This window comes from Emydura macquarii, unplaced genomic scaffold (assembly GCF_026122565.2).
Source record: "Emydura macquarii macquarii isolate MOO-44397 ecotype Brisbane River unplaced genomic scaffold, CSIRO-AGI_Emac_v2 contig_820, whole genome shotgun sequence".
NCBI lineage: Eukaryota > Metazoa > Chordata > Testudines > Chelidae > Emydura > Emydura macquarii.
This window is the reverse complement of record NW_027130957.1, coordinates 1,546,985-1,684,652: the sequence shown is the minus strand read 5'-3', so window position 1 is coordinate 1,684,652 and position 137,668 is coordinate 1,546,985. Positions and strand designations below refer to the sequence as shown.

The following is a 137,668-nucleotide window of genomic DNA, read 5'->3' as shown; positions in this document are numbered from 1 at the left end:
TACCAACTCCTCCCATCCCACCCCCCAAAAAAAACCCAAGCCCTAACCCAAGCAGAGTTTAGACCCCAAAGAGGGAGAAATTCCAGAGTTCACTGTTGCTATTGATTTTACATGGAAGAGGCTCAGATACTATGATGGTGGCAACAGTAAGGTATGTCCAGGAAATAGCTGTGGATATTAACAACACCCCCTTGACACGCAGTGATGCAATGGGATCTGCAAACAAGGACACGGAGTCTGCCAAATCCGGGATGTGCAGTGTTAACTTCTCTGACAGGTGCTTTGATGGACTGAGATGGAAGAGCAGTTGAGCTAAAATCATGGACTGATCATTCTTTCCCCTTTCATCAGACAGATGGGGGAAAGCAGTAGGTGTGATATAGCTCAGCTTTAACAAGGCTGTTGATAGTCTCACATGACCTTATAAGCCAACTAGGGAAATATAGTCTAGACAAACCTACAAGGTGGGTGCCCAACTGGTTGGAAAAACCATACTGAGAGAGTAGTTATCAATAGTTCACAGTCAAGCTGGAAAGGCATATTGAGTGGAGTCCTACAGAGATCTGTCCTGGGTCCTGTTCTATTGAATATCTTTATAAATGATTGGATAACGGCATAGAGAGTGCACTCAGAACGTTTGCGGACAATACCAAGCTGGGAGGGTTGCAAGTGCTTTGGAGGACAGGATTAGAAATCAAAATGATTTTGACAAATTAGAGAAATGGTCTGAAACAAATAGGATGAAATTCACTAAGGACAAATGCAAGGCACTACACTTGGGACGGAATAATCAATTGCACAAATACAGAATGGGAAGTGACTGTCTAGGAAGGAGTAATGCAGAAGGGAGGATCTGGGGATTATAGTGGATCACAAACTAAATATGAGTCTACAATGTAACACTGTTGCAAAAAAAGCAAACATCATTCCGGGATATATCAGTGAGGAGTGTTGCAAGCAACACACGAGAAGTAATTCTTCCACTCTACTCAGCACTGATAAGGCCTCAGCTGGAGTAGTGTGTCTAGTTCTGGTCTCCACATGTTGGGAAAGATATGCACAAATTGGAGAAAGTCCAGAGGAGAGCAACAAAAATGATTAAAGGTCTAGAAAACACGACCTACATGGAAATATTGAAAGAATTGGGTTTGTTTAGCCTGGAAAAGAGAAGACGGAGAGGGGACATGATAACAGCCTCCATGTATGTAAATGATTGTTATAAAGAGGAGGGTGATCTTTTTTTCTCCTTATCCACTGAGGCCAGGGCAAGAAGCAATGGGCTTAAATTACAGCAAGAGAGATTTAGGTTGGACATTAGGAAAAACTTCAGGATAGTTAAGCACTGGAATAAATGACCTACGGAGGTTGTGGAATCTCTGAAACTGGCGGTTTTTAAGAACAGATTAGATCAGTGATATTCAGACCTCAGTGGTGTAGGAATCAAATTAGCGACCCAAAAGAGTCACAGTTGTGTGAATTCATTGTTTCATTTACTATTTATAGGTATTTTATTCTCACAACAAAATGACTGACCAAGTATTATTATTTTATCAACTACAATTGGGTGATAACATAGTAAAAGCATCCTGATTAGTCAATAACTGAGGCTGGTTAATAATTAAATCACACCGTGTTGTAATATCGTGTGCTGCAAAAAGCCGTCAGAGGAGACACATTAAAAAGCCACTTGTGGCTGGTGGGTCTCGGTCTGAATATCAGTGGGTTAGACGAACACCTGTCAGAGATGGTCTAGCTCAGTGCTTCTCAACCAGGGGTACATGTACCCCTGAGGGGGATATGCAGAGGTCTTCCAGGGGGCACATCAACTCATCTAGATATTTGCCTGGTTTTACAACAGGCTACATGAAAAGCACTAGGGAAGTCAGCACAAACTCAAATTTCACACAATGACTTGTTTGTACTGCTCTATACCCTGAAAAGTCAGTACAATATTTACATTCCAGTTGAATTATTTTGTAATGAGATGGTAAAAATGAGGAAGTAAACTATTTTTCAGTCACTGAGTGTGCTGTGACACTTCTGTATTTTCATGTCCGCTTTTGTAAACAAATAGTTTTTAAGCGAGGTGAAACTTCGAGGTATGCAAAACAAATCAGACTCCTGAAAGAGGTGCAGTCATCTGGAAAGGTTGAGAGCCAGTGGTCTAGAAGATACTTAGTGCTGCCTGGGTGCAGGGGACTGAACGAGGTCACCCATCGAGGTCCCTTCCAATCCAGCGTTTCTAAGATTCTGGGATCTCAAAGTACTTACCACGGTGAATCCATTTTACAGATGGGGAACTGAGGCTAAGTGATTTGCCCAAGGTCATGCCCTGAGACAGTGGCTGGGTATAAAATGCAGGCGTTTCAGATTGCCAGCCTCTGCGTTAACCACTAGGATGCACTCCCAGATCCGCCAGGATGGTGTTTGCTTTAATAGAGTGAGGATGTGATGTGTAGCTGCTGTCACATCAGTGATGTTTAGCCACACTCTCTCTTAGTAATAACACTCTGTACTTTTACAAAACCTTCCACCTACGGATCTCAAAGCACTTTTACAGATTTAAACTCTCATGATCCCCCTGCAGTGAGCTGGTAGGTCAGTCGTCCTTATTCCCATTTTACATGTGGGGGAAACCGAGGCACAGAATGTCAGTGATGAGTATGGGTGCCAGGTGCCCGATCTGAAGAGGCCACGAGTCGGCTACAGCCACTGCTAGGTGGGCTTGCTTCTTTAACTCAGCTGTTGCAGCTCTTGCTTTTTTTGCTCCGGAGTCCTTGTTTCAGTCCCAGGCGTGTCAGCCGAGGTCGCGGGTGTCCCATAAGTGACTTGCCCACGCTCACCTGAGGAATCTGAGGGGGGCACTCGCAGTTCCCGGGGCCCAGTCCTGCCCTCTGCCCACTAGGTCGCACTCTCTGGCGGGCTAGGGTGGAGGTAAACATGGTGGGGGTGGGCCTGTGCCTTTCTCAGAGTTAGGAGGCAGCCTGGGAAGTGGGTGTGTGACCCTGTGAGATCAGAGGCCCTGAGGCAGGACGTGGGGGGAGGTTAAAGCAGCCGAGAGCTTTGGATTCCCAGATCACCTGCTGGGGAGGGCGGCAGGGGACCCCGCCTGAGCCTGGGGGAGCACTCAGAGCAGGGTCCGACTGCAGAGGGGGCGGCCCCTCTTTGCTGAGCGATGGGCGGCTGCACCAACCGAAGAGCCGCCCCGGGCTGGGAGTTACCTGGCGGGGCGGTCCCGGCTCAGGTGTGGCCGGACCGGAGTCCTGCCCCCCCTACTGACGCTGGAAGGACTTTCCGGGCCCGGGAAGAGGAAAGTCCCAGCTCAGCTGGGAAGCAGCGCGGGCCATGGAGCCCATCGGGGCCTGGAGCCCGGCGGGGGTGGCGCAGTGGCTGAGAGGTGGGTGCCGGGGCTGGCCAGGGGGGCGCTGCCCGGGCCCCCGATCGCCGGGGGCTCCGGCACAGGCGGGTTGGATTCCTCGTGCTGACATGGCCCGGCCCGGCCCGGCTCCCTGTCCTGGGGAGGGGCACATTCCTGCGGGGGGGGGGGAGGGATGCATGCAGCCCGGTGCAGGGAGATCTGCACACGGGGGGGAGGGGAATGCAGCCCGACGCAGGGAGATGCCCAGGCTGGTGGGGGCGGAAGGACGTACAGCCCCCCGGGGACCTGCCAGTGAGGAGGAAGGAGACCCGGCACCCTGGGAAGGTGTCGGGGCCGGGAGACAGCGCAGAAGGTGGGGGGGGTGGGGGGTCTGTCTTCCTGGCACGAAGCGCCGGGGGTGATCGATGAAAGGGGACAAACTCACCAGCCAGGTCGGGAAATGCTTTTTTGGTCCCGTGCGTGGCTAGCCGGTGGAACTCATTGCCACAGGACGTGGCTGAGGCCAGACGCCAAGGGGGCTGGGGATGCGTTGTATGGCTAACCAGCGACCCTGGCGTTAGGGGAGTTAATGCTGTTCTCCAAGGGCTGTTAAACCTCCTGTGTCAGGGGGTAAGCTAGTCTCTGACTGGGAGGGGTTCGGAGGGTGCTGATGCTGGTGCTGGTTTCTGTCAGCTGTTGGCCTAGGAGGGCCCTGAGTCTGATCTAGTCTGGCAGCTCCCGTGCTGGGAGGGGTGGTGGTGAAGGCAGGAGGACAGGAAGGCCTGGCAGCGTTGTCAGCACCTGGGGGAATCGAGGCTGTGGCCCACACCCGGCTGGTGTTGCTGAGGCGGCAGTGGCAGATGTGCAGACCCGGGCAATCTGGGAGCAGGTGGCCAGTAACTGTGGGTTTTTTTCCCCCCCCCTTTTGAGGCCTGGACGAGGCGCTGCAGCAGTATCCCTTTGAGACGTGGGCCCTGACGGGGCAGGACTTGCTGCAGCTGTCCCATCGGCACTTGGAGGAGCTGGGCCTCAGGCGCCTTGGCCATCAGGAGCTCGTTCTGGAAGCCGTGGAGCAGCTGTGCGCGCTGGTGAGTGGGAGGCTGGAGCGGGGCCTGCTCCTGATGGCTGAGCGATTCCGGCTGAGATTCCCTCCCAGCGTCTGACCTGCAGCCTGGTTCCCCCGACTGAGAGACCTCCGGGATTCGGGGGGGGGGTGGGTGGGTTGGGGATCCTGCCCCCTCCCCCCTTTGCAGGCAGGGAGAGCCTGGCCATTTTGGGGAGCAGCAGCATGGCGTGGTTGGGCGTCTGTCACCCTCGGCCTTCATCCTGGGCCGGCGCCGCTCTCCTTTGCTGAGCTCGTTCAGCTTGTTCCCCCCCCCAAGAACTATGAGCTGGAGACCACCAGTCTGGGGACGCTGACGGAGAAGCTGCAGGGAGTCGCTTGGACCATCCAGACCCTCATCCGGAGCCACAGGAAGGTGACGGCTTACGATGGAGAGGCCATCGAAATGCCCTCCCCGGACCTCCTGGCCTGCATCGCTGAGCTGATCACCGCAGCCAAGAGGCTCTTCTCCTGGCTCAACAGGTACTTGCTCCCCCAGTCTGCAGGGGCCAGGGAAATGCCTGGGGAGGCTGGAAGGCCGGGGCCACACGAGGAGGATCCCATGTGACAAGGAAGGGGACGCGGAAGGGCCCAAGATACAGGCTTTCTGCGGGGCGCACCCTCTTTCCAGAGGCGGAAGTGGTGCTGCCAGGACTGGGTGCGTGGCAGCCAGCGTCTCCCTGGCCAGAGGAGGATGCTCTGGTAGCACAGAGGGAGGAGGCGCCGTTCAGCCACTGGGGAGGGGTTGGCAGCACTGTGGCCGCAGCATTCTTGGTGATGGTGAAAACTGCAGCATGCCAGCCTGGAGCCCTCTGGGCAGAGACCAGGCACAGCATGGGCAGTGGCAGGACAAGGATCCCCTACCCCTGCCCGCGTGCCTCTGTCCTGGCCTAGAGGGATCTCCTCTTGCGGCCAGAGGGGAGTTCCGTCTCCACAGCCTGCTCACTCCTTTCCTGAGCCTCTCCCCAGCAGAAGTGGCTCTTTGGGAGGTGGATACCTGTGCAGTAGAAACGAGACAGACTCTCAGCTGGTTCCAGGCAGGCCACTGAACCCCCAGCAGCGGCTAGCTCCAGGCGACGAGCTCTGCATTCTATCGCCAGCTGCTTGGACCACGTGGGGCCCCTTCAGAAAGCCCCGTAACACCCTGGAAGATTCCTCCCTTGTGGTTCAAGCCCCAGGACCCATGGGAGAACCATGCCTCCGTTAACTCTTCGTTTGACCTGACTGCTCCATCTCACTCCTACCCCTCGCAGGTATCTCTTCTCTCATCCGAACGATTACTCCGCCAGCCAGGACATCGTCTTGCTCTGCGGAGAATTGGCCGAGATCGTGCAGAAGGTCAGTAACGAGGGTTTAAAAATCCCAGTAAACCAAAGCCAGACTGTGGCAGGGTTGGCGTGCGCGCGCGTGTGTTTGTGTGTGCATGTGTGTTTGCGTGTGTTACGGCTGAGATGTGCAGGGGGAATGTGGATAAGGGCAATGTCTTTTCAGTACTAATGTCGTGCTGGGGTGTCTCCTCATGACCCAGGAAGTGAGAGTTGGAGGGGCAAAAAGGAGAGCTGTCCAGATACCGTGGTGATGGGCCCAGTGCGAGGGAGGACTGGAGATTATAAACTGTCAGGGTGCAGAGCTGCTGGAAGAGATAACAATACCCTGCCTTTCAATAGCACCTTTCCCCTCCAGGTCTCAAAGTGCTTCCCAAACACTAATTAATTAAACCTCCCAACACCCCGTTCAATAAGTCAGGGTCATCCACACGTATAGATGGGGAAACTGAGGCATGGAGCTGAACCGACTCGCACAACGTGTTAGGGCTAAAACGTCTGAATCCTGGCTCCTGTTTTCCTGCTCTAACCGCTCGACTCATGTCTATAAGCAAGTCGCCGCTAGACGAGTACGCATCAGAGCGGTGGTATGGGGGCAAGGGGAAGGAGTGCTGTTAACTACCTCCGTCCTCCCGTTCTCCTCTGTTCACTCGTCTTCTGCAGTGCTCCGGCCTGTTGGATTTCCAGGCGTGGAGTTGGCAAGAGCAGACTAAGGTCTTAGCATGCCTCCCAGCCAGCAGCGCTGTGTGGTCCACATGGCCCAGTGTTATCCCAGGGATGTTCTGATCCTCCAGCAGCTCCTCGGACCCCATCTAGAGTAGAAGGTTACCAGCAAGGAGAACCCAGTGCTGCCAGTTCGAATCCTCAGCCTGCTCCTGGCCTTCCAGGACCTAGTTGACGAGCAAGTCCCTGGGGAAGCTGGGGAGCCCGTCCAGGAAGGGTCTGGGGGTTTCGGTGTTGAAGCCTTCACAGCGTGTTTGCCTGGAAAGAGGACTGGGCGTGGCGCATCCGTGCCAAACGCAGAGACCACGCTTTGCCTGGGGCGTGTGTGGTCTGCTCACCTAAGCCCTCGTGGGTGTCTATCTGGGGAACGGCCTCGCTTTACAGGAAGATTACGGCACTGCTTGAAGGCCGGATGAAGAGGCACGTGGAGGAAAGCTCTGCGCCTTTGAGGCGCTGCCCGGGGGGACGTGAGCAATAGGGGACGGGAGAGCCGTGGGTGTAGTGGGGTCGGACCCTTGGCGTGGCACAGGTCAGTCAGCTGAGACGAGGGGAAGGGACGAGGAGGTAAACAACATCCAAATGGGGGGTGGGGAGCTGTTCTTTATATAACCCAGTGATTCATCCGTTGGGATCGGGTTCCGGGCCAGGCTGGGGGTTGGGAGCTCAGTTGTCGGTGAGGCTCAGCTGGGTGAAAGGAAGGAGAGAGGCTAAGGCGCTGAGCCGGAGATTCGGGGAGGGGGCTGCTCTGCCCAGCCACAGGTACTGGGTGCTAATAACTCTTCCGAAGAGCCTGGCGTGCTCAGGGGGGAGGCAGAGTCCGGGTCACCCGGAGCGTCTGGGGGAGGCTTCTCCGGCTCTGGACATAGGGTCGGGAAGCGTGGAAGGGGAGCTGTGAGGCGGGGGCGGGGGAGATTGTGACATGGCGAGAGAGAGAAAAGGAGACTCAGGGCGACCTTCATGGCCTGCAAATGAGGGGCGGGAGGGGGGCTAGAGGGCAAGGGGCCGGGGCTGGGGTGAGCAGGGGGTGGTGGGTTTAGAGGGGGGAGCAGGAAGAAACTGACCCTACCAGTAACCTAGAAATAGGACCAAGATCCACCAGTGCCAGCCCTGCCACAGAAGGGAGATCAGTCCCGAGGCTGTGCTAACCTGCTCTGGTTCACACCTTCCTCTGCAACGCTAAGCAAAGGGATCCCTGCACTGTGTCCTGGGAGGTGGAAATTACATCCCCCCCCCCCCCCCCGCGTCCCATAACAATGGATTCTTCTCCTTTGGGTGGGGTGGGGGGCAGAGCCTTCCAGATGCTGACTGCCCTCTGCGTCCAACCCAGTCGCGGCCCCACATTCCAGCTGTGTGCGCCGCCTCGGTTGACAAGTTCATTCATTTCCCATCTCCAGGGTGGTTTTTTTCCCCCCTGCTCCCATCTCCCAGCTTCTCCTCTTGTTGGATTCACTCTGATTTTTCTAGTAAAATTCACAGGAAGAGGGTGGAGTCTTGGCCCCGGGGCCTGATCCAAACCCCGTGGAAATGAAAAGGAGTCTCTCAAAGGCCTCTTCTTCTTCTTCAAGAGAGAGAGAGGAACACCTCTGACAGCTCCTCTGATCCTGGGTCCTGTGTTGATTGCTGTGTGGAGACACGGGCGAGCTCAGCGTGACCGCCCCGTGACTCCGCACGCAGATGATGTCGGGGAGGCGTGAGCTACCTGGGACGCTTGTGCTGCATCTGCCCCCATCTGGGGTAAATGGCCGAGATTAAAATGACCTCTCAGCAGAGTGCGTGTCCCTGGGGCTGTGAGCATCATGAGCCGACTACAGGGGCCTGTGCTTCTCTCCGTAGGGGAAGCGGTGGTAGTGCCTCTCTATGGCGCCTGTTGTCCAGGATCCCAAAGTGCTTTCCTAGCCTAGCTGTGATCCCCCAGGCCTTCCCTCCCCCAAACATGCAGCCACTCTCTGGGAGGAGCCAGGCCATGCAGCGACGCTAAAGGGAATGAGTGAAGAATGGCATCTCCATTGGAAACTGCTGGAGGAGTTGAGGCTGGTGGAAATTAACAATCTGCACTGGAAACTGGCCAGGATGCTGGGGTTAATCTTCCCGCTCTTAAAAAAACCCCGTGCTGAGACGTCTTTCATGACTACACAGCCTCAATCTTGCGTCTCACCTGGTGGATGGCGGCACGGCACCCTCTAGCACAGTGCGGGGGCATGGGGAAAGGAGCCACCCGCACCACTTCTGCAGTGCCTGGAGGATCTGCGTGATCCCCAGCCAGGCAGGACCATCATGATCTGCTCCTGGCTTGGAAGCATCTCGGGGAGTTACAGCACAAAACAGTAGGTCAGCCTAACTTTTCGTGTGTCTCTCGTTCTTCTAGGACTGCAGAGTGTCTGAGAGAGAGAGCCAGATTCTGCTGATCGTAAGTACCACTGCACGCACTGTATGTATCGGGGGTTCTGCCGCGTGGGAGTGTGGATTCAGTGCAGAGCAGATACTGGGGTTTGCAGGATTTCCCTGGGGGCCACTGCTGCCTTTCAGTGGAATCCGCCGTGACCGGGCAGGTTTCCTAAAGAACCGTCCCTCCTGCTGTTCTCAGTGCAGGCACATCTTGGGGCTTTGTGAGAACATCTGGAGGTGCAGCCCGGCCGCCCTGCTGCACCAAACCGCCACCTTGGAGAGCGTCGACCTTGTGCCGACGGTGCCAGAGGACAGTCTGGTGAGTCTGCTCCTTGGCCCCAGTCCCCCCCTCTGGCTTGCACCGTGGCTCGTCTGACGTCTCCAAACTATGTCTGTCCTTCTCTGCAGGGCCTGGAGATCAAATCCACCAACTCCTGCCTCCACTTCATCGCGGGAACCGCTGCTGAGGTGAGACGTTTCTGGGGGCCAGGAGAGGGGGGCTTGCTTCTGATTTGGTCTTTCCAGCCTGCAGGCGCACGGAGAGGGGCGGTAGCTCAAAACTGTCTCCCCAGTATAGCTGCCGCCTTCAACCTTCCTACACTGGCCCATAACGAGCAAAGTCCAGCTGCCCCCCCTGGGAATCGAACTCTGTGGGCTCAAGGCCCTAAACCCCCTTTCTGAAGCAGCCCGCCCTTGACTGAGTCCTTCCAACTCAGCTGACTTGCGTCCGAGTGTCACGCTCATCTTGGCCACGGCTGCTGTGGGTACCCTGGTCCAGTCGTCTCCTCTCCACGCTCCCGTGATGTAACTGGAATCACTCACAAGACCAGGACTGCAAGTTAATGGTTAAACCCCCTTTCCTGAGCCCCTCTGACTTACATCAGCCAGCGAGCTTCTTAACGCGGATTAGGCTGCCGTGCAAGTGGCTTTAGAGCCTTTCTCTGCCTCCCAACCAGCACGTTCCTGACACAGTCGCTTTCCCTCACCTCTCCCTCTAGCCTCTCGCTGACCACGGCAGCCAGGTCCTGCCAGGGGATGAGATAGTTCAAGTCAACGACCAAGTGGTGGTAAGTACGGCCCCCTCCTCGCTTCGCTAGCCTGCTGGTCTCTTGAGACAGCCAAAACCCAAATGGGGAGGGGGGCTCTGGTGATGCAGCCCTGCAGGGGAGCCGTGATCATGTCTGCTGTGTGTGGTCTGCCCTGGCAGATCCTTCACTGTCTCAAAGCCGTGAAGAACTTCGTGCTCAGTAGAGGGGGCGGCATAGCCTCTAGTTAGCGCGGGGGCTCTGGGTTCTAGTCCTGACTCACGGTGTCGCCTTTGGCGAGTCCCTTTCGTTCTCTCTCTTGGGCTCACCGGGTGCTGGGCGCTTTCAAAACAGAAGGTCAAAGGGGATCAGCTTAAAACTCATTTTAACTCTGGGACTCCCCCTTTATAAAGGGCTTTGAGGTCCTTGGCTGAAAATGCAATGTATCACTTGGTTACTAAAGGACTGGCTGGCTCCCACTTAATTGTTCTGGACCCTCTTGGCTGCAGGAATCTGTAGCACCCAGATGTCACTGGGACCCTAGAACAGCTAGTGTCCCTTATTAGAAAGGCTGGTGCTAGCTCTTTTTCTTTTCTCTGTCCCCTCTTTGCTCTCCGACTCCCACGCTGCGTGGAGGAGAAGCAAACTCCACCAAAGCCTGGTTTCCGTGCCCCGCTCCATGCTACACACAAGCGCATGCCTCTGAAACAACAGGTCGCATTGCTGGAGGGAGGCCTGGGTGTTCCTGCCCTGACCCTCGGTCTATGCACATGATCAACAGACTGCAACCAGAGGAGAGGGAGGAGCAAAGGAGGGTTTCGGGCTCTTTCATGGAAGAGGCGAACACCCAGCGCTCGGCTGAGCTCGCCACACACTTACAAACATCCATTGATTTAACCTCGTAAATCCTTCCTGCCCCACCCGAGTGGGGTCAGGATCCTTTATCCCTGTTTTACAGTGAAGCGTCTGGTTAGGTGGTGGGTAGGCGACTGTTTGCTTGAGCTGGTCAGCGAATGGGTCTTTTCCTGTGGGAAGAAATGTTGGCTTTTCAGCAAAATACCAAAACCTGAAATAACTGGTACCTCATGGGAGTTGTAGTTTTGGGTGCCCCATGCTCCCCCTCTCCTGTGTAACTGTGCTCCCTAGTTAGACCATATCTCCCATGATGCACCAGTCTCACCTCTTGGTGAGAGCAGCTGGTGCCTGATGCGCATCCCTGGCTGTGATGCAGCATGGGATATGTAGTCTGGCTGGAAAGCATAGCTTATAGAGGAGAATGGGGACCTGAAGCAGCTGGACTACCACTCCCAGGAGGCACCAGAACAGTCTATCCACATTGAAATATTTCAGTAGTTGAACAGAATCTGAACACGTGATGGGCATTCAGTCTTGCAGCAACAACAATCAAATCAATTTCTGCAGAAATCAGATACTCAGTGTGAAAAAACTGTTCCACTGAAAAACTGTTTGAAAAGTCTCTGTGGAACCAGCCCTCCTGCTGACCCTCGGCCAGGGAGGATGGCTGCAGGCTATTAGCTGAGTGACTCTGGCTGGCCGGTTGTACTGCAGAAATGGATCGTGAAATGAGAAGGGTGTGTCTGACTAGCTCAGGAAACTGCTTTGATGGCCACGTGTCTGACTGGTTTGTAGTATTGTTTGGAATCCCCGATGGTTGGTTGGGTGCAGTGTAATGAAGGGGTGTGGTGCGATTTCAGCTGGGCTATCTGCTTGTCTTGTGAAGTGGGTGGTTGCTGAATCCTGTGGTTCTGCTGACTATAGATTTCCTTGTGCATCATGGAGCTGTAAGCAAAGCAGGAGCCTGAACCCTGACCACTGATTGTACCCGTGCCTAGGGAGAGAAGCAATTCCTGTCTGAAATCTGTGTCTAGTGGAGCTTGCAGTCCAGAGCAATAGTTACCAGACACATGGTCAAACTGCTGGACTAACCATCTGTGTGCAAAGGGACCGAGATGGTTTCACTTGCAGAGCCCACGTAACGGAGTAGAATGAGCTGGCGAATTGCCTGTTTCAAACAACCCGTTCAGTGTGATTCAGCCTGTGCTGGGGATGAGCACTGACCTGCGAATCCCATGCATAGGTGGGCTGGACTCGAGTGAATCTGGTGAAGAAAATACTCGAAAAGCCAAGCCATGTGACACTGGTGCTAAAGAAGATTCCACTAACCTCTGCAAGGTCCCCGTGCTCCCCCAGGTCCCTGTGGCATCAGGTAAGCGGGACCTGGGACACCACGCCCACAGCATGAGAACTGAGCTGTCATTTGCTGTGCTGAATCGGCAGTGACTGGCTAGGAACCCAGTCGCCCTGGGCTTAATCCATGCATTCAGAGATGGTGCATAAGGCTCTCTTTGCCTGGTCCCCAGGGCTAGCTGTAGGGGTGTTGGTGTCTTCTGGCATGGGCACCAGCTCCCGTCCCCACCCAGTGTGCCCCCAAATCCTCGCTGTGCTGACCGGAGGCTCCTCTCTGGAGCTTAGCAGTTCTGCAGCTGCCATTTCAATCCAGCCCCTCTCTCGTGTCAACGCTTTCCTGACATGCCTGGAGTCTCATCGGACTCAATACTGAGGGCATCATCCCAGCAGCCTAGAAGGGAGGTAGTAAGGTGACCCTGCCCTGCTGTGTGTCTAGCGAGCTCTAGTGCACAGGATGGAAAGTCACTGACTCTTTTGCAGACACCTGGAAGCTTCTCGGAGGCTGCAGAATCTGCTGGCTTGAAAAACAATCACTCTCCAGTAAGCGTGGTCTCCCTGCTCTCCAGGTAACAGCCCTTTTATTCGTGCTGGGTTTGGTTTGGTTTTTTTCTTTTCTCCTAGGCATTTTGAGTGGCCCTGGCATGCAGCTGTATGGGTAGGAGTGACCAGTCAGTGTCTGTTCGTCATAGGAAGGGACAGCAGAGGTCACCTAGTCCAGCCCCCGGTGCTGAGGCAGAATTAAGTCAACCTAGACTATTCTTGACGTGTTTGTCTAACCTGGTATTAAAAACCTCCCGTGCTGGGGATTCCACAACCTCCCTAGGTCGCCTGTTCCAGTGGGGAACTAGCCTTTTAATGTGGTTGTAAATTAATTATAAAAGCAAAACCCTTTGTTTCTTTAAGGATGGGGGGGAGGGGAGTAGAAATGGCTAAAAACAGCCCTCTTCTCTACTCCTCACCCCGCCCTTCCCCAGAGGCAATGGTTCATGTTTCCAGGGAGGAAATGTGGCCTAGCTCTTGGATCAGACACTGGGAGTTGGGATTCTGGGTTCCATTCCCAGTTCTGTCATAAATGTGCTGTATGACCCGGGGCAAGTCACATCACCTCCACGCCTCATTTATCCTCCTTTTCCAGACCGGGAATTTCCCTTCCTCTCAGTGCTGCTGTGGCCTTGGTAGGCAGTGCTTCCCAATGGATAGAGCCCTGGAGTGCAACTCAGGAGACTTGAATTTTAGTTCTGGCTTGGCTACTGGCCTGCTGGGTGACCTTGGGGAAACTGAGGCACAGAGCTTTAAACTGAGTTGTCCATCTGTAAAATGGGGATAATTTATGAAGTGCTTTGAGATCTCTGGCTGAAAAGCACCATATAAGATCTAGGTGGTATTACTACTATTATTTATTTTATCTGGAGCCTTACACTTGTCTTGCCTCACTGACGTTTCCAGTAAATAATATTTTGTGTGGGAGAGGAAAACATTGCAGAATCAGCTCCTAGATAGCACGTGTGGTGCCAAAGGTAAAAACGGCCCATGTGACCAGCACTGACAGGCATTTCTTGGCTGAACTGCACTCTGACGAAATGCCCCCACCCACGCACCGTGTCCGTGCTGTTGGAGCTTGCTGGATGGCGTGATCCTGGTTAATAGCAAACATGCCACAAGGGGTAGTTTAGCCGTCGGTGCTAGTTAAAGGTTTCTCCTCCCCTGAAGCGTGACTGCGGTGTTGGAATCGGGGCTGGACTCTGCGTTGGATCTCACCACTGAAGAAGAGGAGGAGTTTGACTCGAGCCACCCCAGAGAGGAGACCAGAGACCTCCGACAAGGACTCCCCACTGAGGGTAAGAGAGAGCAGATGCTCTCTGCATCCTATGGAAAGCAGCAAGTGCTCTGCTGAAATGCTTTCCACCTGCTGTGAGCTCTGCTTGTTGCTGGCTAGTGGGACTGGATTGTGGGCAGATACTTGGCTGACAATACTGTGCCCTGTGCAGGGCAACACTGGGATACCTGTTGCAGACAGTTTCATTTACCTCTGGGTTTGTACAGCCCCGTGCACATTTGAGGCCTGATCTGATCTTCTTGGGGCTGCTGTAATATAAGTCAGTCTGTCAAGGAACCAAGCTGACTGGTGTCATGGCAGCATTCTCTAGATCTGCCTTCTGCTTAGATCAGAGGCCTGGATATCTGGCGTCTTCCTGGCTTGGCTGCCGACTCACTGTGTCTTTAGGCAAGTCACTTAACAAACCTTTGCCTCGGTTTCCCCCTGTGTAAAATGGTGATGATAGTGCCTTCCTTGCCGGGCTCTTCTGAAACTTGAATTGACTATGGTTCCCAAAGTACTTGGAGCTCTCCTGCGAGATTATCCACTGTGCGGTGTGTGCGAAGGCTCTCCATGTCGGGCACATGCAGAGTATATGGTGACGTTGGTTCTGGAGCGCCAGTTTCCCCTCAGAGCTGGTTTGTTGTGCATGGACGTGGGGTGGGGACGTGTTGAGGCTACAGTAATCTGGAAAGGTGTGGCATGGACAATACTCTCCTTCAAGCCTTAAAGTTCAGGCCCCCTGCAGACCTCTAGGTTTGAGCACTTGGCATGGTGCTCGTGTTCCAGAAACAAGGCTTTAGTGGGGCCAGAGTTTAACACCAGCTGAGGATCCGGCCCTACATTTTTAACCAGCTCTCTGACCTCAGTGCAAGTGAAATACAAATCGCTCCGTGACTCAGAGCGCCTGGAGTCACCCTGCCGGGTTTGATCTTTGCAGGCGCGTCAGCGGCCCCGACGTTGGAGAGCCAAGCTCTTGGGGCAGGATTTGAAGGGTGCAGCTCCCCAGTTGCTGTCCCTCTAGCCAGACCCAGCACCTTGGAACTCGGATCTAAGGAATCCCCAGAGAACGGAACTGGGAGCAGGAGTCGGGGACAAGAATCTCCCGCGCTTCCAAACAAGGTGAGAGGAGAGAGACTGAGCCTAGGCCGGTCTCTTCCTGTATATCCATACGGTGACCAGCCCACTGGGCCTGAGGTGGCTGAGGCCTCTAGGCGCTAATGCAGCGCACGGGACTAATATAAACATGGAAGGCCCCCTCGGCTCCTATTGCCCCTGCCCTGCAAGACCAAGAAGGAACTGCATTAGAAATTAAAAGGCAACAGATGTAAAACTGAGATGAGAGGGAAAAAGTCTAATGTGGGGTGTGGTTAACCTGTGGAACTGGCTGCTGCAGGATGTCTGTGGCAAAAAACTTACTGGGACTGTCATCTTAAAAATGAGTAGACATTTAACGATGGAATTTTCAAATGCGCTCAGCGCTGGCCTAACTCTGCTCCCAACAAAGTCATTGGGATTATATCCCACCCTGCAGGTAACGTCCCCTGGTGGGCAGGCAGCTGCATGCTGAACTAGCCCTGGAGTGCTCCAAACGAGAGCTGTGATTGCCCAGCCACTTCCTGCTTATAACAACCAGCCAGCGAGTGTCTTGTCTTCTCTCCACTGAGAGGCCAGTGCCATGGATAACGGTGTCGCCTTCCTTTTATTAGCGGCCTCCCAAAAGCTTTGAGTTGCTGCTTGTATCTTTCTAATCGTGTGTATCTGTCTCCTCTTCGTCCCTTTCAGAGCAGCACCAAGAGTGGCTCCAGGCAGAAAGGTGAGTGGCCTCCTTCTGTCCCCCTTTGGGTTCAATAATCATGGGCTCCCTGTTAGCCAGGGGATCGGAGAGTTTGGTTTTTTTCCCTACACGTTCTCAGGGTGCATGTTAACTTGGCTACACAGCCGGGAGGGAAGAGGGATCCCCTGGGATGTGGTGACCCAGTGTTCCTCTTTGCAGCTTGGTCCCTCCATGCAGAATGCACTCAGGCTGCCCAGACCCAGCACCAAGGGCCGGATGTGGGGCTTAGGGCTGCGTGTGGGGCTCAGAAACAGTGACGTCGGCAGAAGCTGTGCATGCGTGCTGGGGAGCAGAGCACGGCCCAGGCAACCCTGGCTCTGACGCTGCTTCTCTTTGCTGCGTGCGTTTCTGTTCTGAGCTTGTGGCTGGAAGAACCTCTCGGAACTGTGGTGGAGACGGAGCTTTGCAGCTCAGCGACCCGGTCCTGGATTCTCTTTCTCTTCCCCTCCCCACCCTTCCTCCCTCCTCTGCTCTTCACTGAGCTTGTGCCGTGAAAGTCAGGGGCTCCCAGCACTGGGCCAAGCCAGGCTCAGTGCAAGCAGGCCGTGCCGTTCTAGTCCTCCTTCCCCATCAGTGCTGCTCCTTCTCCGTCTTCTTGCTGCCGGGTGCCAGCCATGCCAGTCTGTGGTGGTTTTGGGGTCCGGCCAGAGTCCCTCCAGGAACTAGGCTGAGAACTACCAATCTTATTTCCTTTGTGACCAGAGACAGACTGTGATGAACGGCTTGTGCATTAACGCAGTGGGGGGCACCTAGGCCCCAGCCTAACCATGATCCTGCAGCAAAATAGTGAGACTTTCCCATATGCCTACGGGGATCTTTCCATGTAACGGCTTGTCTCATGGCAGTGAAAAGACACAAAGGAGTGGGAGTTCCCCTCGGGGACAGGGGAGCCTTTCCGGGGAGCAGCTGTCAGTGCTGACGGGGCATTGCTGGAGCAGGATTCAGTTAGATGCTGGTGGTTCCTCTTTCGGGGAGAGCTTCCCTCGCCGTGCATCACTCCCCCTTCCCCTGCTCTTCCCTTCTTGCAGGAGTGGCTACCAGGCTGAGCCGCCGGCGGGTCTCCTGTCGGGAGCTGGGCAAGGTGGACTGTGATGGCTGGCTCCTGAAGAAGAAGGACCATGTGGGATTCATGTCCCAGAAATGGAAACGGTTCTGGTTTGTGCTGAAGGGCCACGTTCTCTACTGGTACAGCCAGCCCAGTGTGAGTGCCTCCCACGAGCGAAGGCCGGGGATCAGGGGAAAGGGGCGGGTAGGGGGGGAAGCACGGGTGCTGTGGATTTGGGGCAGGGAATGGCGGGGGGACGGTGGCTGCTGGACTGTAGAGATCCTGGGACAAATCTCCAGGGAACGTGTGGCGTGATCCATTGGACTCCCACAGGCCTGTGTCAGTCCAGCTGCTGATGGAGACAGGAGTCTTTGCTGGGATAACGGGGGAGGTCAGCATAGGAGGTTCCGATTTCGGGGTGGAGATTTGTGTGACTCTCGCGCTACGTTAGCAGCCGTCCTCGCTGCACCTGCTCTCCTGGCCCAGCTGGTGCATGTCCCCAAATGAGAGCCCTGGGATAAGTCAGTGGGCCAAGTTCGGAGGTGATGTGTAAGAGGCGTAGGTGGGTGTCACAGCCCCAAGGAGAGGCGGGAAGAAGGTGGACTCTGCACCAGCTTTGTGTGTTTTCTGCCCACTCCCCACCCCTCAGACTCTACCCGCCCCATTTCTAATGAGACCCCTGATCTCTGTAAAGCGCGTTCCCATCTACGTACGGGGAGGCTAACGAAGAGCTGCGGGGGTTGGTGGAATACCCAAGGACACACTGACGTTCCCTGAGTAAGCCACTCGTTGTTGGTTTACCTGCTTGGTACAGTTGCTCTCCTGGCCACAGAGTCCCGCGTGATGCCCCAAAGTCAAATGAATCTTGCTTCTAAACGGCAGCAAAGCTCTGTGTGTGACATGCGCCTTGTTTCACCCCCTCCCTCCCAGGACGAAAAGGCCGTAGGCCTGATCAACGTCTCGACCTACAACCTGGAAAGCAGCCGGGAGCAGAAGAAGAAATAGTGAGTGCGTGAGAGGCCGGCGAGGGCGAATTTAACCTGCGAGATGATGAATCTGACTCACCCATGAGCTGCTGGGGACGGCGTAGGAGTGTTCTCCATATGTCGGAGCGCTTGGTGCCCAGCGGAGTAGCCGTGTGCAAGGGGGCAGAAGTTCTGTGTGGGGAGATGCTCCCGGCTGCTCCAGTCCCAGCCTCTCCAGCAGGAGGCGCTGCAGGGCGTGGTGCAGGAGAGCCATCGGACAGCTGGAACCTGGAAAATCAAGGCCATCTCCTGTTGCTGATGGGTTTGGGTTTGATGAATGTCGGGGCTGGGGGGGGGGGGGGGGGGTTTCAATTTAAAAATCACAAACAAAAGGCTCCATTTCAAACTCAACGGTGAACGTGTGTTTCAGCAGAGCCCAGCTAGCACCCGGGGGAGGCTGGAAATGGGGCTAAGAATGGGACACTCCCTTGACTCTTAACTACGGGGTGGTTACAGCTGCCCACTGATAGGGGAGGAATTGTGGAAAATGCAGCCACATCTGTCTTCTTCTTTCAGTGTCTTCCAGCTCTCCCATGAGAAGTACAAGCCCTTCATCTTCGCAGCAGAGACTCTGGCTGACCTGAGCATGTAAGTGGCCGGGCTGGGCACAGCTTTGACATTGCTAAGGACATACCCTGTGGTGATCCATGATTGGCCACAAAACTCTCTCCTTGTTTGCTCAAGTACCTGGGTGCAATTAAGGTCCAGCTTCCTAGGTTGGAGCTGAACATGGTCTGAGGTTGACCTAGCATGAATCTACAGTTCCACGCCTGTGGTCACGGGAGGCTGTCCCCAAAAGCCAGTGCTGATTCGGTGAAGGCAGTGGTTCTTGGACTGTGATCCTCTCCCTGACAAGCCACAGAATAAAATGTTGCGAGGTCCGTGCTGTGCAGGGTTTGGGCTGCTGGGAAGGAAGGGGGCTGGAGAAGGGGGCTGGATCTCTGATTCCAAACGGCTGCGGATGGGAAAGGCTGGAGATGCATTGGTTTGAGACGGTTTTCCCCATGCGTGAGGTGGTTCGTGTGTTAGAAGGGGAAAATGCCTGGAAACCTGTGAGGTTCTCTCTTTGGTGACTGCGTGTGATCTGGCTGTCTCCCCAGGTGGGTGAGTGCTTTGATTGCTGCAAAAACCAAATACAAGCTGGCCCAGGAGTCTCTCCCACACAGAGAAGAAGGTAGGAACCAGGCACCTCGCTGAACAGGACGGGAACCCCGTGGGCGACCCAGCTATCCCCCACCATGTCCTTACAGGCTGCCTGATTGAGCCCCTTCCAGCATCCTGTCTCCCGTGGACTCCAGTCCCACAGCTACGGGAACTGGGGAGGGATAGATAAGTAGGGGGCTTCATTCCAAAGGGAGTAGTGGGGGCCAGTGCTGCAGGTGGTCTGGAAAGGGCGGGGCTCTCATAATTGGGGAGCAGCTGCTTCGGGAAAATGATGCTTAAAGTGCACCCCTCAGGGACACTGCTGTGTCTTCAATTGGCTGGGTCTGTGACTCCCCTGGCCCCCCGCCCCGTTTCCCACCCACATGCATATAGATGCACACAGACATTTTAAGTACTGGGGGGGGACCAAAGCTCTTGGATCTTGGAGACCCAGCAGCCTTCATGAGAGGAAGAGGAAAGTTTTTGTCTCTGGTTGGGCGGTGGGGGGGGGGGGGGGGGGAGAGTGTCAGAAGTCTGGGCCCTGTGGCATAGAGCGTCTTTTCCCCAGAGGCCCGGCCCCCCCCCCCCCCCCCCCACACACACATACCCTGTCCTTGGCCTGGCTAGGCCCTAATGCACCATGCGGTGCTTGACCGAGATCTGAAATGAGGGGCACGCACAAACGGTTGACATGGGAGACCCGAAATGCGGCGGGATCCATCCCGCTGGCATTGGGACGCTTGTAACCTCGGTGCAGTGATTTCTGATGCGTGTGGCCTTGGACAAAAGCGAGGGGACCCCGACTTTGTGTGCAGCATAGGGACTTTGAGACTAAACGAGGGACACCCCTGAAAAAGGAGATCCATTTCAGAGGTGGGTGGTGGTTTTGGGGTAGCGGGGACAAGGGGAAAAGATTCTACTCTGCTCTGACTGCTGGCACTCCCCTTAAGACCAAGACCCCAAAGACGTGAGCGAGCCGGGAGCTAGAACTGACCCTGGCTCGCCAGTTTTTCCTTTCCAAGCCTGGGGCAGCTTCCTGGACTGTAAGTCGGGGAGGGGGTGGAGATGAGAATCTACTGCTGATCCATGAATCCTCCAGTCCACAAGCAGCTGCAGGGCTGAACGGTTCCGAAGGGCTGCAGCTGGCGGGACGGTGGGTGACGAGAAGCAGTTAGGTCTAATGGTTAGAGTACCAGACTGGGAAGCTAGAGGCCCTGCCCCGCCTCCCCCACTCTGTGGGGATCCTCCCCAGCTGGCAGCCTGGGCCTCTTGTTCTCTCTGAAGCGCTGTGAGATCCTTGGATAGAAGGAGCTGGAGAAGGGCAACTTGCTGTGGGCTACACAAGAGCAAAGGGCTGGGGCTGGGCTGGGGTTTCCCACTGATGATCCCCCCCGGTGCTTCTCCTGCCAGATTGCTACAGTGAGACGGAAGCGGAGGATCCTGACGACGACTCTCCCAGGCATGGCTCTGATCCGGTGAGTATCACCTCGGGGGAGGGTGGATCCGGCTGGGGACGGCCCGGGCCCTATGAGATGGGATCAGCTCCTGGGCTGCCCTTTGCGGACGTTGGCAGGCGGTGCTGCGTCACGGCTGTTGAACAGAGCTCAGCAAAGGGTGAGAGGATTGCGGCTCTTCCTAGCTGCCTCGGGCCGGGATTCCTTGCTGTGCGGGGTGGGTCTGTGACCTGTCATGTCCCTTCCGCAGCTGCCAAAGAGAAGGGAGCTGCTCGCTGCTTTGGAGAGAGCCCAGCCCAGTGCTGCAATGGGGAGCCCTGACTCTACGGGCCCCCTGGGGAGCCACGTCGGGCCCCGATCCCCCATAGGTAAGCGCTTCTGCCGCGGCTCTGCTGCCCTGAGATCAGCCATGGATTTAGGGCTGCGGTGCCTTGCCTGGGCTCAGTGTGGCTCTGTCCCCCTCTGGTGACTGATCCAGGTATAGCAGCTAATGAATCCCCAGCAGACTCAGCTCAGCAACTTGGTTCTTTCGCTCAGGGGGCTCCTGCCGCTCAGGGGAGCCGTGGCACGCAAGCAGGTGCTTCCTGGGGCCAGTGCATGTTGGGTGGGGAGAGGGGCCGTGTCGGGGCTTCTCTTTTGTTCTGAAGAATATCCTAGGACCCGTGCCCCCTCCCCCCTGGGGATCTGGTCTGGTCTGTCCCAGTACCGCTGGTATAAGATTGTCCGAAGGGCCGTGGCACCAACATGCCACTCCGTGAGCTAGCTGCTGTTTCTGGGGCCTGTCGTTTTTTTCAGCGCCCTCTGTGGAAGTTGTCATGACCCTCTTGGCCACAGAGAGCCAGCCTCTTGCACTGGCTGTAGTGCTGGTGCCTTATCTGCTAGGAGCTATCCTGGCAGCGGGCATCACCTACTCTCCACGAGCCCATCACCCCCGTGCAGAGGCCGTTCCAGCCCCACTCTGACTCCATCTGCTGTGGCGCCTTACACAGGCTCCCCTGGCGAAGAGCTGGAGTCCCTGATTCAGTGTCTGAAGCAAGGCAGGGTGTCTCTCATCGGCAAGCGCCAGCTCCTGACCCACGAGCAGTACCGCAACTCCTTCATCAAGCGCAACAAGAACCCCCAGATCAATGAGCGAGTTCACCTGCTCCGGACCCTGCAAAGCACGCTCAAAGTAGGTGAAACATTAAAGCCCCTTCCCCCCCTCTGGCCTTGGATCACCCTCCTATGCACAAGCACTGAGCAGCGGGACACGTTCTTTTCCTTTTGCAGGCGAAGGTTGCCGAGCTCCAGATACTCGATCAGCTCCTGAATGACTCGGAACTGACCGCGGAGAAATTCAGACGCTGGAAAGAAGAGCACCAGGAGTTATACCAGGAAATCCACCAGTGGTGGGTGCATAGGCTGGGCCAGGCTGAAGGTCTAGATGCAGAACTCGGGGCTGAATCCAGCCCACAGGAAGCTGCTGCTGCAACGCCGTAACACATGGAAACAGGGCAGATCCTGGGGAATGAGATTCCCTTCATAAACCTCAGTGCAGGGAACAACACATCCCTCACTCGCTCCAGAGAGAGATTACTGTTGGCTCTGTCCCAGGAAGAAACTCCGTGCTCCGACAGCAAAGAGGAACGGGGACTCGCTCACATCATGCAGTGTGTCAATTTAACTGGAACGCGGGATGCATTTTAAAGGCACAGTTTAAGGTTCTCCTCTGAGAACAGGATTTTATGTAGAGAACCACTTTTACAAAGCCTTGTAATTCTGCGGACAGTGGGAGGAATTCTCAGAATGGATCCTTGGTTGGGTCTAAATAGAATTGCTTGTTTTTAAAAACGGCTGTTTCTGTTTCCCAGTGATGCATCATTAATATGCATCCACATACTTCACTGGGAAACTAAACCCTGTGATGCCAGAACGGTCCCTCTGGATATAATTCTGAGACTGGGACATTCAACAGATTGATTCCTCGGCATCTCTCTTCACTGAACATACATTGAGCCCAGTCGGAACCCAAAACCTGTTTGGTGGAAGTTCTTCTGGATAAAAGGATCAGAGAAGTGCTGCATGGCCCCCTCTGGCTCTGCCTGGGAGTTAAGTATTCATCTGCTAAAGAAAAAGGCTGGGTTTCATACATATACACAGAATTCTTTGTAACAGTATTTGCTAGTGGACAGGGAGTCAGATTCTTAAGTGCCATTCTCTGCTCTGCCACTGACACCAAGTATGCCCTTGGGCGATTGCCTTAGCTTCCTTATCTGTAGAAGGGGATAAGACTGATCTGCCTCACAAAGCTGCTTTGTAGTTTAATTAATTCCTGCCTCCAGAGTGCTTTGAAATCCTCTGCTGCAAGGCACCGGTACACAAGCAGGCTGCCAGTCTGTTTTAGCCAGAATAAAGATCTGATCTAGCTCCCCGTGAAGGCGATGGATGTCTTGCTGGAGTGAGCTCTGCCTCGTTCTGGTTAAATATCCAGGGCCTGTCTACACTGCGTTGGTGAACAAGCCTCCCAACCCCCCACCCCAGCCAGGGCTGTCAGGGCTCACGCAACAGCTGTGGAGATGGTGCTTTAACATGAGCTGGGTGCTTGTGCCCACCTCTCCTGCCCCCCAGCTGTCAGAGCCAAAGCTCCAGCCCCAGCTGTCGTGTCTACAGGGCTGTTCTTAGAGCACTAGTATGGTCCGGGGAGGTGTGCCGGGCGGCTGGCTTCCAGGTGCAGTGTAGATGGGCTGACACCAGCTTGCCCAGCTGCAGCCCTGCCAGTCATTTTAAGTAAAAGGTCCAGCTGTCTCACAGCATTTTAACATTTTAACTTTCCTTTCTTGGCTTATGCAAGTGCCTGATCCCAAGTCCCCTTCCTTTGCGGATGCATCAGTGCCGTGCCTGTGCTGTGTAACCTCGGCTCTCCGAGCTGCCAAGGTGTGCTCAAATGAAATGCACCCGCTCCGTCCCCCTACCCCTGAACCAGACGCTTCCTCTGTTTAATGGCAATCACCAGGGCCTTTCCTTGGCTGCTGAGGGCGTGAGCTCTTGAAGGTTCAGAGCTCCCCTGCGGCCCACTGTCTGCAGCAGGGGCCAGGACTAGGATCCTAGTCAAAACTATGGGGCAGTCTTCCATGGCTCTGTGTCCTTTGGTGCATGACCTGGCCTGTGGCTACATGCTGACCTGCCGTTACCCCCCCACACTCCAGCCGCTTTGTCCTGCAGGCAGCCAGCTATCAACGAACACAACTGGCTCCCCCCATCCCAGTAATTCAGGACCTCCAATCTCCGCAGGGTGGCTTGTTCGGGGTGGGATGGGGAAGATCCTTCCATCCCTTACACGCTTTCAGAAAAGGAAAGCAGCCCTTGTTATGTTTTTCTAGGGTCAACGCTGTTTTATTTTTCTACGCCCTCTCCCCTGCCGTGTTTGTACACAGGAGAGGATGAGGTTTGATGAATGATCAAACCCCTTCTCTGTTCCAGCCTCCATCTCTCTCCAGCTGGACGCTTGTAGCTAGTAGCCGGCACAGACAGGGGTGGTTTGAACCAGGCAAGGTTGCCTTTCGTAGAGCGTGAATAAAACTGTTGATGACAGATCCAGCTTTGCCTCATTTTCTTGGATTTGAGGTTTCAGAAGAGCAGCCCGTCTCTAAAACGCAGGGAGCAGCTGCCGCCAAAGAGACAGGCCCCCTCCGCGACCCTCCTCCCCTCCTCATGCCCTGGCTGAGTCTTGCCTGACCCCTCTGCAATAATCTTTCTCCATCCCTCTTCCCTTGCTTTCCTCTCTACCCCTTCTCTGCCCAAGCTGCTGGGGCTGGCGTCTCCTGCCCTGAGGGCTAGTCAGCCCCTCCCCTGAGGCAATAAGATGACCTCAAAGAGCGGGACTGTGAGAACTGCCCTAGCCTGGAGAGCAGAGCCCAGCTTGGGTATAGTCCAGGGACAGCAGCTGAGCCTTACTGGCCTTTGCCTGTGGGGCAGAGGGGTTTGCATGTCCCCTTCCCACCATCCCACCCCCTCAAATCTGTGCTGGAAGAGTCCCATCTCCACTGCCAGCTGTGCTTCTCCCTTCCAGATGTGCCTCAGCTCGATCACCGGTGGGTCAGCCCCCACTTCCACTTCACCCCAGCTCCTCCCAGGACTGCCCTCACCATGCAGCCCTCGCCCCTTCCAGTTGTGCCATAGCTGGAAGGGGACGTGCCCCTTCTGCTGCACCCTTCCTCAGCCCTTTCCCGTTGGGGGGGCACCTTTCAAGCTCCAGCAGCGAGACAAACCCATGGGCTGGTAAAACCCCCAGAGCTGGCAGGGCCCTGAGCCACCTCCCAGGGAGATGAGCATCGACCCATCTTTAAAACTGGCTCAATTCAGGTTGCTGATTTTCCTTAAACAGCCCCAGTGCCCACGCTTCCCTCCCTGGCCTGCCCGTGTGTCCCCGTTACCAGTTTCCTCTCCCTGCGCTGGCCTGTTAGCCCCTCCTCAATAATCCACCTCGTAAGGAACGGCCGCAGTCCCTCGGCTGCTGTCCTCCTTCCTTCGGAAATTGATGGCCAGGCAGATCCCAGCCAAAATCTCTGCTACTCCGCCGCTCCAGCCAAGGTAGAGACAGGTCCCGAGCTGGAACTTGTCCTCCGCAGGCGTCTGGGGGCTGGCCATGTTCTCTAGGACTCTGTACGCCATGTAGGAGGTGGCGCACAGATACATGGCTCCAGCGAGAACCAGCAGGAGTCCAGCAGTGCCTGTAAGACGGGGGCTGGGATGGTCTGTCCACCAGCGCACCCCTGCATGGGCTAGAGAGTAGCTCAGGACCCCCGTAAGCACTGAGACGACCGTGAGCGCTCTCAGCATCTGCATGGGCCAGGCGATGGCAGTCTCCTGGGAGATGGCTTGGCACACCCTGCCCGGCACGCTGACCACCTCCACGCAGCTTTCCCACAGCCCATCACTGAAGGAAACGTCCCGCGGGAAGCCGGGCCGCCCAGGGAATTCTCTCCACTGCGGGGTCACCGTGGCTGCCAGCATCAAGACCCATCCCATGGGAGCAACCACCAGTCCCAGCACCATGGAGCCAGTCGCCATGGTCCGAGGAGAAAGGGCCCAGGTCTCTCAGCCTCTTCAAGGGAGCTCCGTCGGGCTGGGATGAAGGGTCGGGTGGAGACACTGTGCAACAGAGAAGGCTGATCTCTGGAATGCAGACAGCCTGGAGCGGAAGGGAGAAAGGAACCGCCCGTCTCTCTTGCTCGTCTCCAGGGTGCTCTCGGGCTGGGCCGGAGGCTGCTGGAGTCCAGGTGAAGCTGCTGGTTACAGTTTTATTGTCCGCCTCACCTTGACTTTGTAAATCCTCCATCCCAAACACGTTTCCTTCCCAACATTTCAAGCCTGTTGATTAAATATGAAGTAACCCCCCACCCGGCTTCCATCCTCACCCCCGCTTACACATTAACCCTGCCCCTCGTTCTATTCTGGGCCTAGCGCATGGCCAGACATAATGAAAGGCTCTAACCATTAATATGCAACAGGTAGGGCCCCAGTGAGCAATGCTCCATTGACCCTCCCACCAGAGCTAAGTGCACAGAGAGGCCCGTCAGTTCGAACATTTCTGTTGCTTGGCTCACATCAGCCCCAGTGTGACGCCTCTGCCTGCACCAGGGATGAACTTGGCCCACTGGCTTCATGAAGGGCAAAGAGGTCGGCGGACTGGGTTGAGGGAGGGGTGGGAGAGAGAAATATGGAGGGGTGCTGAACACCGGCACTGGCGTTTTGCAAGAGGGTGGAGCCTGGGACGGGGAGAAGGGGTGTGTGGAAAAGGGGCTGGGAGACTGACTGCAGTGAGGTATGGGTCAGGAGCTGTGATTCCAGATCAAGCTGGTTCAATCTACAAATCAAGAGATTATTTTTCTAGCAGCTGGTGCTTCACCCTCTAACCCAGGATCTAAAACCCCACCTGCGAAACAAGCTAGCTAGCGGGACGTGGTGTGCAGCGTAGAATCCAGCTTCCATTTGCAATGGCTGGGTTGGCTCTGCACAGCTAGGTTGAGCAGAAACTTGATTTTATCCCTCAGGTTAGTAAGTATGATCCATAGACACCCAGGGCACAGATCAACCAAACAAATAAGTGTTTTTGTATACACTTTTCTGCACCCAACAGCACTTTCTCAGAAGAAGGCATTTAAACAACCTGGCAAAGGAATGACCTTGCAAGCAGAGTATTTGTAATGCACATGGTGGACCGAATCTATCAATGGTGCAAGCCCATGGATGTCAAAGGAGTCACAGCAGGGATGAATTGGCTCACAGAGTTCTCACATGGTACAGAAGAGGCAGGACTCCATTGTAGTGAATGCAAGAGTGACTCTGTACACAGGATGGAGACCTTGTGGTTCTTCCTGGCTCTGTCACTCCCAACCTGACTAATGTTACATCATGGAAACCTGTTTCCTGAGTTTCTAGTCTGAACCACTTTCTCTTTCTGCGCTTGATAGGGGAACATTTGTGATCTTTCCTCATGATGCTTCACCCAACGGAAGTCAGTCTTAGATCCTTTATGCCTCTCTGGTCTGAGATCTGCATCCCACCATCCAGTGCATGCCCGATGAAGGTGAGGCTGCCCAGCTGCCAACTGGAGACCGTTTTGAAAGCTACTAACCCTAAAACTAGCTTTACAGTGAAACTCAGGCTGCTGGACACAGTGAGGGAATCCTTCAGAGAAACATCAGTGTGAATGTTTCCTGTGAGGATCAGCCCATATTAGCCTTTTTTGCAAGTGCATCCTGTTGTTGACTCAAATTCAATTTATCCACTACAACCCCCAGCTCCCTTTCAGCAGGCCTACCTCCTAGCCAGTTACTCCCCATTCGGTAGCTGGGCTTTTGATTTTTTCCTTCCTCAGTGACATACTTTGCTCTTGTCTTTCTCGAATTTCATCTCATTGAATGCAGACCCATCCTCCGGTGCGTCAGCGTCCCTTTGACTTCTCACCCTGCCCTCCAAAGCGCTTGCAACCCCTCCAAGGGCGGTGCCATCTGCAAACTAAGCTGGGAGGGGTTGCAAGCACTTTGGAGGGCAGGGTGAGAATTCAAAGGGAGGTTGACGCACGGGAGGATTGGTCTGAATTCAGGGCCATGGAAGACTCCCGTTAACTGCAGCAGGCGATGGAGGGCGCCCACCCAGGCCCGGTCAACGCAGCTGTAGTTCAGGAGGGTGAAAAGTCCCCAGCCCGGAGCCAACCACACCCCCAGCGCCGCTGCAGCAGGTCAGGGGAAGAAGCTCCCGCCTCGCAGGAAGATGGCCACGGATCCGGTGCTGGGGGGTGGCGTTTACACGGCGGCAGCGTTTCGGGTGTAGACGAGCCCTCGGTTGCAGGGCGACACGTGTCCGCCAGGGAACTCGGGGGCCTTTGGGGGCGCCGGGCTCGCAGGGCCGGGCCGGGCCGGGCCGTGCAGGTGTTTTACGGCGGGAGGGGCAGGGAAAGGGGGGGAGGGGAAGCTGCAGCCGTGCCCGCAGCTGAGCACGGTGCTGGGACCGCGGTGCCAGGGGCCTGAGCGAGGCCGGGCAATGGGGCGGGGGCTACTGCAGGGGTAAAGGGGGAGGGGCTAGGGTTGGAAAGGGGGAGGGGCACTGGGGCGGCAGCCCTAGGCCCCGCCTCCTTCTCTGACGGGTCGCTGCGGTAGACAGTTCTTCCCCGATGCGCTGCCGTTGTTCAGCGCCCCCCGGCGGGGCGGGAGACGCTCCGTGTCTCGGGCGGCGAGTGGTTCCTGCGGGCCAATGGCGGAGGGGCACGGGGCGGACTCGACGCTCCGGATTGGCTCGTCGGCGTGGGGGCGTGGCTAGCTATCGTGGCACCGCCCCGCCCCCCGGCTGTAACGGTCACGGCGCCGACTAGTGCGCGAGGCACTAACGACTCGGAGGAGGAGCTCGAGCCGGACTGGCGCCAGGTGAGGGGGGGGGTGTGTAAACCGTGTCTCACCCTCCCCCCACCCTCCGGGTAACTCCCCTCCCCCTCTCCGTCCTTACCCGGTCCCCCGCTACTGGCCTCCCGCGGGCCCTGCCGCCATTCCTCGCCCTGGGGGCACAGCCCGACACGGGGACCGCCCTCACCCGCCGCCTGGCGCTGACCTAGATATACCCCCGGCTGCTGGAGCCCCGATCCCAGCCGCCGCCTCCAGCGATTAACCCCTCCCTCGACACGGGCTACATACCCCTCCCCCCCCCAACCCTCCGACCCATCCCTCCCCTCCCCCACGTGCGCACAGGCCCCTCGGGTCCTGTCCCTCCAGACACCCTTCCCGGGACCCCCTGCCCCTCCGGTGAGTTCATAACACCCGCCCTGCCTTCGCGTACCGGGGCACCCCCCGCCAGCCCTTCCCCGCAGCGGCTCCCTCCTGCCGGTTCCCTGCACTCCCAGCTCTGCCCATCCCTCCCCAGTTCCTCTCTCATGTGAACCATGGGTTGCGCTGAAGCCCTGGTCTGAATCTGCTTAGCTTGATTCTTGCCCGTGCGAAGCAATAGCTCTCATTGGGAGATACAGGGGCTGGTGGTTTAAAGCAGCAGCAGCAGCAGCCATGCTGTCCCAGTGGAGGGGAGGGGACGGGACGAGACATTTTTAGGGATTTTAAGCCTATTTCCATCACTTCATGTCTCCTGCACTCTGCAGCAGCATTATGCGTGGCCTGCTCTGCTTTGGCTAGTTGCTGCTATGCCTGACTGCTGCTGCAGGCATCTAATTTCAATCAGTTGCGTATCTTTCTGTTTAAACTGGGCTGTAGTTAAAAAAAACAACCATCATCAAAACAGGAAGTCCATTAACCTGAGCTAAACAGTTTTGTTTCTCTGTGCTCAGAATGGAACTCCACTTCTCTTTCCTTTGCCGCATATCTCATTGCATTCCCTACTGTCTGACCATGTGACTGGTGCCAAATCCTTAGCTCTTTGGTTTCAAAATAGAAATACTTTCCATGAGGACTTTGGATGGCAACCTTTACTTCATTAAACTGGGGCCTGCAAGGACTGATAATAGTGTTTCATGGGATTGAAGGAAGTGAGAGCTTGAACTTGACAGTGGAGAAGATTGCAAGTGCTAGATATTATAGTCATATCTTTGGGGCAGGAAATTCATGTGTTTTGAGATGGTCTCATATACAATAAAGTTAACCAAGCCTTTGGGTAGAGCTATGATCATAGCTGATGGTGTAACATCACTTATGATTACTTTACACCCAGAAACCCAGTCAGTCAATCTTCAGAGGGCAGGAATAAACTGGCCAAGTAAAAGGAAACTTTGAATAATTATAGATGTAGAGTGAATGCCTAGATACTATGGTGACTGATGCCCTATAAATAACTAAGATGGTATAATGTGGCCAGGTTTTATGCTGATCACTTTAAGAGTGTTATAAACCAGAATGTTTTCAATTTCTGAGAAATGAGGGTAATCCAGAATAACTGCACTTCTTGAAGTGTTAACTGCTGTTCTATAGTGGAAAAGTAGAGCTGCCCTGGGAGGGAGATGCTAATTAAATGTGAAATGTGGTATTAAAGAGAAATGTTTCTTTTAATGAAGAGTAGTTGTAGTATATTTATTTCAGTGCAGGCTTGGTATGCTTCTTGCTTGGCCAGTGGCAAAAATGGATTGGCTTATACTGGTTTAAATTATGGTTCTATTTCTTTAATCTTATAGTTGACTGGAATATCTGTGATGGCCACCCTTGAGAAATGCCCAGACCTGAGGTTCCAGCAGACCAGTCCAACAGGTTTGAATTGTTTTTTCTTAAAAGCCCACACTCCTGCCATATCCTGTTAGGAGATTCCTTATGAAACCCACGAGGTGGCTTATTTACTAAAAGCCTTGTTATGAAAAATAAAATCTGAAAACATTTATATGATCTGTTAATATCCTGTGCCTGCAAAACAATTGCATGAGTGTCCAGGGACAGATCATCATTTACACATATACCAACCTCTTGAAATCCAGCGGAAGGGGAGTTCATAACAGGATAATATTGCAATGCATCTATACCATCACCATTGTTATCTCTGTACTTCTGTAGGCAAACTCTGCTGTCAGATCACATGCTTAGTGATACCAGCGAGATGTGCATTGCACTCTTATCTTCCATAGCAATGTCCTTCCATCTCTTTCTGACTTGGTTTAGGTCCTCTGTGCCTGCTGCTAGAACACTTTTCATAAGGGAAAAGATTTCTCAAGCAGCAGTTTTTCAGAGGAATCAAACAAAGAACAATTCACACAGTACAGAAATGTGTGAATACAGCTTAATGCTGATTCTCAAGAAATTGACTTGCTAATGATTCTGAAGAGAGTCATTTTTATTTTATTTTTAAATGAGTTTGAATCAAAGTGGAAAAATGATTTTGTAACCAAAAGTTCAAATTTCATTTGATAAATTAAATTGGCTTCTTGGTCATTTTGGTAAAACTAATTTCTAATACTTCCTCCTTTCGCCCCAGCAGGGCAAGGATGGGTTTAATAAGTCTCTTGTGTTCTATAAATGAATCTGAAACCTTATTTCTTTGCAATCAGCTGTGAAGTGATCTTGTTCATTTATTACCTTTGTCTTCTTTCTTCACTGGCAAATATCTCTGAGCAGGTGGAACAAGCTGGGGATATTTTCCCCTCAGTATAGGTTCTACAGTTTTCTCTGTATAATAGTGGTAGGTAGTACTCTGAAGAATATAAATACCCACAGTGTGACCCTTTTTCAGACTCCAATACAGGTCGAAAGAATTATTCTTCAGAGACCGACTGGAAAACCCCAACTCTGTCTGTAAAGTTCCAGAGTCGCTTTGGTCATTGTACAGGTATGGCTGACAGTGGGGATACAGCAATCAGGACCTCCTGCTCAGACAGCACAGAGGGTGAGTCTGAATGTCTGATCCCTTACAGTAAAACTGCAGAATTTTTTCTAGTTCTTTTTACAATATAAACCAAGCCTCAAGAACCCCCCAATACAGAAACATCCCTAGCATATGAAACTGAGAGGAAGAGGACAGATTCTGTAGTGATAATATTGTGAGAATATTTTACACTTTCATACTTATCCATTAGTTTTATAATCTAAAATGTAAACAAATACATATTGGTTAAGACACTTGTCTTATCTAAAGCTTCAAAGGTGATTAGCCAAAACACATTATAATTTCTAACTTCAGCTGTAGTTACAAGTTTGTCAATTAAAATGACTTTTGAAAGAGGTAGATATATAAGAATCTTAAAGATGCACAAGGATTCTGAGCACCTTGAGCTGTTGACCTTCAGCCTCTGCTTCATATTAATATACTTTCCAGTGGTGAGTGTTCGAGGATCTCACTCTTCACAATATGCCAAATAGAACTATTTGTCTGGATATTCCTCATTATCTGTATTTTGTCTGAATTATGGTCAGTTTATTAAAATGGATATAGCTTGGTATATTTTGGCTCTTAGCTATCTGAATTGACTTGAGCTGCAAACAGAACAAGAAAATTTTTGTGTAATAGTTCCCAATGATATCTAGACTTGGCCATTTTAATTGTGTAGTGATATGCATTCTACAGGGTCATTTTTATATTGCATTCAGTCCTAATCACAGGATTGTTAATTTTAAGTTGCAGCACAAGGCTTCCCAGGAAGGCCATGACTTCAAGAGCATAGGGAACTGACACTAATATCAAACAAGGCAGTAATCATGTATTTGCTTTTCAGCAAGAGAGAGAAACCGTTGTCATTGACTTAGAACTATGTTTGGATCCATTACTTGTTCTTCTGTTTGAATTCAGGCTTCTACACTTCCACAGCATCATTTTGGCTCTTTTAGTTGTATGCATTTAATGCACCCTACATCAATGTAGGAAACTGCACCCTACTTGTGCTAGATGAGACAAACTCTTGTGTTTGCATGGTCTGAGGCAGTAGTGAGGATTGCATAGGACACTGCTCATTAACTAGAAGCTCCTTTCAGTCACAAATGAGGAGGGTTTACTTGTATTGCTCTTTAGAAGGAATACTTTTTGTTTGCTTTCCCATTCTTTCCCAGGTGTCTTGTACCATTTGAAACGTACCATATTTTCTAACCCAAGATTCAAAATCAAGGTGTTCTTAAAGAATTTTTTCAAAGTGTTGTTTGCCTGCACCTTGAGATTCCCCATCTAGTTTTTCTCAGTGCACAGAAATTTCCAGTTGCACTCAGAGTGGGGTATTGTTTTGGGTAGGTAGCACCACATCCATCCATCAAGGCAATGTCCCTGCTCCAGAGAGCTCAAATTGAGCTTGCAATGCTCATAGTTATTAGAATCATGTTTTGACTTTTAAAATCAGTGCACTTCTTATAAACGCCACTAACTGTGTGGTGGCCATTCCGATGCTTTTTAAGGGACTGATTCATTGCTAGTGGATTCCATTGCTAGTGAATAGAATTCAATAGCTCCTGATCATGATGCTGGAATATAAATTTAGGGGATTTGAGAGAAGAAATCAGCACTGACTCCCCTCAGTCTGTTTAAAAAGTGTATTCTTTTCTATTTGGAGGGGTGTTTCCTCTTTGAGGGATCCTAGACTGAGCTGATATCTGCAGAGATTTCCTCACCTCCCCACACTATTCATTAATTTTGAGAGGTGATGTTCCTTCATATTAACACTTTTTATGTAGCTTGAGACATTTGACATGGTCCTGCATAGTTCCTCATTCCAGTTACTTTAAAGTTGTGACCTTCATTTCTTCTCATAGAAACTTTGATGTTAAAAACATGTGGGAATGTGAGCTCACTGTCCTAAAACTGGATTGGGGAAATAGCACATGGGGATGGGCTTAAGACAATGCATTGAGAAAACAGGCTAGCCTGAGGAAACCTGAAATTGGTGACCGAATAATGGGAAAGAGGGAAAATCAATACATTAGAACAGAAGCCTCTTCAGTGTTGCCCAGTTGTGCTCCTGTTGTTGCTGCATTGAAACCTGAGAGTTACTAAGAATAACTTCAGACTTCCATGTACTCAGGTTTGGTGGCCGTGCGACAGAACAGATCCATGCTCTTGTGTGCTCTGCTCTGTCGCATTTCCTGTGGCTGTGGGACAGAGCCATTACTTTTATTTCTAGGAAAGACTAGTTTTGTTGCTGTGTTCCAGGGGAGTTCTAAGGTCAGTTGCTGTGTGGTGTGTGTTCAGCTACGCTTGCAGCTTATCATAGGCTTAGCAGAGGCTACTATTGCTTTGGTTACAGTGCAGAGTCACTGTGCTGTGGGATGAGCAGAATGTAATCAAGGTCTCAATTTTCAATTCTTGGGTAAATTTCAACCTTTTTACTCAATTTCAGGATTCATTTATAACTGACTAAAAAGATAAGTTTATCAGTAAGTTTTTATTAAATAATTTTAATGTCAAAACAAAGGGTTAATGATCTAGGATGAATGACAGCAGATGTTGCCCTTTTGCAGTTTACTGTGGCAGGCAAATATCATGGGGCTCATGGAACTTTTAATAAAGGAAAGAGCAAATGTGCCAGTTTGCCCTTGTACTGCTACTGTATATGATCTCCCCTCGACTGTAAGAAATGTTCCTAGTAGCATAGGAAAAGATAGTGATTGTCTGGTAGTTGAAAAATGGTGCTTTAATTCTAACTCTCAGAAATTCTTTCCCTAGAATTTTGCAATTCCAGTAGCAGTTCCTCGTTTCAGCCCATCAAAACTCAGGTGACCATCCCTACAGCCCATGTTATGCCTTCTACATTGGGTACCTCACCCTCCAAGCTCTACTCAACAGGTGAGCCAAGCTGTCTGCAGAATGCACCACTTTCATCAAAACCAGCTGTACCAGGATCTTCCACTGAAAATGTAGGGCTGACAAGAAATGGAGATCTTAATGCTGTGAAATCATCTCAAATACTGTCCATGGATCTCTTACATCTCTACGGGACTTCTGGGGAAAATGGTTTTGAGCAGTCCTGGTTTCCCATTTCTGATCCTATGAGAGCAGAAGACACTCGAAAATTTGACACTCCTGCCATTGAGCCCACTCTTAATCAATCTGTTTTGCTGGATACGTTGTATACTGACCCTCACCACAAGGTCCAAGATCCAAACTTGGTTGCCACTTACAGAGGAAAGGAGCCTTACAAAGTGCTGCCAGAGACTAAACCAGCAACAGGAGCAACTGGAGCCTGTGAGCCACAAAATGGGACTTGGTCCACTGGGAGCAGACAGATGCCATTAGGATTTCAGCATAATAACGTCTTTTCAAAACCAGTGCCGCCTCAGTCTCAGGGATGGAGGCAGGAACCTTGTGCTTTGCATCCAAATCAGAGGGTCTGTGAACTCAGTGCTTGGAGGCAGCAGCTGGACAACATACGGTTGCAAGTAGAACAGATGCAGGTAGAAAAAGATCTTTTTTTTTTTTTTTTTTTTTTTTAACTATTTGAAATTGCTTTCTCCTTTCTTCTCCACCTCTCTCTTGGAGTTAAACATAATGTAACCACAGTTTCTGACCAATGTAGTGAGGTGGGAATGTTTTGTGCTTCTATTGTCCCTTTTTATACAAATGATCCCAAAACTATCTACGTACTACATAGACGTGTCATTCCTCACATCACTGAAGTGCAGCAGCCATGTACCATTACACACAATGTGACACAATAGTTGAAATCAGGTGGGATTTACCCTATCCAGTGGAACCAGAGGGGAAATGTATGCAGACAGAATGACGGTAATCAGTATTTCAACTAGCAGATTAACCTCACTTCATAGACTTATGAAACAATTTTAGGTGGATTTTTATGAAAATATCAATCGCTCACTGGAGGGGAGCAGGTTTGTTTAGTGGATAGCAATACTAGAAATTAATGGCTTCCAGTGACACAGCACGGTGGTCTAAAATTATTCAATAAACTCACTGCCTAAGCTCAGCCAAAATTACTCTTTCCCAGAGCCAGACATGGGCTGAAATAGCTCTGTACTAGATGAACCTTCTGTGTACTGGCATGCAGATGAGCACACTATGTGCAAAATAGCCCCAGCAATGTTGCAGTTACCTTCTGTGAAACCTAACCCTCTCCTCCTTACTTTCTCTTTTTCAGTTACAAAATGGAGCTGCTTGCCACCAACCTTCAATGTACGCTACGTCACTGCACTCAACTGATCCAGCCCAATGGATCAGTATTCTGAACACCAACGAGAAACTACTTAAGGACAAAGAGATCCTCATTGACAGGTAGGAGGTATTTCAGGATAAAGCAATAAGAAAAAAACCCAAATGTGTTGTATCCTGTGGGTTTTTATTGAAACTAACAAATAACGTATAATTGTAAGAAAACATTTGCAGAAATGTCCTTTTCTTCCATGAGATTTCAGAGTGATTCCCATGGAAGCAAATAATGAGAAAGTCAGACAGGTGATTCCTTAGCAGTCTTGGCTAATTTAGAAGACTTGCAAAGGAGTTTTTAAAACTGGGTTTGTGCTTTTTTCCTGCTTTGTGATGGAGAAAAAAGAGCTAAGAGCTTTTAAAATGTATTCTCCTGTTTGTTTACATGAGACACATTTGGAATGTCAAGTCTGCTGTTCCTAGTTTTGCTGGAGAATGTCTTTGGGATCTCAGGGATGTTTATTTTGGGCTGGTGAGTCTTTAACAAATCTATCTTTTCTCCAAAGTGCTTATTGACTATTGATGCTAGGTGTTAACAAAAATGAAGTATTAAACGTTTAGACTAAAAATTTCTACCCCCTGGGGTCATTTTCTCAACTTGACTCTTCTGACATCTGCAATTTCACCAGTAAATTCTCGGTCACCATAGAGACTTCCAAGACAGATGAGACTTGAATTTTTAATGCGAAAAACAAGTATGTTTTTTACAGAAACGCTCTCAAGTCGTCTTTAAAAAAGCAAAGACAGACACAATCCCGATTACCAATCCTTTGCAGGGCATTTTTAAGATATGTAGTTGTCTTTTTTTCATCATGATTTAGGGCACTGACTGAGAAGTTGTGTGATTTGACTGTACTGGGTTTACATAGCTGGCAGAGTACATTGTCCTCTCAGCTAGAGCAACAAATAAGAGAGAGGTTTGAGAAGCATGTATTGTCTGATCTGATTTTTTGCAGACAGAGGCAGCACATCTCCCAGTTGGAGCAGAAGGTGCGTGAAAGTGAGCTGCAAGTTCACAGTGCTCTTCTTAGCTGTTCTGCCCCGTATGGAGATATTTGCATGTTGAGAATGCAGGTAAGTAGGAATAGCAAGAAATCAGTTGATGATTGCATCCAGTGGGTTTAGTGCATACTATGTGCTTGTTTCAGCCAGGTCTTTCTTCATAGGAGGGGTGAGCAAGGTAAAAGTCCATTTCTGGTGTGTCTGCTGGTAGCTATGGGTTTTTCTGTGGCTCTTAAAATTTAGTGCTTTAGATTTCTGAACAAACTGCAGTGGTCATGCTATTGATGCAGGTGGCTAACAGCACCAGCCAGGCAGTGTGCCACCTGATATTGCAGGTACATAAGAGGTACCGTAACAATATTTGGGAACTGTGTAGGGTGGATAATACATCAGAGTTAGAACTGCTGTTCTGGAGAATAGTGTCTGCTGTGTTGAACAGGTGGGTTTAGTGGACAATAGGAGCCTTTATGCTGTTTGCCTGGGTGTCTTTGTTGGCAGGAACTGCAGCGGGAGAACACGTTCCTGCGAGCACAGTTTACTGAGAAGACTGAATCCCTCAGTAAGGAAAAGATTGAATTGGAGAAGAAGCTAGCTGCTTCCGAGGTAGATGCGAAGCTGATTCGGGAGACGATGAAGGAAACAGTGCAGAAGCATGTAGAGGAATTGAAGCGACAAGAAGAGAGGGTATGCCTGTTGCTGCTTTAGAACTGTGGTGATGCCTTATTTTTTTTACAAGGGGAGAATGGGTACAGTGACTGGCATTAGCCAAAGCTGTCATTCCTGATACCACCACCTGTTGTGTGGAGCCATTGGGGCAGCTTTCTTCTCTTGCAGCCCCCAACCATAGAGAAACCTCAGCCACTATCAGGCTGTAGTTGTGGGCAACTTCCTTTCGAAAAGAAGCAAAGTAAAATATCTGAAATGGCCTTTCTTTTGCCCCTTAATTCTCTTCAATATGTATCACTGTATCATCACTTTTCTATGCTTGTCATGTTCTCCTAAAATACTTGGCACTTCTGTAGTACCTTGTGTCCAAAGATTTTCATGCACTGTACAAACACTAATCAATTAACCCTTACAATCTGCTATGTAAAATAGATACTACTTTACTGATTGGTGTGTGTGGGCTGTGGGGAGGCAGAGAACTGAGGCAAAGAAAGGCTAAGTGACCTGCATGGACCCACTCAATTATAATTAGCAGTTCATCATTAGTAATCAATTACATTTAAGGCTTCATTGTGAAGGAGAATTTAAGGGTTAGTACAAGAAATAGTTTGGACTTCCTCTCTTGGCATAAAATTCTTTCCCCTGCTTGAGGTAATGTCTGACTTATGGATCCACACTTCAGTATCATATGGATTATACTCATGGCACTTAAACATGCTGAAATATTTATTCAATGAGGAGTGATTCTTGGCTTAATTAATAAAATGTTGTGTCTTAAGGTTAAATTGTTACTTGCTTTTCTTGTGCATTCTGGAGTATAAATATCACATGCTTCATAGAAGTGCCTGTTCCATTCTTGCCTTGTACTGGCAAGAGCACTCCATTTGGAGGCTCTCTTCTCTTGCTCTCAGTCTTGTTTGTCCTTGTTCCCTGTAAATGCAGTGATCCTATTTTTACAGTTCTAAAAACAAATGGTATGTAAATCTGCAATTCATGAAGAAGGGGTTTAGGAAAACTATTGGGCTGGCCTAAGGTGGTAAGCTTTCCTAAGCTGTGCATTAGAGGTTTGTTCAGACAAAGCGGCATTTTCTCATGTTCTGATGATGATTTGAAGAGAGCTCAGTTATAAAACAGGAGCACCCACACACTAAGAACCTTATTGGTAACTTGCTAAGAGTCTGAGGGCTTGTGTGTTGTGTGCGGCACTTGATGACTTTTAAATTCCAAAAGTATTTGCTCGTCTTTTCTTTGTTAGAGTACAGAAATTGCTCCTTGCTTGAGTTCACCAGCAATAAAACCTGCAGTTACAGAGAAGGTGGCTTAGGACCTCATATGCTGACCAGATAACTAGCATATAACTTCAAATGGATGAAGTTCACTTTCAGATAACAGTGAAAAGAAAAGCTACTGAGATGAGGCAATTTGATATCTTGGTGATGGTTGGTGCATAAATTCTTAAATAGATAAGCTGGAGAGAGAGAGACACACACACACACACATGGAAAATATAAAATAAGCAAAACCAATCCTTCAAATGTCTCTGTGTGCAGATAAAGGGAAGAGACAAACACATTAATAGTCTGAAAAAGAAATGCCAAAAGGAGTCTGAGCAAAACCGGGAGAGACAGCAGAGAATTGAGACCCTGGAGCGCTACCTGGCTGATCTGCCAACACTAGAGGATCATCAGAAGCAAAGTCAGCAGGTAAAATGACATCTCCTGGTTACTGTTGACTTTGAGGCATTGGCTTGGATGCCACAATTTACTGCTGCCAATAATTCTACCGACACTGGGCTGAGTAGAATTGCAATCTGTCCTTCTGACAGAGAAATGTTCTGAGATACTGCTGTAAATTGGCACATTGATAGTAAAAATCCCTGTCAATTACTAATGTAGCCCTAGTGTGGCATATGGCAAAGAATCTCTAGACTTGTTAGTGCTGACTGATGTCCTCTGTTCCAGTTAAAGGAATCAGAACTGAAGAGTTCTGCTCTGCAGGAAACAGTGACGGTGCTAGAAAGAGAACTTGGAGATGTCCGTGCTGCCTGCAGGGAGCAGAAGATGCAGCTAGACACACAAAAATGCAAAGAATTGGAGCTGCTTTCCACTGTACACAGGTAAATCCCCAAAGATGGAGGTGAGCCTGACCTCTGCCTACTACTGAATACTGAGAACAGAAAAGTGGGATAGACTAGAGTGCATCTTTCCATTGCAGTGTAGTTAAAAACTGGACTTGTATTGAGTCTCTGGATATTGTGCTCAAATGTAACTTGTGGTGGTTCCAAAATGGAGGGATGGCTCAGGGAAATGCATGAAGCCTTTCTGCTCCAGGTCCCTTTGTTCATATTTAACGTAGGCTACTGGAGCTTCTGGACTTGGACCAGATCCTTTTGGATATGTGTCTATATCACACATGCTACAATTTAATGACTCATTGTGACAGCCTCTGCAAAGAGCGCAGGGGTTGGATAGGTTATGGGGGCTGAACTCCCCCCTCTATTCCTTAGAGGTAGCCCTCCAAGTCACATGGAGGAACATTGATAGGGCAGTGTAAGGAAAAGCTTTTCCCTTCTGTATCTGTTCTATGGCAGAGGATTTCAGTTTCTCTTATTGTCGCTTTTAAAAGAGAATACTGCCAAATTATGTTGAAATTTCTTATATCTGCCAGTTCATTTGATGAACCGTTTATCTCAGCTTGCAGGATAGGATGCAGCAGTGTGTGAAGAGTGCAGGCAGAGGGTCACCTGTCCAGGAGGTGGAGAAACAGAAACCAGAAAATGATTCTCTGCAGAAAGACTGTGATTGCCTCAGGAAGGTAACTCTGAATATACAACTTGGACATGGGTGAAATTACCCCACGCTAACTCGAATTCTTTCCTTTCCTTCCACTGTCCCACATCAGGCATTAAAACTAAATGTTAAATTTCTTCCCCTAACTCTTATCATGCACTTATACAATGCCCTAAGCCAGCAGTTCTCAGCATGCCAAGCCTTGAAGGCTTGATATCTGTTCTTGGTATGGCAACTATACCATTCTGTAGTAATCACTTCAACTTCATAGTGAGAAGAAACTGAAGAATCCAGGCAAGGAAGCAGGTACGAGAGGGGGAAAACCACAAGAATGCAACCTGTCCAGTCTCAGTACATAATTGCTATTCCTAATGGTATTTTCCAACTGGGGATTTCAAAGCACTTTAGAAACAACCAGGCTATAATTTAAAGTGATGAAAACAGATTTGTAGCTGTTAGATCTAAGGAAGAATCCCAAGTGCTATTACTGAGTGAGTTTGGGCCTGTTCAGCTCTTAGATGTGTCTGCTTTTGATTTCAGATTGTGGACAAACAGCAGAAGAAGATGGAGCAGTTGTCGTTACAGATAAAGGTGAGAGGTCTGAATGCTGAAGGACTGGAAACTCTGGAGCATCAATTATAAGATATGTTGGACTAACTTCTCTTCCATGGTCTGTTCCAGAGCCTCGAAGAACAGGTGGCTCAGGAAGAGGGAACAAGTCAGGCTCTGAGGGAGGAGGCAATGCGGAGAGAAAACTCACTGCAGCAGCTACGCACTGCCATGAAAGAGGTCAGAATTGGAGATTGGGTAGGAACACAGTGGCTGAATGAACAATGAACTGTCTTGTAGCAGGGTTTTAATGTGCAGTTGCTGGTTCCTCCTTCACTGCATCTCGTCAGAATCTGCTAGCAGCCTTGACAGTGCACTAAAAAGGGGTTCCCTTGTCTCTGTTCTGGAACCATCATTTTTCTTTTTCATCCATCTCTTCACCCACTTGTTGCTTTTATAATGCTTAAGATCTGGCTGCGTGGTGCCTGTGAAGCAGCTTGTCTCACTAACTCCCAATTGTGTGGATTGTGATGGTAGTTTCTGACTTGCCCAGCAGGGTGCAGTAAAGAAGTCTGATTCACCACAGCTACATACCAGAGCTTCATAAGCCAAAAGGTTGAATTCCACCTGATACCTTAAAGCGGGGGTGAGGAACCTTTTTTATGTCAAGGGCCTGATGGTGGCCCTGGCGGCGGGGGAGAATTCGGCGGCAGTGCGGTTTCACGGAGGCGGCGGGGTTCCGTGGGGGGGGGGGCAGTGCCCGCTGCCGAAGTCCCCCTTCCGCCGAAAAGGGACAAACGGCAGCAGGGTTTTCAGCGGCGGGCACTGCCCCCCCCCCCCCCCCCCCATGGAACCCCGCCACCGTGAAACCACGCCGCCACCAAATTCCCCCCGCTGCCGCTGCCAGGTCCAGAACAAATGATTTTGCGGGCCTTATACGGCCTGCCGCGGGCCGGACGTTCCCCACCCCTGCCTTAAAGGGACCCAAGTACTGAGTATGTCTCCTAAGAGATAATTGAGGCTGCATCAAGTTGGGGCAACAGAAGGGGGAAAGAGAGCTCAGGCATCCCTTGGAAGCCTCTGCATTGTTATCCAGCTTGCTGAGGCCAGGGAGATAGTGAGATGAAGCACTTCCTGTCCTGTTGATTTTATATTCTCCACTTTTGAGAGAAACTGGCTCCTATTTAATAAACCAAGTGTTGTTCAGGCCCAAAATTTGACCTTTAAACTGTTCTGATTGGGTTAGAATCCAGAAGACATATAACTATGAGCAATCCTATGAACATATAACTATGAACAATCCTATGAACAATCCTGTGAAATAAAACATCACTGAATCAGTGAACAGTGTCTGTACGATACCCAAACATATAAATAAAGCAACAGTCTAACACTTGCTCCATGCTGAGGGGCCATTAGAGAGTCAGATGTCTTCTCTGACATTGAAATTACATAGTTAAGACTTAGCTAACATTACTTTTGTTTGCTCAGCTTTCACTGCAAAACCAGGATCTGATTGAGAAGAATTTAACACTACAGGAGTACCTGCGGCAGGTAGAGATGAACCAACCACTTCCTTCTGAGACAGTCCATCTCATCCATGAGTTACACAATGAACTGGCCAGCTGCCTACAGGACTTGCAGTCTGTCTACAGCATTGTGACTCAAAGAGCACAGGGCAAGGATCCCAACCTTTCCCTGCTCCTGGGCATTCACTGTACGTATACAAGGAACTAAAGTGATGGGATCTCAGAGTGTGTGGGGGGACCTTTTGTTCATGAACTGGGTGGAATGGAATAGTTCATTTTTACTGTCGATAGAATGTTCTCCTGCATTTCAGAATACTGAAAAGGGGCCCAGCCTGCCTTTCTCTGTCCTCTGCTGTTCTGTTCAGACCTCTGGTTTACAGGCTTTAAGGATTCAAATTCGCTGTAAATGTCTGTTGGTTGTTAAATAATGCTATGTACTGTGGATAATCATTCACTGATGTGTGACTCGCATTCAGAACTGTATTTCTGATGTGATTTCATTCTCTAACTATACAGCTGTGCAATCTTCAGCTAAGGAGAAGGATGACTTGCTGAATGCAGATGTGCTTGCAAAGAAACTGATGGAGGTGAAGCAGCTTCACAAAGAGGTTGAGGACTTACGGACTGCAATATCTGACAGATATGCACAGGATATGGGGGACAACTGCATCACACAATGATGGATAAGCTCTCCTCGGGATAGCATAGGAACAACTGGAAATGAACACTCTAAAACTCAAGAGCCCCTGTAATGGAAAAAACTATCAAGCACCTTACCATCTCCATGCTTGGGAATGCAATGCAGTTGCTTATCCTCAAGAGGAAATCAGGGATTCTGATGCCAAGATCCTTTAGATGCTAATTGACTATTCAAGGTCTTTGGTGTTCATCAGATTCTGCAGCAGCTTTGATCCTTTGGAAGGTGTTACGCTGGATATGGTGTAGTCTCTGATTCCGTGTTGTGGGTGAGTTACTAATTATCGTCCAGGCATGTCAAATACTGAACATGGAAACACAAGGATCAAACTGACATGAAAAGGAAGCGGGTGCCATGGCCTCCCTCCTTTCTGGTAATAAACCAAGCAGATTCCTGCTGAATATTCTGGCCTTACTAATTGCACAAAAATGTTCAGAGGAAATCTGTGGAGTTCATGGACAAGCTGCTACATCAGTAGCACTGTTTAATTGTACCTAGAAGTACAGTGTTACAGGCTTATCTGCAACATCCATGCGCATGGTTCTGGCTTGGAAAGTGTGCAGTCATCAGGTAACCAGGTCTGTATTGCTCCGGTATAGGCAACTGAAGTCTTTCAGTAGCCAAAAGGCTGGAAACAAAATGGTGATGCTAAAATAGGGTTCGGAAACTGCTAGTCTTGATGACTTTACCCCTGGGTGCCTTAGGATTTTATCCCCTTTAACAATATTCTGAATGTGGTACTGATTCAGACTTTAGAGCAGCCAGTGCATTGCCACCAAAGTGCCTTAATCCTCTATAGAAATGTCATGCCTACTCAACTTCATCTCTAATGCATCTGCTGGTGGGGTGGGGAACTGGTCTTTCTCCTAGCTGTCTTTTAAGCCGTAAGCCAATCCAGCTGGGATATACATACTCTGCCTGGAAGGACAGCTCACTGGATGCAGCAGAGAGCCTTTGTATGCCTGCAACGGTGTTTTTGCACAAAACCCTTGGTGCCTCCCTCTAGATGTTCAGTGGGAGAAGTTACACTACATTCACAATCATTACATGGGGTATCATCAGTGTAGGTGCTGTCTGGGAACCGAACAGGGTTTTCCCCCAAAGTCCTGCAGGGTGGTGGCCCCCTTATGTCTACAATGCAGTCACGGTGCAATTGCAGCTCATGTAGACATAATTGCTAGATTAAAGCTAGCTCAGTACCAAAGCATTGAACTTGCAGCAGAGTGCGCTCGACCTGCAAGTAATTATCCAGGATTCTGGGTGCACTTGTACAGCCTGCACTACCGCAGCTTTACTGCTCCAGTTCCTGAACTAGCTCGATTAAAGCTTGCTCGGAGACATGTATGCAAACTGCAACCACACCCTGTGATTGCAGTGAAGATACATCCTTAATCTGATGCCAAAATAAGCAAATGAAAATTCTTTTCCATTTTGTCAGCTCTCAATCTTATGGTTGACTCTGAAGTACTAAATATCTGCTTAGTTAGAAAAGCAACCATGGGGCTAATAATGAAACCTGCTGACTGTCATTTTACCCTTGGTTCAGATGCTAAGAAGTTAATTTGGTAAGGAAAACCCTGCTGAAACGTGTTAACATTAGGCTGTTGAAGGTTTGCATCCTTCTTTTGGGGATGATTCACAGTCAGTGAACATGCTGTTCTTAGTGCTATTTTGTCAGGCTTCATTAAGACCATATACAATCTGTTTTTGAAACTTCGCCACCACAAGAAGTATCTGATGGTTGGCTTATGAGCTGGTGTATTCCCTGTCACCTAGCTACTCTCTCTTCTGGAGAATCTGGTGTGATGCCTGCTTGTGTAACTTGGGTCATTGCTTTTATTCACCTCATCTCTATCCCTTCACTAGGGTTGCCTCCAGCTTGCTCCTTTGCTGAGTTACTTAGATGGTGGGCCAAGACAAGTTCTTGAAGTCAATTGCCCTGACTATTGGGAGCTGCCATCAGCATGACAGGGCCAGCAGCACCAAATGTGAAAGTTGCTGGGCAACTGGAAACTGCTTGACCATGTTGTTTAACCGGCTGGGGAACCTGCATTTAGAGCCTGAATTTTAAAGCAACCGCAACCCACCTTTCCATTTATATCCACAAAAAACATGCAGGGAGAAAGAGGGGAAATGTGATTTGCAATGAGGTAGATATCTGCATGGCCCCAGCTGCACCCCCAGAGGGTACAAAAACAAAGTCTAGGTCTTAAGAAATCAAATCCTCATGAATTTAAGCTGATAAGGAGCACGGTGCTGCATTTCTGTCCTTGCGGAAAGAGGTGATAGACTCCTACATGGCATGGCACTCAGGTAACATATTCCTGTGCCTGTGAGAGACGAATGTTTATTTTAATTCTTTTGCAAAGGTTTGTATTAAAAAGAAATTCTTAAGATACATTGTTCCTTTAATAACTGTGGTTGTAGCAGGTATCCACCAGCTTTGGTGGCTCTTCACAGAGCGCCCAAGACACATTTATTATCCAAAATAACCATGTATCTTTGTTTCTCATTGCTTATGCAGTATGTGTTTAAACAGTTGACTTCTGCTATGTCTGGTGTTTCCTTGTACAGTTAAGCACAGGTATATTTATATGCATATTTGTCTTACGCAATTGTTTGTACTGAGTATTTTGATTATAAAATAAAGCTCCAGTTGTGCAGAGCAATTCAGTTCATGGCTTATCTTCTCGAATGAGTGGCAGGGGGACAAGGAATTTGATAGGATTTTACAACACTGCAATGTTCCTAATTAGACTTGTGCTTTGTCAGATGGAAAGCACTTCCTTCACTGCCATAAACTGTGACTTCAGTCAAGCCCCATATTCTGCTTCATCAGTGTGTTACTCCATTTGCAGCTACAGGTGCTCTACTGACATCAGCTGGAGGTTCACTGCCAATCAATGGTGACTCCAGACTAAGGACTCTTCAATGCACAGTTACAAATTCAAGCTACAGTTTACAATAAAGCCTTGGATGTGGGGCTATGAAGAAAGTTGAGGGCAATGGAAAGCAGAATTAAAAGTCTAACCATGATCTAATGTAACACATCCACTGTAATCAGGAATTGCAGAAGACTATTCAGCAGTTCTCACTCTGTCTGTATAGGGAAAGTACAAACTGACCAGGCAGTATTTAAGATTCAAATAGCAGCTCAGACTGAGCACAGAACTGTGCCTCTTTTAATTACATGCCTCCAGGAGGGCTGCGTTTGATTGCAACTGCTAGTGTTTTTCCTTTAAAGTACTGCAGCTCTTGCTACCTCCTTTCTCTGGCACTCTGAGCTAGGCAATGGCATATCTGAGAGTGCTCAGATGTGTGCGCCAGTAGCTTTCCTGCAAGGTGATAGCAGGATACCTACTGCCTTCATGTGGGGTGAGGCATGAGGCCAGAACAGTGTACAATTTAAAAGGAGCATGGTTGAACGATCACAACAGGAAGCTGACACTTGGGGCCTCTGCCTCCCATGGGCTAGGTCATGCATTGTTGCTCTCTGGGATACTTTTCCTTGACAAGCATTGGGGATGGCTGATAGCAGAGGAGGTTACAGGGATTTGGGGAGAGTGGTGATCTCGGCACAAGGCACAAGTTGGTTCCTTATTCCAGGTTCCCTGAGGCTCCCAGCTGCATATTTGAAGGACAAAATTACTTAAAAATACATCAGGGTGAGATTAATTTTTTTGAAATTGCATCAGACTAATGTTTTGATGTGATACAAATTTAAATTAGTAATTGCTTTAAGTAATCAACGAGCTGGATTTTGACTGACTGTATGTGACCAAATAAGTCTCGGGTCACCAAGTGACCCGTGCCCACAATGGCCAAACAGCTTCCTTTTTGCGCAATATGCTGCTGTTGCATTGTGGAAGTGGGGTGGAGGTGTAATTGGTGCTTTGATAAAGAGCTGGGTTGTGACTGGCTGTAGGTGAGAAGTTCACCCGAAGTGACTCATCCTGTGACTTGTTTTATGAAGATAACGCCACTCACAGAGGTGTGACCCTTTGTTTCTGGTCTGACATATATTACACCAATTTTTATTCTGTTTTCCTCGTTAGAAAACATACAACATTGCATGTAAAAAACACAAAGCAATATTCAGCCAAGTTGTTGCAAATCCAACTGCAATGTTTCCACAGAAATTATACAATAGCTTCACACGAAGAAATCTATAGGAACTTTGTGGTGTTAGATGAATTAAGAACAGGAAAAAATGGCTAAATTTGTTGGCTATAAAAATGTGTTCTGATTAGAGTTGTGTCCTTTACTCATTGCACAACAAAAACTATTAGGAAGACACTACTTGGGAACAACTGGCTCCCAAATAACCATGTTTATTAGCTGTATGCAAACATACAAGGCCTAGCTGTGCTGCTCTGAGTGGCTTTATGGCTTTCTAAAGAGCAGTAAAGGTGCACGTTACTAGAGTGCTTATCAACTACTTGAAAGAATACTACAGTTACAGTGCAGCTGTGCCACTGTAGCGCTTAGCGAAGACGCTGCATACGCCGAAGGGAGAGCTTTTCCCATCGGCGTAGGTACTTCACCTTCCTGAGAGGAGAGAGCTCTGTTGAGCAGACAAGCCCTCCCATCAACACTGCACTGTCTAAACCGGAGTTCAGTCGTGTAGACCAAGCCTTAGTTAAAGCAGCTAGTGTCTCTAGTGTTACTCTACATTCATACAGCAGCAATATGGCTTGGTGCACTTTAATGGAATCTGGAGAACTCTTATCTGGGGCTAGAATAGCTCCACCTCCTTTCTTTTTTTATTTCCCAACTTCCATCACAGAATGCCAGCTCTCTGTTTGACCAAGTTTATGGAAACCTATAAAATGGTTCCTGGTGTTGTATGTTATCCCAGCAGCTTTGGATCTAGAATGACAACACATTTGCTTTAATAAACTCTGCTGTTTATGCAGATAATTTTGATGACTTCTATTGAACTGATCAATATTTGAAACATTTTAAATATTAATGATATACTCAATTTACATGGAGAGGTGCTATAGAGAAGACTGCTGAATGATTTTTCTGGGGCATGGGGTATTTAATTGTCTGAATAGTCTGTGAATGGTATTTGAAAAGACGCAGATCACTACTTTGATATGCTTCCCCCAAAATGCACCTTGTTTTCTTACAAATGACTTGTTCACAGAAAGCTGACGAAAATAGTTGAAGGTCAATTTTTTTAACCTTTCTGTGGTCAGACTTAACTACCAGAGTGATGAGTAAGTCACCATTAATGAAATGACGTGTACTGAACTGACGTAATCCTTTGCACTTGTTCACTTTGACTGCAAAATTGTAAAATGAGTAACTATTATAACAAAAAGATGAAGTCATTGAGCAATTGCTGCTGTTGTGTTTAGTGTGCTGATCACTGGGGCCATCTATATTTAAGCAGCTCTAAGGATTTGTATTGATTTTGCACAGAAAAGAAGTTTTTTCATGAAATTCTGCATAGACTTGCTGCATAATTTGGTGCTGTCTGCCTCTCTATAAGGAGGCTTTTACGGTCAGTTAATCTTGATGTAAGCAACTACTGCACCAAATACTCACCTGGAGGGGAAACCTTGAGAAAGGTGTAGGTGCTGGTAAAAGGGTTTCATACCTTCAGAAGGAAACACTAGATCATGTAGTCTGCTTTCTTCTATAACACACTATAGAATTTCATCCAGTTACCTTGGTAGGGAGCCCAGTAACAATGTGTTTGACTAAAATATCTTCTAGAATGGCATCCACTCTGGATCTGAAGAATTCAAGAGAAGGAGCATCCATCCTTTCCTGGGGGAGTTTGTTCCAATGGTTAATCAACTTCACAGTTAAAAAAAATTGTGCCTAATTTCTAATTTGAATTTTCTAGCTTCAGTTTACAATCATTGGTTCTTGGTCTGCCTTTCCCTGACAGATTAAAGAACCCTTGGATACCGCTATTTTCTCCCCTTAAAGGTACTTACACATCATAATCAAGCCCCATCTCACTGTGAAGCGAAACAGCTTGACCTTGTGTCAAGTAGAAGGCATTTTTGTCAGCCCTTGAATCATTTTTGTGGCTCTTCTCTGTGCCCTCTCCAATTTTTCAACATCCTTTCTAAACCAGGGACACCGGACCTAGATGCAGTATTTTAGTATCTACCTCACGATGGCTCTAAACAGAGGCAACATCACCTCCCTGCCCTTATTCATTTCTTGTTTACGCACCCAAGAATTACATTAGCCCTGGGAGCTCATGTTCAGGTGCTTGTCCACTTCAGTAATGATGTGGATAATGGAGTAGAGAATATATTTACACAATTTGTGGATGATGCCAAGTTGCAAGCACTTTTGGAGGACAGGAATTCAAAATGACCTTGGCATATTGGAGAATTGGTCTGGATTCAACAAGATAAAATTCAAGGAAGTGCAGAGCATGTTGCTTAGAAAGGAAAAATCAACCCCACAACCAGAAATGGGGAATAAGTGACTAGCTGGTGGTTCTGAATGAGCTAATACTATGTTACTGTTACAAAAAGGGCAAATATCATTCTGGGGTGTAGTAAGAGGAGTGTTGTATGTTAGACAGGGGAGTTAGCTGTCCTGCTGCACTTTAAGAGAGATGGGGACAAACAGGAGGAAGTCCAGAGGAGAGCAACAAAAATTATAAAAGGCACCTGATTGATGAGGCCAGGTTAAAAAAAACTGGGCCTGTTTAGTCATGAGCAAAGAAGACTCAAGAGCAACCTGGTAAGTCTTCAAATATGTTAGGGGCTGTTACAAAGAGGAGGGTGATCAATGGCTCCCTATGAAGACAGGACAAGGAATCAGGTTAATCGTCACCAAGGGAGATTGAGATTAAATATTAGAAAATCTCTCAACGGGCTAGTTAAGGACTGGGCCAGGTTATCACCCGTGCGGGCTGGGGGATGCCCATCACTGGAGGTTTTGAAGAACAGGGGCACAGACGCCTGGCAGGGAGGGTCTAGGCAGGCCTGGTCCTGGCGGCGGGGGATGGATCAGGCTGGATGACCTCTGCCAGCCCCTCATTTCTAGGAGTCCATGTCTCAGGAAAGGGTCGGTCGCACGGGATGACCCAGGGCTTGCTTTGTCCCCTGCAGCCAGTCGGAGCCAGCTCCTGCTGCACTGAGTCCAGCCCGAAGGCGGCCGGCAGGGGCCGAGCACGCTGCAGCCCCTCCGTTCGCGCACGTGTTTAAACCTCCCCTCGCGCGGCTGTTTACGGAGCAGGAGGGCCCGTGGCTGTGGCCCCGGGAACCAGGCGCATGGAGCCGACCTCAGCCCCGGAGCCGCTGCCCGGCCGGGCTGCTCTGCGGCAGGCCAGGTGGCCCGGGGAAGCGGGGAGCCGCGGCCGCCCCTTTGCTCGCCTGGAGACGGGCCCCGCGGGGCCGGTCCGTGCGTGCACCGGGAGCCCGGCCAGTGCCGGGGCCGCCCGCCCGCCGGAGCAGCTCGGCCCCGGGCCCCCGCGGCTCCGCCTCCCGCGCCGGCCCCATTGGTCCCCGCGGTCACATGCGGGGCGGGGCGCGGGGCGGGGCGGCAGCTTCCGGCGGCGGAGCGGAGCGGAGCGGAACCTCGGGCAGGGAGCGGCCGCGAGTCCAGCACCATGTCCGGCCTCAAGGTCTACAGCACCTCGGTGACCGGCTCCAGGGAGGTGAGCGAGGCCGGCAGCAGCGGGCGGCCCGGCCCGGCACCGCCTCCCCCGACCCGACCCCGCCCCACCCCGCCGCAGACGGGCTCGCACCGCGGGGCGGGGCTGCGGCAGCTTCTGGCTTTTGTTCTGTGGGGCCGGGACCCTCATCCCGCCCTGACCGCCCCCCTTAGACACCCCCCCCCCTCCGCACCCCCCCCCAGTTATACACCCTCCCCCCACCCCCGTGATCTCCGCACCTCCCTACTTATACACCCTAACCCCCTTCCCTGTGATCTCCGCACCCCCCATTGCACACCCAGCCCCCCTCTTCGATCCTGCTGTGATCTCTGCACCGCCCCCCAATTGTAAATCCAGTGGCTGGGTCCATCTCCCAGATCCTGCACCCGCCCACCCCCCATGATACACCTTAACTCCCCCTCCCACATCCTGCTGTGATCGCCGCGCTCCCCATTGTACACCCGAACTCCCTGTGGGGCTGGGTCCATCTCCCAGATACAAGCGTGATTGTCGTCTTCTCCCAAACTCATGCACTAATCCGCCATGGGCGGGTGTGTCTAGATCCCGGTGGGATCCTTTCCCCTCCCCAGGGGATTCAGTCTTCCCTATCCCTATCCAGCCCTGATTGATTTCTTCCCTACACACCCTATTCCCTGTGGGGCTTGGTCCATAGCCAGTTGTGATTCAGTCCTTTGCCTGTAAGGAGTGGCTGCTTAGCAAGTCCTGCCCTGCCTCACTCTTCTGCACACACCTGGTTTGTGTAAACTTATAAAATCTCCAGCCCTTTAGCCTGACAGTGGCTGAATCCTAAATTCAAACACAGGGAAAAGTGTAACCTGCCCCCCCACTCTGTGTTTCAGATCAAGTCCCAGCAGGGTGAAGTGACCAGGATCCTGGATGGGAAAAATATCAAGTATGAACTGGTGGATATCTCTCAGGATAATGCCCTGCGGGAGGAAATGAGGGCCAGGTCAGGCAATCCCAAAGCCATTCCACCCCAGATATTCAACGGCGACCATTACTGTGGGGTAAGGCTCAGAATCCAGGTGGATGGGCGAGGGACCTCAGAACCCCGGGGGTTGATACTGACCTTGATCTCCCAGCCTGAGGTGTGCAAATGAAGTGCATTTAAATCCAGATGTTGTTCAAGAGGCTTTCTCTGGAAAGAGGTGTATGGACAGGGCGCTACAAGACCTTGTCTTTAAAGTGCACATGGAGCATGAGTGAAGGCTAACAAACCGCATTGTGAGGCCCTCACAGGGGGACCTGGCGTAATGTGGGAGATGTTGCTAAATCTTACGTTGCTTTGTGGAAGCCTTTTGCATACCACTCGGTCATTGAACCTCTGTTTGCAATGCTCATGCCTGAAAACTGCCAGTGCATTTGTTTTGGGCAACAAATTACACATGAGTTTGTGAGGTGAAACTGATTCCACTGGGTACTGAGTTGAGACCACTATATTTGCTTGCCCTGAACCTGAAGGGAAAGGCAACTGTGCTGTGACTTTCTCCCTCTCAGCACTGGTTCTGTCTGTGTACCTGGCTCCTGTGGAGCAGGGATCCAAGGCTGAGCTGCGTGCCCCTAGTTTTGTTCCCTTCCCTGTTCTGAGCTCTTTTTGTTACATTTTCTGCCTGCAGGACTATGAGTTGTTTGTGGAAGCTGTGGAACAGAATACCCTGCAGGAGTTCCTGAAGTTAGCCTGATTATTCCTTTCCCATCCTGGACTTTAACTCTGCATTCCCAACCAACCTCCTCACTCATCACCTTAACTCCCAGGCGCTCAGTGCCATCCCGGCATCATGATTTATCTTCTGCCACAGGGAAACCCATGACCAAAAACCTCTCCTTTGCAGCTGCCTGTCATTTCTTCCTGCCTAACCCCTGTACTGTCTGATAGGGCTCCAAAACAGCTCTGATATCATTGCACGTTCCTTCGAACGGCCTTGTTTGCAATGCAGCTTCCAGTGCCTCTATAGAAAGAAAAATCATCTGAAGTAAGGCCGTTGGAAACCATGATTATGCCCGAGTTCCTCTTCTCTGAACGAGGCTTGTGCTTTAGAAGGGAAGGGCGTGGCGTTGTGTGCTCCCTCTTGCGTTCTATCACCAGTTGCGGTTCCACGTGAACACTGCTGCTTGCACGTCCTCTTTCATTCCGACCACAGAATTGCTGGCAGCTGAGGGCTGTTTGTTGTTTAAACTCAATGCAGAAGCACTGTACAAGGGTAGGGTTTTTCTCTCATCCAGAGTGAGGGAGGGTTACTTGTGTGTGTCTCAAACTACTTCAGCAGAATGCAGAGCTTGCTGTAGGAAAGATGCTCTCAGTGGGTGGTGAGGTCACATAAACACATTCCTGTGCTGATGATGTGAAAACTCACTTGGGAAGGGCTCAGGAACTGTTCTATAATTGCTGTTGCTCCAGCCTTCCTATCTTTCCTTTTTGAGCTGGCTTTCTGCAACTTGGACCAAGAGCATTTTGTTTTCCTGCCAAAAAGCAACTTTATAACCACTCTTGTCTTCTGAGATGCTATTAAATGTTACTAAGCCTTTTTTGCTGGCTTCTGTGTGGTTTCTTTATTTTGGTGATAGATTGGGCATCATCTGACTTAACAATTGTGAGTGACTCCCAGCTCAGAGGCGCTTAAGGCAGTTGTGCTCATTGCTACAGCGTGGCACAAAGATATCAACTCTCGAATGCTGGCATTGGCTTAAAGAATGTACTTATATGACTGCCTTTATAATTCTGGAATCTATTCCTGCTCATGCTCCCAACCCCTGAAATGTACGTGGAAATCTGCTAGGGAAGAAAACACTTGGCCAACTAGATGAGCAAAGGCCTTAAACAAAAGTTACCATGGGATCTTTGCTAGGTGGAGAAGACCTGTTTCCATCCACTCACTGAAATTGCTGGAGTTCAGGACTCTGCAGGAAGTCACCTGGTGAGCTGTGATGGGTGCATCTGAGAGGAGGGGGTTTGATGCTTCTCTGTGTAAACAAGGCTTAGCACTTTCCTAAGCACCCAACTGAAAGGTGATAGATGAGAAACTGTGCAGTTAAATAACTGCATGGCATGAGAGTGAGCAGCTTGGAGCATGCTGAGCGCTCAGGACAGGAGAGCCTAGTAAAAAAGGAAGCTGACAAAGGGCTCTGCACAGCCCATGGGGCAAGGATGTCTGCGGCCAGACATCGGCTGCAGATTTATCATGTTCTCCCTTTGAAACAGAGGAAATGAGGCTAGAATATGAACATGGGTTAAGGCTCCCCTTCATAGGACACGGTGGGGTGTGTTCTTGTGTTATGTACGCTGCATAAGCCAGTCACACCAAACAGAGAGATTGTATTCGTTCCTTCAGGGGCACAGAAAGGCGCTTGCGTCAACTCTCCAAGCCTGGAAGTCTCCCATTGTCTACCTTGCATGTCATTTCCATGTGTACAAAGTGGAGAAAAGTGCTGCTAATCTGATTTGACAGTACTTTGCCCAGGGGATAAATGACAACAGAAGGTACAAGGCTTGAGAGAACTGGGCCCTAGCATAGGACAGAAATGGGGGTAGTATGTCTCTCATGTGAAAGCTTATGGCCCTTTCTCTTTTGTTTCATTGCAGCAGGGCTGATGATTGTGGGGAAGGCAAACAGAGTTTGGTGCTATAGAGAGCAGGTTCAGACATACAGACTGCAGGCTGTTAACACTGGACACTTGAGGTCTGTTTAAAGGAAAAAATGTTTAATGTACAGGAAATAAAGTATTGGCACATCCTCGCTGGAGTGGCTCCGGCTGTCTCAGCACTGCAAATGGCTCAGAGCCTGATTCCACTCATTCCAGTTTAACCCTATTGACCATAATAGAGGTAAGCCAGTTCATACACCTGTGCGAGATCAGAACCAGCCCTAACACAGGGAGCAGATGCCTAAGGAACCTGGACTGTAAGCTAGCTGGGGTGCTGTATATAACTGTTTTCACTAAGGCTCGGTCTACACTGCCATCAAAGACCCACATCATGGCCATGTCTGGCCTGGGGCAGTTGACTGGCTCACAGGGTGCAGGCTCAAGGACTAGAAATTGCAGCGTAGACATTCAAGCTCAGGCTGGAACCTGGGCTCTGAAACCTCACCCAGGGGGACAGGCTCCAGCCCGCACTTGAACCTCTGTGCTGCTATTTGTAACCACACAGCCTGACCCCGGCATGCCCAACTCAGTTGATGGGGGCTCAGATGGGTGCCAGGTTTTTTTTTTATTGCATTGTAGAGACCTAAGGGATTTTTGGCTTGTGTAAGGAACAGGTCTTGCTGAGCAATGACCTGGCTCCAGCCCAGACCGCTGCTGGTGAGGGCTCAGGTGTTGCTGAATTGAACTCACTGCAGCCTCTGAGGGGTAAAAAGATCATGTGACCTTCAGCAAAGGTGGAGGGAGACCCAGTTTGGATATAAATCCTCCTGGATAATAATTACACATGTGATGAGGCCATAGGCACTTGCCAGTCTCAGGGGAAGGCCTCTGACTGGGAAGGGATCCCCAGAGGCTGAGTAAGATCCAGAAGGGCAGGGTGGGGCCTTGTGTCATCACAGCTCTCTCCCATAGTGCAGGGAGGAGCTAGATCTCCAGGACTATTTCTCCCCCTTGCTTTGCCTACAGGAGATGGGAGGCCCAGTTAATGCAGTTCAAGTGAATCCGGAAAGACAACCTCGCCCTCCTTCCCCCTTGAGTAGATTGCATCTTATTTGATGGTGCAAGGCTGCTCCTTCCTCTTGCCTTAACAGTATAGCCCCTGAGAAGGGGAAGGACGGAGAGGAAAGCAAATTGCTTCATGTGCAGTAGTGGTTGAAAACAACTGACTCATCAGAAGCTGATAAACTATCCGTGGCCCTGTCCCTCCTTGGCAGAAGGGATCTTTTCCCGCAGCAGAAGGGAGGCGTTGGGAATCAGTCCACACTCCTGTAGGGTCATGGAGTTGTCAGCGTACACTCTCTGGGGAAAGGTGCTGATGATCTCATACGGCTGTGATTCTCCACCCCTAGGAAAGAACAGTCCAATCTTTCCTGTGAGCTATATTCCAAAAGGTTCCACAGAGATGATGTAAATAATCCAGTTGCTGAGGTACACAAGAGCAGTTAAGTGGAACAGGCTAAGCAGAAGTGAGCGGTTTCCAGCTGAGCTGGAAAGCCCAGCCCCTGGGAGGCTGTTCCAGACAGCAGCAGCTCCAGTGGGGAAGGTCTTACATGTCAATAGTGGTGAGATCACCAGGCATGACAGAGCTTAGGCCTGGGCTACATCCTGTAAAGGGAGCAAGGACGGGAGAGAGGGATGGTGCCTGTGGTAGGCCAGCCCAGAGCTGCTTCGAGGATGTTAAGAACAAGGGCAGTTCTGAAGTGGATTGAGAGAAGGGCATGACAATAATCAAGGTGAGGGCTGCTGAGGAATGGGCGTGGGGAGCAGAGGCAATGACAAGCCCAGGTAACACTGCAGGAGGTAAGGAGGAGATGGGAACGTGGCAGACTCTGGACAGCCAGCTCCCTGCAAGAGGGCGGATTTTAAATCTTCACACAATCCCCAAACCATGTACCATGTACCCTCAGCACCTCCAGAGAGGAGATGAGCACCTTCAACCCCCCCTGACATCAGTGGATGCTGAGGGGCTCAGCACCGGGCAGGTTCAGGCTCTGTGATCCTGTGCCTGTCGGGCTTGCATTGTACAGTATTCTTCAGGTGGCTCAATTCCAGGGCTCAAGTGGGATTTGGAAATGGCACCGGCCCAGTTTTCACTGTGGGGTGGAGGAGTTAAACTGCCTTACAGAAACCCCTCCTACCTCTCTGCTGGAATGTCCCTGTACTTACCTGCTCTGGGCAAGGTGCCGGCGCAGGTCTCCTATGGTCTCTGTGAAGAGCATTTTTACAATGTATGTCTGCTCCCCATTCTCTGATTTTATCCGGAGAGTGGAGATGTCGGGGACTGGAGGCTGGTCCTGTTCATCTGCCTTCAACCTGAAATCCATAAAAGCCAGTTAGACAAGGAACAGCAATTTTACAAAGAGTCACTGTTTACACAGTTTACACTGACCAATCAGTGTTAAGTGGGCTAGGCTGGGCAGAGCATCAGGAGAGATCCAAAGGGAAAAGGGAAGTGCTAGAAGAGAGGACAGTAGCTTAAAAATCTTAGCAGTTCCCTGAGTGACTGACATGACTGTGGGCAAATAGGCCAAAATGTGCTACAAAGTGCTACTTGGTTTTGAACTAGTTGAATCTGGCAAGACAACAACCCCACCCTCCTACCCCCTGAAGTGAGGGAGAGGGTGTAGCCTATCTAATTATCATGCAAGGCTGCTCTTTTGCTTGCTGAGATCAGCTGGTGCCTCTTTTTTTTGTTCTTTGTTATGGATTAAAGGTACCTGGTAGGGTTTTTATTTGCTTTTTTAAATACAAAATTCTGCTTGGTTTATAGTGACATTAGAAATTCAGGTCTTGTCTAGCCTGGAAGACTCTCTGACTAGTGGAGAACTAGTGTAATAGTGACTTCCCATTTGCTCATCTCCTTCCTGGAGGCACTTTCCCATGTCAGGATTCACCATAAACATCTCAGAGGCCTTCCAAAACTAGGAAAGATCAAACCTGGCCTTCCTGCTATTTCTAAGGTAAAAAACAACCAGAAAAAAAGCTCCTCAGTTTTTGATTTAAAACACACAAACAAACCCTCCCTTTCCAGGTCCTCTTTATCCATCAGAAAGAAGCAAAAATGGACAAAACCATTTAAAAAAATTCTTTACAGGTTGCCCCTGAACTATGGCTGGTGGGCAGACAGAAGAGACTGACTGAGGGGCCAGGCCACTGCCCTTTACCTCTCCTTCATTGCTGCAAGGCTGGGTGTCCCCACCAGGATCACTTCATTGCTACGTGTCCCATCAGAGCCCTGAAACCAGATGGCAAATATCAGCTACTAGGAAGGTGGTGAAGCACTGGAATGGGTTACCTAGGGAGGTGGTGGAATCTCCATCTTTAGAGGTTTTTAAGATGCAGGTTGATGAAGCCCTGGCTGGGATAGTTTAGTTGAAGTTGGTCCTGCTTTGAGCAGGGGGTTGGACTAGATACCTCGTGAGGTCCCTTCCAACCCTCATCTTCTATGATTCTACGAACTGCTTTCCTTCTGAGCCCACCATCTACAAGGCCAATGGCTTCTCCAGCCTATCTATCTAAGGTATTATCTGGGCCCATTACCGTAGTACCTGAGCACCTCCTGTTTATCCACACCCCTGTGAGGTAGGGCAGGTCTATTATCCCTATTACAGGTGGGGAACCAAGGCACAGAGAGGCTAAAGGATGATTTTGAAATGTATTCAGGCACCTAAAGATGCAGATGGGTGCTTACTGGGATTTCCAGAAGTGTTTAGGTGCTTAGCCACATCTTCAGGTATCTGAATACCTTTAAATATCTGGCCCTGAGTGACTGGTCCAAGCTCTCACAGGAAGTCTGAGCAGGAGACTGAAGCCAGGGCTCTCAAGTCCCAGGCTAGCCCCCAAACCACTGGACTGGCCTCTCTCTCGTTCCCATGCAGAATCACAAAACCTCTCACCTGCTGTTCCCAGCAGGATGTAGCAGGCTTGGCACAGTGCCAGGAAGGCAGGTTTCTCCAGCAAATGGTAATTTTGGCTTTTAAACTTTGCACCTAGTTAAAATATTTATTTTTAAAAATCTGCTTGGACTGGTACTCGTGTTGGCTGGGGCTTCTTCTAATCTAACAACTAACTGCCACATCAACTGATCAATTAGTAGTAGTTTTAAGCGAATAAAACATGCCCAAGCACACTAGATTGGTCTATTTACTTCTGAATGTTCTGTATGGGCACAGAGAGTTTAATCATCATAATTAAAGCTATCTGAGGAACATACTTGGCTCTCCTTCAAGCAAAATGACCCATTCTTGAGATCTAATACCTGAGACAGTAACTTAAATATTTACTCAATCAGGAGATGTGTTAATAATGACTTTTTTTCTCCAGGGAGAGATGATGCAGTTCCAGAAAGGGATGAAAGGGCCTGGTGAAAATACATCTAAATGCTTTCTGCTGGAGTCTTTTCTGAATCCAGGAGGTTAAAGATTTTTGGAGAGAAAGGGCCCAATGTGATTTTATTTGCACCCTCAAAAGCTTGTTGGCTTCCATAGAGTTACCACTGATTCACACCAGCATAACTGCAGACTCTGAAAATGTCTACATTATGAGCAGCTCAGCTTCAGCACTGTATTCTGCTGTAGCATCATAGTGTAGATGCTTCCTACAGCAACAGTAAGGGTTTTCCCATCACTGTAGGTAATCCACCTCCCTGAGCCATGTTCTTTCATCGACCTTGCTGCGTCTACACTGAGGGTTAGATCAGCTCAACTACTGAGCTAAGAGGTGTGAGCTTTTCACACCCCCGAGAGATGTAGCTAGATTGATCTAAATTTTAAGTGTAGCCCAGCCCTTAAGCTATGTGTGTGTGCTGGGGCTCTATCATACTTGCAAAATTTCTTTGATTGGCCCTCGGATATCAAGCACTTGTCCCTCTCGGATTAAGGATTTAGGAAGTTTGTTCAGAAACTGCTCCAGTGAGAGCTTGGGACCTGCCACGAGAGAGAGACAGTTACAGGGTTGGGGGAGGAACAGGGATAGGGAGGGGAAGGAAGAATCCTATACTTGTCACATCACACCAAGCTATTACCATAAAACTAGAATTTTCCACTTCTTAGGCTCATCAGAATGACACTTCAGGTAGTTCCCTTTTGGGAACGGGTTATTAGAATCACCCATAAGATATGTCATCCAAATTCCATAGCATATGAGCAGCTCTTTACAGCTAAGTAACAAGGCAATATACAATTGCTGATGGGAAATGCATATGCACAGATGATTATATATTGCCATATATGGCTGTCCAGGAACATACATAACCATATATGACTACTCCCACTATACAACTACATGAAAATGACTATGTCAAAACATATGTGATCAGACCTTTCAAACTAGCCAGAACAGTTTAATTTGCAGTCAATGAGGGTAATTTTTGGCAACTATTGGAGCAGATTTCTGAAATTCAGAAGGAAAACAAGGAACCTGTGAGCTGGTCCTAAATGACATGTCTCTCCCCCATGGTTTGGACATGTGCTGTGGCATATCGGGGATGAAGATGTCCACCTACATAAGTAACTTGCAGTAGAACAAATGTTTGTTTGAAGGCCCAGTCCCCGAGTGCCATCAACCAAACCATTCTTCTGCATGGCTCACGTGGGTGATTTTGAAAGACCTCTATTGAGAATGAGCTCTGGGTTTCATGTGAGAAATGTGTGGGTTTCATGCATGCTCTGGGAAATCTGACTATTGTGGCAGCTGGCTCTCAGCAACTGTAGCGGCATATGAAGTACATACATAATGCTCTCAACTCAGAAATGTCAACTCTCAGAATTAACTCCTTAGTAGCTGTTGCCAGGTTTCACTAGGCTTTATTTATCCGCTCTTTTGGGGCTAAGTAGGGGATCTCCAGGGATTAGTGGGAATGGCAAAAGACTCACCTGGGATCTCACTGGTTTCCTTTACCTTACTTGATCTCGAATGGCCAACTACCTGCCCTTGGCCAGGAAAGTTCTCTGGTAGTTGCCTCTCCCGAAAGAAAACATCTCTCCTGTCAGTGACCTGTTAAATTAATACTAACTGCCATTAGCAAACATGTCTGCCTCCAGGACCCAGCTCTCACTGCATCATAGCACAACAGAAGGGTAAGCAACAAGAACAAAACAGTAACAATGAATAGAGAAAGCTAGTTCCTCCTGAGGGTGGTTCTAACATACCAACCCCCAAAAAGGAAGCTGTCTGCAGATCCTTTTAGACCCTCCAGTAAAATAAACCCACATCTGTGTCCCTTCAAGTCTAAAACTCTTCTAGTTAGCAGGTCAATGGCACATCCAGATGCTAAGATAAGACAGATGATCACTCCAGCCTTGCACGTATTAGCATGTTGCTTTGAACCTGCTCTGTGCCTCAGCTTCCCCATCTATGAAAAGTGATCCTCAGCTGAAAGGTGACGTGACATTGCCAAGTATTGTTTTAGGCTCACCTAGGGCTTTGCCTTGACCTGTGCTAACAGAAGAAGGGATCTACAAGCAGCCAGGACCACCAGATGGCTCTCTGATACCAAAGAAGCAAAAGCACCATATTCAGGCCCCCCCCCCCCACCCCCCCCCGTTCCCAGTCCCACCAAGCTCAGTAAAACACAGCTGTCAGAAGCGCAAGGCCACTTTGGGTACATGTACACTGTAATAAAACCCCTGTGGCTGATCTGTGTTAGCTCACTCGGGCTCACGACCCTCAGGCTACGGGGATATCAAATTGCTGTGCAGATGTTCAACCTCAGCCCAAACGTCTGCACCGCAATTTGATAGCCCCACATCCTGAGGTCTGCAAGCCCAAGTGAGCGGACACAGACCAGCCGCAGGTGTTTTACTGCAGTGTAGATGTACCCTAAGTCCTCACTGGGTGCCTTCCATTCCCCCCAGGACTTTCTAACCCCCACAGCAATAGGCCCCACCTTTTCAAATTTGGGTGCCTAAAGTAAGACTCCCTCCCCGGAAGCGGCCTGATTTCCAAGAGGGGGTGAGCACATACAGCTCCATTGGATTTGTGTGCCTAATTTTAGGCACCTATATTTGAAGATCTGGGTTATAATATCCTCTGCAGCTGCCTCTCTTTGACTGCCTTCTACTGGCTCAGAAGTTTTGCCCTAGCAGTCTCTTCCTAACCCAAGATTAATTGAAGCAGACAAACTGTTCAGTTGTAGTGCACAAAAGCCTGGCCATTTCCAGTAACGGCTGTAGCAGGTGTGTTCCCATTAAGCTCAGCTGCACGTGGGCTGGGTTTAGAAACATCAAACTACATTTGCTGTTGAGAAAGGCCTGCATAATGGTGCAAAGATGAGACATCTCAAGCTGGAAGCCCTTTGCATGGAGAGAGGGATTTCTCCTAAAAGGAAGATGGCAGGGGCATTACATTGCTTACCTGAAAAGGAATGCCATCTGGGTAGCGCTTCTGTAGCTCTGAGGGAAAATAGCCATCCATGATGTCCTGAAGGCATTGCTGAAACAAAGCACAAGGGCTTAAAAACCAGGCCTCAGACGTCATAGTTACCTCGCTGCTGATACATTCCACCTGCACCAGATCTGGAGTCCTACAAAGGCAACAAAGGATCCTTGCTTGCAAGAGACTGGGAGATCCTCTAACAGCCATTGTTCCTCACCAACCCCCTGTGGGGGGGAGATGGGACTACAGCGACCCCACAAGCCTCAGCCTCACTCCATTCCCACCCTCAGCATTTGCTGAGTGAACAGTTGGCTGGCAGTAACTTGACTTCCTCCAGGAATTGGTCCATACCTGCGTAGATGGTTCCTCATACGACCGGAAGGGCCCATTGAACATGACTATCCCATTCTGATAAAAAGTGAGGGATACCGATTCGGGTTGCCTCAGCCTAGCACCTCCTGCTGTGTGCTCGATTTGAGACACGCCTTCCCCAGCCAGCACATTTAAATCTTTCAGGTTTTCCAAAATTAAATCAAAATCGATCTGGTATTTTGAAACAGTTGAGTCACCTGCAGCAAGGAAAGCAGAGTTATCGACAGGGGAGAGTCTCCAGCCAGGAGCTTTGAATGCACGTCTCTCTGCGTGGGCATGTTTAATGGTGCTGCCCAAACCCTACCAATCTGGGCCTGGCTCTTGCCTGCCTCCACCTTGTGTGGTCATTTACTCCTTTGTGAAGTGAGGGTGAAATGCTCCCACGTCAGAATGGCAATGTTTTGCATCCACACTGCACAAGCATATACAACACCACAGTGGATAATCAGCCCCTTGTTACCAACTTATGAAACTGCATCATCAGCCAGCACCACAGCCTGCACTCCTTGGAGACTGCTGGAAACCCTGATTATTTGTATGGTTATAATGTACTTCGTATCACTCCTCGCTTGGTGCTGTACAGCATAGACTCCTGGAGGGAACAGAGATGGGACACCAACTGACTGACTGAGCTCAGAGATGTGCAGATTGCTCTTTCTAAACAACCCCTTCTCCTGCTTGTGGATTATTGGCGAGAGGGAGGTCATTTGAGTGCTTGAGAAGAGGGTGCCAGGCTTAGGAGGTACAGCAGGAGACGTGTGCAAACAACAGCGCAAGAAGTATATGAGGAGAGGAAGTGAGTGCAAAGATGTGGGCTGGAAAAAGGCCTTTGATACTTTCAATTCTGCTTTTGATAGATCCTCTAAAGTTAAAAAATAGCATCAATAAAAGGAAACAATTTCTGTAAACGCATCAATCTGCAAATAAGGCGAAGTGAACCAACACACTAGCCGGCAGTGCTCTGTGCCTTATACCCACTGCTATTCAGATATCATCTCCCTTGCCTACTTCAAGGGGTTGTGAGAATTAATTAGCTGGTGTTTTTCACAGCACTTTGAAGGGGATGGCTGCCACAGGTCCCAAGTATATTCTCATTCACTCTTACCACTTATCAAGAGGCCATCACTAAACAAACACAATGCAACTGGCTCCCAATAAAACCACTCCTGTGGCAGCTGGAGGAAGGGAACAATAATGTGTTTTGATGGGGCCAGACAATAGGGGCAAGTCAATACATCTAATACATACCAACAGGGCCTGATTCTGATCTCACACCCATTTTACACCACCTGAGATCAGAATCAGGCTCCAAACATTCAAGGTCTGGGGTCAGCTTTGAAGACCTTCCTCCTGAAAGCTGGTCCATGAAATTTATAAAATACATGGAGTTACTAAACTATGTTCCTGGAACCGCTTGTGTTTCGTTGCTCAGTCTCCTTTCTACTGAAATGGGTTAGGATGTGACCCCAGGATCACAATGAGGAAATCAAACAACAGGGAAGGACGTTAGCCTAGGAAAGTCTGCAGGACCTATCCTATCCAATCCGCATCCAGAACCATCTATAAAACATAAGTCTCTTTCATCCCCGTATCAAGTTGTACTAATTTTCATTGGGTATCTTTACCCCTGCTGTAAGCTGCTTCCACGCTGTGCTCTGACCATACAAAATTCTTCTGTTTAAAAACTGCCACAGGGTATCAGTTACAGTAACCACACATCTTAAACGTACATGAGCTCTTGCAATGGGTGGTTAAACACAGCCTGTAGATTTCAGTGTGTGCAATGTTGCTTTTATTTAAAAGTGGCAGTTATTTGGGGTTTGTAAACTTAGTTCTGAGATATTGTAATAGCCACCCAGCCTTAAAAGGAGATTGAAAAGGAAACAAAACAACAGAGGAAATGTAGTAACTTCCCCTCACTACATTTTCTATCATCTAAGGATAGGATTTTCCAGTCCTATAGATTAGCCTGTGCACATACAACATTTATGAGCTTTCGAAAATCCCACAGTACAGTTTTTTGTCTTTCCCTAAAGCAGAAGTTGATTTGGGGGGTTCAGATGCCATAAGCCACCATTCCTAACAGGCCCCCTTCTTGACAATCGCAGCAGAGAAGCCAAGGGCTGGATGTCATTGCCACCAAGCTCCCCTCTTAGCCCTAGAGGAAGTCTCTCCAGGTCAGAATTGTAGCACATTCAGAGGGCAGTATGGGGTACTCCTGCCCATGCTTTACCTCTTCTACAGATAGTAGGGAGGAGGTTTTCAAAGGGCAATTAGGTGACTGAGTCTTATTTGAAGTCAAAGGGTGTTAGGTGCCTATCTCCCATCAACACCTTTGAAAATCTCCTCTGTTGTGTCCAGAAATGTAAAAAAAATGATTTAAAGGCCCCTAAAATTCACCTCTAAAAACCAACGAAAAAGCCAAACACTTTAATCAAACAGGTTTTAGATCAGGCATTTCAGGTGCATCTTTCCAGGGTCACACCCAGCCAAGGTGTTATATAAATAATAAGAACTGAATTAATGACATTCAGGCTAAGATCTCTCTACACCAGCCTTGGCAGAACAGAGCTGTTCAAGAAGAGTCACAATTCATTCCATGCCATAAATCCAACTGGTTAATAAATCCCTATATATCTATTTTTCCAATCTGTAGAATATTATGCCTTTTTAAAATACCCCATGAGGGGAAGGCCGTCTGCCTCAGCAAAGAGCCCTGCTGCTTTACCTGGTTTCCAGAGACCCCTTGATGATTGGTTTTCCTGCTTCTTCAATGATTTCAACTCTTCCAGCTGTTCATTCCTCTCTCCAACCCAAATCAATCCATAATCATTCAGAAACCGCTGCATGGGGAAGGGGAGAAGAGGATGAACTAGCCTGAGGAGCATGGGACTATAAAAGGCCAGGAATGGGAGCTGGAAAACACGTGTGGCCTGGAACAAATTTGACCTTGTTATAGGGTGTTGGTGTGAGAAAACTCACTGAGCAGGAAGAGTAGCATGTGATGGACTCCAAAAGTTGTATGAATCTATCCACAGTGATCAATCATTTAGTACTCAGTCTACCAAGTCTTTGATCACTCCAAAGACTTCTCTTCTACTGAGTCAGTCAGTTAACATGGAGGGATTGAAACAAAAATATAGCCATAAAGATTAAAAGGAGGAGTATATGTGTTTGTGTATAAAAGCTATTAAAAATGCATGCAATATAGTTAGGTGTCAATAATAATTATGTGCTGTATTTACTTAACATCTTTCTCCCAAGGATCTCAAAGTACAATGCAACCATAATAAGCCCCACACTCAATGTGAGGTAAGTCAGGACTACTACCCACATTTTACACACTGGGAAACAGAATTACAAAGAGGTTGGGAAACTTGTTCAAGGCCACACAGTGAAATCAGTGGCAGAACTTGGAGGAGAATCCAGAAGTCCTGACTCCCGCTTCCCTGCTCTAATCGCTAGGTTAAAGTTTCAGTCAGACATCGATTTTGTATTATAGAGGGAAGTGTTGAGGTATCATATAAAACAGATGAACAGGTATCAAGAGACATTAACTCTGGGCTTGGGCAGGTCACTTCACCTCTCTGTGACACAGCTTTTCCGTCTGTATAATGGGGATAATAATATTGAGATGCTTTGGAATCCTTGGATGAAAGGAATTAAAATGCAAAGTAGGAGTAGTATTAATAAATGTTCCCCACATGGCCATTTGGATACATAATTCTTCTTCACTTCCTATCTTACAGTCTTGTGTAGTATTGCTGTGAGCTGTTCAAAGGCCACTGTGTTCCACCCTAGAGATGACTGCATATCACAGGTGGGTGAAGTACTCCCCAGAGTGATATATTCTCCAACTCTTGAGGTCTTCAGATCAAGACTGGATACTTTTCTGGAAGATATGCTTTAGCCAAACAAGTTATTGGGCCCAGTACAGAAATAACTGCGTAAAATTTAATGGCCGATGGTATACAGGAGGTCAGACTAGATGATATAATGATCCCTTCTGGCCTTACAATCTACCATGTCTACACTAGAGAGCTTACAGCGGCGCAGCTGTACCAATGCAGCTGTGCTGCTGTAAAATCTCTAGTGTAGCTGCTCTATGCCGAAGGGAGAGCTCTCTCCCGTCGACATAATTAATTCACCTCCAATGAGCAGTGGTAGCTATGTCAGCGGAGGAAGCTCTCCCGCTGACATAGCGCTGTCCATACCGGCGCTTAGGTCGGTGTAAGTATGTTGCTCAGGGGTGGCTTATTCACACCCCTGAGCGACATAAGTTAGACCAACATAAATGGTAGTGTAGACATAGCCTAAGAATCTATGTACAATATCCTGTAAAATTCCCTGAGCTTCTTCAGAATGAGAGGTGCTATGATGCTTAGAAGGTGCTAATTATTATCGAGTGTTACATCATATATCAAAACTGATTTAAAAGGGGAGAAAGGAAAAGAAGCAGGAAGGGGGTTAAGGAATGTCCCTCCTCTTCCATTTAACCTGTTCCTTTTGTACAGAGGCTTTAATAATAGGTAGCGATATTGAAACTGGCAGCTTAGTAAGAACCAAACATTTATGGATTGAATGAAGAGGAAGCCCAAATTCTAGGGGAGGGTGGGGTGAGGCCAGGGGTCCAGCCATGAATCTCACCTCCATTTCCCAGACCTGATTCTGCAGCTGAAGGCACATCACCTCCAGTTCCTCTCTTCTGCTTGACTCAGGGGAATCTGCTGAGGAAAGACAGAGACTTGAGGTGTTTTATTTTTGCTATAAAAAGCTTCAGACAAGAGCTGAGACAACCAATGTCAGGTAATGCAGGGATCCGCAGCACCTTGCATATAAATAGCGGCACTCGAATCTGGAAGGCACAGAAGCTGAACACAACTCTTTGACTGCTGTCCCGACTATTCAACTGGGGATCACGTCCAAAAAGATGTGGATAGATTAAAAGACAAATCTGGCAGGTATTTATGGACAACATTGGTGAATTTCTATGCTGCACTGAATGAGCTGCTGTGTAAATGGTGCTGTTTGCAGTGATACAGTGGGGGTGGTTCTATGAATCTATAGAAAAGTCAGCAGCTCATCCACTGAATTTGGATCCACTCTGCTGTGCTGGGTAGATTGAACAATACATGATGGGCATATAAACCTGTGCTGTGATTGCCAAGGAGGATGTTCTCTACCCCTTGAGCAGAGAAATCACCAGTTACATGCTTTCAGTGCAGGCTTTCCAAGGAGCCTTCCAGGACAGCAGAATGTGTGGGATCCAGAAAAGGCCTTAGGCGTTGCAATGCTGAGCATCAGGGTGCCTAGAGAATCACAGGAACAACACGGAGACAACCACAAACCTGAGTCAGGTGGCTAGGCTCCCTATACAATGAATGGGAAGAGACAGGTGCCTAAGAATGGGATCCACAAACAGGAACCCCTGCCGGGAGTCAAGTGGCCTAGGTGTCTAAGCTGCTGTGGGAGGGAATGAGTTAGGTGCCTGCCTCTCTCCACACAAACAGGAGGAGGAGATGCTGGTGGTGCTCATCTTACAACTTTTAGCCCAGTGGTTAGAGTACTCACCTGCAATGTGGGAGACCCCAGTTCAATCTCCCCCCTGTATCCAGGGGGAGGCAGCAGTGCACATGCCTAGAGCAGGAACATAGGCAGCTAGGGAACTTTTACTCTGAAAAACTTAGGTGCCAAGTGAGTTTAGGCACCTATAGGTTCAGCAGGAATGTTGTGAATTGCAGTGGAGCCAAAACTGGGACTTAGGTGCCTAAACCACAACATAGGCACCCGTGCAACTCTGTGGATCCCCCACCCAAAGTGTCTGGGCTCAGCTAGAGGGAATTACTGAATTCCAAAGGACAGTGAGGGGAGTCAGCTGTAAGGAGAGAGTCAGTCAGGGCTGGATTAAATTTGGAGCTAGATCACACATGTGACAAGGGGAAATCTTGGCTGTGAGAGGCCCTTTTGCTGTATTTAGCTGGGGAAAGGCCTGTTTCTTGTCATCTTAAATCTGAACCCTGGTTTGTTTGTTCTCCTCCCAGCCTTGTTTTTTCTGACCACTCCTAAACACCAGATGGTTATGTGGCCATCTTCTGCTCAGGTTCTCGGTCTTGTGGGAACACTTCACCACAGTGAAAGCAGGTCACAGTGTGACATCTGAGTGCTGCACCAGAAACCAGCAGCTTAAAAGTCAGCAGCAGGTGCATGCACGAACTGAAAACCTGCTGTCAAGTGAAGCAGTAAGAAAGTGTGAAATTCACAGTTCTCCTTGGGGCAGTATTGGAACTGGGCTTCCCCAAGGAAAGGCCTGTACAGAGGTCCCCAACAGCACCTCCGAATGCTGGAATACAGCACAGTCTGAGCCATAGAGAAGCTAAGCACATGCAGCAAGCAGAAGGGTGCCAAAGACAGAACAACTTACCTTTTCCTTTCTGAAGGATTTTCACCTGCTTCTCTAGTTCAGCAACCTTCCTAGCCTGCATATCCACGAAAAAAGAAAAATAGTGATCCCACTTAGCTCCTTTCCTCTGAGGATCTCAAAGCACTTTCCACATACCAACTGATTCAGCTCCCAGGAGCTAGGTAGGTTAACTACTACACCCATTATATTGATGGGCAAAGAAAGGTCTAGAAAGGGTGTTACTTGCCCAAGATCACATAGGGCTAAATTGTGGAGTTACCATATGTCCTAAGTAAGGGAGTAGCACATAAATGCACTGTCCAAGGAGTAGGCCAAAGACAAAATCACCCTAATTGCTTACCCCTTGCTCACCTGCGTGAGATGGGGAGTAGCGATCCCATGATGGCTGTTCCCCCTCTTGCACACAGTCCATTTATGCAGGTTGCCCTCCGTGAGGGTGTGGCTCACAGTTGAGCCCCTACTGAGTACATGGCAAATCTGGGAATAGAACTCAGGAGTCCTGATCTTCTAGACACTAATCACTACCTACCCTGAAGTGTCAATAACACTAATAGGGTACTATCCATCCCCATTTCTATCAGACGTGTCTGCTTCAGGGAGACCCTTTGCCTTCTGATCAACTCAAACATTAGAAAATGGAAGGAAGAAAAGAAACATCCAAAGCAGAAGAGTCAATGAGATTAGGTGTTAGGGCTTATTTTTTCCTAGGATCACTGCAGGGACTATTCCCACCCACACCATCCCTTACTGCAGTGTGATGACAGCAGTTGGGCCTCTAGAGTGGGTGGTTTCTGTAATTACTAAGATACAGGCCTCGTCTACAGAACAATTACATTGTCTAAACCCCAGACTAGGTGTAAACATGGTTCTGGCTAATGTGGCCAGAACTGTTAAGACAGGGCCCAAATGAGGCTCCACAGAGGCTGGCATTTTTACCTTCAGCTGGATTTCTTGTGCTTGGCTCTTTACTTTTTGTTCCAACAAAGCAATTTTCTGCATCATGGAGGACATGAGCTCCATGTCAGTCGGCGCTGCCCCTACAAACACAAGTACAACACATCACCCCCCTCCCCAAAAAGCACATTGAGAATTACAAGTTTAATTTGACCAAGGGAAATCTTTATGATCATACAGTGCCATATTACATGGGCTGTAGGCATAGTGCAGGAATCCTGGATTAGCCATCACAGACAGCATGAATGGATGCCCTGCGGGCACTGTGTATAAACCCCTCAGGTCCCTGGCAGAAGTGACTGGGGTAAATATGGACTCTGCAGGAGACACTGCATGTATATGCATCCCTGGATCACCAATAGGCACACTGTGTAAGTGTTCAGGAATGTGAAATGAGCATTCTCTGTGGCTGGATTTGCCAATCAAGCACCATCTATGGATCATGCAGCTTATATGCATGGGTGCTGAGTCCAAGTGGCTGTCATAGGTATGGGTGTCCCTGATGCAAGCGCTGTGTCTGGCTCAGCAGCTCATGTCCTTTCAGAGACATTACCATGTATACTTATTTTTGTTGCTGTTTCCTTTGAGCAGGAAGGGGAACTGTCTTGCGCCAGAATCTTTGTTCTAGAAGACAGGATGTTATTCAGCAGCACAGCCTCATCATCTGTGAATTGAAGAGGCAAAGAAAGCATGAGAGGCAGGGTCAGGTCCGATTTTTAGATGAGGCCTCACCAAAATCATGTGAAAAACATGCTGGGGTGTATCAGGGAAAGAGAGGGTTGGGGAAAGAGATGTGACACAGTCCTACTCACCCACCCAAAGGCTCCAAAAGTAATGATTGTTAAGCACCAAGAATGTGCTCAGCAAAGTACAATACTCAAAGGACGACACAGTCCATAGTGGAGCTTACAATCAAAAAATCAGACAAGAAACTGTACTGGGAGACAGAGAACAGGGTGCTAACAATATCTTTTGCTGGCGGTGAAGGAGGTGAATGGTGGGCCTGAGTTTGTTTTAGAAAAAGGTGATGACTGCATTATATCGCCCAAGGTTAGTGTCTATGGGCCTCACAGAAGAAGGGAGTTTCAAAGAGGGATTTGGAAGAAGCAATTTGCACTGGGATAGGAAGAGTGTCCCTAGCATAGATGACAGTATGGAAGAATGAGGGAAGCAACCTGTATTTGGAACTGTAAATCATTTGAGAGAGGTTAACATGTTCTAATGATTCCTGGGGATAGGGAAAACACTTCCTACTAGTCTGATATCAGACACGTGGGAAGGAGAGAGAAACCAAGGACAGGAAAAGAGCTAAGCACATGACACTTCAGTGCAAAACCTATAAGGTGAAGAGAAAGGCCTTACTCACCACTGCAGGCACTGAGTTTAAACGGCACTGTCCTTTTCCTGCACATAAGAATATGGAGAACAGAAAACAACAGCAGACAGATGAATTATCAGCTGGGTAATTTGTTTTAGGAGTAATAGACTTGTAAAGTCCATCAAAAATATTATTCAAATACAAGCATTTATGTTTTCTCACCAGTTCACAAGACAGATATAAATCAAACAAGCCCCCATTTTCTTTCTGTTCTGAGTCAGCTCATACACAAACAACAAAATCAGACTAGTTTAGGAGCAGTTAAGATCCCCGTAAGCCACAACTAATGTTAGCTGCTTCACACTCGGGAAAAGCGAAAGAAAGACAAACAACAACCTGGCCAACCATGCAGTACAGAATTGTGCAATACTCCTCCTGGTCCCAGCTGAGAATCAGCTTGTGTAGTGAGGCCATAAAACCGAGCCCAGGGGAATTTTATCCTTGCTAGTATAACTGCAGAGACTATTCTGATTCATATAGGATCCCACCGTGAAATGGTGGCTCACAACTATAATTGGGAGGGCACAATACTGAATTTTAGGGCTCTGTTCTGCAAGGTGCTGAGTGATTCCTGAGTTGTTCTGATCACCCTTAACTCCTACTCACTTTAATGGGAGCTGAGGGGACCCAGCATCCTGAAAGATCAAAGCCAAAGAAGGGCTCAGAGAAGGGCACTACCAGTTTACACCCTGCAGCATGCACAGCTGTGAAGTATATACTGTCGTGTGGGGTGAGAGTCTGCTGGTCTTCAGGAATTTGTCATTTATGCCTTTAGTGTTAGGACAAGCAGCTGGTATCAAAATTGCACAAATAAGCAAAGATGACAACAAGACTCAAAAAAACAAGGAAGAGCCCTTATGCCTCATTTACCCAGGACTCTGTAGCTGCAGTGGGACTCTGCGGTGCTTTCTCAGGGAGGAAAGAGGAGAACTCATGGTTTATATCTCAGACAACTCTAGATCCTAGGGAACAAAGACAGTGTTACAATTCCCGGCTGCAGCATGAAACAGACTGAAATGCCTCAGAACATGAGACTGAGGGGCATTGTGAAACAGTTGATGGCTCCAGGATTATTTTATCATCACACAGGGTGGAGGATTCCTTCAGAGCAGGTTGGTCTCAGGACAGACCATGGAGCTAAAACTATGACCCTTCATCTTTCATACAGAGCAGGGAACCTTGCAGATAATTCAGGTCCAGCCATGCCGCTTGGAGCAGAGGGTGCATTTCATGCTGGGATCTCTTCCGCCTGTGGGGTGTCATAGGGTATGTCTCCACAACAAAGAAAAGCCCATGCCAGCCAACTTGGACTCGTGGAGCTCTGGCTGTGAGGCTTTTTTACTGCTGTGTAGACTTCCAAGTATATACAGCAATTAAACAGCCTCACAGCCAAAGCCCCACAAGACCAAGTCGGCACAGACCAGACACGGGTTTTTCTTTGCTGTGGAGATATACACATAGAAATGATGCTCAAGCACTTCATTCTGGGTCTTGTGGTCTCCATGTAGGCTGCAGCCTCCAAGTGAAAGATGTGACCCGAATCTGCTCCATTTCATGCCAGTTAGGTGCAGCACTCAGACAAAGGCTGCCACTTTCTTTGGGTTGCTCTGATAGGACAAACTAATGCATCATTAGCTTCTGTCAGTGCACCACAAGGCGACATGCTGACTTCACCTCAAAAAGTCACCGTGTCAAGCCATCCTCACGTCATAACGGAAAGTGATGATGTCATGAAGCATCACCGTGATGACATCACATCATGCAACGCTATGAGGCCACGCTACATCGCTGCGGAAGCACAGTGGCATCGCAAACCGTCACCGCATAATGCAATGACAGCACGAGGCACCCCGGTGCAACACGCGGACCTCGCACCGCGCCACCCTGTGCGCACGGCGACATCACAGAGCCCCCGTGTGCAGTGCGGTGACCTCATCAGGCACCGCCATGCAACATGATGACCTCACGCGCCGTCACCAGGGGACCCCAATGACATCACCACGCAATGCAACAGCTTTTCCGCGTCCCTGTGCGAGGCCAAGGCGACGATATCACCGGGCGACGTTCCCACAACAGACCCCAACTCGCGGCCCCCGGGGCGGCGTCTCCACCCCCCAGCACCGAGGGCCCCGCGGAGCTGCCTGTGGTAGGGCCCAGCCCGGCCCTGCGAGCCTGCCGCTGGGCTGCCAGCCACCGCAGGGGAGAGGGGCTAAGGGCCAGCTTGTACAGGACTCACCCACCCCCCGTCGGGCTCGACCCAGGCGACGCCATCTTGTTTGCAGCGGTTGCCTGGGTAACGGCCGGGCGAGATGATTGGCTCAGAGAAGACTATTAGTCCCAGCATGCACCGCTGTAGGGGCGATTCCCCTCTTCGCGTTGAGGGGGGGGCAGGGAATTGACTCCTCACAACCGTGGAGGGCTCAGTCCCGTGGGACAAGACAGGGGCTTGCCCTCCCCCAAGGGCAATAGCTGAGGGACCCCCCCAACCCCAGTAGGGGAGAGGAGGGGCTGGGGGGTCTTAATCCCCTAAAGGGATGAGGCCTGAGGGACCCCCCCTTAAAGGAGCAACGCCTGAAGGATCCCCCCCCCGATGTGATACAGGGGGGTGCATGAGGCATTAGCCCCCCATGTTAAGGGGGCCAAGCCCAGGGGGACCCCATCCCCACAGGCTGCGGGAGAGTCCCCACCTGGAAGCACTCAGCGTGGGCCCCACTTCTGTGCCTGCTGTCACTCCCCCCAGCCTGTCCCGGGCTCCTGGGCAAGGCCCTCCTTGCCCTGTGTGCTGCAGCGTGTAGCATGTGCTAGCCCGGGACACATGTGTTCCTTCCCATCCCCACACTGACCCGGTGCCCACACGGATGGCCCCTGGGACAGCTGCATGCCGTTCTGTGTATCGGCTTTGCCTGGGCGCAGAGCACCTGAGCCTCATGTATGTCAGAGGGTTAATCTTCACAACTCTCCCTGAGGCAGGGAAGCAATACTGTCCCCACTGTAAGGATGGCGAAACTGAGGCACTGAGAGGGGAAGTAACTTGCGTAAGGTGCCGCTGCATGTCAGAACCCAGATCACCTCTGGTCTAGTTCTGTACTTAAACCACCAGATTCAGAATCGTCAGCTCTTGCAGTGTTCTTGGGGGTCTCACAGTCTTGCTATTTTTTAAAGCATCTGCTCCCAGAGATGTTATAACGTGAAAATTTCAGCATTCGTTTAAACAAAATATAAAGATTGCAGCCCTCGTGATTGTGGTGAACCCTAAAAAGCTAAAAAAAACCAAAACCAAAGCAGAATGCAAATAAAAAGGATGCAAAATTCATTGTTCTAAAACTCCCATACTTTTTAAGCCAGTCTCATGATTCTGGGGGCCCGATTCATGATTTATGAATGTAGGTGTTAACAGTGCTTTTCTGTTACTATTTAAGGGTTACTATTGTTCCATTTCCCCACATCTTTCACCAGTAAGAGTCAGATTTTGTGCATGAGCTAAGAAATTATTCTTTTTTAGAATCTGTTAAAAAAAATTCCACCACTTTCGATTTTCAACTTTATGAACTGATCATTCAAGGTTTCTGTCAATGGATTTGCACTCCCTCCCTTATGCACAAACAGATCCAAGAGTGTCATGAAGAGGACTTTTTATTTGCATTCTCATGCTTTTTTCCCCTCTCTCTGCATTTTGTTTTTTGCATTGTGTTGCATTTTGTATTGTTTCTTCCTATGTTCTTTTGCTGATCTCAGGTACTACACAGCTCATTTTGTCTGTGTAACATTTGAAAAACTCTATAAACAAAATGTTTGAAATATCCAAGATAGATGTTTGATTGTCATCATGCTGTTTCTGGGGAGCCCTTCTCCTATGTATTTTTTGGGCAAAGATCTTCCGTTGGAGCTATACCAATTGACAAACAGCTATAGATTTGGCCTGCTGAATTTGAGATGTGTGCTGAAAATTACCACACTCGCTCTTTTCATGGTCTGGTAGCCTCCACCAACAGACTTTCATTTCTACACTTCTGCTTACTGATATCCTCAAAAAGGATCTAAAATAGCTAAAGAAAAAGTTTCAGAAATTTCTGTTTCTTTCAGATATTGTGTGTTAAATCTTTCACTTTCTAGAATCTGATACATTTTGTAAGCACAAAGAAATGGATCCATTTTATTTGTTTGGAATATTTTGGTCAATTACTTTTTTCAAGGTGCCTTCAAAAGCACAAAATATGCAGGGCCTAATTCTTCTTTCACTGACATTGGTGTGAATCGGGAGTAATTCCATGGAAGTCAGTGGAGTTACTTTGGTGAAACTGGTGTAAACTCAGGCTGAAGCCCATTGGCTTTGAATAACTGCTACTGAAGTTTAAAGGGAAATGTTACTATGCTCTGTCTAATCTAATCTATCGTCTGTTTAGATATGATGCCCTTTCTGGTGGTATCTGTTCCTCAGTACAACAGTCCAAATTCATGAGGTAGGAAATACTTTTCATTGTGAGCAAGCTTCGAAATATATATTAAAATGTTTGTAATAGAGATGGGCCTGAACTAGTCCTGACCCCAGTTCAAAGAACCACCGAACTTTGTGGACTCATAATCTTGATCTGAATTTTGCAGCTGAATCTATCTCTAGCTTTCAGTTGCAAAATAAGAGGGCTAGGTAACAAACCCAAAAGTCAGGCCATCTTAGCTGAAAGTTTGACTGATGTTTGCAAAAGTCGCAGTGAGCCTGGGTTGATACATAGTTTGGGATGAAAACTGCAAAACGCTGATTTTGTCACCCGAAGCTTAGGAGATACGTGGCAGTTTTGAATGTTTTGAGGTTTCTAGAAAAACTCGATCATGAGAGTGGGGGAACCGACACTAAGTATAGATTCACCCCATCCTCTCCAAGCCATAATGGCTGAGTTGTCAACCCCATGTGGCCCCGGGCTTTTGGGGGCTGCACACTTCCTGGAATGTAGGGACAAGAGAAGACTGACAAACTAGGCTGAAAAGCCTTGTGATATGGGATCCCTGCAGAACCCTCATCCCAGATGTCAAACTCTCCTGCTCCTCGCAGTGTCGAGAGTTAACTCAAGCTCTCCAGATGCCAAAAGCCTCATAAACCCTCCTCCTCCCCCCCAGTAAGCACCACTATGTTCCCCAGGAACAAATCCAACTAGCTACTCCAAATCCAGATGTGCAAGTTAGGAATGTCTGCCTGAGCCCCTGGCCCATGAGCCCCATGGCTAGTTTTGGTTGTGCTTGGTGAATTGCCCAAGCTGTGATTTTATCAGTGCTGCTGTCCTGGGTTTGGTTTGGGTTTTTTTTGTGTGGGATGGTCAGAATCAGAATGAATATTTTTTTAGGGTCACTTCACTGTGACAGTAAATCCACTCTGAACAGCAGCCCAATGCCCTCTCAATAGCTAGTCTGTCAAGGCGTGGCATGAGCATTTGATTGGTGAGAGCTCTCTGCTTCTTAACAGGCAAAATTAAAGCTTCTGCTTTTGTTCTAGCAGAGCAGAAGCAGTCACTTCCTTGCACAAGTTGCATCTGATTCACAGAGGTTTAACATGAAGACTGTCCTGCTTGTTACTGCTCTTCTTCTGATGAATTTGATGGCTGTCACCGGCAAGGTAAGACGAGCAGCCCAAATGGTTCAGGTGGAGACCAAATTTCACCGAAATCATGTTTAGGTCAGCTGAACCAAAGTCAGTTAAATGGGACTGGGTTCTGGGGCAGCTGATTCAGTTCTCTGTCTATGTCATTGTATTTTATTGTACCTTTCTAATCTCCATTTTATCTTAATCTAATTCAATCTGTTTTTTATACCGTGCTCACCCTCATAGTATGTGAGCATCACAAGAGTTTTAAAAATACATTTTATTTACCCATATTGTATATATCTTAATTTCTCTCCCTCCAAACCCACACATAGATATTATTTATCTTACCACAGTGCTTAGCGCTATGCCCATTGTGGTTGGCCCAGTACAAATAATCATCTATCTCTGGGTCTTCTCTGTCCCTCATTACTGTAATATCTGAGCATCTCATCATCTTTGATGTATTTATCCTCACAATATTCCTGTGAGGGAGGGAAGTGCTATCATCCCCACAGTTATCCCGTCTCCCCCTTTGCAGTTCTCCTGCATCTGTAAACTAAACAATCCCAGTCCTTTCAATCTCTCCTCAGATGCAGAGAGGTCTTTCCAGCCATCTAATTCTTTTTTGGCTCCTGTCTCTCGATCCACTCTGTTCATATATCTTTCTAGAGATAGGGTGACCAAGCTGACATGCTAGGAGTGCTCTCCAGCTGAGGGTACCACTGAATATTTCAAGTCTGTTATCATGTTGAGTATTAGAGAGTGTCTACTTCGTTCTTTAAACATTCTGGGCTTTGTTTGGGGTTTTTTGATGCTGCGTGTGCATAGCAGCTGTTTCAATTGAGCTGTCCCCAGCCAGGCTCAGGTTCTTTTCCTGTATGGTTATGTGGAATGCAGTGTCTGAAGTTGTTCCTTCCAATGTGTGCTACCTTGCATTTGTCAGAGTTGAATTTTATCTGCTCTACTGCTGCCCGTTCCTATGGCTTGGCTAGTCCCCTGGCATTCCACACAGATTTCTCTAGGGTCACCTAAATAATGTGGTGTCACTCCCCCATTTTGCCACCCTCTTGCCCAACCCCTTTTCCAGATCATTAGTTAAACCTTAGCCTGCCAGAGCCCGGATCTATTAATTTTTCAAGCAAAGTCTTCTTCTTACAGGCCGCTAGTGAGGTTGGGGGCTTATAGGCAGAGGGGCTGAGCAGGATCTCATGTTACGGCTGAATAAAGGGATTGGTGTTTTTCCTTGGTGGGAGAATCTATCAATGGTATTTGAATTATTGGAAATTTCACATCAAATACTGTATGGCTCCATGTGAGATGTTTAACAAGGAGCTTAAAATGCTGAGAGGTGCGTAGAGAGATGACTAGGCAGTGGATAAACTGAATAAATCAACAGGCTGCAAGTGCAAGTCCCTTTATTTGCATGTGTAGACAGCGACTCATCAGAAATAATAATAAGGACTCAGGCACAGCTGCTCATTTCGTCTAGGGCCCCAATCCAGTAAATTTACATGTTGACAGATCCCTGCAGCTGCAGAGAGCCCCGCCAACTACTCTGGTACTCAGCGCGGGTGCAGGCCTCCATCCAGCCATTGTAAATTGCAGGATTGGGGACTTAGTGCCTATGCATGTAGGTGAATATGGGATTCCCTTCCCCAACTGAAAGGCAGTAAATATAAACAGATAAAGTGAAATACTTTTTCATACACAGTTAGCCTCTGGAACTCATTGCCACTTGATAGAGTTAAGAACCAAGAGTCTACCAGGATTCCAGAAAGGACTGAACACTTATCTGGAGAATGATATTATACAGTGCTGCATGTGTAAAGGTGTTTTTAAAAACGGAAAGGGCTATACACCTCTTAGAGAGGCAGAAAGGTCCAGAAAGGCCTGGGACTTGAGACCTGTATTCAATTTCCTGCTCTGCCATGGATTTTTTTGGGAAAGTCACTTCGTCTCTCTGGGCCTCATTTCTTCATCTGTAAAATGAGGTGATAGCACTCCCTAACTCCCAGGGGTATTGTGAGGATAAACACATTTAAATGGGGCCAGATGAGTACCTAAGATAGATAGAATTCATGCTTAAGGGCATAAGTCAACCATTAACTAATGGGGGGTTCAGAAGAAACTTTTCCTATGGGCAGGTCATTCTATAGCTGCCTACTACAGGGTTTCCTGCACCTTCCTCTGAAGCAGGTGGGACTGACCACTGTCAGAGACAGGATACTGGGCTAAATTGCCCCTCATCTGCTACAGTCAGATAGTTCTGATGTTCCTCTTTTGAAAAAGCAGGTCTTCCTTTTCCAATGTTTTCCCAGTGCTCGGTTCTGCTAGGTGTGATTTGTTGTACCAACCATTTTTCTCTACAGCTGAGCTCAGCATTCTCAACCTGCCTCAGTGGGGTGGGGATAGGGAGGCTTAACTAGGTGACCTCTTAAGGTCTCTTCCAGCCCTGCATTTCTATGATCACTGGGTCTCCTCCCATCTCATGGTCTAGTTCCACAGCTACTGCTGTTGCAGAGTCCCCACTGAACAGCTTCTGGGTGGCAGATAAATTGGTCCTCATCCACCCCTAACTTTCCAAGAGGATTTAGCTAGAAGAGATACGAGAACAAACAACTCATGGCAGGTGTTAATCATGTCACTTAATGTACTACTGGAAGGCTCTCAGGTGTGGAATAAGAACCTACAGAGAATAATAAATAAAAATCATGGGACAAAATTAAGAAAGAACTAAATTCTGCTCACTAACACTGGTGAAAATCTAGAGTGGCTCTAGTGATGATGTTCACTGACTTGCTCCAGCTTTACACCAACATAACAGAAAGGAGAAACTGCTTAGAAAAGGTAGGCCAAGCTCCTATACAGTGGGATCGTCTGACAGGGAAGTGATAGAAGTTCCTACAACTGAGTCACTGCAGAGTCTGTTTCTCATTTCTATAGTTCTCTTTTCTCTGTCTGACAAGAACCTCTCTTGCTTTTCTCTGGATTTCCTCCTCAGTCAGTGCACTGTTCTGTTCTGAGCATCGGTGCAAAACGAGAGCTGCTACACAACAGGAAGCTGGTTTTAGGGCTGGACTTGTTTTGTTCACACACGGGCACTCCCTGGAAACTGCAGCCTTGAGGACTCAGCAGCAAAGAGGGGGAGGCTTGCAGGTGCTCACATGACTTCTGCTCCACTGGTTGGAGCAGAGACCCTTCTGGAGCCAAACTGGCCCAACTAGAAAACTCTGCTGAGACAAGTGCTAGCTGCAAAGAGAGAACAGGGTGGGGTTTGGCAGCACGGATTAGTAGAGTGAGCACATGGCTAGGAGAAGAACTCCTGCGTTCTGAGCCCCTTACGGCCACTTCGTAGCATTGAGAAAGTTGCTTCCCCTCTGTGCTTTAATTCCCTCATCTGTGAAACAGGGATAATGACACTGATGTACCTACTACAGAGGGGTGTTGTGAGGACTGATTGGTTACAGTTTGTAAAGCAGCAGAGTGGGGAGAGGGAGCGGCTCACTGAGGATTCTTTCACACTGTCCCTGAGAACTGGGTTGGAGCTGAGAATGGTGGCACTCTGCCTGCAGTCTCAGACTACGTCCCCACCAGGGGTGCATGTTTCTGCTACATGACATTTAAAATTCTTGTCCCAGTTGGCTGGGTAGGGTTCTCTGCCCTAGAGGGTCACAGAGTCAAAACCTGGGGCTGGGTTTTAGAATGGGATGGACGCTGTTATGACCATTAACAACATGTGCAAGCTGAGATCAGGATAAACAAGCCTCATGCTTCAAGACATAAGCTGATTGCCCAATGTGGCACAATTGCGCAGGTACATTAAGGATCTTGGTCCCTTCCTCTGAAGTATCCGGCAGGATACTGGGTTATATGGACCAATCAGTTAGAGCCATTATGGCAAATCCCACACTTATATCTTCATCTGAATGAGGAAGGTCCAAACATCCACACAGCTGCTCAGCATGGGGCTGCCTGGGAATGACACAAAGCCTTACTGTAGTAACCTTTCTGATTGCTCTTATAGGACACAAAGGAAGTGATAAAAGCAACTAACTCCTCCCACCACAACCTGGGCACACCCTGTTGTGTCCCAGTTTCTCTTTTGCTGATGTTTGCGTTGGCAGCAGTTTACTTCTTCCGAGCAAAATGAGCTCCCACACTTCATTCCCCAAAGAGATGCCACGATGCCTTCTGCCTGCTGTCTTCTCAGCCTCTCCTGGGAACCCTGCTGCAGCCTGCCAATCCGCACAACAGCCAGAGTAATCGCTCTAGTTGAAGTCTTCCCACAGCACACCCATTGTGCACTTCCCTTCTCAGTCATAGGCTTCTTTCCTTGCTTCCCATCAGAGCCATTCATTTCACCAACTGCAATGGAACCCTAGCAAACTCCAGCAGAGTACCGCTTCCTCTGATGCCTATTATGGATTCTCATTAGAATCACATTGGATAGGGAGATGCAATCTCACTGCAACACTTGAGGAGCCTCGCCATTGACTGACCAGTTCCTGTGCAGAATGGTTGTGTGTTGCATGCATCCGAAGTTCCCCAGGCCCAGCCATTGCAAGACAAAGATCAGCTCCTGGTGCTGAGCCATCCCACCCAGCAGTGGGCAGCAAGAGCATTCCATGAAAATGTGTTCTGATGCTTTGAGAAATTAACATGACTGTAAATGCTTTGGGGTCTTTCTAAGTGGCTGCCAGCTTGACTTAATAAAATGAGAGACAAACTTTCTTACTGGCGAGTGTGTGTCATCCTCTAGACACGCAGGGCCAGAGATGTAGCTGAGGTCACTTTGAATTCAGTGAAATTACAGCAGGTATTAATTTGGCCTGAGAGTGTTCTTCAGTTGCCTGTTGCATCCTCACATAAGAACCTTCTGGACATGGTGACGATGCAGACCCACAAAAAAGAGATTACAACCTTATCTACACATAACTTTGCACCAATCTAATTAAAATCAGTTAAAAAAACCAAGCTGGCTAAACACAGGCAACCTCTTATATAGCCACATTTGTATCAAAGTAAAGCTGATTCAGCAGATTACTTACACCTGTACCTTTCTTGATGCAAGCTAGAGCAATACAAGCCAGCCTTAAATGAATTATCCATAGGGGGGTTGTACCCATTTCAGTACATTGGTTTAAAATCACACCTTTAGTTAAACTTGTGTGGCTTTGTGTGTAGACAAAACCTAGGCGCAAACACGTTGTTGCTCCTCTCCCAGCCCCTTGGAATAGAGAACACTGAAAAAGCAACTTTTAAACTGAAGGTCAGATGAGAGGAAAAAGGGATGTTAGACAGGCAGGCTAATGAAACATTCAAAGCTTGTGTACACACAATTTGCACCAAGTTAATACTCCCTAGATCTTATATCTCAGACCTGTACTTTAGCTATTAGGCAATCCTGTCTAATGTTTAGTTTAACTGGTTCCATCCATCCCTGTGTGTACCTTGTTAAATTGGTTTAAGGATAACTTATTTTGGTTTAACTTAAAATTGATTCCTAATCGATGTACACTAAGCCAGAACAAGCCACTCTTTCAGTGAAAGAAGCGTGTCCACCCAGGGGCCATCCCAGTTCCGCAAATTGGTTTAAACCCATATCTTTAGTGAAACCAGTACAACTTGCTCCCCATAGACAGGCCAAAAGAGAAATTTTCAAAGTGGTTTTGGTAAAGCAGTACAAGTTTTGTGTGTAGAACAGCCCTAAATCCTGGCTTGGAATACAGAGTCATGGAATGGAACGCTGCCTGCATTACAGGCGGGCCCGAAACAACCCTAGCTCCAAACAACTTGACGGTGGGTTCCGTTCAGACTTGGCTTTCGATCACACATCTGCAGCATTGTCTCATCTTGAGCGTGAAACAGGATGCTGCTGACACCCACCGCCCTCCTAAATATACCATTTCCTATGTAACGAGTTCATATGGCATGTGTGAAAAGCTGCAGCTCTGCGGCCTCATACCACACAAGTAGATTGGGGTTTTCCTGTTGCAAAGTGTGACAATGGCTCTCTCATCCATGGGCCCAGCATGGTGGGGGGTGGAGTGGGGTGGTGGAAGCGTAACGGGTGATGTTCTGAAGCTATTAATCAAAGCCAACTTTACCCCAACCCAACCATGGACTTCGTAAAAGTATTTCCCCCCCTGATTTAGTTGCTGAGCGTTTGGGTGCACAAGAAGGCCAGGATCCCTGCCCCTAAGAGCCCCTAATGTCGCATTTGGGCTGATGGTATATCTACCTAGGTCCTCCTATCATGCTCATTCCTCTGGTAGCTACATGTGGCGTGTGGTTAGGAGAGGGCCCCACCATCCAGCAGGTGGCTGGGGCACTGTGTTTGCACTTGCAGAGGATAGGCTGGGCCCTGCACACCAGACAGAAGCTTGATGATCTTTTGAGTTTCCAAACCATTAAAATCAATTCCCAGCTCACCAGAAACTTGGTCCAAGTGCCTTGGGTCTGAGCAGGTAATGTATTAGGCACCCTCCATTCTTATTAACCTCACTGACAGTTGAGGATCCCAGCACCTTGCAAGATGGGGCCTGAAGCAGGCATCTAGGAACCTGTTAGCTCATAATCATCTCAGGGATTTAAATCAATTCCACAGTTCAGCTTGCTGCTGGGCTGCACACTCAAATCCACTCACATGCCTCAGACTTTAAAGCCAGACCTAGAACTGATGTAACTCAGCACAACTCCACTGAGCTATGTTGGTTCACACCAGCTGAGGGTCTGGCTTGTTGGGACTGCACATCAGACATGGCTTTGGTCTCGTGATCCAGACTCCAGCAGTGGCTAAGAACTGATGTTTCAGTGGAAAGTAAAATAAACAAATAATGCACCAATCCAGTTTCTGCAGTGGGGGAGAAATTCCTTCCTGACCTCAGCAGCAAACATCTCATGCCCTGGAGCATGAAGTTTGCTTGTCTCTAGCTGAGCTCACAGAACTAAAATGCTAACATTGGCCACAAAATTATCCAACCCCTTTGAGTGTTTGACTCTATGGCCTCCGGCACAGGCAATATTGCAGCTAACAAATGAAACACCCTTCCCAGCCCACAGCATCCACATTGTGCTGTACACATCCCCTTCCTTTCACTCACCATATCAACAGCAACACTGCACAACATGCTTAGTGAATAAAGAGTGGCCTCTAGGGGTCAAAAGGGAATACAGCAGCCATAAAATCACTACACATCAAGCCTTGTCTCCGTGAGAAAGGTGCCTTAACTTAAGACGAGATGTTAAACCAATACAGTTATGCTGGTTCAAAAGTGGCTTATTTTGATCTCATCCTAACTGATTTACGATAAACCAAAATAAGCCTGGTTAAAACGAAATGAGAATCCACGCAGCCTTTGAACTACGTCGGTTTAAAAATTACACCTTTAGTTAAACTGGTGCAACTCTGCATATAGAGAAGTCTTGAAAGAGATGAGCTTGGAGAGCAATCAGGAACTGTATGGTAGTAGCTTGAGAAGAATTCCATCCCAAAATTCAGATCTGAGTCCAGATGTGGAAGAGCCCAGAGCGCTAGCTGCAACAGGACGCAAGAGAGGTGGATTTGACTCACCTCTGATGGGAATGATGCTAAAGATTGAGCTGAGAATTCTGGATTATTCAACAGTACAGCCAATCCTTCTGTAGACCTACACATAGTCTTAAAAGCGGCTGCTTTTTTTTCAGTGTTCTTCTGACCCAAGAACGAGCATTTATTTATGAAGTCAACAAGCATCTCTAACCCTTCCGCCAGTCAGAGTCGGCAGCAACAAGGGCTGGATTTCAATATCTAGGGGTTCCTTTTAACAATACAACACAAAACCAGCTCAAGCCCCCACCTGGTAACCTAAGACAATCACACACCACCCCTTGGGTGCCTCTCAAGGCAACACTTCCCCTCTCGCAAGCACAGAGACTGAGTGTAGAAAAGAGACTTTTAATAAAAAGGGGGAAAGTAACCCGGCGTTAACTTGGGAAAACGCCGCAAGCAGGATTACACTGGGCAGTAAAAGGCACCTTGCTCGCTCCACTATCCAGCCGCTACGATCCAGCTGGCCAGCCACCCACTCAGCTGCCCACCTCACCGTCCCCTTCTGCTACCACCTGCTTCTCCGCTACGACCTCTGCGGCTCAGTCTCTTGAGGTTCCACCAAGCCCTCTGCTGCTCAGCTGTTAGCGGGTGAACCTCGATGCTGGAGCTGGGCAGGATGTCTGTGGGCTGCCCCACAGCAAGCAGCACACTGGAAGCACTGGCTCAGCCCAGGAGCAGGAGAGTGGATGTTTATTCCTAGCTCTGTCTGTTGTGGGGCCTTGGGGAAGACATTTCACCTCTGTTCAGCTCAGTTTCCCCAAATGTAAACTGGGAGATACTAACCCCGGTGGGGGTGGTAGGCTTAACTGATTCACGCTTATAAAGTGCTTTGAGATCCTCACCTGGGACTACCCAGCAATGGATGCTAGCCTGCACTGCAACCAATGATGATTGCTACTGGAGCATGCAGTGGCTGCTCCCATGTTCTCAAGGAATCAGGATATGTGCAAGAATCCCTCCCTTGTGTGAAAGGCCCCAGGGTCTCACGTCCACCCATTGAGCAGCATCTCAGAGACCACCTCAATGAGTGTGTTAACGTGTGGCTGGCAATATGAATTGAGCACCCAGTCAGAGAGCTGGTGGTATAAAGAGGATCGTAACACATACACACACACATACATAAATACAGTTCATGGGACCATCCCCTTAGGAAGCAGTGACAGAGCAGGGGTCTGCATTCAGTCTTTCAGCACAACTCAAATCAGCCGCACCAGAACTGGCTCAGAGAGGACTCCAGGTGGCCCGTTGCCCGGCACTCACGTGTGTGCACATGGGTACTGCATGACACTTCACGGGTGACTTACTATAGTTCACATCTGGGGACTCTCAATTTATCTTGGTCCTTTTGGTGGGAGGGAATTGGGTCCTGATGAGCCCCTGATGGGTGAAACAGGACAGTCCAGCCCCCCCCTCCACTCAAAGACAATCCCTGGAATTGACGAAGGGTTGAACTGGTCCAGTCGCAGCCCCAGAATGGCTATCAGGCAGAGGAGAGGTTGTAGAGAGACAGACCCATCCTGGCTCCATTTCAGGGCAGAGGACACTTTCTGGGAAGAGCACCCCCGCACCGCTTTGCAGTGAACCCTGATAACCCAGAAAGACCATGGGAAGAGCTGGTAGCACTTAGGAACTTGGTGGCACCTCCTACAGGAACCAGGGCTGAAGGCAAGTCCTTAAAGCACTTGTATGTCCCAGATCTGTGTGGATCTTTCCTCAGCCATGTTCCAGAGGATGGCATGGTCTCGGTCGTACGATCTGCCCCCTGCACAGAGAGAGCGGAGAGTTTGACAGGGAAAAGAAAGGAGGTATTTTTTCTCTCTCTCTCCCTCCCTCTCCTCCGCCTCTTTCTCCCCATAGACCTGCCAATCTCCCAGTGCTTTTGGTCACTATTAATAGCAGCTCGGTAATCGCCTCTCTGGTAGCTTAGTGTCCTTGTTTGGCCAACTGGGCTCTGCCACTCAGCCATGAAGCCTCTCCTCTGGCCAGTCTCCAATGGGGAAGTAAAAAGCCGCAGGTTTCCCCCTCGGCTAACCACCTCCAGCCCTTGCTTCCACCTTTTGGGGAAATAATTTTCCACCCAAAAACATTCATAGCCATCAAATGATCCATCCACAGTGGGAGGGGATCCGGACAATGTGGGGACTCAAATACCATCAGGGCAGAGCTGTCTCTGCCATAGATGAAGCCTGGAGATTTTGGGAGTGGATCTGAGGACCTAAGAAATTGCCCTCCCTTCCTGCCGAATTCAGAAGATGGGCAGGCCAAGGCCTCACCTTTCACATCCAGGATCATGTCCTCGAACATCTGGCTACAGATCCGCCCGAAAGAATCAACACTCCAGGTCTGGCGGGGAACTCGAGTCTCAGCCCACAGCACCACCTTGGCGCCTCTCCCGCCCGGACCGATCACCTGCAGGCTCATGCTGGGGGCAACCTGCAACCAACAATGGCCAGACCAGTCAGCTCCTCTGCTACCTCCCACGCCCAGCTCAGGGCTTCCAAGCCCTCCAGTAAGAGACGGGCTCAGTCTTGTGCAAAGTGCCAGGGACATTCCTGCCTGCGATACCCTGGACAAACAGGGATGTGGAAGTAGAAGCTGGACCCAGCGTGGAACCAACGAAGGGGAAGGTCACCCTCAGCAAGTTTGGAGAGAGTGCAGATACCCTGCAAGGTAGGGATAGGATACAGAGTGACCTAAACAAACTGAGGATTGGGCCAAAAGAAATCTAATGAGGTTCAACAAGGACAAGTGCAGAGTCCTCCACTTAGGAAGGAAGAATCCCATGCACAGCTATAGACTGGGGACCGACGAGCTGGGCAGCAGCTCTGAGAAAAGGACCTGGTGCCGGGGAAAACCTTTTTCCAGTGGCACACACTGCTCTCTGCTGGCTGCCCCCACTGTAATGGGCTGGTGAGTAACCCCCCAAAACTGAGCCCGATTCTCACCCACGGGTGTGACGTCCTGCCTGGCATGAGGAGAGCCATGGATCCATTGGGGAGCAGGGAACCACCCCCAAACAATCCCTCCTGCTCGGAGTGGGTGGGGACAAGCGAGAGATTAACGAGGTTGCCCATAGTAACAACTCCTAGCTGCATGCGCATACAGACATCGCAGCCATCAGCAGGGACTGAACCTGGGACTTGGATCTGGGGTTCTACATTGGGCCCGTCTCAAGCAGCCTACGTCCCATGCAATCCAGGGCTGGCTGCACCTCCATGAGCCAACCTCTGAGTCTCTAGTCACCCACACACAGGGGCCAGCCCTAACCTGGTTTTTGATGAGCCCCTCCTCGTAGTACCAGATGGAGCTGCTCTGGTCACTCAGGTCCGAGACCACCACGCGTCCGGCTTTCATGTCCTCAGCGTCGTCCGGGACGGAGAGGAAGAACTGCAGCTCCGCGTTCTTTATCCGGAAGTAGATCCGTCTCTGGAAGGAGACAGGCCATCAGCCTCTGCTGCCCCATTTCACAGCATCGCTCACCCTGGCCACCCTCGCTCTGGGACAGAGCAGCAGTTATATGGCTTGGGTCCATTCATAAGGCAGTGCAAAGTGTTAGCCAGTGTCCCTGTGCACCTCTGCCCCCTGCTGGATTGAATCAGAACAGCTCTGAAATGTGTCATCAGCACTATACTCCTAACCGCTAATGGAGATCCTCCTCTAACTCCAGGGGAAAAGTGCTGGGCTTTAGGAGTAGGAAGCTCTGAGTTTTATTCCTGCAGTTGCAATGACGTTCTGACCATGGCATACAGCATGTAGAACAGGTGTATCGCCCTGTCCCTTCCTCGTGCAGCTCCGGATGTCCTAATGACCCTCAGCACCAGCTGAGCAAACCCCAGACTCCCCCAGTTAACAAGACTACAGTAATAATCATGATTCTGATACATTGCCTTTTGATCCAGCTAATGCACTAAAAACTGAAGGGTAGCCGCCACCGTGGTGTGGGAGGTGGGACAGGCTAGCTGCCCCGAGTGCAGTTCGGCCCAAGGCCTTAGGTGCATACTCAGGGTGGCCAGCCCGTCTTCCCACCCACGCTACGCTTCTATTTTTAGCGCACTAGCTAGATCAAAGCTAATGCACATCTTGAGCTGGAGATTACACCCCCCACTCGAGTGTAGACGTACCCTGTGCCAAACCTTCCGATACCAGCTCCATCCACGGAGCGTAACTAGAAATCTCCAGCAAACCCGAGTGACTTCCCAGTGCGTCCCAGTTAATCCCCAGTAAATCCCAGGACATCCTCATGCACACCCGGTAATCTCAGCATGTTTTCCCAGTCCCCTCGGCTCCTGGCCCGGACAGAGAGGGAACAGCCCGCTGGCAAAGTGTCAGCACAGTAGGAACAGAGTGGGTTGTGCTGGTAGCATGGCTGCTAGCATCTCTTCTATGACTCTGGGCTAGGGAAGAGCAGGGAACTCCCCACCAGTTCTTCCCTGCCTCCAGCACACGCACCAGGGCCCAGCACTCACCTGCCTGATGGGGTAGAGAGCGCCTATGTGCTGAAGCCCACTGTAGGTCAGCCAGTTGGTGATCTCCGTGCAGTCCAGCAGCCACTGGCGGCCGCGGAAGTCGCTGTGTTCACACAGCACCCATCTGGGGGGGGGGAGGAGGAGGGGAAGGGATGTGTGGAGAGAAGCAAGCAAAGACATTTTCACTCACGCTCTCATCTTCCCCCTGCGGAAACATGCTCCAAAGAGTGCACAGGCGGGGGGGTGTCTAGCCCTACTGACACCCCCAAGCTCTGTAGTAGTGACGTGCTTGATTGGGTAGCAGCATGGATAGGGTTAGAGCAAGGAACTGGGAGTCAGGACTCCTGGTTTCTCTCCCCAGCTCTCAGCGGGAGCATGGTCTAGTGGCGACAGGAGGGGCTTGGCAATCAGGGCTCCTGGGTTCAGTGGCGAGATTGGTGCGTAACCTGGGGCAAGGAGCTTCACTTCCCTATTAGGTGCTATTTGTCTACGTCTAAATGCACGGATTAACGCCCGCGAACTCTGCTCTCAGCACCCTGCCTCCGAGGAGCAAAGCCCATCTACCAAGGGGTCTCCAAGAACATTTCATCCCCCCTTTAATCTAAGGCCAACTTGCAAGGGCACGCACAAGGAGGGGCAAGCAGAGGCACTGGCCCGCCCAGTAATTGGGGTCTCGGCGGGGAGAACACACGCAGAGCTCCTCCGCTCCAGCATGCTCTTCCTCTCCTCCGGGGCCCCAGCGGGGCACATAATGTGCTACTCCTAAAGGGCTGGAATTTAAATTTCTCTCAGCTGGGGAAATCCCAGGAGCATGTGTTTCAGGATCTTCTTTAACCCTCATGTTCTTCCACAACTGGGACAGGGCTCAGCCACTTAGGCGGGACCCACTTCTCTGGGCATGTTTGTCAAGCTATTGTTGTTTGGGCTTGAAGCTGCACCACCCGGCTTCTCGCCAGCACTGGGGCGGAGCCAAAACACGCCTGCGCAACGGACAATCTGATTGGCTGGCATCCCAATGGGGTGGGACTCAGGGTCAGAGGGGGAGAAGCAAACAGGACGGGTCTGTCTGGATTCTGGCTTGGCTGGCGGTTCCTTGGAAACGCCCATCTCTGGGGAGGTGCCAAAGGGGGGGGGGCACTGAGTCCTCTCCCAAATCGCACAGCACATTGTGCTGGAGGAACCAGGGAGTAAGAGAGGCTTCCCCAGCCTGGCTGGCCTGGATCAGCTGTGTCAGCAGTGGGGAGCTGCAACTGGATGGCTCTGGGCGCTGGAACTGGTTGTGTCCGACTCTCCTGGGCTCGAGAGCTGTTTGCAGCCGTCAGCAGGGAAGCAGGGCTTTCCCGCGGCTCTGAGCACGGTGTGGAGAGGCTCCCTCGGTGTCTGGACACTTCCCTCTGCGTGACACGGGTCCCAAGAGAATCACTATCGTTCCCTGTCCTGGCATCACGGAAGGGTGGCTACTATTCCCTATTCTAGGGGGGGACGGGGATCCGAGATGGGTCATGGCTGAGTTGTACCCAAGGCGTGTGGTGGTCGCTACAGAAGTGCACCCGGTGGAAGGTCTCTGTTGGCCACTCTTCCTGATTCATCCAGGTGGGTCACGCTTTCTGGTGTGTCAGAAGGGGCCCCGGGAGGTCACTGGTCCCTATTCTTGGTGTATGTCCTGGAGAGTTCGTTCACTTACATCCCGCCTTTCACGCGCACGGACAGCACGTGGTTATTGAAGCCCTCGGCCTGGAGGCTCCGCACCTCGCCATTCAGCTCTATCTCCTTCCCTTCGAAGCACTCCAGCCCATGCAGGAAGATGGAGGGCTCCGAGAAAAACTGCAGGAGAAAGGGAAAGGGATGGAGGCAGGCAGGGAGAACACACATGGCGATACACACACACCCAGGCTGGGGGCAAAGCCAGGAAACTGACCAGCATCCAGGCTGCTATGGGGCATGGGCTCTTCCCGTGCAGAGGGGTGGAGAAAGGTGCACTGCACACCCAGCGTGGGCAAAGGGAGCTCTGGGGATAGGGGATGGGGCCTGTCCGACCCAGTGTGGTGCAGCGGGAGCTCTGGGTGGCAGCTGGAGTCGGGGGGACAGCCTCTTCCCCCACCACGCAGGAGTTTTCCCGGGACACGGGGATCTCAGCCATAGGGGGAGGACGCAGCACTGGGGGTTGAAATACTTACGATTGGGACCTTCTTCAGTGACCGGATGGCCGTGGAGGAGACACAGCCCATGGCAGTGAGCGTCGGATACTCGCCGTCAGACAGAATGTGCTGTTCCCCCTCAAACTCCTGGCCGTCGTAGAGAATCCAGCTGGAAGTGAGATGCACCCACGGGGATGACTCTGCCCCCAGGTGTAGGTGCCAGGCCCTTCCCAAACCCTCCTCCAGTGCCACACTCGTCATGTGCCAGTGAGTGGAACCCCCTGCGGCCTCCTCCCGACACAGGGAACCTTGCCCCCGCCTTGCCCAGCCCTGCCATGCCTCAATCAAACCTGCAAGACGCCCACATTGCTCCTGAACGTACCAGCCCCCAGCTCCTTCCCTGCTTGCATCCTGCCGTCCCCTGCAATTCCCATCCAGGCCCTCCCACTCCAACCCTCATAAGCCCGTGTGTTTCTCAGCCCCCTTACCCCAACACACAGGCCCTAAACCCCAAATCCAGAACTCAAGACCCTGCTCTTCAACTCTCGACCCCTGAAGGACCCGCTGGGGCGGAGCACGCCAGGGTTCCTGGCATGCATCTCCCGCGTTCCCAGCCATCCTGTCAGGGCTCTGCGTGGTTCTTGCAACCGCTAGCGTTTCAACACCAGCTCCGCAGCCCCGGCTGAGTCAATGCAGAGCATGGCTCAGTGCACATGCGGCAGCGCCGGCTGGGCTGGAGCATGCGTTACCTGCCTCCATGGACCCTGCAGGACTGGGGAGCGAAGGCCTCCGGCAGGGACACCTGGTCGTCCTCGAAGGAGATGTGATCCCCAAGGAAATCAGGATCTGAGAAGAGCTGGATCTGGAGAACCCAAGGAGCAAAACTGAATGAAGGGGGGCCTGGGCCAACAGGGCACGGAGCAGAGGCAGGGGAGGGTTAATGGAGCTGGGACCCAGGGAGGGCATATGTGACTCCTCCAGCAGGCATCCTCCAGCAGCTCAAGCTCCTGCGTTCAGCCCAACACAGAGCTGGCAGCGCCACTGTGATCTCAGCACACGCCACCATTGTCATCCCAATACCAAAGGCACCCAGACCCCAGGGGGATGGGCACATCAGAAAGGCCTAGACTGGAGAGCGACGGATCACACCTCCCCACTACTCCCCCCAAGGATCCCACTTCTTACCCGGGAGACAAAGTGCAGACTGTGCTCCCCGACCTGGAAGAAAACAAGCCACACCGGTTACTGTCTCACCCCGCCTGTGCCAGGGACACACGCCCCACACCAGCTCCCTTCGTGCCCCGGGGGCTTCCCATGACAGGCAGCGGAGCAAAGGGCCAGGTTCAGAGCAGCTCTGTCCCTGCACTGAGCACGGGAGGAGCACAGAGAACGTGAAGCCACCTTTGTGCTCGCCGTGTTCTGGCTCAGGGTCCGGGGCCTGCCCAGCCCTCAGAACCAGCACTGCTGAGGCTGCTCTAATTTCCCCCTTGCTTCTCATGGCCTCCTGTCAGCCGTGGGAAGCAGAGAAGCCTGAGACGCAGGGCAGTGACCTCCGGCCATGCTCCTCAGAACACCTTTCCAGTTCCCAGCCCACACCCACCCACCACGGGGGCTGGGAGGAGAGCTGGGGTGGAGCCTTTTCATTGGCTCCGTGCTCCCTGCCCTGGGAGTATTGCCCCAGGGCCATCTTCCCCAGCTGACTGTCCCTGTACAGCAGAAAGGTGGATGGCAACGGAGAATCAAGCCCAAAGAATACAGATTGAAGGACTTCCTTCTTTAACACCCCTCGGCCAAGGTGGGGTGGGACTCTCTCACCCAGAGGGACAGCCTAGTGGGGTGATGTGGGGCTCCCACGCCAAGAGGCAGGTGAATGGGGTGACGCAGGGCTCCCTCACCTGAAGGACAGGTTGCACTGAGCAGATCCGGCAGTCATTGGCTCCCCAGTCCTCACAGTTCCGATACACTCCTTTCTCCAGGATGTACTGTTCACCTGAGAAGTTCGAGTTTTCATAGGCCACCCACCTGGCCAGAGAAATGGAACAGGGTTACCAAGGCATCCATCCAGCTCCCAATGCATCCAGCCAATTGTGCATTGTTGCCCCTGGGGGAGTATTACTTCCTGACCCCAGTGATGACCAGCCCTGAAGCATGTGGATTCCTACCCCCAGTCTTTAGCACAAATATTCCTGCTGGTAACTGAGTTATCCAGCACTGGATTAGCCAAGACCCTAAACTCCTTTCCACTCTTCTATACTGCAGCCATCTCCCTCTTTCCCTGTTACAGCACCGTCCCCACACAGTCCAGCCTCGCCGCACCCTTCCCCAGGGCGCTCACACTCCACTCAGCACGTGGATGGACTGGGTTGTGGTTCCATAGTTGGCCAGCTCCACATCAGGCAGTGCTTCACTCAGTTCCACGCTGGCCCCGTCTTGGAAGTCTATGGCCTCGAAAAGCACCAGCGCTGGGTCCGAGAAGTCCTGTGGGAAGAGGAGAACCCTCTCTCAGTTCATCTGTCTGCCTGGCTCCCTCCCTGGTGGGTCACTGCTTGGTGATGGGTGCCATAGGGTCACGGTGGGCTCCCTCCACAAACACAGCCTGGGTCCCTAGTGGTGCTGGATGCTGCAGGTGATGGAGAAGGGGATAACTTCTAGGTCACCGGTTCAAATCCAGCCTGAGCAGGTGGTGAACAGCTGTGACCAGCTGGTGCCCTGTGTGTAATGAGTTTGGCTGGTCTTCATCTGAGTCCCAGCGGGACAGGTGTCCCCATCACAAAAGCTCTGATGTGGGCAGGCAGTGGGGGAGAGCCTGCCCAGCCCAGGCGGGTGTGGGGAAAGGAGGTGGCAATCCAGCCGGCTGTTGTCACAAACCCTGCCGGCCCCACAGCTAGCTGTTCTCACCGTCCGGATCAGCCGCAATGACACCAGCTCGTTGTTGTAGCCTCCCCACTGCGTCCAGTCGTGGTATTCGCCTTCCTCCAGCAGATACTGGTGGCCCCGGAACCCCTCTTTCTCGTAGCCAATCCAGCTGAGGGATGGACAGACAGACAAGCAGTAAGTTCCAGCATGCATCTTCTGGACCCACACTCACACCCAGGTGATTAAGGTGCTTTTCCTATTGCCAGGGGACCCCTTTCCCCTTGGTGGGTAGGGGGCACCTCCCCCAGAACAGCTCCTGGGCTCGGAGACCCCTGGGCTCCTTCTTCACCTTGGACTTCGGCCATCAGGCCGCTTGGCAATCCCGGTCCCCACAGTTCCTCCACACACTCACCAGCCCCCCAGGATGCGCAGAGACCCCACAGTGGACATCACAGGACCCTGGCTGTTCTCCTGCTTCTTCAGGTCATAGATGTCTCGGTTCACTTCACAGCTGTGGCCCTGGAAACATGCCTTCTCGTAGATCACTGCCTGGAGAGATGCCAGAAACACATGGAGATCGAGGAACCTCGGATCCAGAGCCAGTGACTCCTCCTGGGAGAGGCTGGGGCTGGTGTAGCTGGGATGCTCCCGCACAGCCAGTGTCCCTGCCCCATTCCTTACAGCGCCCCCAGCTGGTAGAGGTGGGAGAAGCAGGGGCACTGCCATAGCCAATGTTCTGACACTATTCTCTATAGTCACTCCTAGCAACAGGCGGGAGTGGGATGTAAGCAGTCCCCCCAGCCCATCTCTCGGCATGATCCCCACCAGCACCTCCTGGTGGGCGTGGCCAGTTCGGTAGCAGCTGTGAGAGTTCTGCACACCCTTCCCTTTGGGCTCGGACCCTTTCCAGACTCAGCAAGTCCCTTCCTCTCTTACCTTGGGCTCCCCAGGCTTCTCTACAGCAGGAGAGCCCTGAAACGAGAGTAAACCAAAATGAGCGCTCAGAGAATTGCCTGGCAGAGAGAGCGAGTGAAGCAGGGCATGGCTGTACGGCTAGGACCAGCCAAAGCTAAGGGCTTGGGGGTTAAAAGCTACTGATGTGAAACCAGGCTGATTTATTGTCTTGTCAGGAAGGAGGGGGCTTGTCAGCTTGTCTTCTGGCCTGAAGAGACCCCTGCCACATGCAACCCTGGGTATTCAGAGTGTTCCTGCCCCGTTCCAGGCTCCGCAGTGCACTGGCCATTCCACTAGGTCCCAGACACCTTTTCAAAAACACAGTTCCGGACAAACCTCTCCGTCGGGGGCAGGGAACGGTTCCACTCCCGCTGAGCGGGGAGAAGGCAGGTGAAGGCCGGGAATCCAGCCCACTTCTTCACGGCCTCCAGGGCACAGTTCAGGCTGGGGCTTAGGCAAAATATCCCTGTGCACATTGGGCCACGCTTTAAACAACCATAGTCAAATACGTCCGGTGCTGGCACAAATGGGATCCCACTGAGGACAGGGCAGGAGAGTCTTAGGTCCTGCCTACGTTGCCATTCCTGCTGAGCTGGGGAATCCTGATTACGACACGATAGTCCCTGGTGTGGTTAAAACATGGTTCGATCTTGTGGTGCGACTGGGAATTAACCATGGCGGGGGGTTGGGTGGGGGTCAGTCTTGTAAGCAGATGCCACAACCCGGTAGGGACTGAGCCAGGTCTACACTAGAAAGTTTTGCCAGCTTAGCTATGTCAGTTAGGAATGTGAACACATCACGCCCCCAACAGACAGAGTTATGCTGGCACATCACCCAGTGTGTATGCAGCTAAGTCTGCTCAGGGAGGCGGTTTAATGATGCTGGCAAAAGGGGTTTGCTGGTGTAAGCTGCGTCTCCAGTAGAGGGCATTTGCTGGGATCGCTCTACCAATAGCGCTACACTGGCAAAGCCTTTGCAGAGTGGACTCGCCTTCAGGAGCGCAGACGGGGCCGTATGTTGGCAGCATCTTCTCTAGCTCCAACTCTAGCTTTCTCTTCCCCTGCAAAGTCCAGCCAGTGGCTCACAGAACGGGCACCCTGAGGTAGGGATTCGCCTACCGTTCTGGAGACAGCCGGCAGAGCCTAGTCTAAGATACTTGCCACACGCACGTCTGCAAAGTCCACGTTTCCGTTTCACGGCCTCTCAGTGGGTGCCATTTTGAGGGGGAAGAAACTACGTGATATTTTACATTTGCTGTCTCAGAAGCAGGATCATTTCTGGAGTGGTTTCTGGGGCCACAGGCCTTCAAGCAAAAATCCTGTTGTATTCTTTTAAAAAGGCTTTCTACTTTATCAGCCGCAACACACGTGAACTTTCCACCCACCTATTAATAAATCTTATTCCTAACCTGCATTGAGTCAGAGAGCTCAAGGCCAGAAGCCCCATCAGATTGTCTACTCTAGTCCGACCTCCTCTATAGCACGAGCTACTAAACCCCATCCAGTCCCCCTGCATTGACCCCGATGTTTTTCCCTTTAATAGACCCATTTGTGTTGGGTCCACCTCTTATTATCACTGTGTACTTATTTTGTTCAAATTCCAGTGGTGGTACCCAAACATGATAAGCTTTATTTGACCCCGATATAAGGCTGTCGATCATTTGTTCCATTGGAAGGATTTTCCATACTTTATTTCTCTACGCCACTACTGGGGAATCTGCTCTTTTCTAAAGTCTGGCTCCTAGCCCGTTTGTGTTATCAATGGGTCCTTTAAAAAGAGCCTGTTTTCCAGGGTAGCCTTCAGCATTTTCCTATTTGTTTTAGAAAACATTTTCATACAGAAACGTCTAAGTTTCGCAGCCTGTTTCCATGGGAAAACCACCGTTTTGTGACCATATCGGGGCAGTGAAATTTAGTGAGAAAACAGTCGCTATTTTGGCACCATTCTATCTTTGATAGCACAGAGCACTCACCAGTTTAATAGGATGCAAAGAGCAGACGGAAGGGTCCTTGCCACCCCAGGCTTTTAAACTGGGATACCCGCCAGGTTCCAAAACATAGGGGTCGTCATCAAAGAAAGGTTTGGAGTAAATCAGCCACCTGGAGGACATGGGGAGAACAATTATATACAGACAAGCCTCGGGCCTGATCCGTTGCTCTCTGAACTCAGTGTGAGTCTTTGCACTGACTTCAAAGGGCACTGGATGGGGCTCCTTGTTTGGTTTTTGTCTCCCCTGGAATTCCCTGTGTCGCGCTGGGAAGACAAAGCAGGAGGAGAGGAATTATCAGGGGCAGAAGGAACCCCGCCCAGATCCCAGGGCCACTGTGTGATTGTCTTACAGGCCGGAGTGGACAATGATGGAAGAGACCTTCAAGGGCTTGCCACGGATCTGGGTGTCTTCTGAGGAATCCGTGAACCTCACTTTTGTGCCTTCTCCATTCTCCTCAGTAAACAAACTGATCTCGGGGATCCGGTAATCCTGAAACAGGAGACAGTCGCCTGCTAGCCAGCAGAGATTAAAGAACCCTTCACCTTCCCCAAGCTTGTGCTAAGAACCAGCTCAGGGAAGCCCACCTGGCCTCCAATCAGATGCCAGCCTCCAGCCCATTATCTGCTTCCCTCTCCAATTTACATCTCAAAGGACAAGTTAAGATCATCTTCCATCAACGGCCTTTTTCTCAGGTTGCTGAGGAGTTGAAGGAAATATTAGGTTCTCCTTCAACTGAACCTGAAAGCCCCAGAGATTCCGAGAATTTGCTTTGTAAAAAACAAAACAAAATCCACAGCTCCACCCGACATGACTCCTATTACCAGCCTCATCGCTGACTATGTGGATCTCCCTCACCTCCTGCCTCCCTCCCTACAACAACCGCTTCCAGGGACAACCATCTCATCACTCCACTTCATACCTTCCTTTGACGCTGCCCCTCTGCTCCCGCATCGTGCTGTTCTTCTGAAAGACACGGGGGGGCTGCACCACAAAGTTCAGGGACGCTTGGTGAAGGCTTGGGCTGGGGCCTATCTCGACTGAACATCCCATTGCTTTGGAGGAGGCAAAGGGTTTTCAAACCCACTTGGATGAGAACAGAGACCAGCCTCAAAGAGGTCCCACACTCACCCTCACCACCCTCTTGAAGGAGCCGATGCGGAAGGGCGTGTTTTCAGGCTCCTCTCTTTCTTTCCGATAGGCTGTCCATGGACTGTTGATCTCCACATCCCCCTCGGCCAGCACACACTTCCGCCCATGGAACCGCGGCTTCTCGTACATCACCCAGCTGCAGAGAGCAAAGCACATGCTGGGCAGGGGGTCTTGCATTGAGAGCACTGCACGGTAACCCTGCTGCCTGCCAGCAAAGCCTCCGACCCTCTGCCCATCTTGGGAGTCCAGCACAGCTTGCCTGCCCACTGGGACCCCGACCGGGCAAAGGGAACCCTCATGCTCACGTGGCGCCCCCGTGGTGTCAGTGGGACTGTGTAGGATAAAGCAGTGTCTCTCAGCTACGGGTCCGTGGACCGGTGCCAGTCCCTAGATCTCCCTGACGCAGTTTAGGAAGGCAGCAAGCCGGTCCCTGGTATCAAAAAGATTGAGAAACACCGGGCTAACGGGTCCGTCCATGAGGGTCCGTCTTTGCAGCACCGGGCTAAAGGGTCCGTCTTTGCAGCATCAGGGCCTCGGCCAGTAACCCAGGGTCTGGGTTCAACACGCAGCTGGTAACGAACCAGGGGAATAATCAGGGAGACCTGATGAACCAAACTGATAACCAAGAGACTGTGTTACATTCCCAGGAGAGGGGTAGAGCCTGGATGATAACCAGAGGAATGAGTAAAAACAACGGGAGTCCTGCAGCACCTTAAAGACTAACACATTTCTGCGGGCATAAGCTTTCGTGGGCTGCAACCCGCTTCGTCAGATGCATGAGTCGGAGGAATGAGTGCAGCCCAGCTGGTCAGGCACAAGCAGAGCCACCTTGGACAACTCTCTAAAGCCCCTGTCCTGGGGCCTCAAGAGAGGGACCCGAGCCCTGGATTCAGACTTTGGCTGCTAGGGCATTTTACCGGTGACCAGGGCACTGGTTTCTAACCTAGAGGCCCCCAACAAGATCTGGGGCCCTGTTGCATTAGGTGCTGTGTGCTCCCTGCCCGAAGGAGCCTACAATCTAAATAGACCCGGCAGACAGTGGTAGGAGAAAGGAAAGACTCTTTGCCCCTCCGGTATAACGAGGCACCGAGATTTCTTGCCCAAGATCTCACCGGGTGTCAGTGATGGAGCAGGGAACTGAGCCCACATCTCCTGAATCCCAGCTCAGTGCCTTCACCTTCCTCCCCAGCTCCGGAGAGTCACCAGAACGTGGGGATTTGGGTTCTAGTGCGAGCGGAGCTGTGCAGCTTCCTGCGGGTCATAGATTCATAGACGCTCAGGCAGGGGTGTCAAACTCATTCGCTCTGACGGGCCAGATTTGAATTAAATGTACGTCCAGTGGGCCAGACGCACCATACATCGAAAGACTAGGCACTTTTGGAGCGCTGGGTCCCGTGCACACAGCGCTCCACGCGCTGCCGCCAGAGTACACGGATGTCGTGGCAGCGCGCGACGCCGTGAGATCTCATGGCCTTGTACTCTCCGGCAGCAACGCGTGACACCGTGAGATCTCGCGGCAGCACGCGCTGCCACCAGGGGCCGGACCGAAAAGGTTGGTGGGCCGTATCCGGCCCGCGGGCTGGATGTTTGACACCCCTGCTCTAAGGCCAGAAGGCACCAGCAGGATCACCTGGTCTGATCTGCACATCACAGGCCACAGAACCTCCCCCACCCACTCCTTTAGTAGGCCCCTAACTGCTGGCTGAGTTACTGAAGTCCTCAGATCTTGATGTAAAGACTTTAAGTTACAGAGAATCCACCGTTTACACTAGTTCAAACCAGCAAGTGCCCCGTGCCCCATGCTGCAGAGGAAGGCAAAACCCCCCCAGAACCTCTGCCAATCTGACCTGGGGGAAAATTCCTTCCTGACCCCAAATTTGGTGATCAGCTAAACCCTGAGCATGTGGGTCAGACCCCCCAGCCAGACAGCTGGGAAAGAATTCTCTGTAGTAACTCGGAGCCCTCCCCATCTAGTGTCCCTTCTCTGGTCATTGGAGATATTTGCCAATAGCAATCACGGATGGGCCATGTGCCATTGCAGACAATCTCATTGTACCATCCCCTCCATAAACTTATCAAGTTCACTCTTAAAACAAGTCAGGTTTTTTTGCCCCCACTGCTCCCTTTTCGGTGCAGTGACGCCCTCTGCAGCTTCCACCTTAACCCTTGTGTCTGCATGAGCAGAGCAGCCAACAACACACTTACACTCCTCGAACCACCCGGACGGAGACGGTCTGGGAGAGCTCCCAGGATGTGGCGTCGGCGACGTCGCCCCAGATCTCTCTCTTCTGGCCCACAAAGCCCGACTCGGAGAACAGAATGATCTGGAGAGAAACGATACCACAGCTAGCCTCACCTGCCTGCACCTGCCTGTCCCTGCCCCCCGCATGGCAGATAACCCAACCCCAGCCCTTCCTCCAGTGTCGGTACCTTCCCAGGTCGCACGTTGAGCTTCGTGGGGGGTTTCTTTGCCTCTTGCTGCAAAAAAAGAAAAGGAAAATTGTATAAGAAATGGAAGGAAATGTCACATCCTCTGGAAAGAGCCCGGCACTTTGAGAAGGCTCCCTCACTCCCATCTTGTCTTCTCTCTTCTGCCCCAAGAGTCCTTCCTTCCTCACACACACACACACACACACACACCTGGAATCCCATCTTCTTTGTTTATAAATTACCTCGTCTATCTATCTCTCTGAACCTTTATCCATCCATCCCCTGTACTACATAGCCTTCTCTCTATCTATCGATCATACACAGCCCTCTATCGATCCATCCGCAGACACATCGATCTATGTAGCCCCATACACATCCATTCCCTGTACGTAGCCATCTATCTAGTCTATCTAATCCCAAGCACATCTCTTGATCTCTCATCCGGTGTAATCCAGCTCTCTAGCGTATGCAATCATATCAGCTCATCTCTCCCTCCCTCTCGTGCCTGCTGCTCAGTGTCTCTCTGGGGGCCAGATTCTGTTACGCACTTTACTCCACGAGCAGAAGGCCATGGAGCTACCTGTGGAGTAAGCTGCTGCACAGTTTGAGGGAGGAGTGTCAGAATTGGCCCTTCTGCCTGTCCCAGAGCTGCTCCACTGCCCGTTCCCAGCTGGGTCACCCTGTGTGGGGGAGGACGCTGATTCTTTCCCGTGTGCTTCCAGAGATGTTATTCATTTGTAACGCCTCGGCTAGCGTCAGTCGTGGCTACACCCGAGCGCCTCGGCCTGATGGATGCCTGAGCTCCCGCCGCCCATTCTCCCCACTGCTCAGCGTTCTCCCCAGGGCTCCTGGAAGGGGCAGGCCATGGGGCTTTCACTGTGCAGGCTGGCCAAAGTGGAACGCCCTCCTCCACGCAGCTCATGTCAGCTTCTGCCCCGCACTGCCAACACCGCCAAGCTTCCCGCCTCCCTCTGGCGGTGGTTTCAGCACAGCTGACTTTACAGCAACCATGAAAAATATAACAAAGGCCAAACCAGCCACTGCACAGGGAGTTTTGCCTGGGCTGACCCATTATGAATTACGTTATTATTACTGTGCATTGTGATTATCGACCCTTTGTTTTGGGAATCCAGGTGCCACCAGTGCCATCAGCTTCCTCCACACTTCTCCCCATCAGCTGTGGAACCCACGCTGATGGGTCCGAGCAGTGCAATGGGGCCGGGGAGCGGCTAGGGCTTAGAACCGCTGCCGCACATGCTGTGCTGGACCAGCTCCCAGCACGGGCCTGGCAGAACCTGGGAAGAGAGTACTGAATCCCCTACCTCTCGACGAGGCTTTCAGTGGCGTGGCATTACTGGGACTGCTGCCTACACAAGAAAGGCGAGGAGAAGCTGAGCCAGCTTCCTGCTCAGAGCTCTTGAGACTCACCTGTCTGGGTAGTGTGGATTTACTCACCCCAGCTGCAGCGTGACCCAGAGACAGGGGAGGAGCGCATCTCTGCTCAGCCTCCCTGAAGAGCAGAGGAATCTGGCCAGTGCTTTGGTTTATGCCTAGAGCCTTCCGAGGGTCCCGAGGGATGCCTCTGGTCATCTCTTGGACTCCAGCTGGGGAAGGCTCAGAGGTCAGAGGCTCGCAGGGTTGCGACTGTGGTCCATTGGGTGGTGTCCAGCTCTGTCCGCTGGCGTTTAGCAGAGCTGGGTCGATTGGCGTGGGTGAGCTCCTTCCTTCTCGCTCCTTCTCCAGAGCTTTGAGCGGGGACAGCACGGAGGACATGTACCGTCCGTAGAGGATGCTGTTGTCCAAGCGGGAGTAGGGCTTTTCTTCTGTGGGTACTGCCTTCTGCTCCTGGAAATTTGTCAGCAGCGAGGCACCTTTGAGGGTGTTAGCACTGAAAAGGATGCTTTGATTGAGGTGCACCCTGGAAGCAGAGCCCGTGGCCTTCTCATCCCCTGAGTGCTGCCTCAACTTCCCCAGGAAGGACAGCGTCTTCTCCCCTGTTTCGGTTGACATGTTTTCCCAGGGGTAAACTTTCCTAGGCTCCTCTTTGGGCTGCAGCTTCTCATCCTTACTGAGATACGGGTTCTCTATCTCCACCTCCTCGGTGGGATCCACGTTCTCCCCTTTCGGCCCTTCCTCCTCCAGGGGCTTCTGCTCTGTCAGACCAAAGAGCCCGCTGAGGGACTCTGGGAGGGGAACTAGGGACTTGGGAGCGACGTGATACTCATCAATCGGCGGCAGGGCGGCGTATTTTCCACGCGAGGAAGAACGCGACGGCCGGGAGATCTTGGGAGGCTTCCGGGTTTCGGAGGGGTGCATGTTACGGAGGGTGTCCACCAAAAGTTCCATGTCCACACACAGGTCGGGTTCCTCTTCTGCTGTCTCCTGGTGACTCCCCGTTGGCGGGGCATGGCCCACGGCTTCAGGGGAGGCCTTGGTGTCTTCAGATGAAACGTCTGGCTCTTGTCCAAATCCCTTGGCATTTTGTGCTGGTTCATCCCCCTCTCCTCTGACCTTAGCATGGGAGGCAGTTTTCTGGTCCATTGGCGACAGCTGTACTCCAGTTAAAGGCTCTGAATTGCCGTTTTCTCCTTGGGAGCTATACTCTGGTGTACCGCCAGCATTAGATGTGCACTTTGTCCTAAGCGGGGCAGTGAAAATGGCACCCACAGTGCTTGGCATGCCGCTTTCCATTTCTGACCCAGCTGTGACAGCGCCACCCAGATCTTCCAGGCTGCCGTCTTTTTCGGCTCCGTTTACAGCGAAGGGGCCGTTCTGCCACTGGGCTGCAGTGACGCTGGTGCTAATGGGCCCTGGCGTGCCCCTGTCCCTTTGGGATTCACTCACATCAGTGCTTTCAGCCTGCATCATGCAGCTTTCTCCCGGTGATCCGGCTACAGAGCCACTGGCAGCTTCCCCGACAGCCATCAGGCTTCCACCAGCACGGTGCCAGCAGCTTTCGCCTTGGGATCCAGCCATAGATGTGCTGCTCGCTGCGTTGGGCGGGCAGGGCCTCCCTTGTGGGGATTCGCACACACTGGTGCTCTCAACGGCCGGTATAACGACTTCTGTTCCTGAACGAAACACAACCGCGCTTCCGGCTTGCGACAGGACGAGTTCTCTTTCGGATCTAAACACAATAGCGCTGCCAGCGTGCGGGACGGGCCATTGCCTTTGGGAACTGGTTGCGGGAGAGATGCCATCGGCACTGGGCTCGTGGCTTTCTCCTGGGGACCCACTGGGCGGAGTGGTGCCAGTTGCACCGGGCTCGTGGCTCTCTCTTGGGGATCCAGTGGACGCCGTGGTGCTGACAGCGCCGGGCAGGCGGCCGTCTGTCTGCGATTCGGTGACCGTAGTGCTGTCAGCAGCCTGCTTCCCCCTTTCAGTCGGCCTAGTCTCCTTTGGAACGGGAGAATAGATTTGTGAGAATACTGGTGAATGCGCAGAGAAATCCGTCTGCCGGCTGGGAGGATGGGAGCATCTGCTGTCTGTTGGAGAAGGCAAGTCTGCAGATTCCCTGCCTATTGTCCCCTTCTCCCAGGCCTCCAGCAGGACTGACACTCGGCCGGGGCTCTTGGCCCTGGCTCGAGGGTTGGTGGCGGCCTCTAACTTCTGTGACGACAGGGAGACCTTGCCGAGGCAGGGCTTGGCCTCTTCCTTGGGCTGATCAGGAGGCGCTTTCTTCCAGCTGAACCAGGTGCTCCGAGCTGACTCTCCTGGCTTGGCTTGATGGGAGCGTGCGCCACTGCCAACCTTCTTCATCTCACACCGGCCGGGGTCTAGCCCTGTCCCGGCGTCCCGTGGTCTCTCTGACTGGGCCTCCTTGCCTTCCGCCCCCGGGAAATCTCGGCACGACTCAGAGGAGCTGGGCGAGCTGCAGGGGGAGAAAAGAAGAGACGCAAGAAGCGGTCAGTGCTGGGGCAGCTTGGGAAAGGCCCAGAGCTCTCTGCTTTGGCTCTGTTCTCACTCACCAGCACCGAGAGCCCTTCAGACACCCTCATGGAGCAGCTACCTTCTTGTGGAACTTCCTCCTCAGGGTGGCAGCCTGGTCCAAGGTCCTCCCACTAACCTCAAATCCACACACCACACCCGCCCTCCCCCAGGTAGCCTCCTCTTTTACGCGGCCCGGACTTTCTGCCTGGCATGCACTTGTTGCTCAGCATTTTCTTGGGAGTCCTGGTAGGAGGTGGTGACAGCGAAAGGCAGTCTTGGCTTAATGGTGAGCACCACCTAGAAACTGCTCTAGAGGGTAGCATGGGCCTGTGGCCGTAGAGGCAATTGCAGCTGCTGCCCCTCACGGCGAGGAGGGATGGCTCACACCCCAGCACCTGGGTCACAGGCCTGTTACGCAGAGAAAAATTCCGGTGGAGTCCCATTAGCCGCAGCTGCCTCCTCCCTGGAGGAGCCGTCGCCCTAGGAACCAGTCAAACATTAGACCAGTTGTTCTAGTCCAAAGTGAAGGTGCTGAGTGGCACCTGTGAAAACCAGCTGGAAAACGTTCAACCGGCATTTCCTGTGGGCGGCTGGAACAGTGCCAGCCCCGCCTGCCCTACTTACAAAGGGCAAAGGGCCCAGAATCTTCAGGATGAGTCACTTGGGTGCCTGGGCCAAACCATGCCAGCAACACTGCAAACAAACGAGCCAGAAACCAACCAGCCCAGGAACCTCCCTCCCTCTGAGGAAGCAGGAGTGGAGCTGCCTTTCCTCCGTCCTCTCACCTCTCTTGCGAAAGGACTGACTCGCAGCCTGCCCACAGGGAGTTTCAGCTGTAGATTCCTCAAGCAGACGGGAAACATTTTAATTAATATTGGGCCAAACTCGCCTTTTCCTCATGCAAAACTCCCACGGAAGTCAACAGATGTGTCCCTTTGTTGTTATTTCTGTGGCAGCAGGGGTGCCCCCGGCTCTTTACACAGGGATCGCCAGACAGAATCAGACCCGAGGTCCGTCTAGCCCACTGCCCTGTCTGACCGTGGTGGCACCAGATGCTTCACAGACGGGTGTCAGAAGAACCCCACAATAACAGATGTGGGGTAATTTGTCCCCCACATTCTTTCTAACCCTGTTCTCTAATACTCAGAGATTGGTGTGAACCCATCTCTTCCAAAATGGTTGCTGTCGCTGGACAGCATTATAAATGTCCATTCCCACTCTGAACCTTGCTAAGGTCTTGGCCCTGTTAAGTCCATGGCATTTTACGGACGTGCAGGAAGAATAAATGACAGGACAGGACGTCCCTCCCGCCTACCCTTTGCAAAGACAACGTCCTGCTAGCTAAGCGCTGGCTTGTGTTGGGGAGACTCTGTAATTATGCGGCGTGCCTATCCCAGAATAGTTTTATTACACGCTTCAGTTTACGAATAGGCAGCTGACAGTGCATCCCAACCAGGCACCACTTCCAGCTGGATTCTCCCTACCCGGCACCCCCCACGTGACTGAGCCGGAAGCATTTAACATCCTTGGCTTCTCACAGTGTCTCTACCTAAGAAGTTTGTTCAATGTCACTTGGTCAAAGCCTGGGTGTCGGAGCTGCCCTGCGACTTCCTCAGCTGTACAGCAATGGAGCCAGGGGAGCCGGAAGCAGAGAGAGGAGAAGGGCATGCTGCTCAGAGGAAACCTTTGAACCAAGAAAGCCAGCAGGAAGACGGCCCTTCAAACCCCCTGCAGCAAAAGAAGAGCACTACCCTGAAGTTAGCAGGTTATGGGGCTGAGGCGCTGTCTACGCAGGCTTTTCAGCCTGTGTAGCAGCACCAGAGAAGATCCCTTGTGTAGACACAATTTGCCCTGGTGCAGTTTTCCCCAGGGTAAGACAAAGGGTGGCTGCCCCCGTGCTGGAAGGCCCTTGGTTCTGAGTGTTTGAGTCAACCCTGTGTCTACTGGTCCCCTGCGCCCGTCACCCTCTGTACGCCAACTGATCACAGCCAGCATCCTGGCACCACTTTTTCCCGTGCCCTGCCGCCTTTGCCTGAGAGCCCAGACAGCTCCCTCCCTCTCTACCTACATCCCTGGGTACATTCCTCCTCTCCAAGAGCAGCTCTCGGCCCTTCCCCCAAAGCAGCAGCCAGGGATTCTTCAATTTCACGGACAGAATCAAATGGGCAGAGGATATAATCCCTGCCCAGGTGCGGTCTGCCAGGCTGTCCCCAGCCCTCCATGCCTTGGATCGGATGAACTCCCTACCCCTGAAGGCCATTCAGCCCCTTTCGTCATTCAGGTCACTCTGCAGAAGTCCCACTCCCTTCATGCGACCGGTGGGATCTTCAGAACTGGCTCAATGCTTTAGAAGCGCAAGTCCCACCTGCGTTAATAACCAGGGAAACACCGTGAGGAGCACCTGGGGAGGGACAAACAGCCCCACGCCTGTTTTTAGTGTAACCCTCCTTCCGCCTCGCCCGTCATCATCCTGGCCTGCATCACAGCTCATCATAATGAACCTAGATTGCAAGCGGCTCGGGGCAGGGGGCCGTACGGCAAAGTCCTACCTTCTGAGACTCAGTATGTGCCTGCCCCCGCCCCCCTTCCGACAGACGCCGCGCCTCCTCATTGGGCTACAGAGCCATCACAGCGCTGATGGCACGCCGATCTCCATCTGGCCCCAGAGCGCTCTCTCTCTCTGGGCTCTCCCAGTGTCTGGCAGAGATGGGTGTCTGGATGCAAGCCAGCTGGCTGCAAATCAGTCAGACAAGATGGAGCTGATGCAGGCTGGCAAAGGAAGCACTGAGAGGCTGGTTCAGTCTGTGACCGCTCCCTCGGTTGTGGGCATCTCCCTGTCGACTGCTGGTGATTCACAATCTTGGGGGGTTGGCAGGCTCCTCTCGCTACTTTTAGATGCCCAGATTGCTTCAGGGGCCAGAAACAATTTCTTCCCCCCACAGCTGGTCAAGGGCTGATATTGCTTCCTTTGGGATGCAGGCCTCATTCACCCGCTCGACTCCAAAGGCCACCTGGAAGCTTTGGCTTCTGCAGAAAACGTCTCTGGCCACCTGCCGAGCAAAATGGGCTGGCGGGAGCACCTCACAGCGGTGCTCTGCTCCACCTCCTGGGGAAAGTGAAGGCCCGAAATGACATAAGTCCAAGTTACCTAAGAAGCAGACTCTCCCCCCCTGACTCACACCACCATCTGCATTCATCGGGAGACTCGGGCTGTCTGTCCCATGGGCGATGCTCCCAGGAAGGAGTCAGAAGCTGGGAATCCTCAGAAGCAGCCGCTGGCTTCTGGAATTCATTCCCGCCAGAATGATGGCTCAGCCCAGACCTGGTGACCTTTAGAATATGTGGCAAGGTGCATCTTGGTGTCCAACCTTCCCTCTAACTGCAAATGCTAAAAGCCCTGGTGGGTGAGGTAACATCTTTTATTGGACAACTGAGAGCCTTGGCATTTCACCTACTGACTGAGTTTCTCTGTGTCTGTCCTTTAAAGCTGCAGTACCAAGAGCTGCATGTACTGACCGCCTTCGGGAAGTGCTTTGAGGTTTCCTGATGAAAAGTTCTCCGTAAGAGCTAGGTAGTGAAGTCTTTAAATCAGGATTTGAGGACTTCAGTAACTCAGCCCAAGGGTAGGAGTCTGTTACAAGAGTGGGCGGGCAAGGCTCGGTGGCCTGCGATGTGCAGGAGATCAGACTAGCTGATCACGATGGTCCCTTCTGGCCTTAAAGTCTATGAGTATTGCTATTATTATTATGATTCCCAATGTGGATAGTTTAATGCTCCTAATCCAAACTGTGTTAAGGGCCCCCAAGTACCCTGCCCCCTGCAGTCACACACAGGGGTGCTAGAACTAGGGGTGCTGGGGGTGGTTTCCATCACATACAGGGTTTAGAGTTTTGTTCAATGGCGCTCAGCACCCCTCCGTTATAAACATTGTTCCAACATCACTGGCCCCACACAACAAGAAATCGCAACGTCAGCTGTGCCGATCAGCGTCACTTGCAACGGAGGCTTTCGTGACGTGGACACATCCGCATTAGGAACTAGATGGAGACCACCAGACTCACGTCACCCAGGCCCCTGGATAGGTAGGCATCAGATGGTAACAAGTTCTAGCCACCACTTACGGGCAGTGGCTTTGAACCAGTGACCTTGAGGAAAGAGCCCCGGCTGTCTTCTGCCTGTTTCTTCTCAGCTGACATTTCATGATGTTGGTGTCTACATAAGGCTGCTTCCTCTGCCCTGGACGCCTACATCGCATAGGTGGAGCCACATTTTCAACAACAAAATCAGCGAGTACCCTGCTCCTACAAAAGACACATCTGCACGCACAAAGACTGAGCTGCCCATATAACAGCACCAGGCATCTGAACACACAAGGAAGGGCTGGCTACCCAGTGGGGCCTAATGGAAATCCTGTCTGCAGCCAGCGCCCTGTGGTCTTTACTGAAAATAAAGAGGTCATGATCCCTGCTGCCTGGGAGGAGTTTGGCCGGTGTGTTTACTGTCAGATAGATTGGGTTAATGATTAGGACAAGGCAGGTTAGCCTAGATAACTGGGACTGATTTTCCCCCCTCCTGCTCAGTTGGCTGACTGATTCCATCTCAGGCACAAAGTCACTAAAATATTTAAAATAGCCAAGATCGAATAAAAGGAGAATCAGAACTAAACCCTCCTCCAGCGTTACCCAGATTGCCTCAAACCCTCCGGGCTGTTAAAAGCATTTGGGGTGAACAGGCTTTCAAAACCCAGGGGAAAGCCACTCATCCCAAGGAGCACGACTGAGACAGGAGGGAATAGCAGCTGAAAGGGGGTTGAATACACGGGTTGGAAAGTAGCTCCCTTCCCCCCGATCCAGGTTGTTTCTTTATGCCCCTAGCAGGTTGAATTCTGCTGTCAGGTCCCAGGAGCAAATCCGGAGTAACTCCACTCTGCATTGACACCCATGGAACTGAGAGCTGAATCTGGCCCTGCATTTTTAGAGCTGAGACCCCCAGATCCAACCCCTGGCCTGCCAGAATTTATACCAGGCCAGAACTCGGGAGCCCCTTTCACTGTTTTTATGAATGAGTGGCTTGGTTCTGAGCCCGCCCCACCCCCGCCGTCCCCCATGACATCAGTGGGCCCGCAGGCCCTCTGCGAATCAGGCCAGAGGTTCCCCTTCTCGGGTCACTTCCCAGCTGCTCACAGAGAGTGAACACTCAGGTGTCAGGCTGGAAATAGCTCCCAGTGTGGGGAGCAGAGACAGGCTGGCTCCGGTCTGTGCTGAGACATGCCTCCCTCCCGAATTCTTGCCAATCGGCCCAGCCAGTGCACCAACCGCGGGTTCCTTCTGAAACCTCTTTCCTCACGTACCTGCTGGGTTGACAGCTCTCCCCTCTCCCCTCCGCTGCCCAGACGTCCCTGCGGCGTGCCAGGCTCTGTTCCTGCCAGTCCTGTCTCTGCCTGGGGCTGGGCTCTGATCCATGCAGCGGTGTCACCAGGCACCCTGTGACTGGGCGGATCTGCCCAGTCTCCCCAGCAGGACCCTCCCTTTGCAGTGTGAAGTTTTGGAATTCCGTGCCTGTTGACAGCTGGGGAGCCGGTCTGGCTGGTTCCCCGGGACTTTGCTCATTCATTTTCTGCGACTCAGCAACCTGCTGAGAAACGCCTGCCTCCCCAGCTGATTGCGTGGCTCCGTGGGATCCTGGTCCATTCTCACGTACCCTCGCCAGGTCCTCTGCTTCGCTCTTCACACCCTTTTCCTCTTCCTTGGCCAAAGTGATCATTACCTCGTAGCGGATCTTCGCAGGCCTCTTGGAAGGAGCAGGGTCAACACCACAGATAGTCTCCTGAGGGCACCCCAGAACAGGGCTCTCCCTGGCTACTGCAGGTTCCTCCGTCCTGCTGATGCGATTATACGCAGGGCTGGTGAATGCACAGGTCTCCGGTTCAGAGATGGATTCCCTGCAGCCACGGCTCACGTGGTCTGGCTGTCCCACTGCCTTAGGGCACAAAGTCCCTGAGTCTAAAAGCTCTTGGAAAATGCTTTCAGCCCACTCCGACAGAGACCCCGGGGCTCTGCTGGGTTCCTCCTGGGCAGCTGGAAGCTTGAGGTCTTCCACCTGTGTCTCGGGGCTGGTGGGGAAGTACAGAGAGGTGCTGCTGATGGAGACAGACTCTCCCCAGGAGCTCCCATCTTCTTTGCACAGCAGAGAGTCAAAGGATGTGCAGATTTCCTCTTCGCTGGGTCTGGCTGGCTTGGAGTCCTCTGTGTCCATGGGCCGAGCAGCTGGCTCTGGAGTCTCCCACTCTCCGGCCAGGTTCCCAGCAGAGCACAAGTCAGGCCGGCCTCCCATATCCAAATCACTGCCGACAGCGGGTCTCTGAAGCCGCCCGAAAGGCCAGGGCTGGCCCAGGGAGCTCCCCTGATGTCCTCTTCTGCCAGCGCCGGTGCCCGAGAGCTCCAGCTGGCTGCTTTGCCGCCTCCGCCAGGGGAGGCTTCCAAACGTCCGCAGGAGGCCGTTCCTCCAGAGGTCGGACTCTGAGTAGCTGAGAGCATGGGGCTGTGGGGGGAAGGAGAGGGGGTCATGAGAGGGTGCACCAGGCAGGAGGCAGCGGAGAGGGGCAAGCATCCTAAAGCACGCCCGCTCCAAACAGCCATCCCCAAACAGCCCTCCCCAAACAGCCCTGGCTAGCAGGAGCCGCAAGAGCATCAGCGAGAGCCTCCAACCTGAGACCCACGGCTCACTAGGGCAGGATCCACTGTCCTAGAAGCTGGAATTCAGTGTCCCTCCTCCGCCCAACACTCGGTGTCACCCCCTCCCTGGTTTTACAACTGACACGTCCACGCTGCCGGATTAGATCCGAGCAGTACGGGACAGTCCAGATACCCTCAGCCTCCTAGTGCTGGCATACCAGCCTGGCAGAGCGCGTATCCGCCGGATAGGGACAGCACGGGCATCGGCAGGGCAAGCCACCCTCGCCCTGTTCCGCTTGTGCACCTCAGCGCTGACCTAGGGAGGCCTGGCCCGGCTCCACGGCTCGTCCAACCCTTAGCCTCTGCTGAGTCTGCAACAAGAGCTCCAGTGTGACGTCGTTTTCTCACAGAGCACTGGCCTGAACCACCCCTTCCCCTCCACCCTGGTTTGCTTCACACATATGGTGGTCAGAGTTGGTTTCTGGCTGGATTGGAACTGGCACGTGAGTGAGGAAAGGATCCATAGCCCATCTTCCAAGCCACCTGCGCCCTGACGACTGCATTTCCACCTTGCATGGGGCTTGCCAGTGCCTGTCTGTGGGTCTGCTTTATATGTGCATCCTTGATCTCTGTGCTGAGATGGCTCCCACATGGGGATCTCTCTGTTAACAGGGGCAAGTGGACAGCTCTGGGTCTCAGCCAGAGTCTCCTGCTGGTGAAAGAGGGAAGAGGAAAGTGTGAGCCCAGGAGACAACTGGGACAGCAATGGCAGGGTCAGAGTGTCCTTCCCTGGCTCCCGCAGCTACAGGGCAACACCAAGAAAAGAATGCGGGCTCAGGACTGGCAGGGGAGGGGATCCAGGAGACTGGCCAGTGCCCAACACTTTGTCTCTGACTGTCCGTTTCACGCAAACTGCCCCAGGAACGGCAGTGGCCGTGCAGATCAGCTGTGCTGCATCACTGCAGTAGGAGGAGGGAAGTCCTGGTTCTGGGGTCAACAGAGAAAGCCCCTCCCCCAGCTGCTGGGGGAGTGGAGGAGACCCCACGCGCTAGGAAATCCTGGTGCGTCTGTCACTCAGTAAGGCCTGTCCCCTGTCCCACTGGGTTAGGTCTGGGACTCCATGTCCCTTGGGGCTATGGTAGCTCCTAGCCACGGAAGGAGAGCCCACCCCAACTCTCAGGGAAGGGTCTAACCTCTGACGCAGCCACTTAGGTGCTGGTCCCTGGATCAGGTCCAAGTCCTGTGTCACTGGACTGCAGTAACTCCTGGTCACTAGAGGAGATCCCTGTCCTGGGCCAATGGGGGAGACCTTAGCTCCTGACCCAGCAGATAGGAGGTGGCCCCTGTGTCACTCCCTGGCATAGGGCCCAGTCTCTGGGGTGTGCAGGCTGGCAGCGACGTGGATCTGACGTGTGGCAGCAGAGCGATCACAGCTTTACATAATCCCCGCTGGCCCCTGCACCGTCCCAGGCAGCTAGTGGTTCCCCTGGAGCCAGCTGAGTCATGCGAGAACGTGGCTCCAGCCTTTCCCAAGGGCAAAGCTCTGGCTTCCGTGCAAACAGCCAGAGGGGCTCCACCCACAGGAGTCACTGGGGCAGCAGCAAGGAGCTGGAACGATTCACTACCTGCCAAGGAGACTTAGGTCGGTGGAGCGCACGTATTCCAGAGACACCCTGGACAGATTAGATCCGCCACCTTCACGTGTCCCCTGACCCCACCTGATGGGCGGCTTCCAAAGACAACTGTGCTAATAACAGGATGGGGTGTGACTCATGCAGCCCAGAGCAGGCACTAGGGGGCAGGTTTCTCTCCTTTAATAAATACTGGGTTGTTTTCTGTCCTGTGACATTCCTAGGCGTTCATTGGCTTGATTGGCTATAGCCAGTTCCTACCAAGGCTCCTCAGCACGGCTGAACAGCCTAGCAGTGTCTCTGCTGAAATCTAGGCACCCCTACACTGTCCCGGGGCAAATTCTTCTCTGGAGTCTCAGCCCCCTGCTCCGAGGGAAAGCAGGGACTGGAGGAGAGACATGCAGGAACCTCAGAGCAGGTCTAGCAGAGGCCTCAGACTGTTTGCCCTGGGAACAGATCGGGTTCTAGAGACACTCAACGACTGCCATGGAGCATTGCCCACGCTCACGATTTTATCATGAAGCTTGTGATAGTTGGTGGTTCTCATAAAGCCCCAGCTCCTGGAGTCAGGTAATCAAATGGGACCCTCGGCTTCCATTAAAACGAAAGTAAGGTCCTAGCCCTCAGGATGGCAGAGAAAAGCCAGAGCCCCCCATATAAAGAACCCACCATTAATTGGTTTTTTAAAATGTTATGGTTTTTTTAAGCCTATCTCATGATTCTGGGGGGCTGACATGATTTTTGGCTACTTGCAATTAGCATTAGCGGCTCCACGCCCTAACTCTGCTCCAAATTAACTGCAGCTGCCAAACTACCTCCTGTTCAAATCTCCTCCTCCCAATAGTTAGGGGGCTTGCGACCCCTGTCCTGGAATGAACTAGCTGCCCCTGATTCTGGGAATGGAGCAGCACATTCAGAGGGGAGGCTTGCACTGGCTCATTTCCTTCTCTGCAACTGTGAAATGTGTTGTACAAGCAGTGCCTTGCACGACCCGCTGCTTAGCACCGTGCTGCTTCTGCTGCTGCTCCGGTGGTTTGCCCAGCTGGCGACTCTGCCTCTGGATACCAGAGTGAGTTTCTGGGCCCAGCACAGATCCATTCCACTCAGCTGGGAGGCTCAGAGCCAGCTGCCTGATTGTTCCTGCTCATTTGCCGGCACTGGCGTTGTAAACACGGGCAGAAGGAACATCGTGGTGTGGAATTTGGGGCCACATTCAATGGTGGGAAAAATCCCTTCCTCCTAAAGACCGGGCCGTAGCCCTGCAAAGCACAGACTAGATCACACACGCTCAGCTCCTGCCACAGCACCGGGCTAGGTGTCTTGCAGACAGAAAGTAGATTATTCAGCATGATGGACAGACAGGTGAGAGACAGAGGGAAACACAGACAGAGAGCTGGAGAAAAGACAGCGATGCGCAAACACTTTCCCTAGTGTGGAGAGTTTGTCCCTCCACAAAGCTGTCCCAGCCCAATGGATTGTGGTGGGCCCATGTCTTTCTCCCCGGACATCCCTGTTTATGGCTTTCAAACGCTGGCCAGGTCGAAGTGCAGACAAAATTACATTGGAAACAGGAGATTACAAGGCATTGCACTTATTGTCCCGTCGTGCTCCTGAACTCCCAAGAGAGGGCACCCTTGCGCCATGGGAAATGGCCCTGGTCATGCTGCTGCAGCTGCAGAAGTCAGGGAGATCACTGGGGGGGGGGTGGGGGGAGGCTGGAGGACAAAGGCCCCCCGAGAGCAAAGCGACATGAATTCCAGGGTGGTCTGCTAATTAGAGTAAGGGATGGATGGGGAGCCAGGACTCCCGGGTTCTGTTCCTGACTCTGATTCTCCCCTGCCTTGCACTTTGTGTCACCAATATACCCCGGTGGAGAGCGAGCGGAAAACACAACCCAGTAACAACGGTGTAAATGCCACCACACAGCACAAGGCTGGGGAGAATCTGGCCTACAGGGTCACTGACCCTTCAAGTCATTTCCCTTCCCCGTGCCTCAGTTTCCCCATCTGTAACCAGGGATAATGAGACTGCCCCACCTCCAAGGGGCCGGGCCTGGGGCATCATTTACTAACTTTTGTGATGCACGTTGAGAGCCTGGAGCATCTGCTGCTCTTGAAGTGACACGCCACGCCCACAAGCATCACTGCACCCAGCACTGACCCTCGCCCCCAGACCTACTGGAAAGCAACCAGGCAAACCTCTGGGATACTCCCATCCCGCGATGGAGGAGGCCTCTGACAGGAGAGGCACAGAAGGCTGCAGTTCTGAAAGCAGGGTCCTGCCCCATGGGGATCTCACAGTAAACCCCCACCACCACCACCAGGAAGGCGAGTACTATTATCCATTTACAGGTGGGGAAACTGAGGCACACAATGGTTCGGCGACTTGTCCAACGTCACAGAGCAGGTGAGCGGCAGAGCCAGGAAGAAAACCCAAGTCTCCAGGTCCCTCCTTTAACCACTAGGCCACACTCCAGCCCAGCTGGGGAACCTGTCTCCTTAAACCTTACATGTGCCAGGGCTGCCGGCACCAACAGCGGGGCCAGCCTCCGGCACGTGCAGTAGAGCAGCCTGGCCATGGCCTTGCGCTCTGAGATGCCCAGTGCCCGGGGCCCCTGCTGCCAGCAGCACGAAGGGCTGAGTGATCCCGTGGTTACTTGTTGGCCTGTGAATATTAGTTACCAGAGGGAAGAGAGCCTGCAGCAACCGACCTGCCGGCCCCTCACAGGGGAAGCTCACAGGCCGTCTGCAGCTCCTTGCGCCCCAGGAGATGAGCAAGGTCCTTTCTAACCACCCCAAGCCAGAGACGGGTCCTTCCGACAGCCATTCACGCCAAGGAGGCCTCACCTTCAACGATGACTTCTGGGGCCTGCTGGGAGGGAGGGGCTCTGCGCTCCGTCTTCCCCCGCCTGAGGGCTCATACTCCTCGGCCATCCTAGAGTGAAGCACAAAGTCAAGGGGGAGACACTGGGGCTAGCGCCGGGCTCAGAGCAGGGCCTCAGAGCCTGACGTGCCCGACCTTGGGGAAAGCTCAGATCTGGATCTGAATCCGAACTGCCTGGCTCACACCCATCTCCAGGCGGAAGGAGGGGAGGGTCTGGGCTTTCCGGTTGTCTCCCAAAGGTCATAGCCCATCAAGAGAAGAACCAACGTTTCCCTCAGAAGGCAGAAACTTCCAGTCCATGAGCATAGACTGCCCATGGGTCCCTCGACTCTATCTCGCAGGGACTTTGCTTCCCATGTTGAGGTCCATAAGGACTGGGCACCATGGAGCCAAGCTCTGTATAGACCGGATACCGGGGCTGCAAACACAGATCATGCTGCATGTTAGGAGGATCTGGACCAGGCAGTGGGACTGTGTCCATTGTGTATGGACCAGACACTGTGACTGTGATGTGGCCGGGCTGGATGGACTGCTGGGCGTGTAGTGACTGGGTGTGGTTACACTAAGCATCGATCAGATTCTGAGACCACCAAGTGTATATGGTCTGGACACGGCCACTGCAAGCTTGGACCCATCAGGAAAGGGCCAGGCAGTCCAGATAGCGACCTGTCCACACAAAGGTGATATAGGCGAGAATTCAGACCCTTCCTCCCGCCTCCTCCTGGGCTGGGAATGGAAACCAGACCCAGAGCTGAGTATCCTATCACACGGCCATTCCTATTGGCCTCCCTGGCTGACTCAGCAGTGGGACAGCTTCCTGAAAGGGCTCTTGTAACACACCAGGAGAAAAGGCCAGGCTGGCCGCATGGCCGCAGCTCAGTCCATCGGCAGGTGGGGAGTGTGGGCGGGGGCGATAAACATCCATAGCTGAACGTGGAACATGCCCCGAGCACAAACACACACGTGTGCTCGCAATCACACATGCGCCTGGACAAACACGCCCACCACATACACCTCGCCTCGTCAGGCACATGTGAAAACACACCTAGCACACCAACACACGTGCCTGCCACGGTCGCTCCGGTGCAGGCACAAACACACCCGTCACGCCACCGTGCAAACGCACCCACCCACCTGGCAGGTGTGCGGACACCGGCCGACGTTCTCCAGCCCCCTTCTCCACCAGCCAGCAGCTTCACCTCACCCGCTGCCCACCTCCCAGGTCTCACCTCTCCAAGGACCCCTGCTCCTTGCTCCTCTTCTCTTTCCTCCTGCCCTTCCCTTTCCCATCCTGCTGGGCTGCAGCTCCTGGGGCGCCAGACCCGTCCCTGCTGCCCTCCTTCCTCTGCAGCTCCGTCAGGCTGATCTCGCTTCTGGAGAAGAGCTGGGAGAGCCGCTTCCTGATGCCCCCTTTCTTGGCTGGGCGGGGGTCCCGCTGGGAGGAGTCCACCTGGCTCTGGGCTCTGCGAGACATTAGCAACCGGAGGGCACCGCTCCACTCGCCCTGCCGGCAGAGACAGACAAGCCTCCCCTGGCTGCCTTCTTTTTAGCCCGGAGCGGTTCCCCTTTGGCACCTGCACCTGACCCGCCTGGGAGAATCCGGGTGTGTGTGCGCACGGGAGGAGGGAGCTGCAGCTGCTGCAGCAGCACGGACAGATGCAGCCGTGCCGAGCTGGGCACGCAGCCAGAGCGGCCCTGGAGGACTGCGGGGCCCAGGCAGAGGGCCTGGTTACCAGGGCCGTTCCCTGGCGTTTGGGTGGAACCCGAGTCCTGTCACATGAGCGTGACCGCAGCCTGGAGACAGGTGTGCAGCGTAGGCGCCGAGCAAAGGCCCGGGAGGGGGGGGGGGGGGGCCCCAGGTGTGGGGCTGGGATCTGAGACTCGGTGGCTCCGGGAAAGGATCCAACCTGCTGCGTGTTTGTTTGGGGAACGAACAGGGCAGGTCGCGGCAGCTTGGGTCCTGGGGGAAAGGCTCCGCTAGGCACCGACTCGGCCAACAACAAGCAGCGAGGCAGCAGGAGCGTCCCGGGGCGACGGGACAGAGCGTGGGGCGGGACTGAGGGTCCCCGGGGAACTGCAGCCCGGCCCGTAGCTTCGCCGTCGACGCAGCCCCCAACGACACCTTTCAGGCCTCTCCAAAGCAGGGCGGGATCAGGCTCATCTCTAATAAGCAGGCTCCCGCTCCCTGGGGCCTCTCTAATGGCCCCCCCCCCCCCGCTACACCATGACCCCACCCCTTTGCTGTAGCTCCACCCCAGTTAGAGTGGGAGCAAGGCCCTAGGAAGTCTGGGGGACCGGTTACCGGGGCTATTACCTTGAGCTCTGTCACATGGGCCCCCCATGGGCCAGGGACACCTCACACACGAGCCATCGGCCGAGCTGGTGGGGAGTTTACTCCTCCCTGGTGGCCAGGTTGGGCTTTCCCACCCCTGCACTCCCTGCATGCGTGCAGGCTGGGGTCTGCCCTAAAGATGGAGGATTCCTCTCTCCACTGGCCCTGGGGGCTGTGTCTGTTTCAGGGTCCTGCTTCCTCAAGAGATGGCCAACCAAAAAGACCCACTAAGTTTCAGTAAGAGGCTAATAGACCCCTTACACTTGGGACTTTAAAAAACAGGCTGCTTCCTGCCCCACGGAGCCGGATCACCCCACGGCTCTGCTGTACGGGGCAGGCGGTACAAAGGCATTGAGCATCTGCCGTCGGGTCGCTCAGCCACAGGAGACCAGCATGACGGGCGGCGTTTTCTTAATCACCGAAATCCCACTGAAAATCCCCCGGGCTTCAGCGACAAAGTGACCACGGGTGCTTTAGAAAACCCTCCCCAACGCCAGCCCAGGCCGGGGGGCCGAGTGCCAGCTTGCCCCAAGGCAGTGCCAGCTGGAAGCTCTCAGAGCTGGGCTGAGGTTGAGAGCAAATGACCAGCTGGGGGTCGCCTTCCCCCCAAGCCCGGGAAGGTAAGGCACCAGAAGGCCCTGGAGATGTGGGGGGCCAGCTGCAGCATCCCGCAGGATCAAAGCATGGCGTGCAGGTGAGCCCCGCAGCAGCCAGCCTCAGCGAACGACGGGTGGGCGGCTGTGAAACCCCTTTAGCTCCAGGCCCGGCACATGGGGCGCGGCTGTGACTCCCACTGGGCCCAGCATGGACTGCAGGCTGGGAACTCGCTGCTGCGCTGGCCTGCACCCTCCCCAACTAAACAGGAAGTGACTTGGGGAGAGGTGGAGCCTGGCTCCAGCCCATAACAGGTCGAGTAACCCAGTTAACCCCGTGAGGACTGCTTGAGCACATTGCCAGGAGGGGTCACCACTGCGGGTTGGTCTCTGAAGTCAGCTTTGTCTTGTGGTCTCACCTGGAGGCTGGCAGCCTCTCTCTCCAGACCAGAGCTGGGAGATCTGTACCGCATCAGAGCCAGGCCGGCCACCGCAGATCCTCCCTCCTTGTGACAGAGGTAGGAGACGAAGCAGGTGCCAAGCTCAGAGACGATGACCTTCTCCACGGCCCGTTCGCTGCCCTGGGCTTCCCTGTTGGCCTGTGTCTGCCCCGGTGCTGGGAGCCTCTAGCGCCCCAGTGACACGCCCAGCATTGATGTTTGTAGGATTCGCTCTGCCGCCCTCTCCTCCACGCTCCCTTCTGCGCTGGCTCTGACCCATACTGCCTCCCAGTCACAAGTGTTGCGGGTACACCCGAAAGGCTGGACTCAGCAGTTCTGTGTGACCCACATGGAGGCACCAGGGGACTGTACTTCAAGTCCAGGCTGCTCCCGTCTTGTAATGAAACGCTAAGCAGTGAGATATGTGCTGGCTGTGGGCCCGCGGCTTCAATCCCCATGTTGCCCCCTGACTAACCCAGGGGGCCTGGGAACTCGGACCGGCCCTCGGCTTCACGAGATCACGTCTGAGATGTGTCTGAGATTCACCCACCAGGTGGCACTGCAGCTGCGGGCCGAAGCAAGGGGAGTTACAGGATCGTGTGTTCAGTTTGATGAAATAAACGGGCTAAAAGTGGCCACCTAACCCAGTCACTATCCAACACCACCCAGTGAAACAAGGGCCGGGGGTTGGTATACAGAGCCCTCAACCCCCCGGCAAACACAGCATTAACCAGCCCTTTAACCTTTGCCTGAAGGTACAGAAAAGAAGGACAAACAGGTAAAGCCTTTGACATGTGAAGCAGTAAATACGGCTTCCGTTTCAGCCCCAGCCTTCCCTTCTAGCTGCAGTTTTTAGCAGGCAAACCCCCGTTGTTTGGCTAACTCTCCCGGGCAGGCACACCCAGCGGCTGCTGAGGCCGGAGGAGGATTCCTGAGCTGAGCTGAGGAGGTGTGGAGACAGGGCAGGTGCCTTTCCCTTCTCCCAGCCTCCCTGGTTTCGTCTCCATCGCAGGAGGAAGCTTGCTCCTTGAAGCAGGCGGCTCAGCTCGCTGCAGAGCTTTCAGATGGGAAGCTGGCAGGCAGCCCTCTGCACAGTCAGAGCTCTCAGCGCTGCACCCGAAAGATACCGCCCAGGGCAAGGAGGGGGAATCAGGGGCCTTTCCCCTGAAGCGGCAGCTTGGGAGAGCCTAATGAGCCCGTCCGTGACTCAGCTAGGGGTTATGCAGTCCCACAGCGCTGGTCTGGAGTCCGCACCGCCAGCCCGAGCTCTGTGACATAGGGAGGGAGATTCCAGGTGGGGAAGTCTTACTCTGCCGGTCCGGTAGTGATCTCTCTCTGTCCTCCGACACTGAAGTCAGACCAATCCCTCCAGACCAGCCCCTGGCTAGACCAAGGGTAAATAAATGGCTGGTCTACCTATCATGAACCCCATTTTAGAGATGAGGAAACTGAGGCACAGAGCAGTGACATGACTTGCCCCAGGCAACCCTGGAAGCCAGCAGCAGAGCCAGGAACTAAGTCCCAATGTCCCGACGCTGAGGCCTCTGGCCTTCCTTAGCACCCCTCAGCTCCCAAGGAAATCTGAGGGTACCTCAGCCCCCTGCCGGAAGAGGCTCTGCACCCCGCACGACTGGGCCACAAGAGAGGACCCAGGCCCTGTTCCTGCACCTAGTAACGTCCATGACAAAACTCCCGTGGCTTTCAAAAGGGCAGGATCGGGCCTATAACGTGCCGGCTCCCCTGAGCCCTCAGTCCTGTGTGGCTGGTGAACGACGGGTTAATTCACTCCCCAGCCTGCAGCCAGTGAGTTCTAGGAAGGCCCAGTCATTAGCCAGCTGGGTACCTGCCCACCCTGCGCACCACGCGCTCGCTCGCGTTAGTCACCAGGCCTGCTGGTAAGTGAGGGGAATTCTCAGAGCGCAGCAAAGGTGAAAGCTCAGGGCTGCTGCTTCCTTCAGCTCTTCCTGTCGAAGTGGCGGGCAGAGGGGCTGGGCCCAGCCCACTATCTGCCCACTCAGCCCGGGCTGGGGCGGCGCGGGGGGAAGTCAGCCAGACATGAGTCACGCGCCCACAAGACTTTAGGCAGCAGCTGCCGGACGGCGAGAGCTGCCTCCGGGGGTGAGATGCTGGTGTGTGGGCGGGGGGGCGGTTATACTAAGAGGCGACACAGCCTGCAAACAGCGCCGGGAGCCGGAGAGATGCCGCCACTTCACAGGGGGAGCCACGGAAAAAGGTTTCATCCTCCACTAGGAAACTCCTGCTCCGGTTGGAGGCGGGGGCTGGAGCAGCTGGGATGCTCCCCCAACACACGCAGAGCTTTTGCCCCGCTCCCTACAGTGCCCCCTGGACTCGGCGAGGTATTGGGAGCTTGTGGCCCACTTTCGGCCTCTCGGGGTGAGCGCGAGGCTTGTAGCTGGGGTTCAAAGCCTGCTCCCTGCGCAGCCCAGGAGGGCCAGTCACGTGGCTGATGCCTCGACCCTATCGAGAGGTGCCGGGCAGGCAGAGCTCCCATCCCTGGGCCGCGATGGGGAACCTACTGTTTCCCAGGCTTGAAGAGGAAACACGAAGCCATGGCGTAAGCGGAGCACTTCCCCTTGGACTTGAGCAGCTACTTCCCTCATCACACACCACACGCAAGACCCCTCCGCTCCCTACGGGGTTTGCTCAACAGTTCGGGAAACGCTTCTGAAAGCTGCTCCTAGGGCCCCCCCGTCTGAAGCCCCAAAAGCCATTTACAAACATATCCCCCTTGATCAACCCCCACCGCACCTCTTTGCTGCAGGTGAGCATTGTAACTAAGCCAAGGGCAACCAGCTTTGAGGTCCGAACCAAGGTTCTCCTGCTCTAAAATCACAGGCCCAGTTGCTTGAGCTATAGAAGAACCCCTAGTAGCTGTCAGCAGTATAGGGTCTCTGATACACAGTAGAGCCGTTTTTATCCCAGCCAGGACAGCACAGTGGTCCACAGGGACACTAACCAGTCTATTACATTATGCCCATCTTACTGGTGGAAAAACCAAGGCACAGAGATGAAGTGACTGGCCCAAAGTCACTCAGTGCAGAATCAAGAAAGGAACCCAAGAGATCTGGGTCCCAGCCCAGGTCTCTGTTCCAGCCCTTCATCATGGACTAGCTATGACAGATCAGAACATTAGTCCATCTTATGCAATATCCTGCCCCTGGCAGAAGCCATAATCTAGTTCTTTAGTGGAAGGGGGTGGAATACAAACCAGAATGCACCTGGTAACCACAGAATGCTGTATGTCTGGTAAAAGCAGATTCCTTCCTGACCCCTGCAGCACACAGCTGGTACCCTGAAGCATGAGGTTTGGTTGCTGTTAGCCGGCCATGCAATGTGGCATGCTGGAGGCTGTCATCCATGCAGGCCAGACCTCTGTATTAAAGGTGAAAGGATACCCACCGACCATATACAGCTTGATGGGCTGTATTATATCCTGGGGGCAATGCCTTGGCCACCCGTGGCTGTGAAGAATCTATTGGTCCGTGGTTGGGGGCGCAAGCGGAGGGCACTGCTGTCCGGGAGGAGAACTCAGAGCATCCCCATGGAATACAGCTCCCCGGTGCTTGGGTAACTGACACATGGAAACCAAAAGGCCCCAGAAAAGAGGTTTGTTCCTCAGAGAAGTTTGTAAAACTACAAAGGCAGAAAGTTTTATTGACGCGAAACATTGGAATGCCAACCCCCAGCCCCAGCCCGCTCCATGGTGCCAGGCGTGGCAGGGCCGGGCACTGGAGCCTGCATCTGTTAAAGCAAAGGGCTTAACGTTCTCGATCAGCAGAAGCTTCTGATGTGGCGTCTGAGACTCGCACTGGCTTGCGGGGTGTGGAGGGCGCGCAGCGTGCCGGGGATGGAGGGCCGAGCCTGCAGATAGGAAGGGTACAGAGCCGAAGGGCGTGAGGGGGTGCAGCGGCAGGGGGCAGAATGCGAGGGGGGTGCAGGAGTGTCGAGGCAAGGCATGCAACGGGCAAGAGAGGGGGGGCTATCCTGAAGCATGGAGGCAGGCTGCTGGCCATGGAGGGTGCTGGAGAAAGGACGTGCAGGAGCTATGGGGCGAGCGGACAGACCGGTGAGTGTGGAGCAGAAAAGCAATGGGGGGCCCCAGAGGGCCCGTTCTCCTTCTAAGGGTTTCCACAGGGCTGGGCTGGTGTCCCAGGAGCTCCGCACTAGACAGAGATCTAGCAGCTAACGGGTGTAGAACATTGTGCCTGGGCTAAACGGGGCCCCCCCTTCTCACCCCCAAGCTGCCATCTTCCCTTCCCCCGACCCATCTTCCCCAGGGATCCGGCCCCAACTGGCCCCACTTTCTCACTCCTTCCATGTCAATGCTCCCAGGACAGCCCACGCGACACCAACATTAAATCTGCAACAAACTGCCCACGACATACACAGAGAAAGGGCTGCAGCCACCCGCGAAATAAATAAAAACAAGGGCACAGTCAAATGCAAGGGCAGCGGCCCCTTCAGAGATTCCTGAGACGGTCATAGACCAGGCAGTGGGGCCCAGCCCGAGATCAGAGGGGGCACCTGAGAAGTTAAAGCTCTTTCCATAGACCAGGGGGGGTCCCTGGCTCGTACTGAGTGCAGCTCCCTGCCCCCTAAGGTGGGGGACTGGAGCAATTAAAGCTCTTTCTATAGACTGGGGTGAAGGCTTGCTCCTATGCACCCCCGCCCCATGGGCAGGTAGGGCTGGGGGACCTAAGAGGAGTCCCTTGGTTTTGCACCTTCTTGTTGCTCGAATTGCACCCTGAGGGCCTGTGGGCGCAACCCGACGTGTGGCACTTAGAGGGTTAATCGCAGATTCCCAGGCTGTGGCACTGGCGGTGGGGGAAGAGCCTGCAGGAGCCGCCGGCGGGCAATGGGGTTGCTTTGGAGCTGGGAGGGGCTTGGCGGACCCCAGGCAGTTTTTGGTATCTCTGTACAGGGCTTTGGGGGCCGGAAGCCGCTGCAGTGCTGAAGGAAACCAAGTCCCACTGGGACGGCAGAGCTGCTCGGGGCTGCTTCTCGGCCAGCCCGGGGTTCCTGCCACCCTGCCCAAGGCTCCTGGCGTGTCACTTTTCAAGGGGAGGTCTGGGCCATTCACGGAGATAACCCAGACAGCGCAGCTCCCGCAGAGCTGGGACAGACAGCCTTGACCTGCCCCTTACCTGTGGCCTGGAGAGAGATCCCAGGCACCGCAGGGAAGGGTTGGGCTGTCCGGGCTTTCCCTGGATCCCTGGCAGAGCACCCTACAGACCCCTAAGCTGAGGGCGCTGCTGTAGGGCTGGAGCTCATTGAAAGCCTCAGCTTCCCCAGCCGGGAGCCCAGGTATCAGCCCCCGCTCAGCGTGGAGGGACACAAACCCCTCTCTAGCACAGCCTGCAGAGCGGGAGGCGCCACCCACAGCTCCCTGGCACCGGCGGACACATCCGTGGCCCCTATTGAAATCCTAACCCAGCCTCTGGCCCCCACGGCCGGTTCGTGGGACCTGGAGGGGAACATACGGAGCCCATGGGAGTCCTGGCTTTCATCGGCAGGGGCTCGGTCCGTCGCCGAGCCCTGGCCTGGGGAACCACAGCTCCCCAAAGCCAGCCAGTGGCCATGGGGCCCAGTCCCAGTGAAGGGTGCGGGTCAGGCCGGCTGCAGTGGGGTGTTTTCCTGCTTGACAGACACACCGTAGTGGGACAGGGGCAGGAGCGGCAGCTGTTTGTGGGGGCCGGGGGAGCAGGGGCCCTTGTCTCTGAGGAGCTGCCCGTGCCTGTCTGTCTCCAGTTCCCTCCGGATGAGGTTCTCCAGGAGCCCGGCAACCCAGGCAGGGTCGGCCCCTTCCCCCTCCAGGCGTTCGGCATCCAGGCTGAAGTCGAAGTGGTCGATCATGTTGTTGAAGCAGCCGAGATGGGCAGGGGGGCCGGCGGGGCCCGGGGCCAGCGGGCAGTAGCCGCGGCGGTGCAGCGCCAGGCTGAAGGGGTGGATGTAGGCCCGGGGGCAGCTGGGGCAGCGGTGCAGGCGTTTGCGCTCGTGCAGCTTCTTGTGCAGCTTGAGGTGGACGTACTGGGTGAAGCGGCAGTGGCACAGGCGGCACTGGAACGGCCTCTCGCCCGAGTGCAGCCGCAGGTGGGTCTTGAGGTTGCTGGTGCTGCTGAAGCGCTTGTGGCAGACCTACGGCGGGGGAGTCGTGTCAGCCCCACAGCCGGCCGGCCCGCCACAGCCCCTGGGCTCAGCCCCTGGCCCCACCACCTGGCTAGTGCCTCAGTGGGAGCGACTCAAACCCAGACAATGGAGCTGGGCTCACTCAGGCCAAGGCAGAATTTGTCCCTGTGTCCGCCCAGGGCTTCTGCTGTCCTTGGCTCTTGCCCCAGAAATTGGGGTCCAGCTGAGGACTCGTCCCCCCACAACCATTATCCACCCTCCCAATGCCCAGAAACCGAGGCCCAGGTGGGTCTCTGCTCCCCACTTGGATGCCAGTGGCCCCGCCTGCCCAGACCTCGGAGTCAACCACATGAGCCCTTGTGGATCCAGATGGGCCCTGGGCCCCCTTCCCCAGCACTGGGGCCGGTCGCAGGAGGGAGGAAGCGTCACCTACCAGGCATTCGTGAGGCTTCTCGCCGGTGTGCACCAGGTGGTGCTTCTGCAGGTGAGCCAGCTGCGTGAAGGACTTCTTGCAGATGTGGCACTGGAAGGGTCTCTCGCCGCTGTGCACCCTCAGATGGACCTGCAGGGAGCCGGGCAGGGAGCCGGGCGGGGCAGGGGCGGGGAGGGAAAGAAAGAAAGAAAGATGTGGAAGGGGAAATAAACAGAAGGGGAGGAGAGGGAACGGTGGGAAAGTGCAGGAGTAAGAGCATGGGAAAAGTCAGGGGTTTGAGAGGAGTGAGGGACGGAAGGAGAGAAGTGAGAGAAATTTCCATTAGGTGATGGAGCCTCTTGCTCTGAGAGGGGACTTTCCCTCTGAATTGGGCTGTCCTCATCTGGGGGTGGATGTGGAGGGAGAATGGGGGAGCGTGGTCCCTTGCCGCCCGGGGGACTTATCTCACAGCAGAGAGAAGTCAGCATCATTATCCCCACAGAGGCACAAAGCAGGGACAGTGACCGGCCCAAAGTCACCAAGCAGGTAGCACTAGGCATGCAACCCAGGTCTCCGGAGTCCCGGTCCCGTGCCCTATCCGCTAGATCACGCTGCCTCTGCAGAGGTGAGAGGGTGGGTCTGGAGGGGGCGAGGCGCCGGCTGACGGAGGGGGGCGGGAGAGTGGCTCTTTGGTACCTTGAGGTTGGAGAGCTGCCCGAAGCTCTTGGTGCAGACGTTGCACTCGTATTTGATCTTGCCGTTCTGCTTCGTCAGAGGGTAGGGCACGGGCCTGAGGCCCACGCGGCCGGCCGGCCGGCAGGTCTTTGGCATGCTGAGATTGATGGCCTGGAGCTGCTGGGCGAGCAGGGAGGTAGGTTTCTGCTGCTGAACTTCAGGGGTATGTGAGGTGCCCACAGCAGGGGAGGAATGCTGCTTCGCTCTGTAGCCAGAGCCCGGGAAGGAGAAGGTGCCGCTATGGACGGAGATTAAAGCCTCCGGTGGCTTCTGGAGCTCGTGGGCTTCCTGCTTCCTATGAGGCAGCATTGGAGACAAGGCAGCCCCGTAGAGGCCTGAGTATGGAGATGCCCCGTCCCCCAGGGCACAGGTGTACGCCTGGGGATCCTGTGACGGCACACCCCAGGGAGTGACTTCCCCTACCCTGCACAGGGGCAGCGCCGGCGGGAAGGGCGAGGCGTGGGGGGGCGGTACAAACCGGGGGTAGTGGGCGGGGACGGTGCTGCAGGCATAAAGATACGGCTGGGGCAAGTGGCCCGTTGGCAAATACAGAGGGCAGGAGGGGTAGAGGCTGCTAAGGCAGCGCTGCAGCTCCTTGCGCAGTGAGGTAGTCGGGCCGTACGGGCAGCAGTTGAGGACCGGCTGGTTCCTGGGGCTCGCGGCTCTTTGGCTTGGAGGGTTGGACGTCTTGGCTGCACCTTCCTCGCCCGGTGTGCTGGGGCCAGGGCCCGGCCCCAGGGGCCACTGCTTGACTTCCTGGGGGAGCTGCCTGCTCAGAGCCGCACACTGGTTTCCCGTTGGGCTGGACGGCGCGTCTCCGTCCAGCTCTTCGACGTCAACGCTCTCCTCTTCGCCGCTGTCTTCCTCCTCCTCCTCCTCCTCCTCGTTCTTTGTGTACTTAGCTGTGAGCTTTGGGTTGTCAGCAGCGGCCCCTCGCGGCGGTTTAGGCCGCGGCGCGGTGGGGGCCTCTGCGGTGGATTTCCTGATACCATCGTGCTCTGGAGAGAAAGAAGCAAGCACGTGTGTTACTGCACATGTTCCTGGTACTGGCTGTGCGTGCGGGTGAGCCTTTTTGTCAGGGATACACACACACGCACACACCCGCTGGGGCTTCCATCGAGGCCCCTGTTTCCATGTGGCTGGGTTCATCCGGTGGAAATTCCCACCATCTCGAACGGGGACCTCGCAAGCTCCTGGGTTGTCAGTGAGGTTTCCACCCCCGGGGGACCAGCCGCAGGCCTGCAGCTTTCACCAGTGCCAAATTCACTTTTCAGAGGTCGGGACAGCTCCTCAGCTGGCCTGGAGCAAGGCTGATGACACCCGCTGAGGATCCCCCGGCCCCTTGGCGAGCAGAGGGCTGTGGAACCCAGGGCGCCAAGGGGGGGTGCTAGGAGGGGTGCTGCGAGACGCCATGCGGGATCCTCAGCCCAGCTAAGGCCACCCACTTTGCGAAAGGCCTCTGGTCCCATTTCCTCTCTTCAGCTAGACATAAGCAGACTAAGCTACTGCTTACGGCCCCTGGCAGCTCAAGGGGCCCCCGATTTAGCATTACCCCCAAATACCGTTCATCTTAGTTCACAAGTGGGCTAGGGTGCGCTGGGCTGGTATGTTTTAGCTTTGTGGGAATAATACAATTAGCACGCAGCCCCCCCCCCAAATATTCCTGTTTAGGGCCCCCATTGGGCTAACACTACCTCTGCACCAGCACCATGGCGTGCGGACACCTGTGTGGCTGTCACTACAACAGCAAGGACTGAGATCTGATGGATGAATAGACAGATATGCTACATGATAAAGCTGGATTAGACAGGATGGGAGAGGGCGCCTAGAACACCAGATTCCTCCTCTAAAGCGGAATGAATATACTCCTATACATCCCCCCTGTGTTTAACCCTTGCCGTGCTCCCATTACCTGGGAGCTGGTTTGGAGATTGCGGCTCAGACCGCTTACTAGAGCGGTTTGGATGAAATAAGGATTGAGCTGGCCTAGATCCAGGCTGAACGCTGAACCCCGGAGTCCCTTACTGCGTCGGTTCAGCGAAGGCTGTCGGTTCCCTGGAAGCAGCCGTGGCAATGCAGGGAGAGGAATGCCAGGTTGAGAGCAAAGAGGGCCGGAGAGCTCCACAGCGGGAGATCCGGCCCAGTTCTCCTGCCCAAGGGTTCTGGGAAGAAGCCATTCTGCTCCATCCTTCTGGGGCAGAGATGGAGCTGAACCAGTTGCCCAGGATTTCAGTCCAAGTTTCCTGGCTCACCCCTCTCTCTAAGATGCTCCAACCCCATATGCCACCCCCCTCTTTTGGGGAACTGTCCTCTTGCATGAGTCACACATTTCCCCCCCCCCATCTCCGATACGGTGGCATGCCAGCCACACCAATCCCCCCCGACACTCCTCACCGAGCTCCTCTGCCAGCTCCCCGGGAAGCGGGCACTGCAAGCGCTCGGCAAACTCGCGGTTGTACCACACCAGCAGCTCGGCACCGGCCACGATGGGCTTCAGGGTGTAGAAGTAAATCTCCAGGCCATTCTGGCAGGCCACCAGGTTCTGGGCCGGGGCGGCAGGGGCGGGGTTAACGTAACGCATCCAGTTGCTGCGCCGCGGGTCGCAGGTGTCGATGAAATGGTGAAGCTCGCCCCCGGGGGCGTAAATCTGTAGGAGGCAGAAGAGAAAAGACAGCCCAGTGAGCCACAGGGCGGGGGGGGGGGCCTTAGCGAAACGAGCATCCCCTGCCAGTGCATCCATCCAGGTACGCTGTTCCTGGGCCCACTAGATTTGTCAGCGATCTGCTGATGGGGATGGCCCTTTGAGCTGTAGGGCAGGTGGTCTCCCACTAGGAGATCAGTTTCATTATCCCCGTTTAACAAACAGGGGAAGCGGAGGTAGAGAGGAGGGAAGTGACATGCTCCATGTCGGGTCCAAATGGAACAGAACCCAGGAATCCTGGCTCCCAGCTGCAGCTTCAATCTGCGGACGTGAGCTCGCTCTCAGATTCAGGACCAGAACCCAGGAGTCCTGACTCTCCCCAGGTGGTAAGAACCAATGTTCTGAGCACATGGAGCATCTGTGACATGACCCGCTGCTGAGAGCGACGCGGTGCCAAGTCCAGGAGACGCCACAGCCCGTCTGTGATCTCTCTCTCAACCTATCGCACTCACCCGGTGGAGTTCTCCCTGAGTCACTGCCAGAGAACTGGGGACAGGAGGAGTTTTATCCCAGCCCCTGCTGACATCACCCCTCGCAGGGAGAGTTTTGGTTTCAAACACAGCAGCCTCGCCCTTCGCCTCTGCGGCTTTTTTGGCAGCAAACTCAGCTCTGCCTCCCAGCAGGAGGGACGGGGCAGGGGCCCAGAAAGGGCTGGTCCTTTCCCTTTTTTTCCCACACAGGGAAGCAAACAGCTGAGAGCCACCTGGTGCTTTGAAGAGCAGGAAGAGCTGATAAAAAGCCAGGGGCTAAGTACTGGCTGGCACGCAGCCATGGGATTATTTCCTTTTAAGAAACGAGAAAAACGAACCAAAGCAAAACCACAAAAAACAAAACACTCCCCCTGCAAGCGCTGGGGTGTGTTTACAGCAATCTGAAATCCCCAGCATGGACAGGGAACGCAAAAAGGGGCTTTTGCTTCCAGTTTCACCAGCTAAAGTTCCCCCTCCCCACCTCCGGGTTACTCTGTGTAAATAACCTAGGACAGAGTGGTCGGACAGGGGGCTCCTTTCCTGAGTTCTGCTGCTATGCCTGCCCCTGAGGAGTTGCGTCACTTTCCTGCTCCGTGCCTCAGTTTCCCCATCTGTCAAAGCAGGGGGTAGCGATACTGATCCATCTTGCAGAGGGGATTGAGAGGCTTAATTCACCGATGTGCGGAAAGCGCTTTGCTGGAAGGTGCGATAAAAGAGCAAATCCTCATTCGGGGTGTCTGTACTGCGGGCCCAGGGTAGGGCTGCAGCTCAGTCAGATACTGGTGTCAGCGTTAACCTTCAGCTACGTGAGCGGAAGGCACAACCCCCAAAACCTCCAGCTACGGCGCTGGGACGGGGGGGCAAATGGAGGCAGAGTGCTCCGGTGATAGCAAAACCTGCCCGCAAAGAGGTCCCCTGATTCGAGTGTCTCCCAGAGACTGTGTCAGAGGCTGGGTGCAGGCCCACACTGTGCCCAGCTCCAGAAAGATGCCAGTGACTCGCTCTCCCAGTCATGGGCACCCTAAGAGCCCGTGCCCTCTGAGCCAGCCTGCCCCAAGAGAAGCTGGCAGGAGACGGGCAGGAGGCCCGGAGTCGTGGGTCAGGAGGGAAGGTTGGGGCCTGTGGAACTGAGTGGGACTTGGGAAGAGCGGAGGGCCGGGGCAGTTGCTGCTGGAGGGGACAGAAGCAGGCTGGCGCTGGCCTGTCTCCACCCCGGGCACCCTGGGTATCTGGCTGCAAGAGCAGTCTTCCACCCCCCCAGGAAGCTGCCCGCTCTGGCTGGCTGCACAGATAGCCCTGAGCAGTGGGCGAAAGCCCTTGGGAATCGATGGCCCCCGGGGCTGGAGAGAACAGACCAGCCCTGTCCCGCTCACGGCCGGCCCCGGCGGGAGCCGTGCTCGCGGATTGTTACTCACTCGCCAGAAGTGCTTCCGGTCGGCGTTCTTTGGCACGTTCTCTTTGGCATACACCTCCCCGGCCAGCGGCCCAAAGCGCGTGCCTTGCGGGATGTACTCTCGGCTCAGCACCGCCACCACCTGCAGGGGCACCAGCGTGCGGTCAGCGCCGGGCAGGACTCCTCTCACCCCCCCAGACACAGCCGGGGAACGGGCTCCAGGAAACAGCCCAGCAACCGCCTTGGATCCTTAATCTTTATAGAGCGCCTGACACACACACAGCCCCTAAAACTGCCCCCAACACACACACCCCGAAAACTGTTCCCCCCACTACCCTCTTCCCACGTGCAATACGCTCCACGGACCCTCCCCACTAGTGCCTGTGCAGCTAGCCAAAGCCCCCCGTCGCAGGCCTCCTCGTCACCTCCGCTACCACCCAGCTGGGGAGGCCAGATTTCGGCAGCCGTGCAAAGGGCTGACGTGGGCCCAGGTGTGCTGGACAGCTCAGTCTGTGGGATGGGTCTGGCATTAATTAGCCCAGGCCCCTGACACGCTGATCACTAAAGGAGATTAGGCCGAGGCTTCCTGGCAGAGCAGGGCAGGGCGAGCAGCATGGAGGAGCCACGTCAGACTGCGAAAGAAAAGTGCTTCTGATTCCCATCAGAATACCCGGAACTGGCCCCAGCTGCCCCTTCCTGGGGTCCGAGCCACCCCAAAGCACTCTGGCTCTGCTACACCCAGAGACGCCGGCCGGCCGGGGCTCAGGCCTAGCAGGAGGAGAGCTGCACAGGGCAGGGTGTCTCTTCCTGCATGCCCAGAGATGGCCTGGGCTGGAACAAGCCGGACCTGGCCTCCCTTGGTCCAAAGGCTGGTGACATCCAGGTCCGGGTGCAAACTGCCTGCGCAGCGGGGGGAGGATGATTTCCAGCTCCCAGCAGGCCCACACTGTGGAGGGGTTTGGCGTGGGAGCCGGAGGGGGCAGCTCGTGCCCGTGGCTGGTTAATAGCCTGAATGCACCCTCCTCCCGCTGGGCGAAGACAGGTGCTCACCACCTCAGCGCCCTGCTGGCAAACTCAGTGTCCGTGGGAGCGGAGCCTGCACGGGAAAGCCGTCCCGCCACCCCTCGCAAACAGCACCTTCGCTCTCTCTCGCTCATTCCTGGCCTACCCCCCGTCTGTTCCCTTCGCCCTCATGGGCTGCCCCGGGTGCGTAGAGCTGCCAGGAGCCGTCCCAAACCGGGGGATTTCCTCCACGCTGCAGGGAGCTTGTACGGCAGTGCAGTCCGTCCTCTGCTGTGCTTCCTCACCCCCCATTTCTCCCCCGTCCAGAGCAGCAGGCAGGCAGGCGTGTTAAGCAGAGCACGACCTGGTGGGGCCTGGTTCCCAGCTGCAGGCTGAGCAGAGCATGGCTAGTGGGAGGAGAGAAGGGGTGGCAGGCTCCCCGCTCGTCACCATGGCTCATTGCCCCTTCTATCCCCACACACCCCTCTGCTCCCCGCCCCAGTCTCCACCAGGTACACAAGGGGCTGGCCAGGCTTGGTTAGTCACCTCCAGTTAGCCAGGGAGACAGCAGCGCGTGCTCATCTGCGCCAGGATCCGCTGTGTGAGCGTGCTTGCAAGCAGGGAGTGGCACATGCCCAGGCAGGAGGCAGGGGCGTGGAAGAGGCTGGATCAGGGGCTGCCTGGTCCTGCCCCAGTTCAGTCCATGGTAATTTTGCCTTTGACTTGGGCTGGAGGGGGATGGGCCCTACCTGCGTGAGACTCCCACAGGTGCGGCATGCCCAAGGCTACCCCCGGGGGGCCGAGGAACTCCAGCCCAGGAGAGTCTCCCACCCCAGCCTATTCCCGCCGGGCACATCAATGCACCTCCTGCCCCGGCTGCCTGAGCAAATCTGCTGCAGTAAACCGGGGCCTTTCTCTGGCGGGAAACCCAGGAAAACCCCAGCCTTTCCCGGATCCATCCCAGCGTGGGCATGGTTAGCTCACCCCTTCCGCCTGGGACAAGGCTGATACAGCAGGAAAACCCCTGCCGGAGCAAGGGCCGGGAATCTCCCTGCTCCCTCCTTGTCACTTCCTCTGCTCGCTGCCTGGCCCGGCCCAACTCCTCGGAACCCCCTTCCTCCCCCGCGCCCAGACTCGCAGTGTTCCTCCTCTGCATTTCCACCCTTCCCAGCAGCAGCCCCCCTGCCCGCCCCCCCACACATCATTTCCTGCTGGCAGATGGGAATAGAAACCAGCTCTTCCAAGGGAGGGTGGAAAGGCTGGTGGCGTGCGGGGGAATCCCAGGGGAGGGTTTGCCCCCTGCACCGCATCAGTTCTCACGCACATCCCAAGAGCAGCCACGTGGCCCATGTTCCCACCAACACACAAGTCAGGAGACGCCCCCCCCCCACGCGCACACCCCCGTCCCCTGCTCTGCCCCCGCCTCTGGCTCCAGGCTTGCCTGCCGCCTCTGACTCCCTCGGAAGGGCAGCAGGGCTGAGGGCGCACCCCCGGGTGGAGAAGGCAAGCAGGCCTCCCCCCCTCTCCCCCCCGGCTTGGATAGCTACCAGGGCCTCCGCCTGCCCCCAGCCCTTTGTGGGGGCAGAGAAAGACAAGGTGGCAAGTTCCCAGGGCACTTCCTGGGTGAAGGCGGAGGGTTGATACCTGAGAGTCAGAACCAGGGAGTCAGTCAGACCGCCCACCACAGCTCTCATTCGCCCTGCCGGCGGCTACAGGCACAGGCTGCGGCCAGGCCTCGCTGTCGGAGGGGATGAGGTGTCCCGTTTCTCCCCCACCCCCAGCTGGGCACCTGCCCCACAAAAGCCAGGTTACAGGGAGGAGAGGGCTGGGAGAGGAAGGTTAATGCCTTCGGGGGCTGCGTGACTTGTTTCATGCTTTGATGGGAGGAAGCTGAGCCCAGAGGCTGTCACTTGGTGAACACCACACGCAGATACAAGCATCGCAGGCCTGCCCGGGAGCTTCCTTTGGTTCGGTCGCACCCAGGAGGCTCGGGCGCCTTTGGCTCTCACCGCACCGCCCAGCCCCTGCTGCTTTCATCTCTCCCCGCAGGAAGCAGAGCGACGGGAGCGTGAACGCCGGCCCGTCTGTGTGCACGCCTGTGTGTGCGCTCCCGCTGATGGCGTGCGATAGGCGTGCGCAGCCGATGGTGTGTGATAGCAGCGTGGGCCTGGCTGGGTACATAAAGACGCTGGGAGCATTTGTGTGGTTGCCCCAGGTGTGTTCTGGAGAAGTGGCTGTGAACTTGTGTGTGCTGTGGGAGGGGGTGTCTTTGCGTGAGCGGGTGCACTCCTGTGCAGGAATGCATGAGTATGCACACAGGTGTGTGTGTGTGTGTGTGTGTGTGCATATTTGCGTGTGTATGCAGGGGTGCATGTGCATGTTAGTATGTTCACGTGCAGGCGTGTGAGCACAAGTGTGCGTGTCTGCCTGTTAGCATGTTCGCTAGCGTGCCCGTGTGTATGTTCACAAGCACGTGAGCACCAGTGTGTGTGTGGTTTTGTACGTGCGTGAGCATGTGCACAAGTGTCTTGCACGTGGACAGTTTATCTGCCTAGTTCAATGGTCTGGCGCCCCCCCCCCGGGATACGAGCCCCTCTTCTTGTCCCTTTGCTATTGCGTTGCTGAGGGCTTCCAGCAACAACCAAACTGTTGGTGCTTGTGACTCACCTTATTGCTGCTGTTGCACTGGAAGGCCAGGTTTCGGGGCAAAGAGGCTTGTGCACGAGGGAGCTCGGGGCACGTCAGCATTTCGCACGGCTGGTCCTTCACGAGGTAGGTGCAGCGCTTCTGGAAATCCGCCTCCCGCCATAGCAGCATGGCTCTGAGCTCCCCTCTCACGGCCGCTCGCTCTCTTCCCTCTCAGGCTGGCCACAGCATAGGGGGAGCCTGGCACAAAGAGGACAAGAGCGAACTGCTCACGCTCAGCCCCAGGATCTGGTGCTGGGGCCAGGCAATAACTGGCCGGGGGTGGAGGAGGGGTCACTGTCCCCAGGGGCTCGGCTCAGACTCATCAGGAATCTAGATGGGGGCTTACACCCGATGTCTGGCACCCAATGCAAGGAGCCTGAATCTCTGTGTGTGTCAACTCCCCTGACAGCAAATGAGTTAACCTGGGGTAAATCCGGCACAGGTCAGATCAGAAGCAAATTCTCCATCGGGATTACACGCCGGGGGTTAATGCCCCAGCTTGTTCCTGCCCGGCCCTGCCACTCCATCCCCTCCAAGGAAGCAAGCCCAGGGATCACGCTGGCGCACACAAGAGGCGGCGATGGACAGACAGGGGTATGCAGCGTCCTCACCCACTGCTAACAAATGACCAGAAAAGAATGGGGGAAGAGAGGGACGGACTGCTGCTCCTGGACTAAAATGGACCCTTGATTTTAGGGGGTCCTTGTGGCTCAGCTCAAGCGTGGCTGTTTAATCTCAGATGCACCCCAAAGAAACCAGCTCAGGGATCTAGGCTAACACGGGATGGATTTCCCACCTCTAACACCCCTGCCCCTAAGGAGCTCAATGTCTTGTGTGCATCTCAGCTACAGCCAGGGGCTTGTTAGCGCCCGCTAAGGGCGGTCTGCAGGAGTCGCTGGAACGTAAAGCAGAGCTGCCAGGGGGCACTTCGTGCTATGCAGCGGGAAGAAAACACAAAAGGCCTGATCCCCCTCTGACCTGGCGGCCTTGTCCAGCCACTCGTTTGGTCCTGGCGGGAGTGACTGCACTGGCCACGAGGAAATGGAGAATCTGTAACTTGCTGGGCCAGAACGTAGGCACAGTCCGTCCTCCATCCCTCTGTCTATCCTTGCACTCGCAAAAGCCGTGGCTTAAGAAGGCAGCAAAGGACACTTGAAAATACCCCGGAGCCAGTGGATCACTGACCCACCATGACGTCCCGCAGCCGACGGCCTGCGCGGCTTACACACAACGTGATGCAAGCAGGAGCATTGGCCCCCGGGCCTAGGGGTCTGAAAACAAAAGCTGCAGCTGGGAGCAGATGGAAAGGGCTCCTGGTAACAGAATGCAGGCAGGGAGCAGCAATGACCATTTAACCGCCGATGGGAGCAGAACCCACCCCGGGGCCAGCCTGACAAAAACTGCCGCCTCTGCCTTTCCAGCCGGCCAGGTGCGTCCCCCAAGCGCGCTGATCACTGTCGTCTATGCACTGGGCGAATAAGGACGATATCTTTTTAAAAGGGCGGAGGGCAGAGGAGTGGAGGCTCTGCCTGGGTGCAGGGGGCGGAGGGCAGTATTTTCTCATAGAAATGAAAGCCGGAAATGACTCCTCAGGTCCATGTAGGGCAGGACTGGCCCATGTTTCTTCTGCTGTATTCATCTGGTTATAGTTGTCTCCAGATTCCCCCCCTTCCCTTGAGTGTCTATTCCACCCTCCATCGGGAAATCCTTCCTGATAGTCCACCTAAATTCTCCTAGCGCTACCCCCTCGTTGTCTCTGCTCCAAGGAGGGACAGTGATTGTCTCTCTCCCTCGTGCACACGAAAGGGCAGATTTAGGCACCAAAATAAGGTGCCCCGGATGCCGGGTTCTTTTGAGCCCAGATGTCGGTGTGGAGCACTTGGAACTCCAGCCCGGCGCTTTCCAGGAAATCTACCGCTCTCCTGCCTTCTGTGCAGAGCCTGCCTGCCGACGGCCAGCAAAATAACCCAAGGTGGGAACGAAACGGATTTCGTTATTTCAGCGTGACTTTGGGAGCGGACGCTCTTATTGCAGAGTAAAAGCATCTCGTGTCAATTCAGGTAATGCCAAGTGACGGACTGCATTAAACCAGCTCAACGTGAGCCACTTCTATACCCAAATAAGCGTGTCCAGACTTGCTACACTGTGCGAAGTGGAGTACGCAGGAAAAGGGGCGGGTGGGGGCTAAGGCCTAAGAAAAGTTGCTCCAACTTAACCAAAGCAGCGTCGACCCAGACCTTCGGCGCAAGCCCATAGTAACAAACCCTATGGCCGCTAAAGTCAATTGACTGCAACAGGGGCGGAACAACTGAGCCGTTAGCTCTTTCCATCTTTCCAGATAAATTAACCCCTCCAGCCCCGCTGTCATTTTTGCACCTCTTCTCCGAAGCTTATTTCTTTTGTCTGCCTCTTGCCAGCAAGGATCCCAACTCTTCTCCCCCTGCAGGCTCCCGGGACATGAGGGTGTGTGGACAGGGTTAGCCGGGTCTCCTTTCAGATTGCCGTCTTTGATGCACATACAGCTTTGACTTCCCAGCCAGTGCCAGCATCTCCCTGGGAGCCTCCAGGCTGGCTGGCACCTGAGGGGATCCTGTCGAAGGGAGGAGGTGATGTGCAGTAGCCAGCTGGGACACCACAACAACTGGGGCTCCTAGAGGAGAGTGGAAGGGGGTGTGTGGAGCTGGCACTAGAGGGCTGAAGGCAAACAGACAGAGAGCGCCCTCAGGAAACGCCGGCCCTCACTCCGCAGAGCCGGGTTTAATCCATTCCTAGCACATGCCTGTCGCCAGCCTTGGGCAGATTCACAACAAAATCAACACGAGGATTGTCTCTCTCTCACTCCGATGTGCACACACAGCGCCGCGTGCCCCCAGCAAATTGCCTGGCAGCAAACCAAGAGGTCTGCCTAGCCAACGGCCCTCCTCGGGGCATGCCCTGGCCCCAGAGGGCCACGGGCTGTCAGATCCAGCATCCCAGCGGATCTCAGCAGGAGGCAGAGGTGGGAACCCAGGGCCTCGGTCCTGCTGCTCACTTGGCTGGGATGCCTGACTCCGAGTCTCAGCCCCAGGCTGGAAAGTGGCACTTACCTGGTATCACCTCCTCCTCCGCCCAGCACAGCTGCGGGGAGCCCTCGCCGGCCCTGCCATGCCCCCCCCCCAACCTCAGAGGTCCTTCCCCATCCCCTCTGGCCCCGGGCGGTGCACTCTGCTCTCAGGTCCCCAGCATTGGGGTGAGCAGCTCCTGGCTCCAGCAGGTTCACTGACAGCAGCCTTCATTCTGACAGGCAGTTTTCGGCACACGCGTTCTCCCGGGACCTCACGTGAGGGGGATTACAGGGGATTAGCCAATGGCATGCAGGGAGATGGCCCCTGTTTCACCCCTGTCCTGCCAGAAAAAGAGAGTCCAGATGGAGGATTTGGTAGCCCTCCTGTTAGGATGCAAAAAGTATCGGAAGGAATCCCACGGGGGGCCGGGGGAGGGGGAGTGAAGTGGCCTTGACCCCTGCATGAACCCGGTTAGTGGGTGGGGCAGCAAGGGAGGGGATCAGGAGAGATCTGTGCTGGGGGGGGGAGCATCTGGCTTGCTTTGTGGGACCTCAGATGTGGCCTTTCCCATCAATGAACTGGCTCCGAGCTGGGAAAGATGCAAAGCTTTTCCCGGGGCCATAGTGAAATCCAAAGGGGTGCATTTGTGGATGTGGGGGAGGTCTCCACAATTCCCCTTTGTCACAGCAAAAGAGACTGCACCTGGCTGGATCTCCCTCGACATACAACACAGAGGGGGAATGGGGCCCTGAGCCAGGGTTCCCCACGGGTCCATCCATCCGCAGAGAGCGAGCGGCTGATTCCCTGCAAACAATCCATGCAATCTGATGATAGACTCTTGGAGCTGGGTGTGCCCCGCTGTGCATAGATACTTA

General features: G+C 52.5%; 7 protein-coding genes and 1 long non-coding RNA gene across 13 annotated transcripts in view; 4 read left to right on the top strand and 4 right to left on the bottom strand.

Moving 5' to 3' along the window:
* The first annotated feature begins 3,283 nt into the window (after positions 1-3,283).
* Positions 3,284-26,920, top strand: CNKSR1 (connector enhancer of kinase suppressor of Ras 1). 2 transcript variants are annotated; one of them, XM_067543342.1, is made up of 21 exons: positions 3,284-3,397; positions 4,289-4,446; positions 4,741-4,943; positions 5,714-5,798; positions 8,874-8,915; positions 9,093-9,212; positions 9,302-9,361; positions 9,892-9,960; positions 12,017-12,145; positions 12,607-12,692; positions 13,837-13,964; positions 14,883-15,064; positions 15,728-15,758; positions 16,808-16,980; positions 17,755-17,828; positions 18,366-18,437; positions 18,950-19,023; positions 20,403-20,467; positions 20,697-20,814; positions 21,436-21,617; positions 21,716-23,723. In XM_067543342.1, the coding sequence occupies exons 1-21, from the start codon at positions 3,346-3,348 to the stop codon at positions 21,923-21,925; spliced, it is 2,313 nt and encodes a 770-aa protein (XP_067399443.1). In that variant the 5' UTR covers positions 3,284-3,345; the 3' UTR covers positions 21,926-23,723. The 2 variants fall into 2 exon arrangements, with proteins under 2 accessions (XP_067399443.1, XP_067399444.1); XM_067543343.1 differs by lacking the exons at positions 21,436-21,617; positions 21,716-23,723 and adding an exon at positions 26,899-26,920.
* On the bottom strand, positions 24,603-25,788 carry LOC137149744 (claudin-23-like). Its single transcript, XM_067543344.1, has one exon. It carries the CDS (start codon positions 25,493-25,495, stop codon positions 24,896-24,898), a length of 600 nt encoding a protein of 199 aa, XP_067399445.1. The 5' UTR covers positions 25,496-25,788; the 3' UTR covers positions 24,603-24,895.
* Positions 26,921-28,297: 1,377 nt separating the features above from the next.
* CEP85 (centrosomal protein 85) lies at positions 28,298-45,440 on the top strand. Of its 3 annotated transcripts, none has more exons than XM_067543339.1 (14): positions 28,298-28,350; positions 30,093-30,165; positions 31,136-31,288; positions 34,046-34,773; positions 35,475-35,608; positions 36,496-36,613; positions 37,040-37,225; positions 38,758-38,910; positions 39,169-39,323; positions 39,901-40,021; positions 40,537-40,587; positions 40,678-40,785; positions 42,037-42,262; positions 42,591-45,440. In XM_067543339.1, the coding sequence occupies exons 2-14, from the start codon at positions 30,111-30,113 to the stop codon at positions 42,752-42,754; spliced, it is 2,352 nt and encodes a 783-aa protein (XP_067399440.1). In that variant the 5' UTR covers positions 28,298-28,350; positions 30,093-30,110; the 3' UTR covers positions 42,755-45,440. The 3 variants fall into 3 exon arrangements, with proteins under 3 accessions (XP_067399440.1, XP_067399441.1, XP_067399442.1); XM_067543340.1 differs by lacking the exon at positions 28,298-28,350 and adding an exon at positions 28,645-28,722; XM_067543341.1 differs by lacking the exons at positions 28,298-28,350; positions 30,093-30,165; positions 31,136-31,288 and adding an exon at positions 33,446-33,544.
* A 4,843-nt stretch (positions 45,441-50,283) lies between these two features.
* Positions 50,284-52,954, top strand: SH3BGRL3 (SH3 domain binding glutamate rich protein like 3). Its single transcript, XM_067543338.1, has 3 exons — positions 50,284-50,410; positions 51,268-51,435; positions 52,045-52,954. The coding sequence occupies exons 1-3, from the start codon at positions 50,363-50,365 to the stop codon at positions 52,108-52,110; spliced, it is 282 nt and encodes a 93-aa protein (XP_067399439.1). The 5' UTR covers positions 50,284-50,362; the 3' UTR covers positions 52,111-52,954.
* Positions 52,955-54,320: 1,366 nt separating this feature from the next.
* On the bottom strand, positions 54,321-73,424 carry UBXN11 (UBX domain protein 11). 3 transcript variants are annotated; one of them, XM_067543335.1, is made up of 15 exons: positions 72,806-73,424; positions 71,440-71,531; positions 70,558-70,595; positions 69,745-69,855; positions 69,174-69,274; positions 68,238-68,292; positions 66,464-66,543; positions 64,545-64,659; positions 61,796-62,013; positions 61,424-61,501; positions 59,944-60,064; positions 58,892-58,995; positions 57,235-57,305; positions 56,237-56,383; positions 54,321-55,415 (listed from the first exon to the last, which is right to left on the bottom strand). In XM_067543335.1, the coding sequence occupies exons 2-15, from the start codon at positions 71,502-71,504 to the stop codon at positions 55,256-55,258; spliced, it is 1,464 nt and encodes a 487-aa protein (XP_067399436.1). In that variant the 5' UTR covers positions 71,505-71,531; positions 72,806-73,424; the 3' UTR covers positions 54,321-55,255. The 3 variants fall into 3 exon arrangements, with proteins under 3 accessions (XP_067399436.1, XP_067399437.1, XP_067399438.1); XM_067543336.1 differs by having other exon boundaries at positions 66,464-66,540; XM_067543337.1 differs by lacking the exons at positions 71,440-71,531; positions 72,806-73,424 and having other exon boundaries at positions 69,745-69,815; positions 70,558-70,678.
* A 2,555-nt stretch (positions 73,425-75,979) lies between these two features.
* Positions 75,980-80,878, top strand: LOC137149738 (uncharacterized). Its single transcript, XR_010918833.1, has 2 exons — positions 75,980-76,174; positions 80,169-80,878. It is a non-coding gene; the product is annotated as an uncharacterized lncRNA (long non-coding RNA).
* A 3,212-nt stretch (positions 80,879-84,090) lies between these two features.
* On the bottom strand, positions 84,091-116,310 carry CRYBG2 (crystallin beta-gamma domain containing 2). The gene is made up of 22 exons (XM_067543368.1): positions 116,066-116,310; positions 114,800-114,887; positions 108,999-110,188; positions 101,147-103,589; positions 99,719-99,766; positions 99,494-99,612; positions 97,268-97,424; positions 96,489-96,628; positions 96,122-96,248; positions 94,132-94,167; positions 93,608-93,744; positions 93,238-93,364; positions 92,675-92,817; positions 92,235-92,361; positions 91,525-91,557; positions 91,089-91,201; positions 90,379-90,508; positions 89,886-90,025; positions 88,202-88,325; positions 87,003-87,161; positions 86,009-86,168; positions 84,091-85,497 (listed from the first exon to the last, which is right to left on the bottom strand). Exons 1-22 carry the CDS (start codon positions 116,308-116,310, stop codon positions 85,409-85,411), a joined length of 6,075 nt encoding a protein of 2,024 aa, XP_067399469.1. The 3' UTR covers positions 84,091-85,408.
* Positions 116,311-123,711: 7,401 nt separating this feature from the next.
* Positions 123,712-137,668, bottom strand: part of ZNF683 (zinc finger protein 683) — a 14,952-nt gene continuing 995 nt past the window's right edge. The window contains exons 2-7 of the mRNA XM_067543352.1: positions 133,729-133,917; positions 130,082-130,201; positions 127,890-128,142; positions 125,457-126,493; positions 124,782-124,910; positions 123,712-124,357 (exon numbers count right to left, since the gene is read on the bottom strand). Of these exons, the coding sequence (XP_067399453.1) occupies positions 123,830-124,357; positions 124,782-124,910; positions 125,457-126,493; positions 127,890-128,142; positions 130,082-130,201; positions 133,729-133,917 (2,256 nt within the window). The 3' untranslated portion in view covers positions 123,712-123,829. The remainder of the gene's footprint in view (positions 124,358-124,781; positions 124,911-125,456; positions 126,494-127,889; positions 128,143-130,081; positions 130,202-133,728; positions 133,918-137,668) is intronic.

Coding starts and splice junctions, on each gene's coding strand:
- CNKSR1 (XM_067543342.1), top strand. CDS start 3,346: ATGGAGCCCATCGGGGCCTGGAGCCCGGCGGGGGTGGCGCAGTGGCTG. Junction 9,213..9,301: donor CGGTGCCAGAGGACAGTCTG/GTGAGTCTGCTC, acceptor CCTTCTCTGCAG/GGCCTGGAGATCAAATCCAC. Junction 9,362..9,891: donor TCGCGGGAACCGCTGCTGAG/GTGAGACGTTTC, acceptor CTCTCCCTCTAG/CCTCTCGCTGACCACGGCAG.
- SH3BGRL3 (XM_067543338.1), top strand. CDS start 50,363: ATGTCCGGCCTCAAGGTCTACAGCACCTCGGTGACCGGCTCCAGGGAG. Junction 50,411..51,267: donor CGGTGACCGGCTCCAGGGAG/GTGAGCGAGGCC, acceptor TCTGTGTTTCAG/ATCAAGTCCCAGCAGGGTGA. Junction 51,436..52,044: donor ACGGCGACCATTACTGTGGG/GTAAGGCTCAGA, acceptor TTCTGCCTGCAG/GACTATGAGTTGTTTGTGGA.
- UBXN11 (XM_067543335.1), bottom strand. CDS start 71,504: ATGAGTTCTCCTCTTTCCTCCCTGAGAAAGCACCGCAGAGTCCCACTG. Junction 69,856..70,557: donor TAAACTCAGTGCCTGCAGTG/GTGAGTAAGGCC, acceptor TTCAATTCACAG/ATGATGAGGCTGTGCTGCTG. Junction 57,306..58,891: donor CAATCAAAGAAATTTTGCAA/GTATGATAGAGC, acceptor ATCTGGTTTCAG/GGCTCTGATGGGACACGTAG.
- CEP85 (XM_067543339.1), top strand. CDS start 30,111: ATGGCCACCCTTGAGAAATGCCCAGACCTGAGGTTCCAGCAGACCAGT. Junction 37,226..38,757: donor TGAAGCGACAAGAAGAGAGG/GTATGCCTGTTG, acceptor CTCTGTGTGCAG/ATAAAGGGAAGAGACAAACA. Junction 40,022..40,536: donor ACTGTGATTGCCTCAGGAAG/GTAACTCTGAAT, acceptor TTTTGATTTCAG/ATTGTGGACAAACAGCAGAA.
- LOC137149744 (XM_067543344.1), bottom strand. CDS start 25,495: ATGGCGACTGGCTCCATGGTGCTGGGACTGGTGGTTGCTCCCATGGGA.
- CRYBG2 (XM_067543368.1), bottom strand. CDS start 116,310: ATGTCTCGCAGAGCCCAGAGCCAGGTGGACTCCTCCCAGCGGGACCCC. Junction 99,767..101,146: donor AATCCACACTACCCAGACAG/GTGAGTCTCAAG, acceptor CTTTTTTTGCAG/CAAGAGGCAAAGAAACCCCC. Junction 88,326..89,885: donor GTGCGCGTGAAAGGCGGGAT/GTAAGTGAACGA, acceptor CCCCCCCCCCAG/ATGGGTGCTGTGTGAACACA.